We start from the raw sequence: 133217 nt of genomic DNA on the forward strand, positions 1-133217 counted from the left end.
ATTTCAATTTGACACCCCTGCCTTTCATGCTAATTCTATTATTGTAGGAAGTTTATGTGATTCCGTATCACTAGAAATCGGTAATGTCTAATAACCCTTTGGGCTGAAAGGAGGGGGCGGCGGCGGCGGTGGGGGAAACTGCCTCGAGACCCGCGGCAGCCAGTGGGAAAATAATTACTTTCATATCAAAACTCAGCAGGAGGCGCAGGGTCCTATAGCCCGCGGCCACTAACCTCATTCCAGCTCGGCCTTTCAAATGAATAAATTTGTTAAAGCAATAAATACAAACAGCCAGACGGACTTGAGCCCCAGCTCCGGCTCACTACTCAGAGGGGGAAAAAAGGGGGGATTTATCTGCTGTAACACGACAAAACTCCAGCCGCCATGATCCGAGGTTCTGCCACACAGCAGCACTCCCCTACACCCGAATCTCACCTTCTTCCCCTCCCCTGCTCCTCCCTTTTCAATATGGCCCTGGAAAGACAGTGATTCAATTTAAACAATAACTTTATTTATCAAAATGTTTACATATAAATATCATTTTCTCGTTTTTTGTTGTTTTTTTTTTACAATATCTGAGGATTTTTGTTGTGTGTAAGATGTTTATTGTAGCCTAGTTTTTGTTACAAGTTGTTCACCAAAAAAGGGAAGAAAACAAAAGAATAAAAGGAGAGAAAAAAAAAGAAAGAACCTGCTTCTAAAGGTGTTTGAGGCCTGAAGCCCAAATATAAGGACAGCCACAGCTTTGAGGGGGGGCCATCTGGATTGATCACACCTTCTGATTCAAAAATAGATGAGGATTAAGTCTCCTGATTCCTGATATGTTTTAGAGCATCTCAGCAGAGCTTTGGGAATGTTTGAATAGTCTGAGCGGTGTTCCTGGTCCTTTGTTTATGTTTGCTCCTTGAAAGTGTTAGTCCATATCGACATCCTCTCCATCTGTTCCGGGTGTTTCTTGACAGTCTGTGTTTGCCTTGAGACACTCGGAGAGGTCTGGAGACGCTTGCTCCTCTCTTGCACCCTTCTCTTTTGCACACAGCTCAGCAGATTGGCAGCCATTGGTCGCCGCCTCCAATTGAACTCTGGGACTCCTCTCCTCGCCGCTGTCGCTGGACTGCGTGGAGCTCAGCCTGACCCGAGCTGTCTGAGTTGAACTGTTTGGTGGAGAAGAAACGGGGAATCTTCCATCCCCGCAGTCACCACCACAGTCCTCCACGTCGGCTCCATCCGCTCTGCTGCTAACGTGATTGTGGTGATGCTGCGTGTCGTGCTGTATATGATCCGAATTCAGCGGCTTGGTGATGCTGCCAAAGCTGCAGAGGTCAGAGGAAGCGGGGCTCCCTTCACTTGGCACACACCTCTGTCCCAGGCTGAGCCTGTTAATGCTGTCCTGACATGGTGTGGCCTTCAGGGCCGCTTGGGGCACTAGAAAACCCAAAGGCTGATGGGTAACTGGGTAAAGCAAGAAGTGACCTTTTCCCACCAGTGTCCTCTGATTAGGCAGCGAGGGGAAGTCCAGCTGAGATTTCCGTCGAGGCATGGTGTCAGAGAGGAGGCTCTCCACACTGAAAGGGTTTCGTTTCTGCAGGGCGGAGGACCTTGGGCCTCCAGGGCTGGAGCTGTGCGTGCTGCCTGGTGAAACCTGCTCCGAGTCTGCTGTTGTTCTTTGGTTTTGGTGGTTTTGTAGTTGGCTGAAGTCGTGCCGCGTTTGGTCACAGCTGGATTCAGTTTGGTGTCCTCCCGTACTCTTCGATGCTGGCAGTTCTATATGAAGAGTAAGGTTAGAAGACTGCTGCTCGCTGTCAGTGAACTGGGAGACCCCGCTGTCGCTCTCTGAACCGCCGGGTGTGTGGAAGCTGTCACCTGCGAGGAGTTTATTCTGGGACTTGAGCAGCTTCCTCTCCTGTTTCCTCTTCTTCTTCTCCTCCCGCTCGCGCTCCCTTCGTGCTATCTCCTCCGGGTCCATGGGCTCGCCGCTGCAGGTGGTCGGGTGGGAGTTGTGAGCAGGTCGGCCCGGCCCTTTCTTTGTGTTCTCCTTTTTTCTCCATTTAGCGCGTCGGTTTTGGAACCAAACCTATGCACATGTACACACAAATATACACATGAAAATACATGCACAGGTGGAACACTAGCACACAAGGTGGATTTTGCAGGAGAATGGTCTTTTTTTCACAACAACATATAACAAAAAGGACTTTTAAGAAAATGTCATTTTATACATCCTGTTGCTTTGGTGAATTTTGACAGAATTAAACTGAATTTTGTTTTAATAGTTTATCAAATATTAAAGGTTTTTTTTAGGCGAATCTCCCAAAAATGCTGAGAGGATTTGCTCCTTTTCCCTTATAATTTTTTTTACCTGCTGTTGTTACAGAAATACTCATCCAAGACTCAATTTGCATTTTTATCAATTTGCTAACATATGACAGCCTATCAGAAAATAAATACAATCCACGTATCTGTTAAATAACCATGTAAATAGTGAATTACAGAATATCTTAAATTAACATGGACACCTCTAATCAAAAATATCTTCTGAATTCAGAAAGATTCCCTTTCTAACAAGCATCGGAGGAAAAAAAGAATAAACTCTGTATTAATTTTTAAGGATTCATATTTTTCTTCTTTTTTTAATTATCCCAGCCATAAAAACCATTACATGACTTCACTGAGTGGGGCTGCATTAGACAAAAGGTTTTTTAAATAGAGTGTCTGACAGCCTTATGGCAACAGCAGACCTCTCGTCTGCCAGGATAAACTGATAAAGCAGTGTCTGACCAGAAGCTAAGCACAAAACCAAAAACTGCCTGTAAATCCACCCAAATCCCACAAAGCCTCGAAACAAGTGAAATCACTGCTTTCGTTCTCCGTGTTTCTTTGTTTACTGCAGCTTTACACATGTGCGCAGCACATTAGGTTAATAGGTCACAGCGGTGGAACCTGCAGATGCGCAGATGTGCAGGTGTTAATTACGAACGAGCGTGTGTGATGAGCACCTCCGTCGATTACATTTGACTGCACACTGGCTAAAATCGGCCATATCCCGTCCGCTTCTGTGGGTCGGAGGGACTGTGGCACTTGCACGGCAATCCCTGGCTCTCCTCCCTTCGCAGCGAGCCAAGAAAGGGAGCCTCCCCCGCCCAGGAGCGCTCCACGCCCGGCCTCTGGGCGCGCTCGTGCCCGCGTGTTCGGCACTGATAAGGTCTGGAGTGGTAAAAAGATCCGAGAATATTGCATAATAAGGAGGCGAGACCAGCATCGCGCGCGACAAAGGCGCTTCTTATGAATTGTTAATGTTGGTTATATCTTTCCCCCGCAAACCTGCTGATAAAGGAGCGTTAAGAAGCTTGAGGGAACAATAATCTGCGGTTTAGGAGCGAAATCCCCAAAACAACATCAACGGAGAGCTGTGCTTCGTTGCCGCTTTCACTCATACAGCCATGTGAGAGCTATACATGGCAAATATACATGAACAGCCTCTACGGTAAATTATACAGAATATTATTTTAAAACGAACACAGCGAATTAATTACAAGCAACAAACTAGATCACGTATTAAGTTATTATTATTATTGTTGCTGTTATTATAATTAAGTCAAATTAAACCACCAATTTAACAAGTGATGATCCAGATCCTCAAAAAATAAACATTTACCTTAAAGTATTTTTTTATTATATGAATGTTGTTAATAAGGTTTTATTATTGTTATTATTATTGTTATTATTATGATCAGATATACTATAAAATTAATCGTTTTATTAATAGCTCACCAGTATTCATTACTGTTGCATTTAATAGTACTACTACTAATAATAATAGCCTAAAAGTTTTAATAAAAATGCAATAACTCAGCTTTTAAATATATATAGTTAAACTAAAATCTAATAACTGTAAATTGTTTACAAACTGACATGAGACTCTTTGTATAATAATAATAATAATAATAATAATAATAATAATAATAATAATAATAATAATAATAATAATAGCTTGGGTGTTAAAACAAAAAATGAAAGGCGAAGGAAGAATTCTATTAACTATATCCCCCCTTGGTTTGCTCAGTAAATAGCCATGTTTTTTATTAACCCATAAATCAATAGGTTGCCTACATGCATAATTCAAAGGAGACTCTTTATTGACGCTTTGATAACTGGCAAACAGCTACCTGAATATTGGCCAGGCTAAGCCTCCACGGACCATGACAAAACTATATTGTTGTAGAGAAAATTCAGAGAAGCAGCAAAATAAATCTGGTGTCTGGTGTTGGGCTACGTCCATCTCGAGGGTAGAAAAAAGAAATAAAAATGCTCCTGAGTGTGCCCAAATCTTGTGTCTAATTTGCTGTGTGCCTTTACCTGAACCCGTGACTCCACGAGGTCAAGCCTGAGCGCGAGCGCCTCCCGCATGAACACATCCGGATAGTGACTCTCGTTGAAAGCCTTCTCGAGCTCCTCCAGCTGCCATCCGGTGAAATTCGTCCTCGTGCGCCTCCGTTTACAACCGGGACTGTCCTTATCCGGGTCCCCAGAATCTGAAGACGTGTAAGTATGTGTGTGCATGTGTGTGTTTAAGTGTGTAGAAGTGTGTGTATGTGAGCGCACGTGTGAGTGAGGGAGAGAGAGAGAGACGTTCATGCTACGAGGTTCAAGTTAGCTTGTACATTTAAACCAGTTTGTTGTAAAACTGACAACTATCACTTTTCTTTTTGCTGTTCGACATAAACCACGTCCCGATAAATACACAAATAATTAATGCTTGATTTTATTTGATATAAGAGACAATTTTCTGTTCATTAGGCCTTCAACGTTTAATTTTGGCCAAATGAATTAGCACCCTGCAATGACAAGTTTTTATCTTAGCCTCTTCTGTAGCCTTTACCGCAAATTTACTAAAACTCTGTTTCGTCTTCTTCTTCTTCTCCTTCTTCTTTAAAAAAAAAAACAAAACAACAAAACAACCTAGGTTAAAAACTTTTAAAGACTATGTTTGTTCTGTAGGCTGATTTTCCTGTAAAACCTCGCCCCCAGAATCATAAAAAGTGGCATATTTCCACTAAAAATGTTTCAATGTAGCGAGAAAAGCCCAGGAAACTTTGGTTTACCCCACTTCCTAGTACAGTACACTGTTTTCATGCACCTCTGTGTGCCTCATAAGGCAGTAAAAAAAATAATTAAAAAAACAAAAAACAATAGCCCAGCCTACCTGAGAGTTTGAACTGCTGACTGTCGGAGGAGAGCAGCGAGTTAGAGCTGACCACCGAGGCCGAGCAGGAGCCGTTAAGTAATCCGTCTATAGAGAAGGGCACGGCGGCCGCGGACTGCAGCTGGTGTCCGCTCGCCAGCTCGTAGACGTGCTGGTGATGGTGGTGGTGGTGGTGATGGGGGCCGAGCGCGTACGGGAAACCCACCAACCCGCCCAAGGAGCCTCCGAACTGGGCGTGAGGATGCTCGAGTACACGGCTGTCCATGCTCGCCCGGGCTGCGGCGGGGCCGAAGTGAAGATGCAGAGGGAGGCAGTGTGGCTGAACATGCAGTCAAAACAAAAAGTCGGGCAGAGGAGGAAGAAGCGGCGAAGAGGAACCGGAGGAGGAGATACGAAGGCGGAGGTGGGGAGGGGGGGAGAGAAGGGATCCCAGGCAGACAGCCGTCTCCCACGGCCACGGTGCGGTCTGTAGTGAAACGGCGGAGACCAGGCTAGGGGAGGTATTTCACGTTTACGGTCCAGCCGATATGTCAACCCTGCTCCCTCTCTCCGCGAGCCAGCTCATTAGGACTCCTCCATCTGCTCGCGGGACCAATAAGAAACGTTAATCGCCACGTGACGTCAGAGACGCGGTTAATGGAGTAGGCTAAAGGAAGCAAAGCAAAAAGGGAGGAGAAAGAGAGAGACAGCGAGAGAGAGAGAGAGAGAGCTTTCCCCCCTTTCAGATCGATCGCTAATTACACCTGGCACGGTCCTTTAATTCAGCCCTGTCAAAACAATGAGGACGAGGCTAAGCTGCCGTGTGGAAATAGCTAACTGATTGAAAGAGCAACTCCATGAAATCCCCAGGAATAAACCTTGCATTTTTTTTCTAGAAATAAACATTTTTTTTAATTTGAACTTTTAACGCAATAACCATGTTCCCTCTTTCCCCTCACTCTCACTTCAATTGCGCGATCGTGCATGTGTGCGCGCTCCCGTATGGTGTGTAAGTGTCGTTTACGGGGCATTCGGGTGCAGATTGATCCAATAACAGCGCCTTTATTATCAGCCTCCCCGCCTTTTCCTGAGCTGTCACATTGCATTTTAAAGTACAAGCCTCTCTCCATCTCTGTAACCCCCCCCCCCCCCCCCCCCCCCCCACACACACACACACACACACACACACACACACACACACACACCACATCACCGAGCCATCCATGACCGAGGTGTTGGTCGACTATTCATTATTTCGATTTTTTACCTCACAGCTTACACTCGTGTTTAGCTGTAAAGTGGATTGTAGCCTACACGACGTGATGTTTCCAAGAATCCAATACAGTAAGTAGTCTCCGTTCAGCCTTAACTGAGCGTGCTAGGATAAAATGCTTTTCTGAGTTAGGCCATGAAGCTTTATTAGCTTTTCTGGAGATTTTTCTTTCTTTCTTTCTTTTTTAAATGATATCACATGACATTCACCTGATGATAGGTGTTTGTCCAGCAGTGAGACTTAGTCCACAGATGTTCACGTAGGTAATCAATAATTCCTGTAGTCTTCAAAGCTAATTTTTAAAGTTTGCTTGTCATTCTTGAAATGGTGACTAGTGAAATTTTACCTCACCATCTAGTTGTTCTGGAGCTTCCTACCGTATCACATGGAATTAAGTAAACTTCAGCTCTTGGATAATGTGAGATGATCAAAACCCATAAAATTTCAGTGAATTTTGAGAGAAGGGATCCCAGGCAGACAGCCTGGGTTGTTTTTTTCTTTTCAGAAATGAACTTCTTATGGCTATTGTTGAAAAATAAACAAAGTATAGAACTTTAAATGCAAAAGGTATTCCAGCATTTTGTTCTCTAAAGGAAAAGTAATACTTACACCAATATATTAAAAAAAAAGTAGACCTCTCTGATGTAAGTTAAAGTTACACTGTAGTTTTTTTTTAAAGTTAAACTTTATTACATTGTATGAAAGAGTATCTACTGAAGATCTGTCCTGTCTTTCTCCAGTCATCATCAAACATTGATGGCAAATAGCTGCCCCTCCCTGAGCTTTAAGCCTGTTAAAAGGGAGTTTTCCTGCCCACTGTCGCCAGATGCTTGCTCATAGGGGGGTTGCTGGGGTTTTCTCTGTATTACTGTAGGGTCTATACTTTTCAATTTAAAGCACCTTGAGGTAACTGTTATATTTTGGTGCCATATAAATAAAATGTAATTTCATAAACTGTTTTAATACTGCTCAAATATGGAAAAGTTCTACATTTTTAAATTCTACTCAAGTAAAAGCAAAAAGAGGAATGTTTAGCTCCATTTACATTTGCTGTAATTTTTCAACGACTGACAAATATGTTGATTTGAACAGCACCTGTAAAAACAGATCCCCTCTGTACTTACCACAAAATTGTATATAACTGTAGGTCAGTTAATGTAAGATTTAATTTATTATTTTACACTCTGGCTTATTCTAAGTCCTGAGCTGTGTGTGCTTTCATATTTCATGTCTTATATATTCCTAATTTGAGAACAGGCTTACTAATTATATCAACAATGTTCATATGGATAGACGTCATGTGTCTATGTTTAAAGGAAATAAACTACATTGTAGACACAAAGCCTCTGGCATAGTGGCTAACATACAGCAATAGAAAAACACAAACATAGTAGGTTTAGTTGGCCCTGACTGTTAATTTGGCCATTATATTTGGTCAACTAAACTTTAAAAAACCATGCAACAACCAGTACTCTGTGTAGCTTCTTCGTCAGAACAGACATCAGAATTTTTCTGACTCTAATAAAGAAATGCTGTTTGTAATAAAAAGGGAGGAAAAGAGTAAGCAAGGTTTACTAAAAGAGTCTTTATGTTTAAGTAATTCATGCTGATGGGTCCAAATGTTCAGATCATCGCCCTGACAGATGTTTTTTTTCACAGACAGGTGGACAGACATTTCTGAACTCTCAGGAAGATTTTTTTTAAAAAACATTTACTTAGAAATCTGATAATCTGGTAGAAAATGCTGCTGCTCTTCCATTTAGTGTGTGCGCTCATGTTAAGAAAAATGCTGCCGAAAAGAACATTTAAAGTATTGTTTTTTAGTTTTGACAGATACAGCAAACAATTTTAATATCAAAGCATGACATTTCACTTTGTTTAAAGGGTTACTGACTTGAACAGTCCTAATTTACAGTCCTTGTTGAATCAGCCCATCATATTGCTTGACACACAATAACCCACAACCCATCTTCTTTATTTATTTATTATTTACATAACTTCCCAGCCCAGCAGCAACCCCAAAATGGAAAGTGGAAAAAAACGTAAAACGATTGATAACCCTCCTTTGAAACTGCTTGGGACAAGGCAGCCAGTTTCAAAATACTTGGCAGGTGACTGGCTGAATCCATCTGTCTATTATCATTCAACTCAGGCTAATGAGCACAACCAAATAATCTAATTAGTGGAAGTTTGTAATAGACACACCCTAAAAGAAATGGAACCAAGCAAAAAAGACAGCATTAAACTAAAGCGTTGTTAGGAACATAAATTGTTGGACAAAGAGACATTGTTTTTCTCCCTCTGTACACCATCACAGTCAATTTAAGCTCAAACAATCAATATGTGATTGAAGTGCAGACCATAATTTAAGTTTAACAACATTTTGCCATTAATTGGTTCAGAACTACAGCCATTTGTGCACACAGTCCATCAATTTCAGATGCTCAAAAGTAATTGGACAAACTAAGATCATTTTAAATGTAAGGATTATTTTTAATATTTGCATGACAATCCTTTGCAGTCAATGACTGCCTGAAGTTTGGAACCAACAACCATCACCAAATGCTGTGAGGTGCTCGGCCTTTACTGCAGCCACTTTCAGTTGCTGCCCACTTGTGGGTCTCTCTGCCTTCAAGTTTGTATCAAAAAAAAATTCAAAACATGATATATTGGGTTGTGGCTAACTTGGCTGTTGAGAGACTGTTCGGTTATTTTTCCAGTATGCTGTTGGTCATTATGCATTTTTACTGTAAAGCACTGTCCAATCAGTTTTGCTGTTTTTAGCTGAATCTGAGCAGATGTATAGCCCTGTATACATCACAGTTCATCCTGCTACTTCTGTGAGCAGTCACATCATCAATAAACACTAGTGACCTGCTTATACTGGCAGCCATACATGACCATACCATAACATCGTCTCCACCATGTGTGACAGATAATGTGTCCCATCTGGCCTTCGTGTTCTTGAGTAAAATGGGCAGTTTGTACCTTGTTGTAAACTGTATTTTCATTTATTAAGGCATCCCGTTACTGTAAACCTTGACAGTGATACGCTCACCCCCTCCTTGACTTGGTTAGATTGTGTTTGTTTTTTGTTGTTTTTGTTAACCATGGAAATAATTCTGTGATCATGCACTCAGTTGCCTTCTGTGATTTTTTGTTGCTGAGCTGGCCAGTGCATTAATTAGTTTTAACAACGGACCAGATTGCTGATTTGACCAAACCTAAAGTTTTTGCTGTCCCTCTGGCAGGTTTATTTTGTTTTTGTATTTTTCAGCCTAACCCTCATTTGCACTGGCATCTATTTGGACCTTTAAAATTCTAGTGAAAAGATTCAAAATGCAAATGCAACACTTATCAGTCAACTATCCAGTTGAGCTCATTTCGAGCCCCTGGAAATGGGAAACTGTGTACAAAAATGGCTGTAATACCTAAACAAATTAAAATCTTCTGTGGTAAAGAGGTAAAGCTAACCGAAACATATCTTTGTCCAGTAAATGATAGAGCTAACTGTAAATGTCTGAAATGAGAATGTGCTGTTATGTAACACAATTCTAGTGATATGTGTTTTATCAGTGGCATATTGGAAAATTGATAAGGTCAATTTAAATATCCATACATTATTAAGCTAGATTTTACATATATTGTCTTCTTTTTTGTATTTTCATTGTGCCTTCCTTTTTTATTTTTGGAAATTGGTGACTCTTTACTTTTTGGTCAAAACCACAACAAGAATAAGCGCATAACTTGAAGTGTGGTACAATGAATTATGAGGTCATTTTGTAAGAATCCAGCATCCTTGTGATGCAATTGATTAAAATAGGAAGTATGCACATGTTTTGAGAACAGACTCTTGTCAGACTTCAGGATCATGTTTGTGGTTTCATGCTAACATGCTTAAATGTTTAGCACAGCAAACGTTGCTCCATGCTGGATCATCTTCACTTGCCATATTAGTAGTACAAACTAAACCTTGGGATGTGGGAATGGCATTCATTTTGTTGAAATTAGATTAAAAACATAGCAAAATAATAGAAATATGACTAATGGAGAGAACAGTAAGTAAGATGTTCAAAGATGCAAAAATTGACCTGTGGGATGACATGAATTTCATGGTAATCCACCCATTAATTTTCAAGATGTTTCAAATCATCACAGCTCTAAGCAGGAAAAAAATTGATATATATAAATATATATCACATTGCAGATGTTGATATATATATATATATATATATATATATATATATATATATATATATATATATATATATATATATATATATATATATATATATATCACATTGCAGATGTTGATATATATATATATATATATATATATATATGTATCAACATCTGCAATGTGATATATATATATATATATATATATATATATATATATATATATATATATATATATATATATATATATATATATATATATATATCACATTGCAGATGTTGATATATATATATATATATATATATATATATATATATATATATATATATATATATATAGATCTCCAACGCCCTTAAATTGACAAAGTGAGGCTCAATCGTTTTTACACCCAACTTGCATCTTTTTTCCATTTATTTACTGGAAGCAAGATATAGCCTTTTCCAGTGACCAGCAACACCATTTCAATAGCAACCAAACAGACTGAAGCAGTCTCTGGTGTCTCAGGTTAAGAAAAAAAGAGGCAAGATGACTGCAATTAAAATTTCAAGTTATCCCATCAAGTTAAGGGTCTAGCCAAATGCGAGGGGAAATGGTGCTCAAATTGATGTGTGCGTTGGAAAATGGGAAATGAAAGGTGTTGAAATTTACAATCATAGCACAGGCCAGGAGCAACTGGGTGTCCAGGTGGACATCTTCGAGGAAGTGATGGAGGGAGAGGGAGAGCAAGATTATACATATAAATTGTAAACGGTGTCGCAGGGGCCAAATCTTGCCCACGGCGGTGACTGCTTCATTTTGTGTTAAATTTCTTGACAGAAAGCCACCCGCGTGCTGGTGAATACTGAATGGTAATCAGAGCTGGTTGAATAAGTGGCTCCCCCTCCCGCTTCCATTACTGTGAATTAATTCGACTTTATTTATCCAATTTCTGGAGCTGACAGAATGTTAATTTGAGTTGAGATTTCTCTCTGCTGTTCTGCCTGTGACCCGTAGCCCTGGGATTGGCGTGTTGTAATAACCTGAATCTTTCACCAGAAGCTCCGATAATTGTTACCTTATTAGCATGTAAATTGTTTAATTAATATTATTATGAAGAACCATATAATCCCTCCGTTACTTGACCCCGAGTCCACACACGAGCAGGCTTTCTGCATTTCAATGTCTAGGTTTTAAATGGACTCTTTAATGTTGGCTGGTCGTCGGGCTCTTATAAACCCCTCTTTCCTCAATCTTAGTGCAACTTTGAACAGCTTGAGAGGCCCTTTTCATCTCCCTCACTTCTCTATCTCTTGCTTTTGCTCTATTTCCTTTTTATTTCTGTGCTGTTCTTTCTGATATGTATTTATTTTCCTGCTGCCATTTTTGAACATCAAAATCCAATGCCTTCTTGTCATTTGCTTATAAAAGGTTTTTTTTTTCTGAAAGCTCCCCCTCCCCATCCAAACCCTCCCCTGTTCTTTCCCAGTGGCTGTGTGAGCCAAACACATGCAGTGCTCGATGAAAAGCAGCCCTTGACATGAGGTCCTCAGAGACTGCAGCATTTAAATTCCCTTTTCTTCCCTCCTCCTCCTCTTTTTGCTGGGCACGAGTGACATTGTCAGATGCTAGCTTTAATTAACTTGATAATAAGATGGGCAACTCACATGCAGGCCAGGGTTCGGCTTGCCTTGCCTCTAGCCCTCCTCCCTTCTCTCATCTCTCTTTGCAGGCCACGCCACTAAATCTACACTTACGCAAGGAAAAGCCTATGAAAAAAGTGACAAAAATATTTTTGATTTGATTTCAAAATACACTTCAGCCTCGGGACTGTTAGAGGGAATTCCCCCTCCTGAAATCAGATGTTTTCTGGATAAACTACAATTAAAGCCACGGCCACGTTACTACTGTCCAACCATCATAACATACAACATCAAGCTGAGTGTATTTATTATGGTACAAGGTATCAGCATTATCAACTTAAGACAAATATATATTTGCCCTAAAATCCTCAAACAGATGACATTTAATGACATAAAATGAGATCAGTTTTGTGGAAAAAGTACCTCGGGATGGTTATTTGGTGTAAAAATGTACCAAATCTACCAAACAAATGTGGCACTACCTCCTGTGGTAACCCCCTTAAAACTAAGGTAGCAGCAGAAAGAAGCTGCTTTTTAAAGAACCTCATGTTTGAGTAAAAATTCTGTAAATTTTCCAGTCTGTTGATAGTAATTGCTAAAAATGAAACTTCCAAATAAATAAATAAATCCTAAAACTGAAGTACATGCATCTATAAATTTGCCAGTGAACATAAGGATAATTAAAAGGCCTGGCGGAAAAGCACATCCTGAACACAACAATTGATTCAAGTTATTTGGAGACAGTGTAGGTACGTTTGGTGTCGACCACACCAGACCCTTTCAGGATAGCATGAAGCCACGTGACAAGTGGAGCCAAAAAAGGACCTTTTAGTATAGTATATTGTATATACTTTACTAAACAAACTAGGAAATCCATTTTATGGACAACACATGCAATAAAAGTCTGAAACATGTGCAACCAATTTTAATTGGGTTGTAAGTCTGTGTTAATGATAAACAACTGCAACAGGATATAACTCCTGACGTTTTCTTAAATGAATTAGGCCAGATGTTTATGGCCAGATGTTTATGTTCCTTGTTTATGTTCCTCATGTTAAGTATATTGACTTTATCAGTTTCCATGGGGTGCACTTATTTATTTATAGTACTTTATGCTGGATGCATTGTACTGTTGGAATCTTGCTTGTTGGTAAATAATGAAACAAACCTACGATTCAGTGTTCCTGCTGTGGTAAAATGTGCAATACATATCAAAACATAGAGCGATTATTTCAGTGAAGTATAGCTTATTGTTATACCTTAAAACTGATTGGTAGCTTAGGCCTTCAAAAACATAAAATCTATAAATGGATCTTGGATTTTGCTCGAGATAAAATGACATCAGTTGCCGTTACTTTGGAAAACGCTGCAGATTTTCCAAAATTCACTCAAAAACATCATAGTTTTACAAGTGAGGTTTGGAGAGTAAGCAGAGGTTCACTTTTTATTTATATGTCTGTTTGTACTTGGCTGCTGCAGTTTAGGAACAGCAAACATCGCTGTTTTGATTCCATCTCTAAAGGAGGAAAACTTTGTTTATATGTCTGTGTATGTAATCTGATCTACTACACATTTGGCTGGTGCATAGCTGTGAACCAAAGGAAACACATGATCATTTGGTTGAGTGGTCTATTTTCTGCTACTTTCACAATGTTTTCAAAGACATCCTTGAACGACCAACAGCAGCAACACGTTCACATAGGATTTCAATATACAAGTGAGCTCTGATCATGAAGTTTCCTTATAGATGTGTCCATTATTATATATCTGTGTGTGTGTCGTGGGTGTTCTTTGGGTGACAGCTCCAAGCAGCTATTATTAGTTCCAGTCACATTTCAAATACAAACACATTTGTAATCCAGGCTTAGAAACAGCATTCATCAACAAACGTCCCATCCCACTGTGTATAGTCATTGTAATAAGAAAATACAATTTCTCAATTCTAAGGTTTTGCATATCAGGGCATAATAAGAAAAAAACAAATCGGGTCAATAGTAGATCTCAAAATTATGTAAATACAACCTCAGATGAAAAAAATAACATATTACACTGTTATTATTTATTTAACAAAAATTGAGTTAAAATGCAGAAGCATTGGGCTAAAAAGCACACAAGTACGTCTTTACTACTTCCACAGGAATGGAGAGGTAAGTAGCAGCAAGGCGCTGCTGATCAAATGCATGTGATTAAGTGATCATTGGCAAGTGGAGCACTTGTATAAAAGAAAAAAAAAAAGATTGAAAGTGTTGCAATAGCCTAGTCAAAATCCTGACCTCAGCCTGAGAGCTGTGCATAAGCAAACATCCCCAAACATCAATGAGAGTTGTCTACAATTCCTCCACAATGAGGTGAGAGGCTGATAAAGCCATATAGAAAACTCACAGTTATTGCTACTTAAGGTGGTTCTAAAAGTTCTTGAATCACGGGGTGTACTTAGTTTTTTCACACCCAGCTTTTGGTTTAGTTTTTGTTAATAAATAACAGCACAGTGTATAATATTGTGTTGTTATTCATTTGTATTTAACTACTTTGAGAACCTGATAAGGAGTGTATGATTTTTATTGTGTCCTGAAATGCAAAACCTTCAAACTAAAAGGGGTATACTTTCTTTTTAATGATTCTGTAAATAGGACTCTTTATTGTGCCAATAATTAATAGCCCGCCTTAAATATACCAGTCCTACATGATGGTAACAGTTGAATACTGAATGTTAAGAAGGGGCATTTTTTGTGTGCCTATTAAGAAAAGAAACCTCTAGCAACAGGTTTGATGGACACAGAAAGTCACGCTGTCATTGAGGCCTCTGGAGATTACTATTTTGATGCATGGAAGTTTCTAAGAGGTGGCACCTTAAGAAAACCCAAATAACATTTCTGGATGTTAATTCTGAGTCTGTGATAACAAAATTATGTCCACATTTACTGGTCATTTTATCTTATCACTTCACTGAGAATGTTATTGCAGTAAGCAGTACATGCAAGAAAACCCCAAAAAATCCTGTAATTGAAATAATTTAGCATGAAGGTGTGTGTGAGTGCTCAAAAATACCTATAAGCAGTCACATCAAAGGAAACATCTGCAAGGTAGTCTGAGTATGTTTAAAAATAAATATCATAATCTAATTAATTGTAAGATGAACTCAAAGGACTCCTAAACCTTGTTTCAATACAACTAAAATTGATCCATTTTTGGAACTTGTGCTAATGGGTGATCACAGCTTGTATGTGTCACTTATATGTAGTAGTTTGGCAGCCATGGTGGACTCCGCATATTAAAGAGATATGGGCCGGAAAGCTTCTGTAATGGCAGAATAAATGGACAATGAAGCAAAAAACCAAAAAGACTTACCTTAAACTCTGTCAGCATAGCTCAATAGGTGCAAATTATATTTCCCATGACAATTTGTGTCTCTAAATTTGCATTTTAAGTAATAACTGGTAAATGACTGATAGCTGGTGAAGTTATCAACTAACTCTAGTTTGCAAGCTGAATCTATAAAGTGCGAAGACACACAGTTTCCTTCACCAGAACTGGAGTATGAAATTCTCACCCCAGAGCAGACATATTAGTAAAAATGCTTGAAAAGGTATCCAAACATAATTAAAAAGTGAGGCCTAGCAGAGGCAAGCTAAAACCGCCTTAACAAAATCCAAACTGGTAAAATTTTTATTTTATTTTTAAATCACCAGCTGTACATTAGTTTGGAAGGGCAATCGTAGCTTTAGAGGAAAAAACTCTAACTAACCAAGGAAGTAAAACTGAAAGTACAGTCATGGTCAAAATTCCGTAGTAAAGCTCTTTGACTCTTAGATAGATAGATAGATAGATAGATAGATAGATAGATAGATAGATAGATAGATAGATAGATAGATAGATAGATAGATAGATAGATAGATAGATAGATAGATAGATAGATAGATAGATAGATAGATACCTTTATTAGTCCCACGAGTGGGAAATTTCATGTTAAGGCTGCCAACCTATTGCACGCATTGGCGGCATCATCTTACCCTCCGACCATACATACATTACACAAAAACATCACATGGGGAAGACAGGTCAGAGAGGTGTAACAATGGAAAATGCACCACATGAGGAAAGATAAGGACAAAAAAAATAACTCCCTCCAGACTGATCTCCAACAGGGAGATCAGTTTGAGAACAGAAAAAAAACACATCATGAAAATGATTATGATTGTTCAACAACTTATTGCACATGTATACAAAAAATGTATGAAGGACAAAATTAATGCCACCTCTTACAACTTTCAGATAATAATTACTGTCAGTTTCCTCTTGGCTCTATAGTAATCTCAGACACATAGTTCACACTGAAGCCTCACCTTCCTGTTATCTTCTGTTTGTGAGGGGTGACCAATCAGGAGACAGTAGGCTTAGAAGAAGGTTTCAAGTACTGGATGAACTGTGTGTCTACACCACGCCTCTGTGTAAGATTACAGTTAAATCCTGTGAAGCTACTCCAGTTGAGATCAAGAACAAAAATTTGGAGCAGGAAATGGTCATCTAACATCTTATATCGTTCCCATAATCACGTGACCTGTTGTTAACATTCAAATGTAGGTGCCATATCCACGAAAAGAGGAGGCTCCCACAGAGCACCTCCTCCCAGAACATTGTTTTTTGCTTGATATATAAAAAGATGACCCTGTGATCATGCAGGTTGCAAGACACAAGAATGAGAATCTCTTCTGAGCCATAAAACCGTCAATATTCCTCTTGAGAGAAAGAATCAAGTCATATTAATTTTTATAATTAGCAAAGTAAAGGTGAAGCAGTGGAGAGTTAATTACTCAATTACTGCCTGCAAGTTAATTTTTAACTATCTGAAATGAAGTCAGTCATTATTTAGTGATTGGTTGATAATTAAGAGTCTAATCTAAATTAATGGTTGCGAGACGGTTTTTTGATCCTGCTGTGCGCTTGGTGCAGCATTAAACCAGGAAAGTGGATGCCATTCCAATTAGAAGCGAAAGGATTTAATGTATTGATGTTTTGTTTTTTTCCTCCCACAAATCTTTTGCCTGACACATAATGAAAGCTTTGATAATTTAGAAAAGGAAAGACCCCATTTCCAGGCGAGTGCGTTTTAGCTCCTTCTCTCCATGCAATTAGGAAACTTTTTCTCCATCTAATTATGAACATAATTGTGCCTGTGACAGAATATTGGGAGGAAATGCAAATTGTGGTTAAAGTTATTTTCTTTAATTCACCTCTCGTTTGATAGATTAAACCTGATGCCTTTAAGATCTGCCTGTGTGTTTAAAATTGAGTGGATTAAATGCCAAACTTCCTCTGGAGCAACAATTCCATTTCAATTAAAACTGACTTATCACCTTCTCCTAAAACGTGCTTAATATGCCAAAAATTTTTCCATGCTTGAAAGAGTCCAAAATGCCATTTTAATTGTTATCAGTGAGTCGCATCTCCCCCTCTCTCCCTCTTTTCTCTTTCTTCTGCCCACCCTCTATTTTTTTCCTTGGCTGTCTTGGCACAAGCCGCACGGAAATAGACCTAATTAACCCCCCTACCCCGCAGGGAAATCCGCTATGCAAATTAACATTTTCAAAATATAGTAATTTGAGAAATGGCGACGCCAATTTTTCATGCACGGGCTTGAAATATTTGCATATACATTTAGCAGCCCAATCAATAGAGCTACTTCTCACGTGCACATTTGTGGAGGGGAGGGGTGAGGCATTAAAATAAATGCTGGGATCTGATGGGCATACAGGGGAAGAATGGTTGGCCCTATTCGGCCACTGGCTAACTACTGGAGCCCAACAAAACCATCTGCTGGCAGTGAAACGGTGGAAGGGAGAAAAGAGGGAGGAGAAAGTCCCCCACCCCACCCCAAAGGGCCCAGCTTAAAGCCACTCTGTAAACAAGGAAATATGTTTTAATTAGGAAGCAAGTTCACGCGCATCTCATTTAAATCACTTTAATGAATAGCTCCGTCAGAGTGGCCCCCGTGCACTGACATGAAATGACTGATGCTGTTTGAAACAAAGGCCTTTTCTTCGGCGCGCTCGGTTCATGTTTTGTTTTCTCAACTCACTGAGCTCCTCATTGTGTGTTAACCCCTACAACTTCAATTTAAAGCATGAACAACTGTAGACTCAGTTGCACACTTATTTATTTGGTTAGCATGAGCTCAGATTTGACAATAAGCACATTTAAAGAAATCAAAACATAATTTTTACCGAATATTTTGACACAAAAGTGCCATGACACTGACAGGCAGATTCACTTTGTTTGCTATATAACTGGACAGAAAAGTGCATGGAAGGCACACGATAGTCTTTGACCACAGCTGTTCAGAAACACAATTACACTGAAGATGTATGTGCTTTATTTACATGATCTCAATGATTTATTTTTATGTGTGCCACTCTGTGACAACCCTCATTGTTTCCTCCATGCTAATCAGCAAATGGATAATATATTGCTGAGCAACGGTTATTTAAATCTGAATACATGTGCTTTATTTCAATACATGACCCTTATGTTAAATCCCTAAATGTATACAATGTATACCACTTTAATGTTGTTTTGTTTTGAGCATCTTTCTTTGCACAGCTGTAGGTTTCACATCAGTCTATTGTCATCAGTTAAGCCTTACAACTTCTCATGTCTATAAAACAGACATAATTACCTGTGTGATAGAGTCAGTAGTGACTTTGGGAAATTAGATGTGGGATTCCTGGTGTGGTATAGGCTGTGTGGTTACATCCACATCCTGAGACCCCAGCTCATTGGTTAGCTATTACTGCAAATGTTTTGGCTCAACCTTGCAAAATTAGCACCATGTCTTACTTCAAATTTGTTGACCAGTTACCTCAATTAGCATTCACAGTTCCACATTCAAGCACTGACAGCATACAGCTTTTCTTACAGTGACCACAGCACAGGCACATTTTGAGCCTTTACATAAACTTCAAACTTGTGTTTGTGAAGCTCAGCGGGTTATTGTTAAACATGGATGGTTTTTGAGAAGGTTTGGATTTGACTGCAGACTCTTGAGAAGTAGGATGCTCTGAAGACCAATGCTACAAGTTCCTGCAGTTTCATGTACAGTAGAAGACAGGAAGTTACTACATATGTTCTAAAGAGGAAGCAAACTGAACATCACATACATATACAGTCATAGTAAATAGAAAGTATCTATGTATCTATCAAGTCTACAGTTTCAGGTACCAAGACATAATAAAAATAAAATCTAGCTGTTGCCAGGTCCTAGATGAACAACATGTGACTCTGTTACACTGTGTCATTAATTAATAAAAACTCAACTCAAAATCGAAGTACACACTATGACTCAATAATGAATGCATTGCTTTCACACAAGAATGAAAACAATGCTGTATATACACATCTATACATGTTTATATGTATACATATACATATACACATTTACATATGTATTATTTGCAGAATATTATTTGTTGATTGTTTCTTGTAAGCTTTGTGGTCTTTGCCTGATGTAAATTAATTCCATGACAATAATAGTATTATTAGTATAATATTTGCTTGATTCATTGTAATAAAAATATCACGATGAAACTCAGTGGCATTTTAGGACATAGTTGCAGAAGCTATAAGATCAATATATTATTTATACATAAGTAATATATCACCTCCTCCTAAAATTAAAGCTGAGCTCTCTTGATTAAAGGGTCACTGATTTTCCTTTTTTCTGTCAGACGTGACACTGAGCCTTCAATGGCACTCAGCCAAATTCACAGGACAGTTTAAGCAATTAATGCTCAGAGGTATCAGTCAGCGAGAGCAAATAATTTCACATAAACTGCCAGTGCACCAAGCACAGCCTGATGATACCCTCCGGAGCATCCCATCCTAACATATGCTTAATTGTTTACCACTGCTTGTTACATAAATAGAGATGCTGCAGGGGAGGAGGGGGAGCAGGCGGGGTGTGTGGGGGGGTAGGGTTTAGAGTCAGTACACTATGAGACGGAGCTGGAGAATTAATAACAATTTGTGGCAAATAATTACTTATCAATTAAAGCTGTTATCCTGCCTAATTAGGCAGCGTTCATTAAATTCAGCCAATTTAAACCTTAATCAAAGTTAGCAGGGCCTGACAGCACTGAGTGGCTCAGTGAAGGAGCGCCCTCCGGTGGATAAGATGCATAAAATAAGTGGATTTTTTTTAATCATTAAAAAAAAAAACAACTACTGTTATTCTTATGTTATTTGTTAATAATATAATATATATTTGCATTTACTCACTGTATATAATCAGTTTCCATGGGAATTTACTTGTAAAATGAGTAAATAAATAAAAAATATTAAGAGTACCAGAAGTTTTATTGTGGTCCGAAACCAACTAAACCTAACTTTGTACACTACAATTCTAAAATCCAAACCAGAAAACGAGGCTAATTAATTATTTTCCACCAATGATGACAATTGATGTTGCATAGTATTTATTATCAACAATGGTAGTAGAAGTAGTAGTATTGAACTTAAGAGTTAAAATTATTTAGGTCATTTACTAAAGTGTAAAAAAGTATTGAACATTAAACATTAACATCTTTGCAAGCATCTTCTTGTATTGCGTTGCTTATTTACTTTGCTGTATTCATCACTTCATAGATCCAAACATATCTTTTTTTGTGAAACATCGTTATCTCCAATAATAATAATAAAAATAATAATAATAATAATACAAGATTAAAAAAAAATGAAAAAGGTGTTGGAAGTGCAGAGTCTAAAATAAAAAAAAAAATGTGTGCACATAAGTACACTCACCAAAGTTCATTTAAGAACAAATGCCCTTGATTATTTGTCACATTTCAAATTAAAAGCATCTTCACCCTGCGGCCTGTCTCATTTTAAAGCCTTCACTTCCTATGTGGTCATTTGACAACAAAGCACGCGCTTCTCGGGGCGCCTCGCCACGAGGAACGAGTTAATTAATATTGGCTCTTGTTTGGTCTAGTTAATGAATGAGTAAATTATGCACCTCTAGGACACCGCCTCCCCAATCGGTTTAAATTATCCCACAAACCCCTCACACCCCCCTTCTTCCAACATTGTCCTCCAATTTCCCCACTCTGATCCTGCACTGATGGGGTCCCTGTCACTAACCACACACACACAAACACACACACACACACACGGAAACCAAGGCTATACCCCTGCCGTCTCCATCTGTCTTTCTTTGTCCTGATTTGGTATGTTCATTGTCTTCTGCACAATTATTGATGCATTTTTTCTTTTCTGTTTTTTTTTTTTAATTCAACCCTTCTGTTCGACCCCGGATCGTCAGCTCAGGGTAGCAAATAACTTCCATCCCATTAACTCGTTTTAGAGGGAAAGCTAGTCAAACAAAGCTTGGCCACAATCTGATACACACATACTCCCAAACACACACACACACACACACACACACACACACACACACACACACACACACACACACACACACACACACACACACACACACACACACACACTGTCCTGTTGGTGAGAAGATCCACATTATTTGCATTAAAAGCCTCACACCGTGAAATTCATTTATAATTACAAAGTGGGGTGCTGTGTGTGTTATGCAGATCAGACTTGTGTGGTGAGTAGAAGGAATATCACACTTGCATTGGTTATTTTGTGATACGCTAACGCTGAATGTATGGTGACAGATTGCAATTATCTCATTATTGTAATTGTCAGAGTCAATTCCTTGCAGGCCGTGTGCAGGCTGCATGAAGGATTCCAGGAGTTACACGCAAATCTACAAATGTAGCAGGGTTTTTCTGTTATTGTTTTTTAATAGTCCAAAAGCCACACTTTAACAAACACACTGCAGTCAGGGCTTCACCTTAAACATGTGATCACAATCTGCAAACACATATTAATGTTTGTAATCTTTATAAACTGAGCGTATGTTGATTGATTGTCCTGGCACAAACAAAGGCTTAAAAGAAGAGTCTGCTGATTTCATTTCACCAAAGTTCATAATGTTGAATAAGTCCGGGCCTCCTGAAATAGGCTGTTTCAGTTTTGGCTGTAACAGTGAGCCATGCTCAGCCTTGTAGATCTCCAGCGCCCTCGTGTAGTGAAAAAGCTGCAGTGCAGCTCCTCATGTGGCTATTTTGTCTCTGTAAAGCTGGAAGTGCTCTAGGTTCCTTCTCTCATCAAAGACTATTCAGTCCAAACACCAAAGGCAGTCACTTCACTGGGGATCAAATATTCATTGTTAAGATCTGTGGATCAGCTGACTGACCTCCACAGCACATGACTGGAAGTATGTTTCAGTAGATTTTTTTTAAATACCAGAAAAGATATTTACTGCTAAACAACTGTACTTTTATTGTGCACAAAAAAATTAACTGCAATTGTGCAAAACAGGGATTGAAAACTTTGATCATTTTTAGGCTTGTGTGCAACCCCGTTAGTATAGACAATTCCTGCTTCATAAATAGTTCCTCTTCTTTTTGGAACTGGAATTCCAAAACCGCTGTAACCAAAGGGAGGAGTTATTGTGACCCTGTCCTGGAACAATTGTGCTAATGGCAAAGATATTTAAAAATTTGTAAATTTTAAGTACAATTTGACAAAAAAAGATTTAAGACTAATTTTGGGGGATTTTATTAGTTTTATACATAATTTAATTACAGATTAAAGAAAAATAAATTAATGAATGGAGATTACAACAAATAATACAACATCTAACAAATCTCAGTAATTTAATAATTGCAGAAGAACATTACAAAAAGCTAAAAAGGAATTTTGGATAACGTAAAGAACATTTAAAAAGAGAGGCATCACAATAGATGACTACTCATTTTAACACTGAACTTATCATCTCATACACATCTGCCACATCTGCCTGAAGTGATCATAATATCTTTGCTTTTTTTTTAAGTCCTACATAACCCAAAATTCACTTTTTGATAAATAAGCCAATTTTAGGAAAAGTCATGAAATATAAAGTCATAAATATATAATATATAATAGATTTGACCAGAATTACATGATTTTTAAAAAGCCAAGAGGACAAAATGACTCCATTGGCTTTTTTGCTAAGTTGTGTCCGTTGTGTCTGCTAAATCTGTGCTGTTACGCACAGTTTCCTGGAGATTCTGAATTTCCTGGTAGTTTGTTTTTTGTTAGTTCTTTCATCAGTTACAGTTAGAAACATCCCGTAAAACAACATGTAAAAGCTGAGCTCTCTTTTCTTCACGTTCGCTTTCTTCCTGCACTGGGTCACATGAATCCTCATAATACACATTAGACTGAACTAATAAAGGGTACAGCAAGGCTGATAATATCCTGATATTTTAGTAAATGTCGCTTTTTCTTTGAGCTGCTCTGTCATCACACTGTTTTTTCAACTTGTTAAGTTGAATCACTAGAAGTAGAGCTTGTGAAAGAACTCCTGCCAGGAAAACTTTTGTTTTTTCTTAGTTTCTGCATTTCTATGTGTGAAAAATTGATATTTTGCCTCGCAGCATCAAAGGTGTGTGTCTTTAGCCCTTTAGCTTTTTTTTACATAGCCAACATGTCTTCATGTTAAAGTTACATTTAGTTTATTTTGATGTTGGTTCGCGAAGTTTATTTGTTTATTAGATTCCCCTTGTGTTCTCTTCCCCAGTATTTAAGTTTTCCTCACTCTTTATGTGTCATGCTGTCTTATGTTATCAAGTTTGTACTGTCATGTCTGTGTCTCATGTTTCCTGTTTTATTTTGAAGGTCTGTGTCCTATGTCAGTGTAGTCGGCTTTGCTTCCTTTGTTTAGTTATGTCAGATTAGTGTCAGGTGTTTCCCCATGTGTTCCCACTCCCCTCATTAGCCTTCTGTGTGTATTTAGTGTGTGTTTTCTCATTCAGTCTTTGTCAGGTTGTCTGTTGTTCTTGTCATGTTTCAGGTTTTGTTGCATCCAGGCCAAGTTTCATGTTGAGGGGTTTTTTCCCATGTTTATTTTTTAGTTTTGCCAGTTTAGGTTATTGTTTATGCTCATCTTTGTTTTCCTTATGTATTACTTCATGTATCTCCATCAGCCATATTAAACGGCTCCTTTTTGTTAATTCAAGTTTTGTTCCACGTTCCATTTTGGGTCCTCTTCGCAAACTCATACAGAGTGCTGCCCCGTACTGTGACACTAGCCTAATTTGCATTCCTTTTTCTCCAATACCAAAAGAGTCTCGGACAGAGGTGGGACCAAGTCATTGTTTTGCAAGTCTCAAGTAAGTCTCAAGTCTTTATCCTCAAGTCTCAAGTCAAGTCTCAAGTAATGTCAGGCAAGTCAGAGTCGAGTCTCAAGTCACTGGTGTAAAAGTCCGAGTCAAGTCACAAGTCTGAAACTTTGAATTTCAAGTCCTTTCGAGTCTTTAAAAAAAAAAAAAACAACGAAAAAATAATGTTGCAGTTATGCTAAATGTAAATATTAGACCATGTAATTTTAAAATCTGTGTTTTTCTCAACACATGACAAAAGTGAACTTAGAAAATATACACAAATTGTGAAATTGCACCTCTTTAAAATGCAGCTCAATTAAACTTAGCTCCAAGAATAATTTTCACCGACAGTTCTGAGATAAGCTGCATGTTATTCTTGGATGCGGTTGTAGGACCAGCTTTAAAATCGCATGACAAAAATATCATACACATTAAAAAAAAACTGTATCACCAACGTAGCCTGGACAACATTTGCTAGTTAGATGAAGTCAGCTATCTCATCTTAGCATATTTATATGCATATTTATAATCATACGGTTCTTGGAGTGAGTGCATACACTCATGAAGTTTAGTAACTTCAGGTCACTGCAACAAGCCCAGGTACAGTTTACCGACGGATGGGTACAGGACCTTGAAATGCACCGTGTAGAACGAAAGACCATCGTACGTATCATAAGTTTACCAGTCTCACAAATCGTCGTCATAAATACACATTCGTTAACCGTTTATTAATAGGACCTTTGAGCTCAACGGTAATTAATTAGTAGTGGAAATAATTTCTGGTACCCATCACAGAAATGTAGCAGTGACAATAATATTGTATGCTGTAATCGTACTGGGCAATTAGTGATACAAAAAACCTGTTTTATCCTGTGAATAAAAGTATATGTTTTTGTCAATGTACCATAATAACAGAAGCGAAACGCAATATTGTGTCAGGACAATTCACTATTTATGCACAATAAATAAAGGAGCATAGCGCGACAATTTCTGTTCAGCGCCAGACTTGCTTGTAACCTATATCACCAATTATGTTATGAAAATGACGTATTAACTACTAAAAAACACTGACCTTCGTGTAAATGCTTGGAGCAGACTAACCTGTGAGCTGGAGGGTTCTGGGACGTTATAATTGGTCTTTGAATGGCTGCAATCCAGTCGCGTCTTTGTTACTTCGGAAACATGGCTCGAACAATTTCTCTTCAACGACGTAATCCGATAACAACCGATCTCTTTACCCGTTGGCTTCCCGTGGCTGTCATGCGACCGGCTATTGCAGTTAATGATACAACAGCTTCTTGCCATTTTTGTGTTTCTTTTTATCGCTGTGTAACTGATTTTAATTGAAAGCCTGCGTGCGCTAGTACCGCTTGCCACGAGTTCCCAGAATCCTTTGCGGTTCTACCCGTGAATGACGTCACATTTTCAATCTCTATATAATATGCATGTTAAATTTTATATTTGGGGTAAAATATCAAGTCTTTTCAAGTAAACCGGTTCAAGTCCAATTCAAGTCCCAAGTCATTGGTGTAAAAGTCCAAGTCAAGTCACAAGTCTTAGAACATTTTTTCAAGTCAAGTCTAAAGTCATAAAATTAATGACTCGAGTCTGACTCGAGTCCAAGTCATGTGACTCGAGTCCACACCTCTGGTCTCGGATATGCTGAATGGAGAAGATAATCCAACAATTAATCCAACAGCTAATAGGACAAAGAAATTGAAAGCAAAAGTCAGACTGATTTTTTTTAATCCAATTCCTGGATTCCAATTTTTCTTTTTAAATTATATTTTTAAAAGATTTTTAATATTTCTTTTTAATTCTGAGTTTGAAAATGTTTCTAAATGAGGTTTTAAACAGGGGTTTAATACTTTGTTTTTAATTTTTTTTTAACCTTTTTTGAATTTGAACTCATCACAGAAAAAGCAAGAACATAGGTGAAAAACACCACTGTGAGTGTAATGGAGGACTTTTCTGAAAGACTGAGGAAACGTTGGTGATTCCTTCTAATGCAGAGACATTAATTGGAATTGGGTCAAAAAGTGCCAATGTGAATATTAGCCATTAGACCTCCTTAAATGTATTTATTTTTTTGTCAGTTCCCCTATGTGTAGGTTGATGTCAGTTACTGTGCTACACTAGCTGTTTTATTTTGATACAATTTTGTCTCTGCTTGTTTAGCTTTACTTCCTCCCCGCGCTCATTGTGGTGTTTGTCTACAACTGTGCTAATTCATTCGGGCTGTTCTAATCAGCCTTTGTGTAGTTATATCCTTGATTCTTCCTTTTGTGTTTGTAACATCTGTTATTTCTTCATGGCATTCCTGTATCCATTTTCAGTTATTAAAAAAATGTAAATAAGTCATGCTTGATCGTTGAGATGCGGATGTCTTTTGGCTCACTCACTCTATACGTGTGCACAATTTCATCATAAGTTACTACAAAATTCCCAAGAAAATAAAAGACAGTTACGCTTAAATTCAACAAGATTAACTGAATGTGATGACTTAATATCAAAAATAAATTAAAAGCCATCCATGATATTTGATATAAAGAAAACACATTCCTCCTATGTGTGTAACTGCTCCACAAGTTTGCAGAGTTTCATCCCTAATTGCAGAAAAATTCCTGAGAAAATAAAGACAATTGCGTTCTCGTTGTGTTCTGTGGCTCCGTAGTGTCGTGGTTAACACGTTTACGGGCCAAGCAACAGGTTGCTCGGCTGATTACAGCCGGAGACGGGAAAGGGAGCCTAATTCCCTTTGCAGTCACAGCAAAAACCTGATCTCTGTTTTAAGCTAGACCTAGGGACAACTAGAAGCATTTGGTCTGCAGACCTCAAAGATCTCACCGGAGTATACCAATTTAGAAGATCAGATGCAATGTTTTAAAAACAAGTGTCAAGATCTTAAAATAAATTTGAAAACTAACTGGCAGCCAGTGTAGCGAGGCAAGTATAGAGGATATGTGCTCTCGTTTGTGTGTGCCAGTCAGGAACCTTGCCGCGGGGTTTTGAACCAGCTGTAGTCGGCCAATTAATGACGAAGTAACACCATAGAGGCTGTTGCAGAAGTCAAGGCGAGATGAATTAAAGGCATTGATTGCTTTTTCAAAGTCTCTGAAACAGAGAAATGGCTTCACCTTTGCAAGTAGGCTTAGGTGAAAGAAGTCAAAAATATAGAGCTACCTGCTCTGGTGATTCTTTGATCTCAGACTTTTTATTGCTTTGACAAAATATACACTGTTAAAAAAGAAAATTAAAGTCCTGACCAGGACATCGCAGAGCTCCTGGACAGCTGTTCTATATTAATCCTCAGTATCTCTCTTGCCCCAGACAGGAAGCAGCGATGTAGTGGTTCAGTATATACAACAGTACTCACAGACGCCCACATCCAACTTGTTGGATCTCTTATTGGGGTTCAGTGTATTACAGGGCACTTTCTATTTCGTTGAGACATATTTTAGAAGGAGGGACAGACAAAGGATGTAAAACAGGTCATTATTTAGCATTTTACAAACAATTAAATCCCTGTTCAATTTAAAATACAGTGTGATATCTTACAGCTTAGTTTTTTCCCCACTGAATGTACAGATGCCCTGTAAGATTTTAACTCCCTAATGCTTAATGTTGGTAATGCTTAACATTTCCTAATGTTAAGTCTTTGGTTTCGGGGAGAAGAACATGTTAGCAGCCAGGCATGCTTATAATATTTGTGTGTTCAAAGGATTATTTTAACACAATAATTGAAGTTACAGTTATTTGGATTCTGTTTTAGACACATAACTTACTTTGTTAACCAACGATGAGGTTCTAATAATTTCAGCTCACTGTGCTGAAAAAGAAAGTTACTGCCTTTGATCTGAGACAGAACCACAGCAACAAGTTCTTTTTTCTGCAGTGCTGTGGGGAAACAATAGATTTCTGTGGATTTCCAAATAAAGAAACATGATTAACTGCTGTGTTCGTTCTTAGCGTGTTCAGTTTTGTTAGTTCTGAGTTGCTTTCGTTTAATTCCTCCCTCAGTCTTCATTTCTGCTTTATTTAGTTCATTTGTGTTTTCCTGTTTAATTCAAACATTTTCCATTTAACTTTGAAAGTTAGTTTGACATATGCTTTGCTTTTAGTTTTGTTTCCTGTTTCTTTTCTAATTCAGTTGAGCTGCTTCTTGTTCTCCACGGCTGTCTCCACTTTTCCTAATTACCCTTATTACATTAAACATGTTACCTGTAATGTATCAGCAGTGTTCCTCTTTTTCTTCTCCTTCTTGATTTTTTGCTGGAGGTGGCTGGTATTTCAGATCCAACCATTTCTTTTGTGCTCTATAAAAATGATACATGTGAAAAAAACAATCGACCTATAAATTTATTTATTTGTTTGTTTGTTTGTTTTTTACCAATTCTGATGAAGTTTTGTCTTACATCAATTGTGTCATTATTGAAAAGTGAATTACCATAATTATTAATTTCTTAAGTCAAAAACAAAGATCACCTTCAGTTGACTTTTTGAACTTTTTCTTTAGATTTTCTCCAGATGACTGCAAATGGATCACACAATAGTCCCTTGGATGCCCTCTCCATTTCTTTCAGCTTATTCCTCCTCGTCCACATGTGAACGTCGTCTTCTCCTTAACGTGGCCGTGAATAGTCTCTACTATGACATCAGCACATGCCTACATGAAAAACTTGCATATGCCAGAACATAGATTTAACTCAATGAGACTGAAAAGTACAATATTCACAGATGCACAAAAATCCAAAAGAAAGTAAATACATTTACATAATGTACATGGAATAAAAGATTTGAGACATTTGAAGACGGGAAGGGAAAAAATGCACTTACTGAGTATTGATCTGAAATATATAATATGCAATGATGTGTGTGCAAGCTATAGAAAGGGCTTCACTTCCTGTTAAACAGCAGTGCACAAAACAAAAGGAAGTTAACATTCAACACCATGACATTTTCACTGAATTTAACAGTCACTGAGTGGTGAGATAAATGTGTGCATAAGCCATAGTCATAGCTAAGGCTTTTTATGCACTTACGCAGTGCCTAGGTTCATCTCGGCTAATGCTGAGTCCATGCAGAATCACTATGTGCTCCACTTCAGTCGACACGACTCTGCATAGCTTTGATTAGCGGAATCAGAAATTTGTGTTTCTCAGAAGTCAATAGTAGATAGAGAATTGGTATGCAAAACATGGATAATGCAAATATATATTTGACATCAAATGGTGAGAAATGTCATGTTACATTCATTAACATGCTGATCAAACCTTAATCAAACATACTCATTTGGTGATGTAATGGCAGTGGAGTTAAAAGACAGAAATATGAAAACTTGAGCATATAATAAATGTTTCACAGAGTGGCACACTGCTCATTTTATTCTTTTTAAGGTACCTGGAGACGGAGTGCAGCTCAAAAGGATCATCTGGTCTCAGGGTCTCTGCTGTCTGTCCTCTCTCGGTCACTGGGTGCAGATTCTCAGCTGCTGGAGAGGTCTAACTTTTTTAGAGAGGTCTAAAAAGTCTAATGCAGAAAACGTGCATATGATCAATTGAGGCAGTTCGCAGTAAATCAAATAAATGTGTAATGGTCGTACAGTGCAAGCATTTCACTACTGAAGACGGAGGAAACCAGTGTTCTTTAACAGGTTTGAGGTCCAGAAATGTGTGTAATTCACATCTTTGCCTCTTACTTTATTGACCCAGCCACTTCTAATGAAGGGTTGCTGAACTGAAGAAAGGACTCTGTTTCCTGTTAAACAGTCGGGCACAAGGGAAGATTTTTATAGTTGGCAGAGCCTCAATTATTTGATTGAGGCTCTGGTTCCCGTAAATAACCTGATTTACTCCTAACTCTTTCAGCAATTTCAGGATCACTTTCAGCATCACAAAGTGCCTCAGTCTCAAACCTGTCAATTCCCCTTAAATTTTCCTCAAAGTAATCATCTCTATCCATCAGAGTCTGAACCTTCATCACTGTCTAACGTTGGGTCGCATAAGTCAGGTGTATCTCTGATTGTTACGTCCTCATACTTTGGATGGTGTTTAAGCAAAGTCCTCACAAGCTTATGAGGAGCTTATTCTATGTCACAGCCTGAAACAGCTGATGCCCTTTGAGAAATGGATCTCAAGTTATGAGCGATTATGCTACAGTCTTGGTAACTTCACTACTTCTTGTACCTCAGCGAGCACACAGACAACATTGCCATGAACAGCTCTTTTGTTGGCCTTTTGGAAGAGGGATTACTTTGGCAAATGCTATGCACTTGGCAATGAGATGCCTCTCTAATATGTTCAGGTCGCACAGTTCATTTGGAATATCTGTAAGCTGTAAATTATTAGCTATTGCTAGGGGAGACGTATTACCATTTTAAGCTGTCTTTGGCAAGTGTGACAGATCCACCCTCTCTTTCTGTTATTTGGAAGCATGCACTGTTCTGAATGGTGGCATTCATTATGGCAAACTAATAAACTTTCTCATAAGGCAAAAGTTTGTCCTAAGGGTTAGGGCTGGTAAGCCCACTTTTTATTTGTGATCGAAACTGTCATTTTGGTGTCTATTTTGCATCTTCCTCTAATGTCTATTGCAGTCTGCATGGTGTTACTCAGTCGTTTGCATTTGTTACACATTGTTTGTCTTATTCTTAGCCGTTGTTTAAATGTAAATGCTGCATCCCTTGCATAACGAGTGGTGATATAAGCCTTTTAAGACTCTTCAAACTAACCTCTGCTTTTGCTTAAAGCCGATGTCCTGTTGGTATCGGTTTGTGATGTATGACGTTTGTTTTTGTTGGAAACTTCTGTCTTGATGATAATGAGCTTGTTGATATGAATTTTAAACTCTCGCAAATCTCACTGCCGTATCTCTTTCTCTGTTGTGATTTTTTCTTAGCATATGATAATTCTCAATTTTGTTTCCAATGTCAAAGTTCTTAAGTTTTTCCTTAGAAATCTTTGTTTCTGTTTTTTGGTTATTTAGTTATGAGAAGCTACCTCTAGCAGACTGTCATGCTGAAGTTTATCTGCACTTAAACCTGAGATGTGTCCCTTTTGACAGGAGAAATACAACCCTGGGCACTGACTGCTTAGGCAGGAGAATTTACATGTGGCAGAGTGCTTTGCTTAAGCTCATCTAAATGCTGAAAAAGCACAGGCGTCAGTTCAAAATGAGCATCTCGACTGGTGCCTAACTTTAGTGAACATTTTGTTAAGTTTTGTTATAAGATCATCCAAATGTGTGAAAAGAAACCCAACAGCTGTACCAGTACCATCTGGGCCCAGGGTAGTCCATCTGGTTGCCTGGAGTGTGGATCACAAAAGCCAAACCTTCCATCCTGGGCCGAAAATAATGTCAAAGATTTCTTCTGTGTTCAAGAATCTTTGGACTTTTTGTAAAGTGTAAACACAAGGGCAGAGATTTCCAGGTGTTGAGAAAGCAGATAAGAAGCAGCAGGGGCCATACTCAGACAATCTTCCTCTTCTGCAAATAGAACTACTGAAAAAAAAATTTTTTTTTATTCTTTGTAAAAGTATTTTTCACGTTATTTATATTAACTGTTACATAAATCTGCTTTGAGACATGTGCTTGTTGCCATGCAGAAACCAAATAACTAAAAACTCTTGTGGAACAGCATGAATACATTACCTACATTTTTTATTAGAATGGTCACCCCCTCAGAAAATTTGCTGCCCTCCCTAATGGCCCATCCTGGTAAAACTGTCTTATGTTGGTAATAATTCGAATAAACGTGAGCACAAGAGAGAGAAAGACAGCCTACAATGAGTTGAAACATTAACATTAACTTATAATTATTTATTCCTGTTTAGAACACATTATTGTGGATTTCAAAATCTTATTTGCTTTTCATATGTAGGCCTACCTATTGTCAGTGATATCAACTTTAATAACAACGTCTCTCTTTTTTGCAATATTTTTCAAGCAACCTATATTTGACAACAGCATAATAAAACTGGAAATTCTGTTTTTTGTGCGCAATCCCCAATATTTTTAGTGGTGCCTATATTGGCCACCCCTATGAAAAAAATCTGGAGGCGCCACTGATAGATAAGCGGAAGAAAATGGATGGATACTTAGGATAATACAGAGCCAGTACTTGGCACTCCCAAAGCTTTACAGACGTTTTTCCAGAATCCTGTTTCTCTTTCAACACGTTCTTCTTCCACCTGGTTCTGAGAGAGTTTTATGCGTGAGAAACGAAGAAGACGGACCATCTTTAAAGAAATAAACCTCGCTTTAAACAAACGGGATTGCTTGCCAAGGTAACACAGTTGGGCACGTGCGCGCACACCTGCCGCAGTTTGAGTTTAATTAAACTCTCTTTGCCCGTCTCCTCAGTTCAAACCAAACCAGACTCCGGTGTGCTGTCGCTGGGATGGCTGAACCCCGGAGAGTTCAGCTGTTTACTCTCAGCAGTGATGCGCCCTCTTCTAACTCGCCTTCGACCCACAGGTGTCCGTCAGGGGTTCCGCAGATGGAAGAATCCCGCTCAGATCGACCCGCTGACACTGAAACAGTCCGGCTCGTCCTCACATTATTTGAGCCCGACGAGCGGAGCTTCCCGGAGTTCAGCTACAGGCAGCTTGTTGATGACAAGGTGGGATTAAGTCACGACCTCCACCCTCCTAACCTGTAACCAGTTAAGATACAAACAGACCCGTGACTGTAGTTAGTCTGGGTTAAGTAGGCTAAATATTTTTTAGGCTTTTGGCTAACCACATGAAATTGTAAACCATTTAAGGTATTACACACACAAAAAGCAGTTCAGTTTTAATTCAGTTGGAACTGCATTGCTAATTCAGCAGCAGCCTTTGCTTAGTTTCAAAAGTGGGTTAAAAAACTAACTTTTTAAAGCCAGAGCTGGGTTTAAAAGTTAGATAATAGTCAAAGTGGGACAAAGATCTGCTTTAACACTCACAGTGGGAGTAAATTGCTATTCTGAATGACTTGATTTGTTAATCTCATGAAAAACTAATAAACATGCTGGTTGCATTGGAGCCAGACGTGTTCAATTTCCTGTAAAACAATGGCTGGCATGGCATTTAATGGGTTTCAGATAAGTCAGTCAAAAATTGAAGGACCACTGAGCAGACTAGAGGAGGAAGAAAAGAGGGAGAACGATGAAGTCGCTGCCATTGCAAGGAAGTTGGAAGAAAAATATGTGAGTAGCCTTTTACTCTTGTAAACATGTACACAGATTTTGTTTGGGGGGGGGGGGGGTTTCGGTGTTTTTTGTGAGGGTTGATGGGTGCTTGTCTACAGCTGGGTGGCCCAGAGGTCAGCCTGGACACGATAACCTGAGAATCCAATACAATGTGATAAAGAGAACGTTCATATATTAAGGCTTAATAAATTATGTTCACTTTTGGTAACACAGGTTGTGCCTCCGAAAGCAGCCTGTTACTCCCTTTGTTATTTAAAAAACAAATTACCTTATTAACCTATAAGATTAAACTGATGTGTGAACAGAAGGTGGCAATCACTATGATAAATATTTGTAAATGGTGCAGTAATGTTATGCTTCCTCTCAATACAGGGTGCCAAACCTAAGAAAAAAAAGGACCGCATCCAGGACTTGATCGACATCGGATTTGGTTATGATGACGAGGATTCTTTCATTGACAACTCTGAGGCTGTGAGTCGGTGTTAGAACACCTTTTGAAATTTCTCACAGCTGGTATAAACTCGTCCTTGCCTGCTGTGCTGCACAAAAAGACGGTTTGATTTCTAGATTATGACAATGACCTCACTCACCACTGAGTAAATGTTCTTTCTGCTTAAGCATTAGCTCGCTGCTGCACGTGAAAGCTCTCAACAGCCATCATGTGTACTGCTTGTGGTTATACAGTCCCTCAGTAGTTTCTGTAATTGTATTACATACTGCTTTTAGTATGACGAGTTCGTGCCATGCTCCATCACCACCAAATTTGGTGGGTTCTATGTGAATTCGGGCGTGCTGCAGTTCCGCCAGGCCTCTGACACCGAAGACGATGACCTCACAGCCGAAGAGGAAACGATTGAGATGACAAAAGTAAGCAGTAAGAGTACATGACTGGCTACGCTGAATATTTTGGCAAATCTGCTAAATAGATTTAAAAGGAAATTTTGCACCAACATTTTGGTTCTTTATAACGTTTTTGAGTTGTTTAACATGCCTTTGAACAATTTCCCAGAAACGTAAACTGAATAATGATCAGGAGAAGCCAGGGAAGAAGCTGTGCAGAGCAGATGGAGAGATAAAAAACAACATGGATCATAAGTTAAGGTGAGGCTGACCAAAGTTAGATACTGATGCTGTAAAGCTGACTTAACAACACTAAATTGTTCCCTTGTAATTTTCTTGTTTTGTAGCTCTATGTCTGAAATTGGGCAGACTGATGAGATGGAGATCAAAAAGAAGAAAAAGGCTGTTAGGACTCTGAGCGTCACCAGCATGCTGAAAAAGTTTCAAAAAGAAAAGGAGAGAGAGAGACAGAAGAGAGCGAGGGACAAGGCAGCTGCAAATCTGGGTGCAACAGTAACCCCTCTGTTTCCTGCAGATGCAGGTGGGGGTGGAGGCATGGGGCTAACTGACCCTCTTCTCAGTTTAATTGGTTCAACCAATGACCAAGCTCTGATTCAAGCAGCCAGCACAGTAGATTTTGATATTGATCTGGACTCTCTGTTAGAAGTCAGTGAAGAGATCTCATCGCCTAAATCACTTCCTCAACCAGCATTAGAGATGCAGCTGATCCAAAGCAAAACGGATGATTCCGTGCAGCTCGACACCTTTTCTGATCCCAAAACCCGAACTTCAACTTCAAAGAATAATTTTCTGGAGAAATGTGAACCAGAGCAAACCCAGCTTGTGTCAGATTCCAGTTCTACATCACAGAGCGCCCCGCTGCCAGAGGGACTTCCTCCAGCACTGAAAGACAGCATTAGAAACCTCACAGTGGTGAGATGTTATGTATTTCTGCTGAAAGGAAATGCCTGTGCACACTGTATAGGTTGACAAACTGATTGCAGTTTAATGAGCAATGTTTACACTGATTTTTAGGCGGCCAAGATATCAGAGGGAGAGTCAAAACTCAAGTTCTTCAGTCCAGATATCAACTCAATCCTGCTAGAGTGAGTTCTCCCAAGTGAACATATTCAAATGTAAAACCATTAACAGTGAACAGAACATATTTCTCTTTGCAAGTTTAAGCGAAAGTCCTTCAGCACAGACATGCACAGCATACAAACTGCTGCTATTATTATTATTATTATTATTATTATTATTTTTTTAAAGAATGATGCTGAATTTAAGGGCAAAGAATTAAAAACAAAAAGAAATGAGGAATAATAATCTTGTCATGGAGATGGTGCGTCTATATAAGGCCAGGCTGAGTGTGTGTGTGTGTATGTATGTAGATATAGTGATAGATATACCTCAATGACTCATTCTTTCAGAAACTACTAGGAAGTGGTATTTATTTATATTAGGTGATCACGTTTTGTGGAACTTGAATGCTCGTGTAAGAAAAAGTTGGACAGTGCCTGCTTCAAGTTCAGGTATTGACCTGCAAACCTTGATCTTGACCTTAAATTTGCTACACACGTGATTATCTGATCAAAAATCTTGTTATACCTATACTCATGCCTAAGATTTCAAATAATCTCCTTCGCAAATTTTAACCGGTTTACACACAGATTAGCATGGCATACAAAGATAGTAGCTATGTAGGTGCAGCGTCACAAAGCCGCTTTTATGGCTGCATGCTCAAAGGTATACAAAGCAGTATATAACTCACTAACCCTTTAACTAAATGTGTACCTGTTCCACCTGAGATATTGAGTGTGGTGTTTAAATGCATGTTTCTGCTCTTGGTGTTTCGGCACAGCATTGAGTTACAGTGTCGGGAGCAGAGTGGGTCACTGCGCTCCAAGGTGTACACACACCTGTCGTCTTTCCTGCCCTGTAGCAGAGATACGCTTCTCAAACGTGTAAAGAAACTGCTAATCGCACAAGTGGTGAGTGTGCTCATGTGTTCAGCTGCATTTCTATTACAGAGTTGTAAATTATTTATACTTGTGTGACCTGCTTTTTATGCCCTCTTGATAAGGGGGAGCCCCCTGGGGTGGAAAATCCCATGCAGAAACTTAAAGATGCCATTGGAAGATCTATGCCTGAGCAGATTTCATGTTTCAATGAAGAATGTCAGGCGTATGAACAAGTCAAGACTTCAAAGTAAGTTCATTTATTCTTGGAAAATGGAGGTGAGACTATCAGCTACTAGTGTCTATAATTTTATTTAACAAAATAAAATCTCCTTTCCTACTTACCACGTTGTCTCATCTCCCATTCTTAGCCACAGTTGTGGCTGTATTTAAATATTACAATCTTTTCTTATGGCTGACACAACCAAATTGTACAATTTCAAAAAGGCAGATGCGACATGAGCATTACTCTACAGCATGTACATGCAACTGCTAGGCTGGGATCAGCATTTACTCAGCTTGAACAGCACTCTGGCTTCTAGGCTAGCTTAGCATTAGCATGTTGGCTGTGCAGGTGCTTGCAAAGAGAATTGGACTACTGGAAACCATCCCTAGCCCTCTGTGATAATGGCATTTTCTGTTTATCTAAAGAGCAACAGAGGACAATGATGAGGAGAAAACTGGGAGAAAAGCAGGTCCTAAGAAAGTGTTCAAGTGGAATGAGGAGATCAGGTAAGCTGTAAAGATCAATCACGTGTTAACATGTTTTATTTCAGTAAGATCTTTTAAAACTGTGCTTTAGTCCATGAAAACGGACACTTTGACCTGTTCTGTCATTTAGAGAGTGTTTGGGCCAAGTGCTGAAAGCAAAAGCAGACAATTATAAAAAGGAAAGGAAGGGGGAACAGGAGGTTGAAGAGCATCTCAAGATCTTTCTTGACAATGAGGTCAAACCGCTTTGGCCAAAAGGGTGGATGCAATCAAGGTAAACTATAATGGTGCAGTTTCAGTCCTGAAACTTTATTTTCATACTTTTAACTATACACATGTTACGACTTAAATGTCTTTTTTCTCTCTCAGGGTTCTGATGAAGGAGAGCAGGAAATTGTTACATCTCTCGTCATTACTGTGAGTGCAGCGATGGGCGGAATTAAATGCTGTTACTTGTATGAATTTCTACATAAAATGTTTAAAGTTATTTACCAAAAATGCAAGCATTGTTTCACATGTTTAGAACGAAGAAGGCCAAGTGTGAGAAGAAGCAGTCATGTTCATTCTCAGATGACTGTAATGACGATTGGGGAAATTCACCACTGACAGAAATGTCCAGAGGAGCAGCTTCTGCCTTCACCGAAGGCTCCGATAGACTCAGTTCTGTTGTTCACGAGGGTGCTGCCACGAAGAAGGGCGAGGTCAAAAAAGTGGAAATGAATGTCAGAGCCACCTCAAATGCAGAGTCGGAGAAATCTCAAGTTGATGAGACTCCCACTCATTCCCTCCTGGATCTCCTTGCTGAACAAGCCCTGGCTCAGGAGCAACACCTCCCAGGGCTCCAGGAGCTCCTAGCAGAAGTTGCAAAAACCAAGTGTTTTGTTCATCACTGGAGCTTCTCGGAGACACAGAGTTCTCCCCTACTCCCTCCTCCTCCTCCTCAGTCCAGCCCAGTTGGTTTCCCAGCACAGAGTATATGTGGTGACATTTTGCCTCAGATGCTTCAGGTTGGAGGCACCAAACATGCAGATGCTGTTCAGGTGCACAGAGTCTCTGAAGGTGATGGTGCTACAAAATGACAACCTTCAACAAAGACATGCAGTAAGTTGTATATTTTCTTTTTACTCTAACATTACAACAACTCTGAATTTAGAGTAGTGCTCCTCATGTTCAGTTTTCTTTCTGTCTTAATAAAAGGGGATGAAAAGGGGACACTCCAATGATTTAGGGAATTAATTGGATAGCAGTTTTATAGAACTGAACTAAAATGATCAGAAATGCTCAAAATGACAAAAATCAACAACCGAAGGGACATGTTTGTACTTGAAACAAAATTAATTTCAAATTCAAATCTCATATTTAGACAAAATAAAAGATGGCTGTAGCTCCAAGGTTCAAAATTGGCTCCAAAATCCTGAAACCTGCATTCTGTCTTCTAAGAGTGAGAGGATTATCCAGGATGTGTGTTAGCTAATGGTTTCTAAACGACAATGGCAGCAAAAACTTCATTGTGGGACCAAACCAGTGTGTGACATCATGGTTTAGTAGTTTACGTTTTTATCAAACGCAACACATCAATTGCTACAAGATGCTTTATGTATTCCAATAAGTTTCAATGTCAAAATAAAAGCTTTATAATCAACATTTTGTCAAGTAGATAAAATGTTTTTCTTTTTAGATGGAGCAGAATCGTTGAAGATGAACTGGGCACATGAGGTTCTAATGGAGTAGTTCTTATACTAAAATCAACAAAGTTAATGTCTTAAACTACACACTTTCACTTAATACATAATAAAGAGAGCATGTCATAGCTGTTTATTTGGTGCTTTATTTTCTTAACATTTTGTACAGCAACTGAAGGTTTTAGTAATGATTCATGTTACCAACTTGACTGAGGCTAGTAACAAATGACTCAAAACAACAAAGTTCAACTGCCTAGTCAGCTTATTTAAGCTGAAATTTATTGTGCAATGAAAGTATTGCAAGGAGTAATGCAGGAGCTGTGAATAAGGATGTAAAAATAAAATGTCTCAACGAGCCTAAAGGATGATGAGGAAGTCTAAAGTTACCCAACTAAAGAGCAGGCTGTTAGCCTCTTGTACCATTTGGGTGCAGCTTTTGCTTTGACAGCTAACCCAGACAGTTTCCAAAAGGGGGTGGAGCAGGACACTTGGACAGTGGGTTGACACATACATTATGCCCAATGATTTATTTAAATTTTTTACCCTCACCCACATCAACACATTGATCCAGTTTTCCAAATCCAAAGAAAATCCTTCCAAAAACTCTTGGATTCTTTACATGGCAGGATGGGGGCGTAACTCAGCATTTCTTCAGATATCAAATAGTAATGAAACACCATTGTGATGTTCAAAAGAAAATAAGACAACCAGATATCTTTCTGGATGCCTTTGCTGGACTGTCTCGCCTTATTTCCAGTTTCAGCTCTTTAAAAGTAAATTGTTTTTAACTAAATCATACTGCTTTCACATACCCATGAACACTGAGTGATTAAGGACTAAAATGTGAATTTCTTTCTAGAGAAGCTTTCAGTCTGGAAGATGTGAACTTTGCCTTTTGGGCAGATAACAAAGGCAGCTTACGGTAGTTACATAAGAACATGTACCTGGACAGAAGTTCAGCAACAAAACGATTAAAAAGAACAACTAGAGAGCATAATCTGCTTTTAGTGAGACTCCACTGTCTTTGAAATGCACATAAAGACATTCAAATTCAAAGCTGAGCCTTAAGGACACAAGGAATGACACAGCAATGAACATTAATCTGCATTTTCTACAGCAGGAGCACTTTTATCCAAGTAACGTGGAAAGAGGAACTTTTAAGGTTTTACACGTGAGTTATCATCTGGGTAAGAAGAACAAGCAGCAAGAAATGTCCACAACAGCTGTTTGCAGTTCCTGGAAAGCAGAAGAAACAGTTTTCAGCACAAGATTACTCCAAACCTTCAGTTTAGGATTCTTCTCATTTACATGATCATATATCAGAACAAAAGCTTTCTCAAACTCCAAGAAGGATGATTTGGAACAATGAAAGTAGAAATGTTAACAGGGAGCATTAATTGTGTTCAGTAGTAATGCAGACAACCCTACCTCTGGCAGGAAGGATTTTCACTTCCACTGTGAAGTTTTTTGAAAATAATCCTTTAGCTTGGATTGTGTAATTTCCAGCATCCTTTTTATTTAAATGAGAGGGTGGGGCAACTATCTGCCCATTTCTGAACCAGGTCACTGATGGCTGAGGGTTTCCTGTCACCTCACATGGGAATCTCTCGCCCTCTGTCACCTTAAGTTTTACAGGACAGCTAAGCTGTGGTGCAACTGAAACAAGGAAAAACAATCAGTGGAAGAAAAGACACCTAATACATTTTATCTAATGAAAGAAGCTCTGTTTGTTCACTTTTCTAGTAAGAAGAAAAATATGGTTTAAGCAGTTCTATGTAACACTTTACAGCTGACGGTATATGACTGGAGAACAAAGAGTGCAGTTTCATTTGAAGTAGTTTATATATGTGATTCTTGAAATTGCAGGAGGAAACATTACACAACAGCTTTATATTGCCTCATTAAAATGCTTCTTGAGTGATAAACTGGTTTGTAGAGCAGAAAGTCTTCAGTCATATGTTATTAACAGTGCATATATTGTGACTATGGCAGAAGCTCTGGTGGTCATTTTCCACAGTCAATAAGTAAATAAATATTAGGATTATCCACACCTGAACTGTGTTGATATGTTCTTTGCTGTGTTTTCTGCACGGTTGTCACTCCCATGTAAAAAAGCAATTTTGGAAATGCTGTTGTGGCTTTACCATAATATTGCATCCTGCGCACTGAGCAGATCAGGTTATACTTACAGAGCTGTTATGCTGTTTTAAGCTTTGATAACCATATGCACATTAAATGTAGCCTGGGTAAGTAGTTGTTCAGTGATGCTGGGAAAGCTCCAGGTGGCAGAACTGGAGCTCAAAATGTACGTGTTTTAAATGGATGCTGCAGTGTTTGAAGCAAATAGCTTGCATCTACCCTTTTGGCCTTACAGAAAAAGCAAAGAGGGATCCTAAAGATGTGGAGAGGGGAAAAAGAACTAAAGGGGAAATTAAAAAACAGAATCCACATAAATTCCAAAAATTTGTAGCGCAGATCACTGGTTTCACTTACAGAGTTTTTGTGACGCCATCACTGGAAGGTGCTGTGGTCCTTCAGGTCCCAGCTCAAGTTTGGCTTCACACCAGTACTGAGCTTCAGTGTCTTCTTTACTGGATACGATGTTCAGAGTGAAGCTCTGAGTCACTGGTTTCTTCTCACTGGATGTATTCGAGTGCATCTGAGCCAGCATTTTCTCCCCACTGTAGAAGGTCACGAGGACATTTTCAGCAGGCGCAACCGCTGTAACGTGGCACTGTAGAGTATACCGATCACCCTCAAACGGTGACTCACTGTGATTTAGAAATGTGATGGATACTCTGTCTGGAGGCTCTGTGGAGAGAGGTTGGCATATCAGCCATGTAAAGTGCTTCATGCATGTCAGAAGGATAATGCTGTTGACTTACTGTAGACTATTAGGGTGAGTTTACTGTAACACTGTCCTCCCTGTTCAGATAGGGCAAAACACACAGGCTTGATGGTCCAGTCAGTCATCTTCTCAACACTCCAGATCAGAAAACCTTGTGATGTAAAGTTAGGACGGTTCTGGAGTGGCAAAGGGTAACAAATCGCAAAGCTATTCAGATTTTTTTCTTTTTTCCCTCAAGTGAAGGCAATGAACAATAAACACAATTTTTTTTTTTTGTGTGTGTGTGTGTGTGTGTGTGTGTGTGTGTGTGTGTGTGTGTTCATCACACTCAAGTGTCAGCCCATTAAACTAATTTTAATATTAACAAGTAAACAAAATGCTGTTTCTAAATGGTGTTTATTATTAAGGGGAAATTAACTGTGGTGTATCACGTCTTTGAAAAGCGGAGTTCAACGTCTGTAGCCATACACAGGTCTGATTACTGCCACACCTGTGCTCGATCAAATCTCTTAAATAGGACCTGCCTGACAAAGTAGAGTAGACCAAAAAGTCCTCCAAAACTAGAAATCATGCTGCGATCGAAGGAAATTCGGGTACAAGTGAGAAACGATGTAACTCAGATCTCAGTCTGGATAAGGTTATAAAGCCATTTCTAAAGCTATGGGACTCCAGCGAGCCACAGTGAAAGACATTATCCACAAATGGCGAAAACATGGAACAGTGGTGAACTTTCACTGGCTGAACAAAGTTACCCCAGGACCTCAGCAACGACTCATCCACCCCGGAACAAAGAACGGTAGGCCTCTCTTGCTTCAGTTCAGTGTTCATGACATCACCATAAGGTAGAGACTGGGCAAAAATGTCCCCAAATGGTTCCAAGATGAAAACCACTGCTGAGCAAAAGGAACATAAAGGCGTAGTTCAGTTTTCCAGAAAACATCGTGATGATCTCCAAGCCTTGAAAAATGGTCAGACTGGGTGTGTCCCATTATTTGTGGCATAAAAGTAACTCAGCATTTCAGAAAAGGAACGGCATACCAACAGTAAAACGTTGTGGCAGTAATGTGATGGTCCAGTGCTGCTTTGTTGCCTAGGGATCTGGGAGACTTGATCTGGTAAATGGAACCATGGATCTACCAAAACATCTTGAAGGAGAATATCCAGCCATCTGTTTGTGTCCTCAAGCTGAAGAGCACTTGGTTTTTGCAGAAAGACAGTGATCCAAAACACTCCAGCAAGTCCACCTCTAACTTAAGAAAAAGAGCAGGACTGCTTTGGAGTCCTGACCTGAATCAGATTAAGATGCTGTGGCATGACCTTAAAAAGGTAATTCATGCTTGAAAACCCTTGATTTTGGCTGAATTACAACAATTCTGCAAAGACAAGTGGTCCAAAATTCCTCCAAAGTGCTGTAAAAGACTCATTGCCAGTGATCACAAATGTTTGATTGCAGTTGTTGCTGCTTAGGGTTGCCCAACCAGTTATTAGGTTTAGGGGGCAATCACTTTTTTACAAAGAACAATGTAGGTGGACCTCCAAAACTAGTTCATGCATTTATTACATCTAGGCTCGATGACGGTAATTCATTATTATAAGGATGCCTTAAAAACTCCCTGAAATGCCTTTACTTGAGGTGAAATGCTGCAGCAAGAATACTGACATAGACTAGTAAGAGAGTACATATTTCTTCTATATTGTCTTCTCTTCATTGGCTCCCTGTTAAATCCAGAATCAGATTCAAAATCATCATTCCAAAATACGTCTTTTAAGAATTTTTAGTACTGTATCACCCCATCAGATCACTTCACAGTCAGACTGAGTTCACATGTGGTTCCTAGAGTATTAAAAAGTAGAATGGGAGACAGTCTCCAGCTTTCGGGCTCCTCTTTGGTGGAACCGGTTCCTAGTTTGAATTTAGGAGACAGATTCCTTCTTTACTTTTAAGTTTACTCTTAAGACTTTCCTTATTGACAATTATGCTGAAATTATGCTCTCTTCCACAGTGTCTTTTTTTCCTGTGTCCTTCTCTTCACCCCCAACCAATCTCAACAATTGCCTGCCCCTCCCTGGGCATGGTTCTTCCATGGGTTTCTTCTCGTTAAAAAGTTTTTCCTATATAAATAATATTGAATTGAATTTACCTTCACCACTTCTGCTGCTTCCATGGTAACCTTTTCATCTGTCTTCCTCTGATTTACACATCTATCCTGTTTTGGTTGTACTTTCATTCCTCTTCTCCTCTGAGCATACCTCCACGTCTCCAGGTTCTTTTCCACCTACTCCATACTCTCACTACTGATCACAATTTCATTAGTGAGCATCATAGTCCATGCAGACTCCAGCCTCGCCTCATCTGTCAGACTATCAATCACTACTGTCAACAAGAAGTGGCTCACAGCCGATCCCTGATGTACTCACACCTCACCAATGTCTCGCTGTCCTCAGACATGTCTGGCACCATCCTTGCATCTTCTGCCATTCCTGACTTCTTCAGGCAGTACCCCAGTTCCTATCTTGGCACCCTATCATGTCCTTTAGATCCACAAACACAGTGCAACTCTCAATACTTCTCAGTCTTTATTTCCCAATACACTTCACACTTATCATAACTCTCTTTGCATTGGATATGAAGTTGTGAAGACTGTGTGATGAAAATATACAGCTCTCTTATATAAAACTACAAAGTGAGGATATAAGCCTTATATTTAGTTTAGTTAGTGGGTGTTGTTTGGTTCTCAACATATAAAACACTGTGTATAATCAAACACTGATTAACCTACCAGTGGGACTTCCCAACCAATGCCAAAATACCCCATTCTTTGTATGGAGCAGTTAGCTTTGACTGGATCTCCAAACCTGTAAAAGGAGATACACAATTAATTCCCTCAGACACGCAGATGATTCTGTTAATTTGGTGACATTTTCTTGATGTTGCCTCTTACATTTCAATACAAGTCATGACAGCAACTGAAATATTTAATAGTTGGAAATTGATCCAAGATAAAAATCAGAGTGCTGATCTTTGCACCATAGATTTCAGAAGCTCAACACAAGGTCAAAACCTCGTGAACCTTTCTGAACAATGAAATACCACAAGGTCACCATGTCTGAGTGACACCAAGCTATCATTTTACTGTCCAAAAAGGCTTTAAACTGCACAGATGAGTGAACAGCAAGTTAGTGCACACAGACTCTTATCACTGACCACCTACGTCAGCCTGAAATAATCACTCACTCTTTTTTGCCATACCTGACCACCACAGTGGAGGGTGATATCTTTAGAGGGCAGAGGACACTTTGTGTTGATTCTCCAGGTGTGATGGGAGAAGCGACAAGGCTGACATTTGGAAAGGGAAGTGCGAATTCTGGTGGAAGAGATGGTGTGCTAGTGAAAACAGGGTATGAAGTACCTGAGGTTAAGGGAGTGGGAGAAAGAGCAAGATATAATAAGTCATGAAAGTAAACACTGTGTACTGTATCTTTAAGGTCTGTGCAAAATCATTTTGCACTTTTATTTTTATCAGAAATCCACACAACATGTTTTAACTAAGAAATAAAAAAGATCTAATTTTCCTCGCTTTACTATAATAATCCAAGTCTTTAGTTGCTAAAGCTTTCCTTACGAATGTCAGCTTATGCAACTTTAGACTGCATGTTGTACCTTTCTGTCTAAGTTCAATCTGTGGGGCAGCAATACTGTAAAACCTTGTGTTACGTGTACTTTTTTTTTAATAAACTGGAAGAAAACCTCAAAATACTATAAAATATTTCATGCAGGCTCAATCATCCAGGTAAGGAAATCCCAAAATGTTGATTCTGTTCATCTGGATGTAGATTTTTCAGTGGGAGAAACTCTAGCAACTTCTTCAGTTGAGACTGAATGAGGAACAAACGTTTCTCCCACTGAAAACGCTACATCCAGATGAACAGAATCAACTTTTTGGGGTTTATCCATTGTGCTTGTTAAAAAAAAAAAAAAAAACTGTTAAAAATTCATTGTGAGCTTTCTGAAAATGAAAGTAGCTACAAAAACACTGCAGACAGTGACTTTTTAAATGTACTTTTTTTAAAAAATGTTTATTTATTTATATTATTTATTATTTTGCCTCTGTACACCACCACAATGGATTTTTAAATGTATTTAAATAAAGTGTTCTTAATACTTGGAGGAAAATCCTTTAATCACTCCCTGGATTTTCGAACCCATGGACAATTACTGTGTTCCCTCCCTTGAGATGCTTTGCCAGGCCGTTTCTGCAACCACTCGCACCCCATTTGTGCGTCTCTCTGCATTCAGTTTTATCTTCAGTCACTGAAAAGCTGCTCTGCTGGGAGTTGCGGTATGCTTTGAGTCAAAATCTATTTACGCTGTGAAGCACTGTCTTATAAAATTTGGCTGAACTTGGGCAGAGAGCCCTTTACGCTTCAGGATTCATCCTGCTGCTTTTATCAGCAGTCAGTTAGCGGTATGGATCCTGATGTCACACAGTGGAAATTTGTATTTATCTTGTATATTGTTTTTATTCTGATTTTTAGTGTTTATTTATGAGTGTTGTTTTGTTTGCATGGTTTTATTCTGTTTCTATTGCATGGTTTTTAGTGTTTTATGTGACATGGTTTTTATCCACTGTGGACTGGCTGCACATGGGACAAATTAGCTGATAGGGACCACCTGCTGAGGCAGGGGTGTGTCCAGAGGTGGCCTATCAGCTGTGTAAAGACCTTTTAAATACAGGCTAGCTGAGCACTGAAGGAGAGAGGCTGGAAGGTTAATGCGAGATGGCCAGTGTGATGCGGCGACCAAGTCCTGACCTCATGGAACGGCAACAGTAAGAGACAACGCGTGTGATTGGCAGCAGGGCAGAGGTTTACCTCTGCCTGCATTTGTGAGTAGGGTCTCTACTGTTGTTTACTGGGTGCAGCTGGATTGGGAGAGGGTCACCATGGCCAAGAGCCAGGGCCGCTTCTTGGACCATTGTTCTGGCCCCTATTTGTTATGTTGCAGGACACCGACGCAAGGGGAGCTGTGGCGGTGGTCACATTATGGATTCGGGTGCAGAACGCAAGCCGGGCTGGGAAGTGATGGGCCAGCGGAAGGACAAGAAGATGGGTGGCTCTTTCTTGTCTGCTGAAGACTGGGCTGGCGTGGACTCTGCTCTAAAGGAGGAATTCCTGGCCTGCTGATGGACCCATAATGAACATGTGGCCTAATTATAGCAGGGGGGGTTTTAGTGAATGTAGAAAATGGTAGTTTTACGGGTTTTAGAATTGTTTTTAGTAGAGAGCAAACATTTTATTACATACATTTTAAGGGTGTTTTTATTTGTGCTCCCTGGCCTAGTAATAAACTGTTTCTGATCAGACCTGCTTCCTCTCTGTGCCCGTGGTATCTGACTCGCTTGCTCCCCCTTGTATTTTAAAGAATCTTTCTTTTTAGCGTGACATTCTGGCGCGACCGCTTTAGTGTTCGCCACGCGCTACACTTACACTGGATCCATACCGTGCCATAACAGTAAACGGCTTATGAAATGAAACACATTACATCATCTGTAAAACATGGTGGAGAGAATGCCATAAGATGGAAAAACAGAACATTAAGGAGGATACTGTACATGTAGACCTAACACACTGAATACCTGTGATGTTAAACCCAATACTATAAATAAAAACATGAATAAAAGGATGGGTCTCCTCCTATGTTTGTCCTGGCACTGTAACTCACATGATCTCATGAGTATTTTTTTTTCTCGGTCTTAACACAATACATGCAAGGGTCAATTAAATTTTGCCATCTCATGAACTAATACTCATTTTAGCTGATCTATTGTGAACTATTGTTTCATAGCATGCTGAATACACCCAGTGTGTTCCTCTGAGGAAGGAAGGACACCCTGCCCAAATCGTAAGAACTCGCTCCTCTTTTCAATTGACCATTGTTCCATCGAGTCCTGGGGTTGTTCTCCTGCCTATCAGATGATCTCACTGGCAGTAGGCGTGCCGGCTGTCAAAATTTATAGTTGTGTTTCCCATGTGCCACTCTGCAACGTGAACAATGCAGTACAACTGCCAGCTGGGTCAGCTTACAGAGAGCGTAGTCTCCGGACCAAACCAGGATCACAAGTCTCAAAACCTGAAGGATCAATGACGTCTTTTTTTTCCTGATTTGCAGATCTTTGGGGATGCTTCCATCCCCAAAGATGGGATGGAAATCTTTAAGGAAAAGCCTGCGTTCAAAATGTGAATGGGAAGTACTGTCAGCTAAGTCTGTCTAAGAATCACAAATTCAAATTTCTTCAGATGCAGAATGGAGCTTTACATGTGTAGATAATGTTTTGTGTTATGTTTTCAAATGTCTCATGTTTGATATGATCATGTGTAACCGCTTTGAATCCTCTCTAACAACATATTACGTTTTTTTAAAGTTAAATAGTTTCCTACAATTTTGGAAAAACCTGAGCTGAAATGCTTGGATTGGGTTAGCAGAGTAAAAAAAGTAACTTTACCCTCAGAAAAGTGATCACATGTCATTTTTAACTACAAATCAATTTGCCTCAGGGGTTCTTACAAGCGCAGCCACCACACTCTGCCCAGTCATCTTCAGTCCCAGTTATCTCTCTTGTCACACTCTTTAACCTTACTTTTTAACCTTATCTGCTTCTATCGCCCAATTGGCTTCTACACTGAACAGGTTCTTCTCATCAGAGCTGCCCACTGCACCCACTCAGCCATCAGTTCACTCACCTGAGTGGAAGAGCTGAAACAGCATGAGCGCAACGGCCCATCCAGGAGAAGCCATCCTTCTTCTATGTCACGTTAACAGCTGATCGATGCTGACGGTGCCACAGCCTGAGACTTATGAGGTAGCAGTGGGTTCTTTTAGTTTATGTGGAACTGTGGGGTGTGTGAGTGTGTGTGTATGTGTGTGTGAGTGAGTGAGTGAGTGAGTGCACATGTGGGTGTGGGGTGTGTGTATTTGCTTTGCTTCTGTGTGTCTGAAGTTGATGACGAGGGAGTTCCTTTGCTCTGGCCTCTGAAACCCACCATGGGCGTTCTCTGTTGGTATATGAAGAGAGGAAGGAAGGGAGGGTCAAGAAAAATGAAGTGTAGTGTTGCAACGTGGAGGGCAAGAATGTGTGTGTGTGTGTCTGTGTGTGTGTGCGCGTGTGTGTCTCTATGAGAGAGAAAGAGAGAGTAGTTACATAGCAATACACTGATACAGAGCTTTTGAGAATAAAAATAATCATCCCATTGATGTGTTATACTGGGGGAAAAAAGCACTAAAAAATCAGCTTCAATCAGCTAACAACATCTGATTGGTTTTTTCCCTTTTTTTTCTTCCACCATATAATCTATATATGACTCCTATTTATGTCTTAATGTCAATAATAGCGCCTCTCTTTCACTCATAAGCACAGCTTTTATGCTGAAGCATATCGTTAGTATAGGAAATTCCACAAAACTTGTCACTGACTCAACAGTTTTTTGTTTTGGGGTCTTTGAGCTCGTTGTTTTTGTTTTTATAGTCTGCATTACAGGCTTCATTGTCTCGGTTCCACTGATTCATACACTGACCAGAATTACGCACGGCTCTAAACATGCAGGGTGAAACCGGGGCAGAGCCAATTATGCACTCCTTCTGATAACATTTCCCCCACTGATTGCAGCTAAACCAACGCAAGATTATCAAAACCGCATCAGTTACAAAACAAAGAATTCTTTCACAGCGTTAAATTTAGTATAATTTGCAGGAAATTGCATGCCGGTAAATCAAGTTTGTGTGGTTCATTTAAATATGCTCCTCCCAGGAGCGTGTTTGAGAGAGAAACCGTGGGGTAGACTGGGGTTGGGTATCACACTTTTTACTCTTTGATGAACTGCTGTTCATTCATTCATCTATGACACTCTGAAATTTTGACCCCATAGCTGGGTTAGCTGTCAGAAGGAATGGGGTTGATTGTCCCTATAGCTAACAATGGAGTTTTAGTAGAAAACAGTGATTTTAAAGTGGGGGACAGGTTAACTGGAAACACTAAATTGCCCATAGGTGTGAATGTGGGAGTGAATGTGATTGTGATTGGATGTCTCTGTCTGTGTTAGCCCTGTGACAGACTGGCGACCTGTCCAGGGTGTACTCTGCCTCTCGCCCTAAGACAGCTGGGATAGGCTCCATCAACCCCTGCAACCCTGAAAAGGAGAAGAGGAAGTGGATGGATGGATGGATGGATGGACAGTGATTTTAAAAAGTATAACATTTAATTTTTTTCAAGATAATGACACAAACATACAACATACAACACAAACAACTGAGAACATTTCCACGTTGCAATAGTAGGCAAGTCAGTGTAAACATGTGATAACAGAAACGAACTCCATTAATATTGAACTGACTCTGAACTGCTCTCCATTTTAAGTCTTATTGCATTCTGGATCATCTGGGTTCAGGGCTGGACTGACACTGGCATATTTTGGTAATGGTGGCCCACTGTGTTTATTAATATGATATGTGAAAGTGCATAACATACTAGAGGATATATGTTCATGTGGTGTGATTTCAAAAATTAAAATAAAACACAGCAGCCTACAAGGAAGAGAGTAACATGTTAAACAACTGATATGCTCTTTCACTGCTCAGGGATTCATCCTGGGAGAGATGGCAACAGTATCACAAAAAGAGCTCCTCATCAAAGTGGCACAGTTTTATTTTTATTCTATTTTTTTGCTACTTTGGGGGAAAATTTTAGACATTACTTATACATTTTCATAAGTTCTGTTAAAACCTGTTGTAATCTTGTGTTGATTTCTTTTAAAAGGCTTAACATCACTAAAGTACTTTTAAGCCACACAACTGTGTTTGTCTGGTTTCTTTGCCATTCATGTACCAGAGCTCTAAGAGTCGTTCTTAATCTTCTGATACTAGCCCAAATTACTCATTACCTTGGTAATTATCCATCAGCACTGTGTATATATCCAAGCATTTCACTACATATCGTACTGTGTATGACTGTGTACGTGACAAATAAAATTTGAATTTGAATTTGAATTTGATTTATATACCTCCACGTAAGTGCTACAAGAGGTAGTAGTAAGCTTTATGATCATCCAGGTGGATGTCAGCAACAACACAAAATAACAGTAAACACAAATCACAAATGTGAAGAATGCCTGTTAAATCCACACCAATGAAAGGTACATCCCTGGAACATCAATGGGGGAAAAGGTACCTTAAGGAGAGAGAGTCTGGCAGACACAACACTTGTATTATAACAGATTTAATGACTAAAATAAAGAAATAGACGTTTTTACACAAATAACACATAACGCTATAGGCTAATATTATTATGCATGTTTTAAGTCTCACTGAAGAAAAAAAAAGTCTTGTGATAATTTCCTATGTGGAGTATTTGCACACTTTGACCCAGATACTATTTATTGAAGATGTGTCTCTAATCATATTTTGTCATTTTTTTATATTTTCTGTTTTAATTCATTATTATTATTATAATTATTATAATTATTATTATTATTGTGTGATCTTTTTATGCAACAACAACACGCCCGATCCATGAAAATGATAAAATACTTTGTGCATGTTCCACAAACTGACCACTGCAAAATGAGCAGACTGTGACGTGACCTGCCCTCTGTGGCAGTGACAGACAATGTACTAGTGATGGGATTTCCGGCTCTTTTTAGAGAACCGGCTCTTTCGGCTCGGCTCACTAAAAAGAGCCGGCTCTTTCGGCTCCGAACCGGCTCTTCAGGTTGTTTTGTTGCTTTAATTAATTTATTATTAACAATAATATAAAATTATGCACAAAAGGAATTACTAATGTAAGTAGTGGTTTTATTTATATATGTTTATATATAAATATATGCGGTGGCATGTACAAACCCCAAAACAGATTTCTAGCGTTAACTGAACTTCCAAAACAGAGCTACCTACAGTAGCGGTTTTTGATACGGGCGACACGGGCGGTTGCCCAGGGCGGCATCGTGGTGGGGGGCGGCATCACAGGCATCGGCAAAAAAAAATAAAAAATAAAAAATTGCTCGTACTCATGCTGCCCCGACATCAGCCAGCGCATATTGGGAATGGCATAAGCACCGATCGGTTTTCTATCGCCCATTTGCTGGGAGTGAGAGCGCCCTCCGTTTGCGAGGTGCGCCTGCTGCTTGCGGCACAGGGAGGAGAGGGCGGGGCGGCGGGGGATTCTCTGACCAGCTGGAGCAGTATCTAATAACCAACTCGCAAAATAAAACAAAATAAAAACAAAACAACAAACACGAAAACACCAGACATCATGATACAGACTTATAATTTGCACCGATGTTTTTTCGAAATTCTATACGCGAAAAGTAAACGCAAGAGCCCTCGGTGCGCCTGCTCGCTGCTGAAGTCAAAGTAAACTTTATTGTCATCTCCGCTACAGTCCAGTAAATAGAGAGACGAGACGATGAGGCTCCAGTTACAGCAGTGCAAGTAAACAAACAATAAATATAAGAAGAGTAAGAAAATAAATATACACTTTAGGACTCGGGGTAAAGGGATCAATAACAATTTACAATTTATAATTTACAGTTTGATGATTTAAAGTCTCACACACAACCCGTCGAAAGGGGGGGGGGGGCGGCTGCTTCCAAATAGAGCACATTTCATTCATAATGATGGAAATCCAAGCCCTTTATGTATTCATGACTTGAATCCTGGGTTGTGTGAAATCCCAGAAATACACCCTAGACAAAGTGAATCTGTGAACGAAGGTGTAGGTCTATTAGGTTATGTTGTGGTGATCCTCGGGTTGGGGGATTTGTGTTCATACTGGAGTCCAAAATTAAAACCAATGGAAGATGGACAAGAAAAGTTCAAAGCCATCAGGTCCTCAGTTTAGAAAAAAGAGAAAAGAAGAGGAGGAGAAACGAGCAAAAGATACAGGTAAGCAGATGTGTCATTGGATAATGGCAGGTCATCCTGAAACAATCAGAATCAGGATCAGAATACTTTATTAATCCCTAAGGAAATAATGTGGATTACAGTTGCTCCAAAAAGAAATGGTAAAAATAGTAACAGTAACAGACTAAACTCCAAACAATACATTATGTTACAGATTTTAATATTAATTAGTCATTGTCAATTGTTGATTTGTCCTGTTCTCATTGTATGACGAATTATGATGGCTGTTTGGTAGCCGTTTGCATACAATGCATACTCTCTCTCTCTTTATATGTGTGTGTGTGTGTGTGTGTGTGTGTGTGTGTGTGTGTGTGTGTGTGTGTGTGTGTGTGTGTGTGTGTGTGTGTGTGTGTGTTTCTATGGCGAAATTCAGTATGGTTACGACAACAGTTTTATGTTAATGTATAATCCTTAATATGTTTTATGTTTTATATGTGTGTGTGTGTGTGTGTGCGTGTGTGTGTGTGTGTGTGTGTGTGTGTGTGTGTGTGTGGGGGGGGGGGGCAGAGGGAGTGTTCGCCCGGGGCGCCAAACAGGCTAGGACCGCCACTGGTTACCTAGATCACTTAAATTACACAGTTGAAAGCATATGTGTATTGTTTGTGCACTCACATATATATATTCAAATAATTTAAAAACAATGTTCATTTACCTGTTATTACCACACACCAAATCCGGTCATTGGTACTTGCTGGCTTGTGTAGCCACTAGGTAACAAAAGCTCAACACTGCGCCCTAGCATCCTGGAGCACTTCTGTTGTGTTTTGTACGTGCTTTGAGTTTTTTTACGTGTTTTGGAGTTTTTACGTGTTTTGGAGTTTTTACATGCTTTGTCTGTAGGGGCCACCGTAAATATACTTTTATTTATTCACGCCACATAAAATATAATAAATAAATCATATAATACAAAAATCAAATATTCACATTTCAACTTTTAACTATTTAAATTTTCAGCTTTTTCCTTTTACAAATTTAAAGTGAAACAACACAAAACACTGCAAACCACAACACAATTAAATATAAACTAAAATATGAAAACAAAAAGAAGATGCATATTCTCTGTCATATGGGCCTGCATGAATAAACTTTCTGAATCCTTTATCATCTGCAACCGAAAATAGTTGTGGATGATTACTATACCTTTCTAATGTGACCTTGTTGTCCCTGGCTGTCTTTCTCTGTCTCTCCCTCCTCTGTTCCTGTGCTACTGAGTGTGTAACTACCTGTTGTGTTCTGTAATGTTTATATCATATTGCACCACTAGAGGGTGGTGTCGCAAAATAAGAGTAAAGCGGAGTCGGTAAAGGTTTAGAGATAGAAAACAGTTAGATGGCTAGCTGATAACTGATGTGTGTCACTGCTACCTCTTCGATGTTAGTCTGTGCTGAATTCATTAAAGAGCACTGTTCTTCATGAGGATTGGTTTATTACCGGCCGCTACTACATTTTGGCGACGAGTAACCCCTGCGTGTTTTTTTTTTTTCTGCTTTGAGTTTTTTTGCTGAGTCATCATGGCTGCAAACGTCCATCCGCCGCCGATGTTTTTGCCTTGCCCTGGAGATCCTGCTTTGCCATTCAACATGTGGCAAAGCAGGATGTTCAACAATTATTTGCTTGTGATCAATGCAACAGGGAATGCTTGGCCTGAAGCACGAAGAAGAGCTACTTTACTTCACTGCTTAGGAACTGAGGGACAAAGGATTTTCTACTCACTGCCAAACACAGGTGACACTTTCGCCTCTGCTGTTACTGCCCTAGAACAATACTTTTCACCCAAGGTAAATGTTGTTGTGGAAAGACATGCTTTCAGACAGCAAACACAAGCTTCACATGAGACTGTTATCCAGTATGTGGCGAGCTTGCGTGACCTTGCTTCTAAATGTGAGTTTGATGACAGGACAGAAGAAATGATCCGTGATCAGCTAGTTGAACATGTGTCTAGCCCCAGCATAAGAGAAAGACTCTTGCTGGAACCTGATTTGACTCTAGATAAAGCTGTTACACTGGCAACACAAATGGAATCTGCAGTTCAACAAGCTAAATCCATAGCTGCAGACAGTAGTACCCCAGTCCAAGCTGTGCAGTCTCACTCGCACTCCATGCAGAGGAAACATAAGTACAATGCTCACCCTGCAAAGCCATCTCATGCAACAAAAACATCTAAGAACTGTTTTAGATGTGGTTCAAACAGTCATTTAGCCAACTTTCGTCAGTGTCCTGCTGCCAAAGCTACTTGTAAACTGTGTCATAAAATTTGACATTTTGCTCGTGTCTGCTGCTCATCCAAGACAAGAGATGTACGGGAAGTCCATTTACCAAAACTCATAGTCCTTTACTTAACAGATCCTTCTCATGCATCAAAAGGATTGCAATGCAGCATAAATGTGAGAACACCTACCTCATCAGCTAAGGACATTGAACTGATTGTGGACACAGGTTCTGCAGTTTCTATCCTGCCTAACCACATCTACGAAGAGCACTTCAGTGGTACGCCACTAAAACCACCTGACCTTCAACTAGTTACATACACGAAGGCAATACTGTTCTACCTCCATGTACTGATCCTACTGCTTCTGTGATGTCTACAAATCCATCACCTGCTTCTTTCATCCCTGCTGCCCCAGATATTGGCTGTGTGCGTGCCTTTGTGCATAAAGTGAAAGTTGACCCAACAGTCAAACCTGTGCGTCAGAAGCTGCGACGTCTCCCGTTTGCTGTGAGGGCTTCAGTTTCAGCAGAACTGGATCGTTTACTCAAAGCTGGTGTCATTGAACGGATTGATGCATCACCATGGGTATCCCCAATTGTTGTGACAGGACGGAAAACTGGTGGAATAAGGCTGTGTGCAGACCTCCGTGAACCAAACAAAGCTGTGATCACTGATTGCTTCCCCTTACCACATGTGGATGAATTGTTTGCCAGCTTACAGGGTGCAAAAGTGTTTTCTACAATTGATCTTGCAAATGCATACTACCAGCTGCCCCTGCATGAAGATAGCAGAGATTTGACAGCATTCATTACACATGATGGACTCTTCAGATTCTGCAGAGTACCTTATGGACTGGCCTCTGCCCCCTCAGCTTTTCAGAAAATGATGGCTGAAATCCTTAAAGACCTCCCAGGTGTCCAAAACTACCTGGATGACCTTACTGTCTACAGTAAAAGTGCAGCTGAGCATGACCAAAACCTTAGCACTGTCCTGCAGAAGCTCAAAGATGCTGGACTTGTGCTTAACGAAAACAAATGCCATTTTAGGAAGACATCGCTACGCTTCCTAGGTCATGTTGTCACTGCTGATGGCATTCTTCCTGATGAGGAGCATATTGATGCTGTTTTGAGAGCCCCTCCCCCATCTGATGCTGTTGCTCTGAGATCCTTCCTGGGCTTGGTGTCATGGTACTCCAAGTTCTTGCCAAACTTTGCAACTGTTGTAGCCCCTATGCGTGCCTGTGCTAACGACAAGAACACCTTCACATGGACTTTAGATGCACAAGCGAGCTTTGAAGAAGTAAAAAACTCCTGGTGAATAGTCCTGCACTGCTACTGTTTGACCCTGCCTTGTGTGTCGTGATCTCTACTGATGCAAGTGACTATGGGCTTGGTGCTGTATTTGCTCAAGTGCAACCTGATGGCACAGAAAAACCTGTGGCGTTTGCTCCCCGCATACTGTCTGCAACACAACAAAAGTACTCAACTATTGAAAAAGAAGCTTATGCTTGTGTGTGGGCTGCAGAGAAATGGAGAACGTATTTGTGGGGCCGACGTTTTACTCTGCGGACAGACCACCAAGCTCTGACAACACTGCTGAGCACCAAAGGGATTAATAGGGCTGGAATGCGCATCGCCCGCTGGTCTGCCCGCCTCCTGTGTTTTGACTATGATGTTATTTACCGCCCAGGTTCTCAGAACTATACAGCTGACTATCTCTCTCGCCTGCCCCTGCCTGTTTCTTCCCATCCTACATCGGATGCAGATCATGAAATGGTAGCCCAAGTTTCTGCTGCCATGTCCTCTCTTCCAGTTGCGGACTTTGACTCTGCCTGTTCAACTTGCCCTGAACTGGTTGCTTTGCGTTCACAAATACAAAGCGGCTGGCCTGCCTCAATCAAAGCACTTGATGTCACGCTTGCACCTTACTACAAAATCCGTAATGAACTTTCAACCCTGAGTGATTATGTTCTCAGAGGCTCAAGGCTCATTGCACCACTTTCAGTGAGACCTAAACTCATTGCGCTGGCACATGAAAGTCACCAAGGGATTGTGCGCACAAAACAAAGACTACGAGATCTCTACTGGTGGCCAAAAATGGACTCACAAGTCCAGTCTGCCATAACCTCATGCCTCCTTTGCCAGTCCAATGACAAAACTGCACATACTAATCCTGCTCCTCTCCAACCCGTCCCACTGCCTGATGGACCGTGGAAAAAACTTGGTCTTGACATTGTTGGGCCTTTTGATACTGCAATACCTGCTTGTAGATACGTCATAACATTGACTGACTACTACTCCAAATGGCCTGAGCTTGCCTTTTCACCTTCTGCTACTACTGATGATGTCATTCAGTTCCTCTCATCTGTCTTTAGTCATCATGGCAACCCAGAGAACATCGTAACTGACAATGGTACACAGTTCACCTCTGCAATGTTCACCTCATTCCTTCAGAATAGAGGCATCTCCCACAGCAGAACATCTGTCTACTACCCAGGTGCAAACGGAGCAATCAAACGGTTTCATCGTGCCCTCCACACCTGTATCCAGACAGCAATCCAGCAGTCAAAACCATGGAAGGCGACTGTGCTGGATTGGCTTCAAGTTTACCGTGCAATGCAGCATGCAACTACTTCCCTCTCTCCCTATGAACTCCTGTATGGCAGGAAGATGCGTACTAAACTGGATGTCCTCCCTTTGCCTCCTGCTGTGTCTCCACTGGATGACGTTGCACGTCACTCAGTTCAGAAATATCAGTTGAAAATGCAACGTTACACTGATTGTAGGCATCACGCACGGAAACCTTCTTTTCTACCAGGAGAGAGTGTGAGGATAAGGAAACCCCACCATGTCCCTAAAGGACATCCCAGATTTACCCCTCCTGTAACAGTAACAAAAGCCAAAGGCTTGAATGCCTTCTTGCTGAGTAATGGAAAGATTTGGAATGCCACTCATCTAGCACGCTGTCGCCCAGTGACTGAAAAGAACGCTGACACTGCTAGGTTGCACCACACCCAGACTGGCTCACCTACTGCCAGAAGACTGCCCCGCGTCAAGTATAAGCCTCGTTGGCACAAAGACTATATTGTACCATAATAGGTTGCTTGAAAAAGGACATTAGAGAAATGTCATTACTTGTTCTATTTTGGGTTTAAGAAGAACTGATTTCCTGCCACCAATGCACTAAGAAAAAATTGTAATGGAAAAACTGGAATAATTTCTTTTTATTTTACAATTTCAGGCTTATTTAGCTTTTCTAGTTGTAGTATTCTGATGTTATAACTATTGCAACATTTAAGTTCACCAGTGTATGTTTGGTTTGCTAAACAGTGAATTACTTTATTTCTGTACTACGCTATTTGGTGAACTCTTTTTATAAAGAGAGAGATGATGTTGTGTTCTGTAATGTTTATATCATATTGCACCACTAGAGGGTGGTGTCGCAAAATAAGAGTAAAGCGGAGTTGGTAAAGGTTTAGAGATAGAATACAGTTTGATGGCTAGCTGATAACTGATGTGTGTCACTGCTACCTCTTCGATGTTAGTCTGTGCTGAATTCATTAAAGAGCACTGTTCTTCATGAGGATTGGTTATTACCGGCCACTACTACACTACCGCCCCTCCCCCCTCTTCCCAGCGCAAAGCACAAGGCTCATGCGGAGTGAAGCGGAAAAAAAGTGGGAGAGAGAGGGCGAGAGAAAGAAAAAAAGAACCCAGGGCTTGTGATAAGAGCCGGCTCGCGTCGTTCACATCAAAGACCCGGCTCTAAGAGCCATTTCGTTCGTGACCGACACATCACTACAATGTACCAGCCAACCCCTCAGTCGCTCAGGCACATCTGTACAGCAGCTGTTTTTTACCGGCAGAATCACAAGGAGGACAAAATGTTCCGTTTATGTGACTATAGACATAAGACGTATAAACACAACGGGATTATATATAAACTAGTTGTATCTTGACCAAGTACGGCTGTGCACACATTAAGTCATAATACGTTCACTACGTGTTGAGTAGTCACTCCTGACGTAGTCCTGTAGGTTTCGCAGAACTTTCCCGGTAGAGGGTTTGAAACCGAAAGCACTCGTTTGCGCCATTTTCTTTACATCCTTTGCTTGGTGCTATATCGGCGGGTCAGTGACGAGGTGAGTTCTTTGATTCATAAAATTCCCCAAAGTTAAAATGCACATCTTTGGAGGTTTAATAACGTCTGTGCGCTGCGATACAAAAGGAAACAGGAGGAGCTAGAAAGGATGACGGAGACTTGAACTTGACTTTCTTGTTGTTTACTTTCGCTCTGTCTGTGTGCAGCTTTACATCGGATGTGAACGAACGCAGACATTGAGAGCATATAGTGACCGATGTATGATCCAGATCCAGATGTGGTTCATTAGCAGGTTTTAGAAGTTGTATTAGCACTGCTATTAATTCACTGACGTGGTGACGCTGATTTACTTCCTCGTTGTCTGCGATCCCACTAAACACAGCGACGAAAAATGAAACTACTGCACGACTAGCTTCAGTGTTTTAAACTAGTCCTTCAGGTTTATTTACATTCATTTGAGCCCATGTTCAGGGAGGGGAAGTCACCTGATGCAACTGGTTGGCGGGAGGAAGAGAGGACCGAGGAGACACTGGAAGAGAGCCAGAGGGTTTGGGGATAGCATATAGCATACATATAAAAATGTGATCACACTGTTGAGTACAACTTTGGTTCCTCGTAGACTTTTTCAAAACATCCTTTGAATAAAAGCAGAAAGTAAAAACCATATTTAAAAACAACAACATAATAAATAAATGTTTTATTCCATGCACACATCAGATTTGCAAAGGATTTTCTTGGTGGACTTATTGTAGTAGTCTCTGTTGTGTTCACAGAACCTTAAAAATACAGAAGATTTACACCAGAAAAGTTACACTCACATGTTTTTTCTTTATAATATTTAAAAGTTCAATATTCTAAGCTAAGCAACCATTAACCGAGGAGTTAACTGCACAACACTTTTAAGTATTCCTATTATTTTTATGATAATGGGGGCAGTGACACTTAAATGCCTTATTGTTGTTTTATAGATCATCTTGAACAAACTGAATGTGGTGTAATATACTTTAAAATAGACAGATAGTTACAGACATGAATTTTCTGATCAACTAAGCCCATAAAGGAATGAAAGAAGTATTTATTTAAAAGAAACAGAGCTCATTTTCTCTCTCTCTCGTTTGTTCAGTGAGCAGACATGCTGGTCCCAGAGCTGCTCTTAGAAAAACTGCAAGACCTGACTAATGATGAGTATAAACATTTTAAGTGGTACCTCGCCATGAAGATCGTGGACAGCTGCAAACCAATTCCAAAGAGCAAACTCGAGGGCCAAGACCGTATGGACACTGTGAGTTGTATGATAGACAGCTACGGTGAAGCGACGGCTGTGAAAGTCTCTGTCGCGATCCTGAGGAAAATGAATGTCAACAACATCGCAGACGACTTAGAGGGCAAGTTTGAAGGTGCGGTGAATGCAGAGTTTCTTAAACTCACCTGTAACTGACAATCTGTTTGTGGTCTGCCTCTGTGCAGACATTACCACTGATTCTCTGCTTCTTTGTCCTTTCAGCTGTAGAGGGCAGAGCAGCTGCATCCTCTGGATCCTCTACTTTAAATCCTACCGCTGGAGCCACGATGTCGGCTCAGCAGGGAGGAGTGGTTTTTGCCCCCACGGTCACCGGTAGCAGCACCGCACCTATGAATATAAACTTCTACCAAAAATAATCTCAATGGAGATTAAAGCGGAGGGCACAATATAGTTTGTAATTATTTCTTTCCTTTACATGAAATGAAATGAATGTTAACTGGTGATTCTGAATAAGGCCGAGTTATGAGCTGTGTCAGCCCTGTGATAGATGGGGATCTTCTCACGCAGTCCATCTGCTGGATGTTTTCATGTAGCTTACACGGTGCAATCACATGTTCCTTTCAACACAGAAATGCCCGGCATATCTAAGGTCTTCTAATGATGCCAGTAATTGTTACAGCTACATATGATGCCATGTAAAGAATATACTCCAGAACCACGAATGTACTCTGTTTACAATTTGCAGTCATTAAAGTCTGATTTTAAAAAAGTAAATCCCGGGAGGGAGTAACAAAGAGAGACACTTACACGTACGGGCATATTCATGTTTTTTTTGCTACCAACAGGCTACTTTTACAGCAGACATATTGCTTGACATAATTGTTCAGGCAACAGTAACAACTAATTACCGATGGTAATACAGTCGACCCCTGTCAGGTATTCGTGAACACTCTTACAGTTGTAGAAGTGTTCACGCGTAGCTGTAAGCCAAATATTTTAAGGGCAATATTGTAAGATGACTTTGAAATCATATAAAGTGTTTTAGATTAAGATATATTTGGTGTTTGAACTATTAAAATAGGCAGTTATAAGCGTTTTTAGAGGGGTTCTCAAGTATTTGCGGCAGTTGTGGTCCCAAATCACCACGACTACCGGGAGTCGACTGTATAACAAACACACAGGGTCATTTAGGGTTCTTTATCCTCCTTTATCATGAAACAGCATGAGTTATATCCCAGAACCCTGAAAATAAAGCCTGAATGATATTGAGCCACTATTCATTTTAATCTTTATTCCTGTGATTTATCTGTTGTAACACGTACAAATGTCCACCTGTGCTTTGCTGTTTCAACAAACTCTGAAATGTTCAGATTAAATCAGGCCTGTTAAGCTGTGTATGTAAACGTGTCAGGAGTTACTCGTACTTTCATCTGAGGTCAGCAGGTGAAGCTGTGTTTTTGATGTTTCTGTGTCATCCACTTCTTGATATTGTACTCATAAACATACATAGTGGTTACATCTTCCAACAAACTGATGCACTCACATGAACTTACAATCAATCTATTAAAAATACATAAGTTTGTGCGCCGGTTTGTGGAAGCCGGCATGTTTCCTTTGTATATGGTGGCCGAGACGGACATCTTCCTTCTGACTAGTCGGATTTCATCTGTAGCTGAAGACCGGATACATATGTTGCACCCCAAAGGTGGAGAAGAAGAGAAGTTGTGCCATTTAAATTCATGTCTGTGCCATTGGACTCAAGATATGAAGGATCATACCTTTGTTTTATTGTAAGACGAGAAGTTCCCCAAGGAAATAAAAAGCGACGACACCACCGGCGTCATAATAAAATATCATCCTCTTCCTCCTCACCTCAAACCTTGGTTGCCATGGGTTACAGTGTAAATGTAATGTTTTTAATTACTCTCAGCTGACTAAGACATGTTTGTCCTATATAATCACTGAGGCTACGATTAGGTACTTGAATTGAAACTAAATCTGTTGACCACAATCCCTAATCTGACATCAATAGAATCAATAGAAAATTCCATGCATCATTCTTGTGGGAAGTTTCACTCTGTGGTCAGCACATGTGCTTTATCGTAAATTTGTGTATTTTCATAAGTGTGATTGTTACAGAAATAGGAATATCAAATATTACCCTTACTTCTAGATAGATAGAACTTTATTAATCCCTCGGGTGGGTTCCTCTGGGAAATTCGATTTCCAAAAAAGCACAGCACCGACAGAAGTTACAGAGTTACAGAATATTACACACACATATATATAAATACAGAGACAATATAAATAAAATATACGAAGGGGATAAATAGAATAAATAGGAATAAAAAATTTTAAAAAAAGAGGAATTAAGACTGTGATAATAATCAAGTCTCTATCGAGCATCTCTATAAATTTGCTGATCTCTCCTGTTCATATATCACCATCCAGGAAATGGTTTTCTTTCTCTTTGGCCTCCACACACTTCATCAAGCTGTCTGACTGCAGCAAACCTCTCACCATAGACTGCTGGCTGGTGTGTGTGTGCACATGTTGCTGTGTGCAGAGCAGCACTTGGACAAGACATAAACAGTAGATCAAGAAAAACTGGTGTAAATGGCTGTAAAAAAAAATGTATTTTTTTTTTAAAATTAAAGTTGGTCAAATTATTTTAAAAGATAATCAAATTACAATGTAAAAAGAATTGAATAATATGCAATCAGTTATCTATATTACTGAACCATTATACCTGCTCAGGCCCAAGCACCAGAATGACACGAATAGCAAAGAGCCAATGAGCACCGAGCTGCTAAAGAGCCAGATGTGTACCTCAGGAGTTGGTGTAGACCAGGGGTGGGGAACTCAAGGCCCAGTGTCCTGCAGGTTTTAGATATCACTCTGGGTTAACACATCTGAATCAAATGATTAGTTCATTACCAGGCCTCTGGAGAACTTCAAGATATATTGAGGCCATATTAGCCATTTAAATCAGCTGTTTGGATCAAGGACACATCTAAAACCTGCAGCACACCGGCTCTCAAGGCCTGGAGTCCCCCCACCAGGGGGGAGTCTACACCAGGGGTGTAGACTCCAGCCAAACAACAGCAACAACTAAAAGCAGGAGTCACATACAAGTTCAGCTATAATGGTGATAATACATCAGTTGTTTAGTCAGTTGTTGTAGATTTACTGTTGTGTGAAAAAGAAATTACACCCGCATTCATTTTCACAATTTTAAATATCAGGATATATTAAAAATACATCTGGACATCTTAGCAGCCTCTATCCATCAGTCTTTAAAGGGTTATTAGTTATTTCCAAATAATTTGAAACTCATCATATTACAGTGAGAAAGTTTATTCCCAGGTGAAAAAAATATTCAAGACAGCTGCAAAGCTTCTCATGACTGGAAGTCCCAGAAAATCCCCCTTAGTGACTTTTTTTCTCGTGGCCACAAATAAGTATTTCGTGGGCACGTTATACTATTTCGACGGCACGAAGTAGTATTTTGTGGCCACAATTTATTTATTTTTTGGACCATGTCATCAGAGGGGCTATAAAAATGATCTTGTTTGAACAATAATCGCGATTTGTGGACAATACAAATAACGTGTACAGAGAATATAGAACATTTGTTGAGTGAGACAACAAAACGTAAACTCGTAGTTTGAATGTCTGAAACAATAAAAGCTCCACGTGTCAAAAGTTCATCTCCGCAACGTAACAACACAGAGAGACTGTATCCGACGTGGAGGGTCATTCTAATCACGTGAACTCATTTTAGCCGGAAGCTTAGTGTCAGGGCTGAACCACGTGATCAAAATCTAGGACAACTCATATAAGGTGTAGTCAGATCCTTGAACAACATTTATCGTTTTCTGACACAAAATTAGTACAGAAAAGCGGGTTGTACGGGTGGGCAGTTTTAAAGCCTACATTGCTCCGGTTGCTTGCGCAGAGTGTTGTCTATATCTCGGCTGTGGCACTGTAGCGGGTGTGAGCCCGCAGCAGCTGACGCTCTTGTCCGCACCTTAATCAACGTTTTGTTCTTGACACCAGACCAGGAAGTCAGATCGTGACGCCTACAAGCTAGCTGTTACCTTAAGCGATGACAGCAGAAAGGAATTCGAAAACAAGATACATGGTTGTAGTTTGATAGTAAACGACGCCATTTAAGAGCCGGAAAGCTAAGCTGAAAGATTCTAACTCTCGCATTTGACCTGGTTTACATTCAAGTCTGCTATCTAGCTTGTTATTTAGCCACCTGGAAGGATTGACGCTCCCTAGTATTAGCAGCTAGTTACCGCTAGCGAGTCAGCGATGGCGGTGGGGCACAGAGTCTGCTTTGTGGCTGGATTTTTATTCATATTACTTCTGCCTGGGTGCGAAGCAAGAATACACAAGCTTACATTGACGGTAAGGCAACAAATTATGACAGCGCTAGCTCGGGAGCTAATGGCGTGTTGTTTTCCTCTGCTCCCGTCGAGCGTCTTACTACTCAATTCGTATGTTGTAATTAATTCTAATGGCAGAGGACAGTCCAAACATAATGTCGCGTTGGGTTTTGTTATGGGCGCACGAGAAAAGCTACCAAAGCTTCTTAAATCTGAGTCTTAGGAGACATGTTTACTGACTGAACCACAACAGCTGAGCTCTACTTGTTTGTTCTTACAACCAGAATGAAATTCGCCACACCATCGACCTCAACGACTTTGGCTTCTACGCTAACGGAACTCTGGATGTCTACCTGCATTCACTGCAAGTCCCGGAGACTTCAGTGGACTTCAGCAAGTACCCAGTAAGTCCGGTGTGTGTGTTTGGTTATATGCGGTGGTTCATTGACCTTTCTTTTCAACAGGTGGCATTGTGTTCTTCAAAACGATAGAATTGAATTACAAAAAGAAAGATAATAATAATAATAATAATAATAATAATAATAATAATAATAATAATAATAATAAAAAGCAGGAACAAATTCAAGCTAGAGGTAATGTTGTACCAGGCAGTACCGTTAGATGTACGGTTTTATATATTAATATGAAATGGCACATCTATTACAGATGTGCAATTCCATTTCTATTTATCATTTGTTTGCATAAAACCTTTAAATCTGAGGCCACATTTGAATACAACTATGTCAAAATGTTCTCCAGCCTCTCCATAAATGTAAATCCACATCTGTAATTCGGGACAGGTGCATCAACAGTTGTTTGACTTTGAATATGAAAAATAAAAATAAAAACAACTAGCAGTCCTGTAAAGACCCATGAAACTTATCATATGTGGTCAAACTAAAACAAAAGTTGAATGAAAAGAACATTTTCTTCATCTTTGTTACTAAGAATTTCACTCAAAATATGCCTTTTGGACAGAGACTCAAAATTAATGCGTGATTGGAAATGAAGGCTCTGAGTTTGCGTTACTTTATCTGTGGAATTTTTCAGTTTTTGTTAATAATTGTACAGCCTCTTGGGTTTTAATAAACAGGTTCACCGTAGCAGATCCATAATCAAACCCACAGTCGCTGTCCATTTTGTGTAAATGGACAGCAAATTATAATCATCAACAGGTTTAATTAATTAAAAAAAAAATTTTAACACTGAGGTTTTGAAGGGAAAAAATGTAACTATATGTTTGTTAACTGCTTGTTAAAGAATTAATATCTTGACTCGATTAGGCTGCAGACAGAGTTAATGAAGTATTTTTGGCCCAGCTAACATATTTGTGTTGTTATTTTGTGGATTCTCTATGTAATGTGGCAATATTTTCTTCTATTTTTGTATATTTTATACAGTGTGTAAAGTGTTTGTTAGGTTTACCTAAAAGATTAATTCTGTTCACCTGGATGTAGCGTTTTCACTGAGAAAACTGTTTCGTCACTCATCCAAGTGACTTCTTCAGTGTCAGCTGACTCCAGGTTTCCCCAACTTTATAAACAGTACATTTGCACAATGACTGAAACTAGCACCACTCATGAAGGCCAAAGATCAGTGGTTATGAGAATTTGCATATTCATTATCAGGAGACTGACCTCACAGCCCAGAACATCTTTTTAGCAAAGATTTCTATTTATCTTGGTACAGAAGCAAAAATAATGAATAGAAACAAAATAAACAGACAACAAAATTGGTCTCAGAACCATTTATCAGGCTAATAGTTCATTTAAAACAAAAGGATTCAATCTGACCTTTTTTCAAATTTTATTTATTTATTTTTCCCCAATGATTCATCAGACTGAAGGACTAATGAGCTAAAACATAAATGAAATCCATCCAGTTATTCACATTTCATTAGAACGGCCACTTCTCCTACAGTATTAATCAGGATTTAATCAAACCATCACGCAACGATCATCTAATGGGTCTTCACCTGAATTACTCAGCTGCAAGGTCTCAACAAAATGTGCTGTTTTGTGGGGAACAGCCTGTTAATTGTGACTATTCATGGGTCAGATGAGCTACTACGTCGCTGACATTTTTTGTTGTTTTTGTTTTTGTTGTTTTGTTTGTTTTGGGTTTTTTTTTTTTTTTTAAATATAGGGAAAAAACATACAATGAAAGTATGCATGAACATTGCCTTTAATAAGCCTCTCTTCCTAGACAGTTGTTGTTAAACATTCGAGTGCACTGTAAGCAGTGTGACCGCTGAAGTAATGTAGTGGAGTGCTCGAAACAACAGTGAGTCGGGCTAACCTGACACAAAAGTCATGAAGCAGCAGCAGTGAGCTCATCAACCTTTGGTCTTGTGTTTGCGATGGTGTCAAGTGTCATGTTTTAAGAGCTGATTTGACAGTAAAAACTTGCAGATTGAGTTAGTGTGATAAAATATGTGTTATAAAATAAATAGAGATTTGAATCAGCTGCTTTTAACCCTACTGATTAACGTAATCCCACTTTCTTAAGGTTGGGTTCAGCCTGTCCAGATCGCGTGTTAATGGAGTCTTGTCCTACACAGTAAGTACATCACCATAAATATTTCTGTCAGCATTGTACATCATTATTTTCAGACCTTTCAAAATCAGTTGTGCAATTATGTAGGACAAGGACGGCCTTTTGTTGAAATGCACTTATGAAAGTTTTGTTATTATGAATACAGGTGTTGAGTGAGTGTTTGTGTGACGTTTCCCCCTCTAGGCAGAGGATTTGAAGAAATGTCTGCTCACTCAAAATGCGACCAGTGCCGAGCCTCTCATTCGTTTTCTCATTAATATCAAGAACCAAAGGTGTGGATGTTTCAGCACTAATATTCAAAAATGTTTGTTACAGTGCCGTCGGCAGCTCAGTGTGTGGAGGCTAACTGTATAATTTGTGTTTGTGTAGCGTCAGTGTGGATGCTGTGAATAAACAAGACAACATACTGATTGCGAAGGAAAAGGTTGAAGCAGATAAAGGTTAGTGTTGGCCACACAAATACCAAAATTTGGATTTTGCTTCCTTCAGTGGCATCATTTAAACAAAGTACACTTTAAATTTCTATCCCACCCCAAAAACAATTCTATTTAAAGTGTTCTATTAAAGGCTTGTCTTTATTTATTTTTTGATAAAGAGAAGAGTAACTCAGATGTATTCATCAAGGTTCTTCTGTTTTTGTGATAAAGGAGCAGGTCTTAAGAAGTGTTTGTTTATGGTATTTACATAATATGTCAAATGTAAGATAATTTCATAGTCTCTGATATATTTTACACAGTGTAAGGATTTTCATCAAATGCACTTGTAGCTCTTTCCCACTAGTACTTACTCTGCTCGACTCGACTCTGTTTTTATCATTTGCCATCACAGTCGAGTGTCAACCAATGTGCGTGGGATCTTCATAACAACGTGGCTGAAAGTGCTGTTACGTCATTTATATGTGGAACAAACGGCACAACAATGGCGGGCGTCGAAGCGATTTGTATAGCTACTATTCAGCGTGTGGCTTTTTGTCACAGTCTGGGACCACAGTGTTGATTTTTGTGAACAAGACGCTCTCACGACTCAAACACTGACATCACTAACTAACCAATCGGTGTTATGCAGTCTGTTAACATCATTTTTGGATCACCTCTGATTTGTGTGGAACTCCGGCTGAGTAGGCACTAAAAAAAGTACCTGGTACTACAAGCCTAAGCCGAGTCAAGTAGGTACTAGTGGAAAGAGGCATTGCTATTATACTGTCCTTTGTTTTCATTCGACTTTGCCTTTGTTTTTGTTTTCTTGATATGAAAGCATCCACCTGTGTATAGAATGCTCGGAATAAACTAAATTTCTACCTTTGTGCCTGGCATCTGCACTTGTGCTCTGTAGATCAGGAGAAAGTCAAACGTGATTCAGAACAACAATCAAAAAATCAGGATAAGTCAGCGGAGCACCAAGACAAACGGAGCGATGACAAGAAACCAGAGCAGGCTGTGCAGAACCCTGAAGCTGTTAACGTGACAGGGACATTCAATGTATGTTTTTCTTGTTTTTTGTTATTTTGGTCTATTTTTAGTTTGATTTTAATCCCAAAATTAATTTCTACGCTGTATTTCATTTTAGCTAAGCAGTCGCCACCATGTGACTTTAGATTTGGAAAAAAACGGCAGCATCTACAGCTTCAGTGTAAGAAAATCCTCCTTATCCAGTATGCTCAGGCATGTTTAAGGGCAGGATTGTCTCTGACAGGAAGTGTTTTCTCTTTCTCTCAACAGTTCCGCATACGGTTTGGCTCAGAGGCGGAGGGCCTGTACAGCTTGAAGTTCCACTACTGTCGAAACAGCGATCCGGGATTTAACGAGCCCTACTCGTTTGCAGTGAGTTGAGTATTTTTGAGTTTATAAAATGCACACTCACGTGCGTGTGTCTGCTTACCATGTTGCGTGCATCACAGGTTGAAGTGAGGGAGAAGAATCCCCATGGCTTCCTCTCTGCAGCGGAAATCCCTCTGCCTCGCCTTTATCTTTATATGGCTGGAGTTTTCTTCATTGCTGCTCTGGTCTGGGTGTACAATCTCATGAAGCACAGGTACACGGGCACAATGAAGTAATAGTGAACCACACTGTTTTGCAGGATTGGAAATTAAAAAAAAAAAAAATTACTTGCATAATCTGGGAAGCTCTTGCTACAAAGTGTATGATGGAAGAATACGGTTAGGGCCACTGGCTCATATGACCCCATACTAAAGTGAACACAGTTTGTAGTGTTTATTGTTATAATCACTCTAACATGAAGCATGACAATATTTGCTAATTGACACTAATTAGATCATTAAGCATAGGATCCTGTTCACACCTCAGTGGAAGACTGTGGCACAGTCACTGTTTTACAGTGGGTGTTGAGTAACTTCAAGTACTTCACACTCACTACAAGGAACTTTTAGTTTATAAAGTTTAAAAAAAAAAAGACTTTGGCTTCTTTGACACATCATACTTGACAACGCAGCCCAAATACATTTTTTAAGAAGATATTTGCTCCAATCATGACAGTGAAAGAGCACTAGCTACCACTGGCCTTCCTCTAGATCCCACTAGTGCCCCGCAGGACTCTACAGACATGCCCATAGATGCTGCAGCCTTCCCACTAAAGGAACATAAAGCAGGTTTACAGTGAGTGATTTACTAAAACGTGTTGTCCTTTAGCCAACTTGGCAGCTATAGCTCTGGCAGAGTGTTCTGCTGTGGCTTACTGTTGCTCTGGAAGTGCTCATAGCCCAGAATATAAGGAAGAAAGAAGGAAAATTGAGTTACAGAATAAAAACATGCGACCCCATGAACTGCTGGATTTATTAAAGATGGCTGAAACGCTTTCTGTGCTGACATGGCTCGAGCTTAGCTAACAGGTTTGCATTCCCAAAAAAAAAGACAGACTAACAAAACTGAGCTGCAGAGGTCATACAGTATCCTGCCCCAAAGCATTTGCCCAACATTTTCAATTGCTTGACTAAAATTTACATCATAACTAATTATTTGGATGAACCTTAAGCAGTAGGAATAAAAGCATTTCCTGCAGTGTTTAAACATCTCTCTTCTGTGCTTGTTTGCAGTTACAGTGTGTTCAAGATCCACTGGCTGATGGCAGCGCTAGCCTTCACAAAGTCCATGTCACTGGTTTTCCACAGTGTAAGTGCATCACCACCACAGCACAGTCTTGAGTTTGAATCCTCTCATAAAAAGAGACTCACTGAATTCTGCCTCTGTCCCCGTCTCTCTCAGATCAACTATTACTTCATCAACACTAAGGGGCATCCTATTGAGGGCTGGGCCATCATGTATTATATAACACACCTGTAAGCAGAACCTCAGCAGAATCGGCGTCTTAGCCTAGGTTGTATTTGATTTGTATTACACACAAAAAATGTTTGTATCCTTCCCAGGCTAAAGGGGGCGCTCCTGTTCATCACACTGGCGCTGATTGGTACCGGCTGGGCTTTCGTGAAATACATCCTGTCCGACAAGGAGAAGAAGATCTTCATGATCGTCATTCCTCTGCAGGTGAGCAGCAAATCAAATGGTGTTTGGGTGATTTTTATGTGTATTTGCTTTGATGGCTCGCCGGTCGTGCTGCAGGTCCTGGCTAACGTCGCATACATCATCATCGAGTCTACAGAGGAGGGCTCCAGCGAGTACTACGTGTGGAAGGAGATCCTCTTTCTGGTGGACCTTATCTGCTGTGGAGCCATCCTTTTCCCTGTTGTGTGGTCAGTGTGATATCTGTTATTGAATTACATTTTAGTCCCAAATTAGTTTTGGGGGCTAGTGTTTAAAGTTACTAAGATTTCTGGGATAAGAGGATCAGTATGGGAAAGTGGAGCATGTTTGATAGAGTAGAACGCCCAGAATAATTCAACTTCATGAAAAAAATGAGAGGGGACCAAAAGCATTGCCGTCCAGCCCTGCCTACTTGATGAAACAGTCATGAAAATTTTCAGTTTGAAGTTATGAAACAAGAGATAAGTAGTTTCTTGTAATTCGAAATGAACTTTGTGTTACGTGGTGTATGCATGCAAGTTTGCCCCAAATAGCAGATTCATTGTATAACACGTCTCTGTCTTTAAAGGTCAATCCGTCACCTACAAGAGGCTTCTAGCACCGATGGCAAAGGTGAGTCCTGCTGCAACTACAGGGCTTTAATAGGTGGAGAGGTTTTGTTCTGTGTTTAACTTGGTGCATGTTTCTTTCAGCTGCCATGAATTTGGAGAAGCTCAAGCTCTTCCGCCATTATTATGTGATGGTAAGAAGGCCAGTATTTTGCTGTTGTTCTGTGACCCTCCATTCATCTGAACAATCGGACCAGTAATAGATTTACCAGTTACACTGAAAACTTGCCTCTGACAATGTTTTTTAGCAAAGCAAAATTAATCCTGAGGAAAAGGAAGATTTTAGTGTGATTGATATTTTTTTTTTTGTTTAACCGTGCAAATTTAAAGAGTTCTTACTGAAATGTTTTCTGTCATTTTAGATCGTGTGTTACATCTACTTTACAAGGATCATAGCCATTCTGCTCAAATTCACTATGCCTTTCCAGTGGCAGTGGTGCTATGAGGTAAGACGATGACGGTGCAGCTACAGCAGTTGTTTGAAAAAAGTCGAGGACGGTCTGTGCTCTCTGAATCAACAATGACTGGCAATACTTGCCTGATGTGAGCTGGTATAAATCTGCCAGCACATTACTTATTTAAAGCCCTTTATTAAAGAGCACTGTATTCCCCTCTGAGGCCTGATGGGATATTAGCGTTGCTTGAAGAATGTGAAACAGCGCATATGTTAAAAAGGCCCTGTGCTACTTATTTGTTTGCAAAGAAATTTTCCGGATGTTGTGGACAGTGTTAAGACACTTTCTCCTGTCTGTTATTAAACGCACTGTTTCTTCTTCAGTTTCTGGTGGAGGTGTCGACTCTCATCTTCTTTGTGTTGACGGGCTACAAGTTTCGCCCAGCATCCAATAACCCCTATCTCCAGCTTCCCCAGGACGAGGACGACGTCGAGAATGATGAAGTGTAAGCGTGACACATCTGTATGAGCCCACACCTGGCATTTAAATAACTTATCCTGTTACTGAGTTCTTACCTGATTAATTTATACTTGGAGAAGTTATAGAAAGTAGCATGTCTTCAAAGTATGGTTGAAGTAGCCAAATCTCCGTATGAGTCTTTTATTGAGATTTGGTTTTTTGTCCTCATTAACACAAAGTGAAAACACTATGATATCGCATAGCATGTGTGCGGTGTGATCATAAATGAATATTGAAGAAAACATTACTTTATGAGTGATGGTGCTGAAAGAGCTGAAACTATTCTAGTGGTGCTGACTGTCTATTTAGTTCCATCACATAAGGAGGAGGCTCGTGTGGGTAATGTGTGGCTAAGCGTTTGTTTTTCTGTGATTTCCATAAGATTTAATAATTCCGACTGAACTAAGATGAAGGTTGAGAAAGTGTTTGCCATTAAAAGTGCTGCTGCTCTTCTGTTTGTGTCCAGAGTGACTGAGTCAGGTGCACTCGAGGGCATTTCCAAAGTCAAGAAGACGTCCAACGGACGCGATCGCCAGAAAGAGTCCACCTTGTGAGCAGGAAGCTGCATCTTTGGGAGCGGCCAACTAAACATCCCGAGGCCAGCTGACAGAAAGGGGTACACACACACACGGACCAAGGCTCCCCACTTCCAGTGACAGCTCTCCCATTGAAACTCTTTCTGTGGTTGCAGTGGTTGTGCCCACTGTCTGGCTATGCAAAAAAAAAAAAGAAACGGACTAACTTATTGGACGCTCTCTGTTTCCCTTAAATGCTCCACCTAAAAACTGAGAGGTACTGAGATACAACCACATGGACGGGTGGAGATATGAAAAGGAGCTCTGATGTTCTGTATGTTTCATTTCTCTCTCCCCCTCCAAAGATAATTTTTTAGACACTTTCTTTTGAGTGTGTTTATAGCAGCTATTTAAAACGGTACTTCTGTGAGCCTCTTAGCTGTAACTATTCCTGTGCAGAGTGTGTTTAGTGTGTGAGTGAAAGTGAGACGACACAGGATTTGGCTACCCCCGCCTCCCCACCCCAGTGACAATAGCCCATACTCAGGTGAAAGGCTAATCAGTATATTTCAAATTTAAGCATCCGTCTCGTGTTTCATTCCCATTGTTCACGGGTCATAAAAATCCCACTTTATCACCACACAGTACCGTAGGTTTTTTTTTTTCCTCTTACATGTATGATTTGTATATTGAAATATATGGTTAACAAGAAGTTGTATATTTCAATATAGATTGACTTATTACATATTGAAATGTTATATTTCAGTATTATTGTTGATGTTGGAGACTTAAGCGTTCCTCCCAGCCCGTCACTCGGACTGCTGCTGTAATTTAGTGCTTTAGTGGTTTGAGGACAACTCCAGTACACCTCTGTGAATACAACCAATATGGTGACATGTGAAGATGTAGGCAGATGAACAGTTTTTTTTTTTTCTCTAAAATAAGCAGAGAAGTTTGCCCTCTGCGTTTTCAATGACGGCCTTGTTCTTTACAACCCCTCCCCCCCATCTCTCGTTTGGCATTGCTGTGCCAACTGGGCAGAGAAGTGACCTAACTGATCATTTTTGAATTTGCCTGCTTTTGGTTTTACCTTTCTGCTCTTGATGTGAAGCTTATTTTATGAATTATTGGTTTGATATTAGGTTTTGAAAAGATCAGCAATGTGTGTGCAGCCAAACTGGGTGGATGGCCATTTGTAAATAAGACTGCTGACACAAAAGGAGGCACTTAACACTTTGCTGAGCAGTGCAGAGAGGCTTTGTGGAGCGCTTTAGACAGTTCGGGTTCAATCAGATTTTTTTTCCTCTTTTTGGATAGACAAACAGGTGTGGCGATGAGGAAAGACTACTGAGATTTTACTCCAATCACTCGGTGCAGGGATGACCCCAGTACCTTGGAGGGAAGGATTTAGCAGTGGGTGAAGTTCACTTTAGTTTCAGTGAAAACATTTTTTTAATTGTTACAGAGAGCTGTTTGGTGTCTGTATCAGCTGTCACAATAAAGTTCTGCAAAGTTCTCCGATTACACTGTTATGTATATGTCATTTTTGGGGTTTTAAACTGCATAGCTTGCACTAAAATAATCAAGATGGGAAAAGAATTGTGCTCCAAGCATGAAGAAAAGTGGGGAACCTGCAGAAGGAGTCACATTTGCCCCGAGCTTTGGCTCCTCCTGTGCCTGGTAAAGGGGCACCGACTTGACGGAGCTCCTTCAGAGGCCCACACATTCAGCTGCTGTCTGCACACACACAGTAGTACTCTGCATGAGTCAGCTGATTGTGATGCTTACAACATGTTGAGGGTCTGACCTGCTGTTTCTTCATTTACATGATATGTAAAGTAACTACTGAGCAGGTTTTGCATGACAGCCGCCAAACCTTTCCTGCCCATCTGTTTATTTAAATTACATCTGCCTCAACGTTAAAGGTGATTTATGGTACTCTCGTGCTTCACATCATGTAGTTCTTTAAGTACAGTGACTTCGTGTTCAAGAAAAAAGTTTGAGATTATCTGAGCTTTGTGACATTTTGTATTATCCTGCTGGAAACAGCAATCAGAAGATGCATACCATCTGGTCAGAAAGGTATTGACCTGGTCAGCAACAGTACTCAGGTAGGCTGTGGTGTTTAACTGATGCTCAGTTGCCACCAAGGGGTCCAAAGAGTTCAATGCTTTGGACTTTCAGCAGGTCATCTTGACGATGCTTTCATGCCTAAATGCACCTAAATGCTTGAAAATGTAAGGGAACTCTTTGAAAACACATTAGATCTCAATGAAGGCGAAAAATCAATGCAAGTTAGGAATACCTTCTTTTTCTTAACTTAGTAACATTTTTGCCCTTAAGAGCAAAATTAGATAGAACTAAACACTGGTTAAACACCAGACCCTGCTCTCTGACTTCCTCCTGAGGTTCATTCGAAGAGTTCCTGCAGTGGGAAATTACCTAAGTTAAGCAGATTTCTTGGGCAAAGTTGCAAAAATGAACCCATCCATGTAAAACAAACTAGTTAATAATGTAAATGTAAACTAGTACGCTATTTTATAAATGAAGCAACCCAAGGAATTATCTCACCTTCAGCTTACTATGCACACACAATTACATTTTTTTATTTTTTATTTTTTTTAAGCAGCAACATTTTGTACAGCAAGAATGGCAGTCATTTAATGTGGAGCAGCACACTCTGGGAGCAGTGGGCCGGACCAGTCAAACGCCCTTTCTGTCAGTGTAAAGATGTCCTGTTTATTTTTTTTGTTACTGTTGGCCTAATGTTTAAAAATATATAGTGTAAATTGAAAAAAACAAACACTATAAGCACTGTTTCCTGTCATTGTCAATGGGGGATGTGTCCATCTGTAGGCAAAGCTGTAAAGCTAATGTGAATAAAGTTAAAAGTACAAAATCTAGCATGCCAGTGTATATATTTTCCAAAAGCCGAGTGGGCCGGATTGGAGTCTTTGCCGGAAGATTCTGGGCCCCGGGCCTTAAGTTTGTCACCCTTGCTGTAGAGCAGTATACATGTGGGATCTCCATCCTTACTTTAACCCTTGCTTGCACAGCAGGCAGTGATTCATTACTAATGGAAAATTTCGAAGCGGAAAAAACCCCAGAAACGGGATACAGTTGGCAGTCTCGAGGCTGCTCCGCCCCTCCGTTCTGCGAGCTGCAGGCAGACGCCGGTGCTCACTGCAGTCACTCCGCAGTGCATCCAGCATCAGACTGCAGTCTCCTCACACCGCGCCTCCCTGCGCTCCCCTGGCAGGTGGACACTTATAGAAGCACGCGGGGTCGCGACCATGTAAGTATCATCTCGAGTATCTTCTAGTTTAAGAAACCGTTCGGTGATGGTGATGTTTGTGATAGTAGTTGACTGTTATTTTGCAGGAGTTTTTGCGGCGTTGCGCACAGGTAAAGTTGATTTGTTTGCGTCATCGTTTATCGGCTGCAGGAAAATGCATTTCAAGCTGCTCTAATACATCAGTGTTAATAATAATAATAAACAATGAAGATCACCGATGAGCTCATTTGGATACAGTCCGCCCGGTTACTACATCACCTGTATCTGTGAAACGCCCTTCCTCTTTAACGCCTTTTTTGTAAAGTTGGAATAAAATTAGGATCTGAACAGGTTGTGATCACAGCGGGATGCGATGAGCTGCCGATCCCGGTTCTTCCTTGACCTCGAAATGCCTTTGGATTGATTTAGAAAAGACCCAGCCTGATGATGCAGCAGATTCCTTCGCTCTCTCCCTGTTTGCGTCGCACTGAGGCAGGAAAACGTGTCCTGTTTCACCTCCGCAGTGCAAACACGCCGGGATGCAGCACAGCAGGCCAACTCCGATTTCTGCAGTCTAGCACCTTTAAAAAAAAAAAAAAAAAAATCTGTCCTTATCATTGTCTTTCATTTTAGAACAGCAGTCCTTTGATTATTTAGAGAAACTGTAGAGTTATTTTACCCACACAACATCCTTTCGCTACAAAATCATTAATGCTGTTTCTTTCTTCATCACTCTTTTAACTTGTACACAGACAGTTCTCTTAGTTGTTTCCCATCAAATGATTCTTTGATACTCATGAGACTTTTTCCTCTTTGTTATGTAAATCATTTGCAAACATCATTGCCTTGTGTGTCCTCCCACAGGGCTTTCATCTCAATCTTTGCTATTCTGGCCCTTGTGGTCTCAGCTGAAGGCAGTGTTGGGTAGGTGGAACGCTTCGTGCAGATTGCATTACAAACCTATGATGGCACTGAAATGTTCCGGTTTCAGTTCCACGCTATGGTTTTCAAACATGGCTTTAAAGTGGAGGTTTGTGTCCTCTCAAGGAGGAAACTTTATTCTTTTATCAGTTATTTACAAGTTTCTGACCACTTATAAAATGTGTTCAATGTGCTGCCCATTGTGTTGGATTGTCAATGCAACCTTCTTCTCCCACTCTGCACACACTGATAGCAACACCGCAGGAGAAATGCCAGCACAGGCATCCAGTATCCGTAGTTTCAGGTGCTGCACATCTTCACACCGTAGACAATTGCCTTCAGATGACCCCAAAGATAAAAGTCTAAGGGGGTCAGATCAGGAGACCTTAGGGGCCATTCAACTGGCCCACGACGACCAGTCCACTTTCCAGGAAACTGTTCATCTAGGAATGCTTGGACCTGGCACCCATAATGTGGTGGTGCACCATCCTGCTGGAAAAACTCAGGGAACGTGCCAGCTTCAGTGCATAAAGAGGGAAACACATCATCATGTAGCAATTTCAAATATCCAGTGGCCTTGAGGTTTCCATTGATGAAGAATGGACCCAATATCATTGTACCCCATATACCACAGCAAACCATCACTTCTGTTGTTCTAACAGTTTTGGAGGGATCCATCCAATGTGGGTTAGTGTCAGACCAATAGCGGTGGTTTTGTTGGTTAACTTCACCATTCACATAAAAGTTTGCCTCATCACTGAACAAAATCTTCTGCATGAACTGAGGGTCCTGTTCCAATTTTTGTTTTGCCCATTCTGCAAATTCTGTGCGCCGATCTGGGTCAGCCTCGCTGAGATGCGGCAGTAGCTGGAGTTTGTAAGGGTGCCATTTGTGAGTAGCTAATATCCGCTGAAGGGATGTTCGACTGATGCCACTCTCCAGTGACATGCGGCGAGTGCTACGCTGTGGGCTCTTGCTGAATGAAGCTAGGACAGCCACTGATGTTTCTTCATTAGTGACAGTTTTCTTGCGTCCACATTTTGGCAAATCCAACACTGAACCAGTTTCACGAAACTTAGCAAGCAGTTTGCTAACTGTAGCATGGGAGATGGGTGGTCTCGTAGGGTGTCTTGCATTGAAATCTGCTGCAATGACCCGGTTACTGCGTTCACCAGATATCAACACAATTTCGATCCGCTCCTCACGTGTTAACCTGTTCGACATGTCAATGGCTGTGAACAAAGAGAAACTTGTAACTAACTCATGAAAGAATAACGTTACGTTGAAACCAAGCACACCATTGTTTTTCTTGTGACATTACCAATAAGTTTGATGTGTCACATGGCCCTCTTCCTATTGAAAAAACAAAAGTTGTATCCAAGATGGCCGACTTCCAAATGGCCACCATGGTCACCACCCACCTTGAGGAGTTTGCCCCCTCACATATACTAATGTGCCACAAACAGGACTTTAATATTACCAACCATTCCAATGTTATTATGGTGTATCCATATAAATGGCCCACCCTGTACACTGAATGTTTATGGAGCTTCATAGTAGGCACAAGTCAGCTGAATTCATCCCCAGTTTCTTTATGAACCTGACTTTTTCTGACCACGTAGCGCTGCTGGACAATTAATGTAATTTATCAGTGTTCTTGTTGCAGACCCAGTACCAACAGCAGCTACTGCACAGAGTCAAAGGAATGTCTGGAATATGAGCTGATCTGCAAAACGGATGAATATGAAGTGAGTGAAAGCTCTCAGCAGACAGCAGTGCAACACGCGTTTCCGACTCGTCAAGCTCGTATTTCTCACATACCGTGTGCTTATGCGCGTTCGTGTCCAGGTGCGGCACTACAGCCCCACTCGCTGGGTGTCAACAGATGCTGAAGCCTATTTCATGGGAGTGGGTGCGGCCATGGCTTTCAGGAGACTCTTCCAGTATATTACCGGAAGCAACGAAGGAGGTAAGAAGTCGATATACAGGAGGTCAAATTGAGCTTTGATGAAGTGCATCAGTGTTTGGAATGATGATGACGGTGGTCATTCAGGTGTCCAGATGGACATGACCGCTCCTGTCCTGGTCAAGATCCCAGAGAAGACCAAGATGTGGGAGCCTGCTATCTACACGCTCAACTTCCCACTGCCGTCAGCCTATCAGGACAACCCTCCAGCACCCACTAATGACAAGGTAAGCCCTCGAATTGCCCTTGCCTCTACTGAGGTCAAACGCTGTTTATCCTGCCGGTAACTGTGTAATTCAATCAGTGATTTTCAGCTTTCAGATCAATAGAGATCATTGACGAGTGCGCGGTACTTAGTGCGGCTGGCCCTGCTGCTGCTCTCACTCAGCAGAATAGAAATGCATAGTGCTGAGTCAGCAAGGCGCCAGTGCTCTCTGTGTTTTCTGATTCTTAACAGACGAATCAGCCAATCACATGGCAGGAACTCATGCGTGTAAGCATGTAGAGATGGCATCCGAATTTAAGTGAGCCAGACTACTTCAAGCTGACAGGAAGGCAACAGTAACTTAAATAACCGCTTGTTACAATCAAGGTTTTCAGAAGAGCATCTCTGAATGTACGTCACACTGAATCTTGAAGCAGATGCGCTATAGCAACACAAGACCACACCTGAAGTGCCATTCCTGTCAGCTAACAAATGGACACTGATCTGATCTCTGATCTGATGAGTCTCCATTTCTGCTGTAACATTCAGATGTTTGTTGTAAAAAAACACGAACACATGGATCCATCCCCCCCTGTGTCAGTGGTTTAGGGTGGTGGTTATGTGTGGGGGATACTTCTGTGCTGGAAAGAATTGGGGCGCAGTATAAGCAAGGTGTACCTACTAAGGCTTCCAGGTAGTGTGTGTATAACGTTACAATGATCAACACACTTGTTTCAAGCAGTTTATTTTTAAACTATCGACTCTGTGTGCTGTCAGTGACAGCAGATGGTCGTCTTAGTTCCACAGCTCTTGAGGACACGGGAGGCTTTTTAAGGCCCAGTGTAACAATTATTTTGAACAGTGTATCGTGCAAAATTTCTCTAGTTGATCCCACAAATAAAAGGATCAAATTGTATATAAGTGTAAGAGTTTCTATTATATATCTAAAGCTACTCTGCTGCCCTTCCACTTTGTTTTCCACATGTATTTCACTGTGCTGGATTCTTCTCTGCATCCATCGCACAGCTGTATTTCACTGAGATGCCAGAGATGGACGTGTACGTGAGGAGTTACGGAGGCTGGATGCTGTCGGTCACCTCCAGACTTCACGCCCACCTGCTGACCAAAGAGCTAACCAGAGTTCGAGCTTTGTACAACCACAGCTATCACTACGGAGTCGGCTACGACAGGTGCTACGCATGTCTCATTTCTAATTTTCTTTGAGGGAATCGCTCATGACTGTGTCATCATGTGGTTCTTTTTGCTCTAGTCCATGTTGTGCACTCATTAAACAGTATTATCTGGACTTGTACTGCTGCACAAGGCATCGTCGCCTACTTCCAACTTTTATGTTCATGTCTCTTCTTCGTTTCTTGTGCGTAGCCCCTTGAAGCTGTTGAACAGGCACAACGAGGTGTGGTACGTGGCCGAGGGCGAGCCAGTTTGCTCAGATCCACACGAGCCGACACCTGCGCACACACCCCGTCCGACTCCCACCAACTTGCCCACAGACTTCCCCTTCGAGCCTCTCCCAGACAGCCTCTCTGATTCCCCCTCACTCACTCCCTCCGACCTGTCCTCAAACACCACGTCCAACTCCACCTCACAGATGCCCTCTGACACACCCACTCTGTCCCCATCAAACACTCCACCCAGTTCTCCATCTGATCTGCCTGCTCAAGCTGCATTCAGCAATCCCCAAACGTCCACCCAGAACCTGCTGGAACCGGCATCCAACTCCTCCGATCCCACCTCTGTGAGCCCGTCGCTGGAGCCCCAGTCTGGCACCACTCTGTCGAACAGCGTGGCTACCAGCCCCGAGGAGACACCGGCCGACACTGAGCCTGTGGTCGAGCCAAACGATGCTCATTAGCAGCAGTCAGATGTGATTCAAGCAGCTTTTCCAGATATATTTCTATGTAATCTAAACAGAAAGCAAACAGTGGAGGTGCTTGAGTCTGCGTGTGACAGACGGACCTGCTGTTCCTCTCCTTTTCCTCCTTTTCTCACTATACCCCTACTTATGGCACCGAGTGTTTAACTGTGTGTTCTATCGCAGCTTTGCACCTGCAGCTTCTCGAATCACTGATCACGTGCACTTCCACTTTGTCATTCCAATCTTATCCCACCGCTCCAGCGTAGATTTAAGTGAAATCTATGTATTAGTTAGAAGGTTAGTAATCTGAGTTATTGTGCTGGTTGATAGATGAAATGCTGGAACGAATTAATAGGCCAGACTTAATTATCTCAATGCTCAGTTTCACACTGAAGTTCTTAATATTTACTGCCTGGGTGCAACTTTCTAAAAGTTCATGCGTTCAACTTCTTCATCACTTTCGTGATGTATGTGGCAACATATTCATTTTGCATTTTCATTGGGATCTTTCTTGCAATCTTAGACACTAACTAATAATACAAACAGCTCCCAGATTATGACTTTGTATTTCACTTTTCTTTCCAGTATGTTGGCCCAGAAGAACCCCCAAAACTGCAGCCATATGATTTGTCAGCTCCAAACTTAGATCTGTGCAATCAAATATTTACCAAAAATACCTTTCCTTTGCAATACATTTAACCAGTATGTTATGGGAATTTATAGAGTAATCAAATTTCAACATTTATACCTGAACAGTATGATTGTTGAAAGTAAAACTGGACTCCTTGGCTCTGGCCTTTAGTTTTTCGATTAATGTTTCAAAACCTTTAAAATTACTTTCCCTGCTAAACTTGACCAAAAATAAGAAATGTTTTGTATGTTCTGTTACTTTAAAGTGGTCAGAAGTGTTTCTCACCACTAGGGGTTGCTGTAGAGCAGTGCTACGTCTCAAACTCTCTGAGCAATCTTGGTTCTGACAAGGTGGAACTACTGAAGTGGCCAGTTAGTGTATTTCTGGTAATCTCTATACATGTCCATATAGTACATGGTACTGTAAGCAAGGGTGATACAACAAGAGTGGTAACGGCTAATAATAATAATATGCCACATCTTTATCAGTAAAGAAGAAAGTCACTATCATTATGTTAACGTAAGCAGCTATTTAGCTTTGTGTGTGTTTTAGGGAGTAGGAGATCAGTGTTTCAGCCATCAAGGATGTAAACGTCTTGGTAAGAAATACTGAAAGTTAAAACTGTGTTTATCTTTGTTTAGCTTTTAGCCCAGCAGTGGCACTGCTTTGCAAACTGTCTGCTTAAGTGTGACCTACAGTTTCAACCAACTGCAGTAAGACTGCTCCAAAGATCTCAAAGAATCCCAGTTGATCAAACCAACGCAATAAAATTGACATGTTAATGAATTACATCCTCTATTGATGCATCTCCGAGCTACGTGCTGTATATATACACAATATATATACATTCTGTTTCTGATGAAGATGCAATAAAATAAACATGAACTCATGTTGGACTCATTTTGTTGCTGATGGTCTGGACTCCACTGACTAAAATGTTCAATTTTCCTTTTATTCATTTGTCAGTGAGCACAACTGAAGGGGAATCGACCCAAATGGTCTCCCACATGTATTCTGGTTCTGTTCACATGGAACGGCATCTCCCTTGCAACCAGGAGAAATGGATCAAAACCTATAAAAAAGCAAGGCTGGAGCGCACCTGCAGCCCTGTAGCAACTTTGTCAATATTTGTGGAGGAAAATAAGCAGTGAATGAGAATTTTATGAATGAATGAGAATAGTATTATATCGTTAGCAATGTATTGTGATAATATCATATCATGGGGTGTTTGGTGATTCCCACGTCAAAGCCAAGCACTGAGGTTGGCAACCTGCGGCTCACGAGCCACTGTACCGTAACCGTAAGCCTATTTATACATTTACTATGTATCATTAATACATGTACATTAATCTATCCTGTCCTAATTACATGTAACATCCTTGTTACCCGAGATTGCTGCTCTTTTTCTCCCTTCATTTGGAAGGAGCCACAACAGCGCTTTTGAAGCTGAAGGTTGCTAATGGCTGGCCTAGCCAATAGCGAGGCTCTAAAAGAGCCAATAAGCGACTTTAGGTCAGTTATATAAAATGATCTTGTCTTCTCAGTAAGATGAGGTCACATGCTGTAAGTGTGAGAAACGACAACAATGAAAAGTTTGATCAGTGGAGTTTAATCCAGTTTGTTATTTCATACATGTATGCTGGTTTGAAAGAGACCAGTTTCACTGTGTGCACTCAACCAAGAGCAGAGAACCGTTTCAGTAACATTCAGTCCATTCTGACTTCACCTTAACAAATGCTTTTGAATCCCTAATGAATCTTTTTAGGTGTTTTGGTGCTTAAACATACTGCCCTGTGACATTCATCAACTGTATAGAGATTTTCCTTTTTTGCTGCAATGGGAAGTTTCTACTGCAGAAGGTGTGTCATTATAATGAAATGACTGCTGGCCATCTTTGAATATGACAGACCACGTGTGGTGTAAAACCAGCAAAAGGTAATTCACTTGTCCTTCTCATAAAACAAGACACGAGTTCCTTCTTTAATATTATGAACAGCAGGTAAATATTTAAAGCAACGGTGTCATCTTGCAAATAGTGCGTTTCACTGTTGTTTCTTTGCTATGTAGCAAAATTGCTCTGCTATGTTCATTCTCGCAGTGTTCAATCGTTTCCCTGAGTCACTGACCAGGTTTCTGTCTTCTAATGTCCATGTAATTGTGTTAACTATGGAGGGACAAGGAAAATGAAGTGTGGTGTGGTCTGGCCACCGGCCTTACACTTGTTTTATTTTATTAAGCATCAAATATTTAAAATGGGGTTTAAAAAATGTTTATTTTTAAATTAATACTGGGAAATTTTTGTTGTTGTTTTTTTTTTAAACAAAAGAAATGGGACACATCTGTGTGGGCTCCATTAAAGCTGAATGATATATACAGACCTTTTCCCCATTTTCAAGAAAGACCTTAGAGTTTCTCAGTCAAAGAGTGGTCCGATTGCATTAATAAAGCATGGCTCCACGGTAGAAGTTCAGGTGGCTTAGCTGGCCTGCCTGCAGTCCAGACCTGCCACATTATGAAACAAAAAATAAAGAAAGAATAGAATAGAATAGAAAAGAACAGAAAATATGACAGAGGCTCTGAACTGTTGAGAAGTTCAAGGTCTACATCAACCTAGAAAATATTTTGCTTCCAACACAGTTCAAAGAGCATAATTTATAGATGAGCTTATGCAATGCAACCCACGATTTGTAAGCAATTTCATTTTTTTGTTATTTAGGCTTTATGCATTTCTTTATGCGTTGGGTGTCAGAATGTGTGGCAGCTGATGTGATCTAGTTGCAAAATGGTCTCCAGTTTATTGTTAGTTTCACAAATGTGAAAGACTTTTTATTTTAATGAAAGATTCATTAGGGAATACAAAGATGGCAACGCTTGGAACTCCAGTCTGTATCAATCTCTTCCCAAGAGCACAACAATTCAGGTACTTCTAGACATAAGCTTGTTTATGACACGTCATTCTCAAGATTTGATAAGTCCAAGTATACAAAAGTTGTTTAAATTGGCATCTAATGCTCACATACCATCAATATAGTTTCATCAAAACCACAAGTTTCCACTGTGATCTTATTTTGAAATAAGCTTATACCACGTACAGTAAATAACCATTCATGCTGTGATAATCATCTCTGAGAACCGCTACACATTTACAGATGTCCAAAAGAAAAAGCTCGCCTCTGCTATATGTATCACATGGTTATGGCTATCTTTCATCTTGCAAAACAAATGTGCTTTATCCACCCACTAAGAGTTACTGGTAGAATTAACGTCATACACAACGAAGGTCCCGTCAGACACTCTGACGTGAAGGCATTTTCTCTGTCGTTTGGCTTTGTGTAAAAAACTGGTGTTTTACTTAAGGGGAGGACTGGCTAGCAATCGGTAATTTCATGAAGTTTTTCAGGAAACAACTATTTTCTTTCAAAAGAAAAAAACATGTTTGTATTTTCAAACAATGAAAGTGTACGTAAGGAGACTTTTTAAAAGTAACTAATCCTTGAGTAATTACAAAACCTTCCTCTGTGTCAGTGTGCTGCTCCTGTCTCAAAGTTGTGCTGTTGACACTTTCGTGCACATGAAGGGGAGTACAAATCGCTCCAATTTCTTTTTTTCTATTTCTTGTAAAATCTGAGGCCAACAGAGGTAAGGTGTTTTTTACAGGCCTGTCAGTGTGCACGTATGTTTTTCGTGTTTCACTTCAGTTTGACTGTAATTACAGTGTATTTAGAGTGTTTTCATCATCCATGTGCCACTGTGTGTACTGGATCTCACTTGGAAGTGACAGCCTTCTTAGTAACACTTGCTCTCCTGCTTCCTCCACCTCCCGCTCCTCCTCCTTGCCAGAGATGGCTGGGGATGGTGAAGGCGTCCACGCTCATGCCCATCGTTTTAGAGGGGATGGCACTAAACTGCTTCCTGTCTGAGCTGTATTTGTAGATGGACTCCACCTGAATGGAGCTAACCGTCCGTGGGCCCACCCCAGCCAATCGCGCAAGCTCCTGGGTGTCAGGGTTCATGGTGTAAACGCCTCGAAACTGGCAGCTGGAATCGCGGAAGAGGATGAGGAAGTGGTTGGCAGGACTCTTCTCCATTTCCTGAAGTTGGAAAAACATGAATAAAAGATGCAGTAAGCACATGTTGCATCTGTGAGTATGGTCTACACCAGGCATGTCTAAAGTCTGGCCCGGGGGCTGATCACAGACATCGGTCAGATTTTACACGGCCCTCGCTCCTACCTTTAAAATGCATTATTTATGGCCTGCCACCACTAACAGAATTAATAAAGTGTCATTTCTTCTCACCTCAGTGTAGCAACCTCAGTAAGTCACTGAGCTACTGATATTCAGCTTCAGGAGATAATTCTGTTATTCTACTCTCTATATGTGAATGAAAAGCAGATTTATTTTGTTAAGGCTTCAAAACCAGATCACCATAATGAAAATGTTTGTGTTAGTAAAGTAAAATGTAAAAAACAGCACAATGTTTATGCTTCAAAAAAGGACGTGAAGGATTATGGGTGATTTTAATCAATATGGCGCCTACAGTTACAGAAATAGCAGAATTCACAATGAGCTTGATTAAAAGTGAAGTAAAATGAGTCCTCTACCTCAACAATCTTGTTTTTTTGAGACTCGTTGACCTTCCCTGCGAGGCAGCAGCGAGAGAGCGCGTTGTGAATGATGAATTTATTGGACTTGAAACTTGGTTCCTTGAAGAGTTTTGGACCTGAAATGTAAAAAAACAAAACAGACACGCTGGTTTTTGCAGACCAACTACAGCTGAAAGCACTTGGCTATTGCTTACAAGTACAAAGGAACCGAGTGATCGCGTTGGACCTGCTTAACGTTGTACCTGAGTATTCTGGGGCAGGTGAAGTTCCATTTGAACCACTCTCCGAGTCCTTCTCTCCATTTGTCAGTCTGCTTGGTGTTACACAACCTGAAGGTGAATCAGGGCGGGTGCTGCAGAGAAACCAAGAGTGCCCTGGTCGCATTATGACATCATAATAGACAGCAGAGGTAGGCAGATTGATCCAAATATCGTTAGTATCAATATGAATGTTGATACTGTATTTAAAATCTCGCTGTGTTGATAAACTGCCCTATAAGACGCTCGTGAAAAAACAACAAATTGTTGCATTATTGATGTCAACAGATTTGCCAGCATCAGGAAGTACAGGTAGTATATTTTCTAGCATGCCGGCTACTTCCTGATGGATTGGAGCAATGTATTGAACATAGAGGATAGAAACAAACTAAATTATTGAAAAACTATAAATAAATCTGCAATCCACAACCAGAATTTTCTTTTCTGAAAATTTTGAGTTAGTAAGTTAAATAACTCAAAGGTAGGTATCAATATTTAAGTTAATAAGAACAAAAACAAATCCTATTTTTTCTGACTTTCTAACTTTATCACTGGAATTTCTGATATTTCACTCGGATGCAAACACCTGGCCAACTAACCAATGCTGCAATTTCTTAAGCTATGCTTGTGCTGCTGCGACCTGACAATGCAGCAGTGTACCTGCGGAGTCTCTTTGTGGGGTCACCACCATTGTTTCCTGGTTCGTCTGTGGCTGCCAGGTTGAGTGAGGAGTGAGAATAGACTCTGGTCAACTTAGTACCTGGGGAAGCAAATGGTAGAACATAAAAATATTTCAGTCATTCAAATAGTGTAGAAATACTTTTTTCGAAACTATTTTGGCTTTACCAGTCGCTCCCTTGGCGGGACTCAGAGATAGCTGCGTTTCCTCTCTGGTCATGCTGCGAGGCCGGGAGCGGCTTTTCTTAGTGGAAGTTCGTCCTTGGTTAGTCGATTTTTGCTTAAGAACTTTGTCCAGGTCCTCCATGAGTCTGAGTTGTTGCCGCCATGCGTACTCCCCCCGTGTAAAATCTCCACGGCGAGCTGGAGTAGCCGGAGGTGTAGGAGAAGGTGAGGTCGTGGCTGCAGGAGGTGTGCTGGAAGGTGATGCCGCTTTTTTTTCTGAGGATGCTAGTCTAAACCCAACCAAACAAATTTAGGTTAATTTTACACACGTGCAGCTCAAATTTGGACTTGTTAATCAACAAATTCAAGAAAAGCAAATCTGTGGGGATTTACTTTGTATAGTTGCTTTCACAAATTTATAGAAACACTACCTGATTTCCCTTTCTTGCTCATTCCACTGTCTCCTCTTCTTTAGTTCCTCTGTTCTCTTCTGCTGTCGTTCTAACAGTACCGCTCTACGTTGAGCCATCTCCCCTTCACTGTGAACCTCGTCCTACAAACAAAGAAGCATGTAATTCATGTGCATCCAAAATACACTTTTCCTTGTCCATTCTCTTTTGCAAGAACTCACCTTGAAAAAAAATCCAATTCCTCCTTTGGCTCCCACTTCGTTCTGCTCTTCACCTGGTTCTAACATCTCCGCCTCTCTTGCATGTCCGCCTTTCGATCCAATTTGTTCTTTTGGCACATCGCTGTCTTCTATTGCCAAATTTAGTCGCTCTATTGGATCCAAAGGTTCGGCAGGGAGTCGTTCTGCAGGTTCCACAGCGGATTCTGTGTGGTCGCTCATGGAATCGGAGGAGAACTCCTGCCCCTCATCAGTTGGTTCATCGCTTCCCCCCTCTGGTCCCCCAAGAGATGATAATGATACTTCAATCAGGCTGCATTGCTTTCCCGCACCCGCGGCTCTTCCTCCTTCACCTCCTGTGCTGTACGCAGCAGACATGGACAAAGTCTCACTTTCAAATGAGCACTCAGAAGGAGCACCAGAGCTGCTCCCTCCAGCAGCTCTTAGACGATCTTGCCTGGGTTGCGGCAACCCTCCAATGACCCCTGAGTCTTCCTGCTCCAACTCCAGGCTAAACTGGGTGGGTGTTTCACTTGAGCCTGTGTCCGAGGTGCTCTCAGCGGCCTGTGGCTGCTGGGTAGCCTGGGGAGACTCCTGGGGAGTCCGGGGTCCACCGATACGGAAGGAAGAAGAGGTCTGTACCTGACACTTGCTGGGCGACACGCGCCGCAGGTGTGGGAGTGTGTCCACAGTTTGGGTTGGTGTCAAGACGCGATTGAGCGGAGGGAATTTAAGTTCGGAAGGCCGTGGGTGAGGCTGGTGTTGGATACGTGGATGGTGTTTGGGGCTACGGGGAGTGGACTGACTCTTAGTGCGAGAAGCTGGGCAGGAGGAAGATATAATAGTTTTTGGTGATGTGGAAGAGGAAACAAGATGAGACCGGCGTGATGGGGAAGAAGCAGATGGAGCATTGGAACCAGCAGGAATCACCCAAGCTTTACTGGTAGTCCTGGTTGGGGTTTTTGTCGGAGTTCTTGGTGGTGTTTTTGTTGGAGTGTGAGGAGGGGTTTTGGATGGTGTTTTGGTATTACTTCTAGTTGTTGATTTTGGAGTTGTTCTGAGCATATTTTTGGGTCTTTGGTTGCTCATGAGTTGCTGTTGCTGCTCGGTAAGTTTCTGCATGTCCTTCTGTAGCGACTGCAGAGCCTCACTGAGTTTCTGCACCACCTCGTTGTATTCCACTAAAACGGCTTCCCCCACTTTCTCTGTTCCTTTTTCTATCTCTGATCCTTTCTTACTTTCAATAGAGAATGTGACCTGTTTCTCTAACCGCGGAGGATTGGAAACAGATGGCTTTTCTTTCTCCTCCTCCTGTTTCAGTTGTTCCTCCATGCGAGTGAGACGCTCATCAAGGGTCAGATTATCATCCGCTGCCTCACCTCCTCCTTCTCCTTGCTCTCTTTTCAGTTGAAGGAAAGCAGTTTTTCCAAGCCGCTGCCTGTGCTTGGCAAAAATAGCTTCGATACGTCTTTTTTGAGCTTCGATGCTTTTGCGTTTTTCCTCAAGACGAACTCCCAGTTCCCAGGCCTCAGAGCCAGGTTCCGGACCTCTGGGACCTGGGCTGTCCTGGCACCCTACTGCACCTGCTGGGGTGGAGGGTGTGTTTGGAGTTGCTGGGGTTGTTGGAGTCTGAGCAGAAGCCGACTCTTCCCCAGTAGCAGCAGGGTGTCTTCTTCGGTTGTCTCGTCGCTCAGCAAAGCTCGTCATGCGTGGACTGTTGCTGGTGCTGTGGTTTCCCTGACGACCGCTACTGGGTCGTATGTTACCCGGGGCGTTTCTGGGCATATCGTCCGATGCTTCCGAGGAGTCGACGCTGCCATCTCGCAGTACAGAGTCGTCATCACGTGACATATCAGAACGTCCTGACCTCTCCCGGCTTTCTCTCCTTCCTTGCCTTTCATTGCCGCCCACTTCTCCTCCAACTGGCCGGTAGAGGATTCCGGAGCGACACGGAGCAGAGCTGCTGAGCTGGGGATTATCCTCTTCAGGCGAGTGCAAAAAGAAACCTGCTGGAGCTCCTTCAGGACGTAACCTGGGCTCTGGCCTGTCTGCCAAAGCTCCTTTCCCACCTTTCTCAGGTACCCTTCCCTTCTTCTGGTCTTTGCTGCCCGGTCTATGGACGACCTGCATTGCCTCCTCAATGGTCGGCAGCTCTCCCATTTGTGCAGTGTGTGCATATGGACCCCAGGAAGAGCGCTGCGATGGGGCTGAAGCGCTGACCAGGTGGCTGAGATCCTCCGGAGGGCTGTACGGGACACGAGTCATCCCTGCTGATGTCATCGGGGACGTCATTGCCGGGATGGCGGTGGCGAGGCTGTCAGTGCTGACGGAGCGAAAGACAGAATCTATTGGGTTTCCCATGACAATGTCAACATCACTGTCCAGGCCAAATGGGATGCTGAAAGTCACTGCTGACAGAGGACGACTGCAGAGAGGTGGGTGACAACGGAATGATGGATAAATGGATGAGTTGCACCAACAAGTATGGAAAAGCAGAGTCCACGGAAGCCAAAGTAAGAAGATTAAAAAAATTAAGATAAAATATGAGAGCAACACAACACTTACGATAGAAACCACATAAAGGGTTTAAGGATATCTACCTGATTTGTTTCTTTGTCCAGCTTTTGTTTTCTGCAAAGAAAATAACTCATAAGTCTCACACAACGGCTAATTGCACGCAAATGCAAAATAGCAATAGGCATAAAAGATGCGTGCCCAGTAATTGTTACCTGGTGAAACTGGAGAGGAGATGGGTACAAATGGTTGTTTAAAGATGAAAGAAGGAGAACCGCTGAAAAGGGACAACAGTGTTACACAACACAGCCAATTTTTGTCTGTGGCCCATCTGTTTGACTCAACAAATGGCTTGATTAGGTCCTGTTTGACTGTATTCAGATTTATTTCAGTTGAGTGTTATTTCCTACCCTGTAGTAATTTGGGTTTAGTGACTGGTCTTTTTTTAAATAATATTTCTAACCACTTTTTGTATATGTACTTGTATGTGTGGCATGCTGGTACCTGTTGCTGTTACCAGTGACGGGACTAATACAGTCAGTTAACCCTGAGACATCTGAAAGGTACAGAATGCAGTGTTACAGTCAGTGAACAAATGTGCACAAAGCCAGTAAAGCAAAGAAGTTCTTATTAACGTGGTGAAGTCACAAACCTGTGAGGTCAATGGGCTGTACGGGCTGGACAAAATCAGGTTTCTTGATCTCAAACCACTCCAGCAGCTCTGCTATGAAGCTCATGATGTTAAGCTGAGGAAAAGAGTGTGTTAGCGTGACATATGGACATTATGAAGACAGCATCAGCACTGAATACATTGCTTTAATGTCACGCCTCAGATTCAAGATAACTATATTACTATAACGATAAGATAGACCTTTCAGACATAACATTATGACCACCTGCCCAGTATGGTGTTGTTCCGCTTTGCTGCCAAAACAGCCCTGACTTGTTGAGGCACGGACTCTACTAGGCCCCTGAAGCTGTGGTATCTGCACCAAGATGTTAGCAACAGATCCTTTTACTCATGTAAGTTGCAATGTGCCTCCATGGATCAGACTTGTTTGTCCAGCACATCCCACAGGAGCTTGATTGGACTGAGATCTGGGGAATTTGGAGGCCAAGTCAACACCTCAAACTCACTGCTGTGTGCCTCCAGCCATTCCTGAATCATTTTTGTGACAGGCCATCAGGTAATGTCATGCTACAATGCTTAGGTACCTGGTACGAGTCAAAGTAACATCCACATGGATGTTAGGACCAAAGGTTTCCCAGCAGAACGTTGCTCAAAGCATCACGTTGCCTCTGCCGGCTTGGCTTCTTCCCTCACACACCATCATCCACTTGATATAAAAGAAAACGTGATTCATCAGACCAAGCCATATTCTACCATTGCTCCATGGTCCAGTTCTGATGTTCATGTGTTCATTGTTGGTGCTCTCAGTGGTGGACAGCGACCCTGACTGGTCTGCAGCTATGCAGCCGCATACACAACAAACTGTGATGAAGTCTGTACCCTGACACCTTTCTATCAGGGCGATCGTGGCTGAAGAGTTGGGAGTTCGCCTTGTAATCGGAAGGTTGCCGGTTCGAGCCCCGGCTCGGACAGTCTCGGTCGTTGTGTCCTTGGGCAAGACACTTCACCCGTTGCCTACTGGTGGTGGTCAGAGGGCCCGGTGGCGCCAGTGTCCGGCAGCCTCGCCTCTGTCAGTGCGCCCCAGGGTGGCTGTGGCTACAATGTAGCTGCCATCACCAGTGTGTGAATGTGTGTGTGAATGGGTGGATGACAGGTTGTGTAAAGCGCTTTGGGGTCCTTAGGGACTAGAAAAGCACTATACAAATACAGGCCATTTTACCATCAGAACCAGCAGAAAGTTATTTGGCAATTTCGTAATGGACTGGTTCTTATACAGTGCTTTTCTACTCTATCTGATATTAGGCATGCAGACTGTAGCAGATCGAACCAACAACCTTCCAGTTAGTAGGTGATCCACTCTACCACCTGACCTACAATAGTTCGTCTGTTGGATCAGACCACACAGACCAGCCTTCACTCTTCACATGCATCAGGTGGCCTTGGCCGCCCATGACCCTGTTGCTGGTTCACACATTTTGACAGATACTGATCACTGCAGACTAGAAACACCCAACATGAATTTAGATGCTTTTTAAACCCTTTTTAAAGTTTAGCAGACGCTATGGCCCAATCATGCAGCCATCACAATATAGCCCTTCGCTCAAATCTGTACCCTTGCCCATTTTTCTCTTGCTAACCCATTAACTTTGAAGCCAAAGTCTTTACTTCCTCTCTAGTATATCCCACCAACTCACGCTATGATGAAGAGACGATCGGTTTAATTCACTTCACCTGTCAGTGGTCATAATGTTATACCTTTTCGCTCTAAAAGCTGGCTTCTGTTGCCCTCTAGTGGTTTAAATTGAAACCAACTGGTTTACATTCAGACCACAAACATTTTTCAGCCTATAGAAAGGATTAAGTTAGGAGTAAACACCCATACAAAGTTTCTCTGTTAACTAACAACAGTTTAATGTCAGAGACCGTGACGCTTACATGCAGAGTCAGTGGCGCGTAGAGCATATCCTCCACAGCAAGGGGGCAGCAGCTCTGCAAGCTGCTCTCACAGAACTCTTTGATCAGCTGCAGGTTGTAGAGAGAGTCAGCTACTGACATGGTATCCTTCAGACACACATCTGGAAGGAGTAAACAATGAAAAACAATGGAACAATGCTGCTTCCAGATGTTTGTCAAAGAACTTTAAATATATTTGCTTCAAATCAAGATAAAAGATGCTTTTTTTAAAGGCAAAATCTAAATAGAGAACATGAGAGGCACTATTGCGTTTTGTGACTATACTGATGTACTAAAAGTTACACGAAATGCATTAACAAGCAACATTTACAGGAAATTGTATTTTAAATTACAGCCCTATCACTTAAGCTGTTGAGTATTTTGAAGCGCACATTAACTAAATATAAATATTTCATCATCCTATCTGTACATCTATGCACATCTATGAATGTGTGTTAGTGTCTGAGTTAACGTGTACCCTCTAGAGGCAGCAAGCTGGGGCAGTAATAGTGCAGCACAGCAGCTATTGCGCAGCCGTTAGACAGATCTTTGACCGCAGAAACCAGAGGGAAAGTGGGAGTCAACTTAGACTGCACTTTGTCCTTCCTATAGCGGATCTGGATAAGAAAAGAGAGGGAAGGAGAAGAAAATTGACATAGGGGGGAAAAAGAACGTTTTGCAAAAAAAAATAAAATAAGTGAGACTAAGAGTATACAGGCAGGGAAACGGGTTGTTTTTAAAGGGATTCAGAGAGAGACTCAGAAGTAGCAAAGGAAATATAAAATCAGCCAGCGTTGTGTTTCCGTCAGACAAGAAACAAAAGCATTGACTTAAAGTGTGAAGCCAGCCAAACGCCAGGAAAAACTGCAAAGAGAAGAAAAGCCCATAGAAACAAAGCACAAGACCAATGATGCCTCAAGTTTGTACACATATAGACACAGCAACCAGAAGGTGCAGTGCAACAGTTAAAAAGGGACATTGCAAACAAAGAAAAAAGACTGAAAGAAAGACGTGAAAAGGAGGATGTTTGTTTTTCGGTGTCCATGCAGTGGTAATGGGCACTGATGACACTGTGAGCCTTTGCTTCTAATTGGCATTGATTAAATGAAAAAAGTAAAAGAAGAGAAAGAAAAGGTGAGTCTCGCAGCTCAGACGCCGCATCAGTCTTTGACGTCCACATGAGATAAACAAACCCAAAAACAAGGCATCTGTAACGTAAGCTGACTGTTCCACAGCCTTGTTGGAGCAGGACAAAGAAGGCGCGTTCAGCTTCAAAGGGTAGCACGCAGTGGCGCCGTGCCTCCTATAACAAGGCTCTGTAACACACAACGATAACTATGGAGAAGTTGTGTTAAAGGCTAATGAGTTTTAAAGTGATCCATCCAGCCTCGAGGTTGGAGTGGTGGTTAGCTCGCAGTCAGCTGTACGGTCAGTCACTGGTCGACAGCGTGGTAGGTGAGGTGTGGCGATTGGTCGGTTTGTCGGTCAGTCGAGTGCAATGGTACGGGAAGCGGGGGTGGGGGGAGAGGGTGAGAGAAGAGCGAGGTGTTATACGTTACCACTGGCGGCTTATTCCCCGACTCCTTCAAACAAAAAGCGATAGCATGCTGGATGGGGGATGGCAGAGAGAGGGAAACAAGCATAAATGACAAGGGGGCCGCTCATCATGGGAACCGCCACACCAAAAAACGTCTGCTCAGGGGGGAGAGGACAGAGCGATGGAGGAGGAGGAGAGGAAGGGGACAAACCAAGGGAGCACAGATGTCTTTTAATAACCACTTAATAAAGGTCACTTCACCTCTGTCGCCTCCTTCTTCAGCAACTCCTCCTCCACCTCGCCTCTAAAAATCTGGCTCATTTTGAGATGAAACTGATGACTGAATGTAGCAACGTCAGAAACACCCAGTGTCCAAAACAGCATCAGTTGACAATAATAAGGAGTTTCGGGACATAATGGGGCAACAGATCGGTCAGCTGGTATTAAGATAAGTCTACTGGACCCTTTTTATGAGGAGACAGGTAAAAGGTATGTGTGGGCATTTCCAGCAGGCACAATAATGTCAGCCGTAGCAGATGGACAGACAAAGAGGACAACAGAGAAGAGAAGAGTACACTTACGGGGACTAGTTTCCAGTACCACCGGGTGGACTGACACTGCCAGAGATCAAGGAGTGACAGAAACAAACCGAGGGGAGAAAACAGAAGAAGGGCAAGGTCAATGTTTGAAGCTGCAGCAACATAGCAATGAGGCACATACATGCTTTATTACAAGTCATCAAGCATGTGAGTATTTATGTGTTTGTTGGCGGTATTTTACCGAGTCCTGAACAGGCTGCAAGTCTGTGCAATTCTGTGACTTAGGCGGCTCTTCTTCTTCTGTGCTTTCTCTTAGCTTCTGGTTCAACTGCAAATGTAAGACAAACACTATTACAGTAGAACTCACATGATTTCAAAGTTACAATGTTTTATCACAAGAAATAAAATGTTTCTTAGCCAATGCTAGCTAACGTGCTAGCATTAGCTGATAATGAAATTATAATGATAATTTCTTTAGCTTAATTAGCAAGTTTCACTATCCCAGCTGTCATGGCGTGAGAGATGGGGGACATCATGGACTGTAAACAAGTCTGCCCATTTTACAAGATTCGTTCATTCCACGAGTCAGAAACAACAATTATCCAAGATACGTTCACAGGCTAACAACATGTGATTGACACGTCGTCCTCCCCTCTCTTGTCACGCCCAGAATCAAAACACCATTCAGTGATTGTGGAAATAGTGATGCTTTAAACCAGTAGAAACCAGTGGTTGTCATCATAGTAGTTATGTCCGTCTCTTGACAGCATCCATCTGAGGATGAAATGGTCATGTAAATCTGCATAACTTTGAATCTCAATACAATTTCATCTAGTGAGGTTTTTTTATGTCTTCTCTGCTACAAAGACCAACGCTTCTTTGTGTCAGGTTGTAAACGTGTTTATTTTTGTTGTAAAGCTGGACATTTTAACAGTCGGTGTGGATTGATTCGCTTTTGGAGCTAACCTCAGGTTGCCACTGGAGACAATGCAGAGTCTGTGGTATTTCAGCATTCAGATTCTCATGACTAGTCCTGTCAGTGATGTTGTGTTATGTGTGATAACTTAATCTAAGGCTTTAAACCAATAAAAACCATGAACTGGGACAGAAGTTGAATCTGCTGAGACCAGCAGAAATCACCGATGTTGTGTTCTCACCCTGTTGACCCAGAAGAGCAGTCCATTCTCCCACGGCGCTCCAACACCCATCTGCTCCGCCTCCACCGCCATTTTCACCTGACCCACCGTCTCTTTGGTAGCCAGTGACATCAGCGAGTCAATAAGGGCGAGGTGGGCTTTCTGCACCAATCAGGGAGAAGAAGGACCATTTAAGCACCTGAGTAGCTGGTATGACTGAGACTGAAATGTTGGCACAGTTGGAAAGGCCAGTCTGAAGATCTGACTCTTTTCCTTCCTGTAAATGATCCAATCTTACATTGGAAACCTCCTATAAAAAATGTTTTTAAATTGTATTTAAGTGACTATTCAAATGCTACCTGAGATGCTGAAAGCATTCAACCACTTGCAGGTTGAATTTAAAGTAGAAAATACGCCATCATACAAATACACAACACACACCGTTTTAATAGGGCTACTGCTAAGGTCCTCCTCTGTGACATCGGCATCCTGGACCTTCGGAGCGAAACCTTTCTTAATGAGGAACTGCAGGAGGGCAGAGTTATCAGCTGGAGACCCCTGCGATGCTGGCTGAGAGACCCCGTGTGCCTGGGCAAGCAGTGCCTGAGCTCTGCAGTAGATCTCCGGGGAGAGAAGCAGCTTGGAGACAGCCGGCTTGAGGTGCTCTTGTTCATACTGGTCCTTATAGAGCGGATCGCGCAACTCCACCGGAACGTTCTCTGAAAAGAAAAGGACATTCTCACTTTGGTTTTTGGAAGAAGAGTCCATATTAGCAAATATTAGCAGCCAACAGGTCTTCTCCTGTTGGCTGCTCTCTTTAGGGGTCACCACAGTGGATCACCTGCCTCGCTCTCATTCACATGGTGGTCAGAGCTCACTTCACAGGCCAGATTTACTAACACACTGTTCCATCACAAACTGGGTTTTTGTTGGAATTTACTAAGAGAGCACAGTGACAAGAGGTGGGAACGTAGAGCTTTTTGCAACTGACCCTGTCGCATTTGTGATTCTGGAAGTTACTCTTTCAAGGCACAAAATATAGAGAAGGGACTATTTAAATCAAGCAGATATTCTTAATTGTACAGATATTTAACACTGAATCACACCTATTACAAGGTAGCTGTAGCTAAGGAGGTAGAGCAGGTCATCTGCTGATTGGAAGGTTGGTAGTTTGATCCCTGGCTCCCTTCAGTCTGCATGCCAAATATCCTTGGGCAAGATACTAACCCGAAGTTCTTTGCTGATACATCCAATGGAGTATGAAAGCTAGTTAAAAAGCATAGAAAAAAACGTATTTGAGATTTGACTTCCACGCTATTTTGGCCTGTTCAGTAAATCTGACCTTAAATCTTCTTACAATTAGCATATTAGCTTAATGGATGCTGCTAGCATGCAAAGGTAAAGAGAAAAATTCTTTATGAAATATTTTTAACTGCCAGTTTGACCAGTAGCAGCTTTTGAAAAAGAGGTTTGAGATTAAAGCACCAACTTCTAGCTCCTCTTTACACACCGATCAGGCATTACATCATGACCACGTGTCCAATAAGGTGTTGTTCCCCTTTTGCTGGAAAAACAGCCCCGACCTTTTGAGGCATGGACCACTGAAGGTGTGCTGTGGTATCTGGCACCATGTTGTTGTCAACAGATCCTTTATCCTGCTGAAAGAGGCCACAGCCAACAGGGAATGCCGTTTCCATGAAAGGGTGTACCTGATCTGCAACAATGCTTATGCTTAAAGAAACGACGCTAGATGCAAAAGATACAACTGTGTTTAGAAATTCAAAGGACGGTCACTGAATGGTGCAAGCTGTACACTCATCTATTATCTCCAAGCCGAGATCATTGAGAATAAGAACTTGTCCACTTTATACAAGAGCTACATCTCTTAGGTGCATGTGAGCCGATATATATGAGGAGAAAACACTGAGCTTTCCTGTGCTGTGCTCTGGGAACGGTAAAAACTGCCAGATGGAATTCTGATGCAGAGAAAGGCTTTATGAAAACACTGCCCAATGTAAAATAAAGGCCGCAGCAGTCACACAGGCTGTTTGCAGCCAGCCTTGTCACATAAACTGTGGAAAAATATAAATAACTTATGGAACACACTGAAGACGTATTCCCACAATGGAAATCTGTGACGGAAAGCTACAGAATCTGACTGCAGGAGGCAATAATGTCATCATCTTCATGTACAGCTCAGCTAGGTTACCCAGACAAGAGAGTGTGTGTTTGTGAACATGTCCAGTCCGCTAGGAGTTGGTCAGTTCATAGACACATACACACTGTGACCACAAAAACACACAATTCCCTGACTGACCCATATTCCAACTTGGCATGATCTGGAAGACTGGAGTAGATTTGAAGGAACTCTCAGAGCTCACATGACTTCCGTTCACTCTGCAGTCAGTCCCTGATCTCTTTAAGTCTCTGCCATTATTTTCTACCCCCTCACTTCTTGATCCGTCCACACACATTTTCAGAGTGACCCGCAATGAGCGCCACAACTACTCTCCACTGTCGTAAGGCTTACTTATGTAACTGAAACTCCTCCTTCCTATGCTGTGGCCCATTTCTCTGAGGAGAGGAGACAAAAGATTTGACGAGCACATCGATTACACTGAGCACACACTGCAGTGCAGTGTGACACACGCGCACTGTTTTTGGGGTTGGACCCCTTTGCCTTTCAGACTCTGTAAAGAGAGCTGGGAGGAAACAGGACTTCGGTCACTATGGGAACGATGAAAATGGAAAGTGGCCATTTGTCCCAATCACAGCTGAGGCAATGAGACTGGACTGCAGAGTAGGGAACATTACAAACAGGACTGTGGAGCTATCCATTTAAATCTTTCTACCACAGTGCAAACACGTGTTTAGGGAAGCAGATATGGATTATTTTCTCCATGGATTGACCTGCTAATCATTCTAAAAACAATGAACAATGTCCAGGATAGATTTCCAGAGCCAATCTCAGACTCTTCAGACTCTTCAGATTGTTTCCTTGTGCAACCATTATCCCAGAACATGAAAAACATCCTGTTCTATCAAAGAAAAGCAGAATATTCCACGAGTTAAAATGGGAATTTGTAACATATAAGCTTGAAAACTGAGAGAAGGTACTAATGTGCTTGAATTCAAATGGTTCCTCTGTTTAGACGAATTTAAATTCATGTTGAGTTAAAGTCCACTCATCATTTCAGGGTTACATTTGCTGAAATTGATGATTTCCTTACTACCAGGGAAACCTATGAATGTCTTTCAGGACATAAATTTAAGTCAACATTATTTTGGGTTGCATCTGAAAAAGTTGAATGGTTGCTAAATCCCCAGCACTCACAGAAGGTGGTTCAGTTCTAGTTGGTGTAGACCAAACACAGAGCTAAAACTGATGTGAACACATACGCATGTGGTGACTCTCGGTTTGTCACTTCTCGTGAGTTAGAAATATTTTATTGATGATGCGTGACTCCTGCTCAGACAGGACAATCCTGCCAAAGAGGACTGACTCTCAGTGAGGCCATTTCCTGGTTAAATAAAGGTCACGGAGTCTTTACTAGAAGACTATTACCTAACTTGACTTGGAAACCACATGATACCAAGAAAAAAATACAACTGGTTTCATAATGTCTCTGTTTGTTTTAAAGTGACACAATCATTAGATAACAGCTCTCTGCGGTCCTGTCCACTGTTTGGGTGGAATAATAAACCTCGTCAGTGTGAGGACTGTGACCGGTGCATGAATCTCATGTGCGGCTTTATTAGTGCCATTTTCTTCGGGGCTTCCATTAAAAATTCGACAAGACACCCCAGTGGACATTTTCCAGTTGACGGATAACAATGAAGCCTCCCTGCTGAGAGGCTTACAGCTCATCTCTCCTCCTCTCTGCTGTCCTGCACTGACGGGGAGGCCAGACACAAATGTGATATGAAATTCTGTCTAAAGCCATTACTGCAGCAGATAACCTGGATTATTACATGCGCAGGTTTGCTACTGCTTAGTTAGCCTGCTGTGTGACATCACTGCATTAGCCAGCACAGTCTGAACCTTCCTACATGCACATTATGTGAGATTGGGTCTTGTCACATTTATCATGCTAACAGGAGGCCGGAGGTAGCCACAACACTAACCAGAGCAATAGCAGCTGGCAGGATACTGAACTGCTTCAAAATCAAATACGGTTTTGTTTTGGTCGGTTGGTCTGATCAAATGACAAAACTGCTGATTGCAGACCCAGCCACGCAGCATGATGTCACCCGATACAGAGCAGGCATAAAGTGCACAAAGACCAAAGCTGACCTAACATTTCTTTCACAGTGTAACCAAAATCTAAACAACGTGGTCTTCGTGAGAGGTGGTTTAACGCAGCAGGATGCTGCACCTACACCTGCTTACAGCATTCAGAAACCCTCTGCATTCTTTGGCCTGTTAATGCAGGGAGGAGGTGGCACTTGTGCCGGGTTTATTCAGAACTTCTTCAGGGAATGAATGCGTGTGATGCAAGAAAGCCATCCATTGTCTTAGCAGCCCCACTGTGTCACCTTCACCACACCGTGCGTGCGTAACAGTGACACAAATATTATGCGGTCTTGACCCATTTAGAGCAGGCCCACGCATGAGCTATACATACACATTTCCCAAATCCACAAAAAAACCCAACAAATAAATTTGCCCGTCGTTACAAATCTCTCCACAGGCCTGACTGAGCCCGGCTCTGACAAAGGCTTTGTTGTCCGGTTCCTCCACGCATCACGCACCACTGAGGAGATTCCTTCTGACAAGCCTCGTGCTCACGTCAAATAATTGGCTAATATGATAACCTGCACGCGCTGTGGAAACTGCACACCCGATAGAGGGGGGAGACGCTGGCCCAGGTTGACCACGAGCATCGTCGGGGCAGAGGATGATAATGATGGATGACGCGGAGAAGGGCTTTCCTTTGAAGGCAGATAGCGGGGTTAGACGGACTCGGAGCTGCATATGGAGCGGGATACAGCGGGATAAATTATTAAGCGCCCCACCCAAGATGCGCCTCAGCTGTGGGTAGAGGCTGGAGGGTACCTGCAGAGCCGTAGGATTTCGACAGCAGCCACCGAACGCTGGCGCAGATCTTGGCTCGATTGAAGTCGTACTGGTCCAGCGGTTTGATCTCCGGCACCGAGAAGGTCTTCTTCATCGCGCTGGGAGAGTCCACCATGGCTGCGGTGTACCGCACCGAAGACACGGAGGCAGCAGCAGCAGCACCGGGGAAATGTGAGGAGGAGGGATGGAGAAGGAGGCGGGGGAGGAGGGGAAACGGAGGAGGGCTCTGCGATTTAGACTGAAGACAAACAAATGAATGATAATAAATCAGTTATCACAAACAGAGGGTTGATAATAGAAACGTGGTCTGCTGACAGATTTGTTTCTTTTAAAAAATAAATGTCACACTGGTGCCACCAAGCCGGCTCCACGCCCCCCTAAACGTCACAAATCAGCCAATGAGGATGTTTCTCAGATCGGCGATGCTCTCCGCAGCAGCACAAACAGCACTAACAAACCTCCGCTCCGGTTCACAAGAGCACATTGATGGAATTACCCGACGCCACTTTTCAGCCTGTAGACTCGGCATAAACGCGAGTAACAGCCTCCTTCCTCCACACGGCGGCGCCCTTGAGCAAGGCATCAACTCGATCACTCACACGATCACTCACTACATCTGGAAAGTATTCACAGCGCTTCGTTTGTTCCACATTGTGTCATGTTACAGCCTTATTCACGTTCATTTTCACACCGTATTCTAACGCAGTAACCTCAAAGAGAAAGTGAAAAGTTTGCGTGAAATTCTTGCAAATTTTACCCAAGCGTCACACAAATGAGTAGCTTTACTATAGCCTACCGAACCAAACTACAGAAACAAACAAAAGATTTTATGATAAAAACAAATTGAAGCACTCTGACACCCCCATGAACCTGTGAACCGAGGGCTAGACCTTACATAGATTTGTCACCCTAAGACCCTTACATGGTCTTGTTATTGATAAGTTTTTCCTCCCAAGTGATAGTTAACCTAAAAACCACAGTCTGATGCTCTTATCTGGTTGGGCCCTTGGAGGTTGAAGGTTTGCATGACCACAAATTATGAAACAGCTGCCTGCAGACAGAAGAAAATGCTGAAATTCATTCAGTGCCAGCTCGGCACCCTATGAATTTAGACAACCAAAACATTTTAGCGAATATAACCAGTGTTAGGTGTTACAAACTCAGGAAACAGGAAACCACCCTCACAATCAAAACATCAGCAATGTGCTGCTAAAAAAGCCATGCTGCAGCACAGCTTAAGTCTTAACACACAAAATCTCAAAGAATCTTCGTTTTATGGAAGCATTTCTCTTGCGGCATCCAGGAAACACAAGAAAACCGTTTAAGCTTGAATGTTTTAGAAAGCTTTTGCACTGTGTAAGAAACTGCAGGAGCTAGATCTCGTGTGAGCAAACATCATGCCCAGAAACCTGCAAACTGCATCAGGAATCTGGTTGAAATGAAACTGGGTGACTCTGAGATTTCTGAGCAGAGAGGATAAAGCCGAACAAGAGAGAGTGAGAATGTGAATGATTTATCTTCTGGATCAGCGAGCTTCCGTTTTATTTCAGTTCAAACCTTCTGTGACACAGGACCCAGGGTGAGGGGGTGCTTGACATTGTGCTCAGTTGTTGTTGAAGTTCATCCAAAAAGAAAAAGAAAACCCAAACAGAAAAGCACAAAGTTCAACATTGATCCACAGGGCACTCCGGTTAAATGTAAATGGACAGTTGTGTAAGTGCAAAACTGTAATCAGCAAACATACATGTCATATTCATAAGTGTCCATAATGGATTTTTAAGAGGGAGACATGCCTCTTTGACATAGCAGAAACACAAGCAGAGTCAGCTCTGGAGAATGTCACAGAACAGGTTGGTTCTTCCAGGTTTTTCTGTCTGTGTTTGGTGCATGATCACATGAAAAAAGCCCAGTCTTTGTCACAGTCAGGAGGACAGCGGTGTTATCTGATGTTGATTCTTAAGAGACTTTCCATAAGGGTAAGTGTTGTGTAAATGTTCGTTATAAGCAAGTCTCAGGTTTAAACTCGGCACAGACGACACAGAAAGTCATCCAAAACATTTGTTCGGTCTGACTGTGGAGAGCACTCGCGGTACGTAGACTTCATTACCCTGGCTTTCTGCCTGGAGGTTTTAGTATCAGATAATATAGTATGAAGAGGAACTGATCTTTGTTATACTTCTTTTACCTTTTGAAATATAAAAGTTGTCAGTTTTGATAACTCTTTCTGTTGTACTTCTACTACCAAAGCTACTTATTGTATGTGAGTCATTGTTGCAAATAGCAGAGACTGAAGTGATAGTCCAGAGTGGAGTAACATTAGTTTGAACAGTGATACTATTTATATGTGCATTTTGAGTGAAACCTTAAACCCTAACCCTAAGTATATGTGACAGGAAAGTGTAATCAACACATCTTCAATGTGTGGTTTCTGGTCTGTGAATAGTATGGTAATTTCCATATATGGCTTGTGAAATTACCATACTATTCATATAAATCACCAAACTAGAAATTTAAAAGCACACTATATTTCTGTATATCTACACCTATATAAATACCTATCTATATTTACACTGGTCAAAAAATTAAAGGAACACTTAGACATCAGATCTCAATTGTAAAAAAAAAAAAAAAATAATAAAATCTTCTGGATATCTATACTGATACGGACTGGATCATGTGTTATGAAGGAAAGGAAACTACAGAGGGCTGAAGTTAAAGATACTGAATATCAAAGTGGAAAAACTATGCAGGCTAGTCCACTCTACTGAAATTTACTTGCAGTAACTCAAATTTGTCTTGCCCTCACATGCTTGTACACATGCCTTATAACATTGTAGCATGCACCCAATGAGACAACAGATGCACCCCCCCAGCTGGATCAGGGCATCACTTAGCTCCTGGACAGTCTGAGGTTCCACCTGGCTCCAATGGTGGAGCTGCCACTTCTGGTATTTTATGGTAACTGCCAATCAGCTGTCACAGTGCTGGGCAGGAGCCCACTAGAGGATGTTGAGCCTTGTTGGGCGTCTTTACCTTAGATCACCATCATTAATTAACTTTCTCCTTGACTGAGAACTAAACTCTGTAATATAATCAAATTAACCAGATGAGTAGGTAATAATCAAATACAGCCCTTTTCTAAGACCTAACACTGAAATACATTTAACCACCATCAGCTTGGAATGACCCTGCTGATGTTTTCAAATTTTGCTTATCCCAAAACTCCAAATATACTTACACATTCTTACCTGGATGACTGCGCATGCATCAAGACACAGTTACACGTTAGGAGTTTTTATTTAAACAATCTTAAAATCTAGCTTTCAAATTGTTTAGGTATTATGTATGAGGTATATTTATAGCTGTGTTAAACTGTTGTAAAAAGCTGCCAGAACAAACTTGTGCGTTTGTGCTGATCACATTTTACTTCTTCCTGCAGGTCAGCAATGGGTGGCTCCTCCTCAAAAACAACCATCTTTTGGCCGAAGAAGAAGAAGAAGAAATCACCTCTGAAAAAGACCTGGAGTCAACTGAAGAGGGTGCTGCCTCATAAGAAACGCAAAAAGAACGCTCTGTCGCTGGACAAACTGAGTGTGAAAAAGTCGAGGAAGGACAAGCATTCCAAGAAGAAACCGTCACTGACAGCAAACAAGAAAGTGCCGACATTGCTGAAAGGACTCTCGATGGATTACACAAAGAAAGAGACGAGTCAAACTGGTTCACCGGGAAGGAAGGAGAAGGACAAAGGGGGGCTGGAAAGAGTTGGAGAGCAAATAAAAAAGAAACTTTCCAAGGATGAGAAGAAAGACATTACCAGTCAGACAGACACTGTTCCTCGATCTAAGGAAAATAAGGCAAATGATCCAACAAGTGAGGCAAAGGTGCCTAAAAAGAAACTCAATGAGATCATACGATCCATTCGTCCAGCTGCAAACAGATAACAACCGCCTCCAATCTGGAAGGAAGACGTGACAACTCTGTAAACAGGCCACAGTCAGCAAGATACACGTTTTTAATGGCATCACTCAGAGAGCAGATTATAATGGCAGAAAACGTGTTACAGCCGTCAACGGTTCTTTTAAACATGTCAGTTTCTCCCAAAAATCAATATTAATCAGCTGCAATATTTTACTCAAAAGCTTTACTCACTTTACTCAGCAATAAAAACATTTGTGGATTATCATCCTGCTGACAAATGATGGGCTTCATCCCCCCGTAAATTACTACTGAATACTGTTACAATATCAACCATTACAACGTCATTGCAAATTTAAGTTGTATATTTCTATGACAAACATTGTAAGTGAACATTGTTTTCACTGAGCAGAGACAATTTACATTATGCAAACACAAGCAGCAAACTATAAATAAAAAGAACAACTTGCATCTCATTCTTATATCACACTGGCTGTATATTAAAAAGAAACGCAACATTTGTAACCACATTTTTCACTGGCTGTAGATTTACAAGGCACGGCGCTCATTTTGACGAATAAAAGAAAACGAAAACTGTGCGTCATAACAGGCACGTATACCTTGAGGGATTTAAAAACAACAACAATCCATATAACATTTGTGACAGGAACACCATCTACAAATGTTAGCAAGAAGAAAAAAAAAAAAAAAAAAAAAAGAAGGTGCTGCTGATTGGACAAAAAGTGTAAGAAACCCACTAAAATAGTTTTAAATCTTTGAACTAGTTTAAAAATATCAAACCTGATTAATCTATAACTTTAATGTTACTAAAATACTTATTAATGCCCTCAGAGTGGCCATTGGGCCCCTGTCTGAAACTATATCTGCATACACAACAGCTGACTGTTTACTCAAAATAACACAGGCCAATAAAATCCATCCTCCAGGACTTTACTGTTTACTTTTTAAATCAATCCACGTTATAAAAGTCGTGTTTCTAGTATTTTATTCACATTCTCTCTCTCTCTCTCTCACTCACACACACACACACACACACACACACACACACACACACACACACACACACACACAAAAAGCTTTCTGGTCATGCAATTAAATAAACACCCCGAAATTTATTAAGGAGGACTTACTGCACTAGTGGTAACAACTTGGATCACATTAACTTAAGCTAAGAGTAGCCAGCAAACTACTCTTGTGTGGCTCATAACTAAAGCACAGAGCGCATTCTTTATGATTGCACATTTTCACACATTTATTCCACGGTCTGCTGTGTAGCTTTCCAGGTGTTGCTCTTCCATCACTGTTGTCACTGAGGGGGAAAAAAAAAAAAAAAAAAAAAACAACAACAAAAAACTGCCGAGTCACTCATGTCTCAACAGGAAACTCTCACGTGTGTCTCCCATGTTGTCCAAGTGATCCCAACAATGTGTACGCGTCTGTGCAGGGGAGGTGTTGATGGCGGGCTTGTGTTTAAATGAGAAGATCAAGCTGCTGTTATGAAGCTTCCAGCCAAAGAGTGTATCTCTTCTACCAGTAGCTGCAGAAACTGTAAACCCACAGCAGAGGTAAAACCCTTTATATAAAATAAAAATAAAAAAAAAAGAAAAAAGAAAAGAAAAAAAAATCTACATAATCCTTGAAGAACCAGCTCAAGGCTCATTTTTGTGTACATACACAGATAAGTTCACTTAGATATGTATGTGTGCATGCCTCGAAATTTCTCAGCTGGTCTCAGTTAATCAGACTTGCAGGGATGTCCTCTGAGCTGGCACGGATGAGAGGCGCCCCGTTGCTCCTCTCTTTCGCCTTGGGGATACGAGACTTACCATTCTAGAGACAAAGGTGGAGAAACAGACAAGAGTGTGAGAAACTGAAAATGAGGTCAAAGAACCAGGAGGGTGAAGGGTTTAAAAATTATTAACAAAAAAAAAATCATGACAATGATAAGAAATGGGGATTAGATGCAACGGGGAGAATGTGAAAAATAGAGAGGGGGGAGGTGGGTGGGTTAGTCATATGAAAACTAGCAAAAAATAAAAAATAAAACCCACAAACAAACAAGCAGTTAGAAAGAGATGAATTTCATGTTCATACCCAAAGGAGCGTTTCCACACGACCTGCCATGTTTCTAAATTGCAAATTTCAGCAGTTACCGCAAAGCAACAGACACACACGACCAAACAAATTGCAGACGTACACAGATGGTGCATTTATTCTTATTAGTTGTAACAATGTACAAAATTTAAAACAAAACAAAAAAAAGCCCAAAAATCACGTAAAAAACTTCCTGAATTGCTGGAACAACACCAAGGAAAAAACAAAAACAAAAAAGTACGCCTATAATATAACAATCGGTTAAAACTTTGATTTAATTAAAATCTAAATGACAAGAGGTATAATTAGGATATATATGTATAAACAGACACAATGCTGTGCTCTTTGAGAGCGCTTACAGTTAACGCGCTCTATTAAAGATGCAACTTCCTTTCAGTGGCCCAAATGCCTCTTTGATCTTTATGTCCCCCCCCCAAAAAAAACAAAGACAATGTTTCTGTGAATTATTTCTCACTCAAGAATGCATGTGCACACTAACAAGATAACACACTCCTTGCAGCACTTCCTCTGTACCGAGAATGTATTCTTTGAACACACATGCCAGAGTAACGAGTCAGAGGAAATGTGGCAAGAAGCATGACCCGCTAACCACCAACACACATCTGGACTGGTTTAACCACAACATGAGCGTACACAAGCTACAAAACACATGGATTAATGAAGTGCACGCAGGACACAGAAATGTTACGGTCAGCATAAACTAGAGTAATAGTTGCATCAGGCAACAGGATAATTCCAGGCATTTGGGTAATTACCAAATCTGTTTATAGCATAAGGCAGAGAGGTGATTTAACCTCACTGATTGGGATTTTGAGGAGCTATGTGAAGGTCACTCCTTGACCTTCGGTTAAAAAGTTGGCCTGGAAAATTTGATGGCTGGATAAAAGTGCATATGCATGGAATTATATTTGTGGCCTTTATTCTGCATGAATGATGGGACACAGTGTGAACACAGATGTTTTGCGCATACACAACCAAATTTTGAACAGGTTAAGACAGAACTGAAGGTTCAAACCGTAATTCTAAGCTTTGAAGTTTGCGATATCGAGCTTAAATATTAACGACGGCAAATCAGAAACCTAAATGGGAGGGTTAGGGTTAGGGCTAGGAGTTTCTTACTAAGCAACAAACTTTGTGACGCAAAAATAAAGTCAGTGCCGAAGTGCCAAAAACTGCAGTTCTTCAAATGGACACTTGACGCCAATTCCAAGACAGTAAGTCCGCAAAGACTCCAAATTTAAATTTAAAAAAAAAAAAAAAAAAGTTGTGTTGGTGGACTTTTGAATGGAATAATCTAACAACTAGCATGACTTGCTGTGCAGTTAATTGCACCAATAGCCTGAAAGTCTGTCTAAAATCATTGTAGCAACTTAAAATCTATCAGAATACATGTTTGCCTGTTTTATTTTTCAATTTTGTTTTAGTGTCCATGTTTAACAGATGTTGAGACAGAATTTCAGCATGATCAACAATTATTAATATAATTTTTGGCACTCCTATAAGACATCCAGTCAAAGACGCTTATTTCAGCACTACTGACACACAGGAAAGCTTATACAGTAATGTCCCTACTGGTGGCAGTTAATTAGCATGCTAAGTGGCTAATAAAGTGGCTATTTACAAAATACTTTATTTTATTTTTTTTCACTGAATGATTGATTTATTTTGAACATGACTATGTTGACTATAACAACAAAATGCACTTTAAACAATAATGAGACAAAGAAAGGGTTGGTACAGACTTAAAGGTAAACTCATTTGATCCTACCTCAATATGCAATATACATGTATAATTACATACAATTATATAAGTCTACAAACAGATATCACGCATAAAAATCCTAATAATGATGAAGCTAAACGTTGGGTTTAATTGTGCCTGTCTGTAGAATAAATGAAATGTTTTGAATATTAAAAAAAAAAAAAGGTCATGTATCTCATTTACAGTGACAGAGTTTTTTTTTTCCTTTTTTTCCCCCTTCACAAAATACTTTAAGTGTCAATTTGTGAATTATGTTTGCATCTTAATTTTTGAATTTTGTTTTTACACAGAAAAACTACCTACAGCACTGTGTAGCTATTTAGGTAAATCTTTAGTTTTCCCAACATTTTGTAGAGTCAACTGAACAATGAACAAACTCAACATAACATTTTTGCAGCCCTGTTGTTTCTGTCTTTAGCTCTCATTCCAACACTTTCATCGCTCTTTGGCTGTGTGCCTCTTTCTTCCCAGCTTCCACCCACTTGTCAACTCTTCAGCTCTTGACCTCCTCCATCAACAGCATCACACAGCAGTGTGTACTCTCTCAACACGTGCGGTACACATTCGAGCATGGGTTTAGATGTCGCACGTTTTCAGATTTAATACCAAAGTTAGCAAAGTCGGCTTACATTTGACAGTGAAACGGAAGGTAAATGCAAAGCAGTCGCAAACAAGACCCCACATAAATCATAGTTTAGTCTGATTTGGCCAGGTGCAACGCGCACACACAAAAGAAGTGGGGGATTTCTGAATGATGGTGACGAGTCTGCAGCTGTGAGCTGAACAGAAACAGAAAGGCCATTTGCTTTACCAGTTTCCACATTACTGACTGACACAGTCTGCCACAAATCCCCACAGAGAATTTAGTGGCAGGATTAAAGTGTGAGAAACAAGAACTGAAAGAAGCACACAACCAACAGATCCTAGATTAAAAAATAATAATAATAAAAAAAAGAAACATTGTAGAATATCAAAGTTTAAGTTATGGAACATTTGACACAAAGTCACTGTGTTGAATGAGTTCTGTGTTTTGGACCTCTGTTGGAGGTTTTCTCTGAATGTGTTTTTTCTCACATCCTTACTAAAAGAAATTCTACAAGTGCAGTGTTTGTTTACGCCTCAATAAATGCTGTGATGTGACCAATTGCCATGAACTAAACCATCTCTTGGACCAGTCAACACTGATACTACAGCGCAACAAAAAAAGCACATTTGTTTACAATCGCTCAGACAGACAAGAACACAATAACTCACATGTATGCAAAGTGCACATTAACGCCGTGCTTGTGGCTTCTGGTGCACTTCTAAAGACTAATACAATTTTCACATAATACAACCATAGACAAGCTCTCAGCTGAATATATGAAAAAAGAAAAAACAGCACAAAGGCTTTGACTGGGGAAGTGAGCACTACAGTGAAGATACGTGGTTTTTCCTAATAGAAACTTCCCCAAAATATGCACCAAAAAAAAAGAAAAAAAAAAAAAGGAAAAAGTAAGCCACAACAACGATAATACTAATAATAATTAAAAAGTTATCTTTCCGCAACCCAAGTTCTCAGTATAACTGAGTGGAGACAGTAATGTGAAGCACTTTACAGACTATCCCTGCATGCTGCATTTACAGTTTTATGCAGCTGGCTCTGATCAAACTGCTTCTAACCTGTTGTTCAATTTTAACTGGAGGGAGATGTTGAGAGGTTCTGCAACATTTTACATATAAGTAATTAATTAACGAGTCTTTTCAGCTCTTTGCAGTAAGAAGCACTGAAGTGACAATAAGAATAAAAACAAACAAAAACATCGGACACCTAACTGATCAGCCTGCCTGCGCAAAGACTAGCTGTGTCTGCTCTTCCCTGATTTGTGTCGCATGTTGCCGATTTGCCAGGTCTCACTGACAGATGGATGAAACTACTGGATGCAGTGTGTAAACTGTGTGTATATAGACTGAAAACCTGGCACAAACTGGACTTTTTGCAGGCATGACATTCAGGAAATTAAACAACAAATATCTATCTATCTATCTATCTATATGGATATTAGGGGTGCAACGATACTCATATCGATATTGAACCGTTCGATACAGTGCTTTCGGTTTGGTACGCATATGTATCGAACAATACAAAATTTTTAATTTATTTTATCAACTTTTCTTCTTACGATACTGTCTGTGTTGGGAGCTCAGTGGATCTGCGTTCAACTACTCCGCCTAGGCTGCACTGTCGAGCGCAGATCCACTGAGCGCAGCGCAAGCTAGCAAGACAGAAGCTAAGCTCGTTGCAACATGGCAAATTGAACCTCCCCCACCCTCAGTCAGATCTGGCCTTTGGAACTATTTTGGTCTTCATGTGAAGTATGACCCTGAAGGTAAGCGCGTCATGGACAAAAGTAAAACAGTATGTCGGATGTGCCACGCAATGCTCAATTACATGGGTGGGAACTACTGCGTTAGTGCAGTTTGCGCCAGCCCCACGCACGGGGCGATCCGCGGTAGCTCGTTAACGGAGATTTGCCGTGTTGTGGCGTTAACGTCATTCCAGTTCCCACTAGTGCTGACAGCACTAGTGGGAACAAAATTAATATGACCGCACATTTACGTCGACATCATCCTAGTGCAAAGACAAGTGGAAGCAGACAAAAACAACAAGCACGCATGCTACAAACTTTACCCGAATCATTTAGACAGCCGTTAGCACAGGATTCTCCTTATGGGGACCTGATATGTTTAATATGCTGCTGAGAATATAGCCCAGAAGAAGCGTATAGTATAGCTTTTATTTTGGAAAGAGCCATTTCTCTGTAATAAACTCTCTTTTTCCAAAGATGAGTGATTTCTCGATCAGATAGATTTATTATTTTATCCCTTTGTTGTTTCAGCAACATTAAATTTAAAAACTGTACGTTTGAGTTAAAATATACATTTAGAATTTTAATAAATGACAAATTAAAAAAGCATGAACATTTTTTTGTATTGAAAAAAATATCGAACCGTGACACCAAAGTATCGAACCGAACCGTGAATTTTGTGTATCGTTGCACCCCTAATGGATATATAGATAGATAAAAAAAACAAACAAAAAAAACAAAACAACAACGAGCCACATTCAGCTACGCTGCTGTCGCACATCTCTCTCAAAATATTTAGATGGACAGATCATCTGACTACAGTCAGCATGATACCAAGTGGCCTAAAATCATAAACAGTCCTTAGAGCATGTGCTTGTTTTGATTGTGATTGCTGTCATTGATTCCATTGCTCTCGGACAGTACCTCTTGCTCCACGGTGTGAAATTTAACTTCAGAGAAGCCTCTGTTCTTGTGCCTCTGAGACCAGTTGCAGCACAGGATCTCCTTGAAGGTCCTCCTCATGTCTTGGTCCCTGAAGCAGTAGATGATGGGGTTGACGAAGGAGTTGCACTCTGCCAGCACCAGACAGTATTTCTCGGGGCCTAGCACCAAACTCCTGTCACAGTTCAGACCATCGAGCAGCAGCACAACCAGTGCGGGTGTCCAGCAGACCACAAAGCAGCCTACAGAGTCAGGGGGGAGAAAGAAATTCTTTACAACTCTGTTAATTTCTAAGGGTAGGGGGAAGCATATGAGGGAACACACACACCACACAGATTAGCCAGTTCAGTAGTCTGTTCTGTATAATATCTGCAGACTTTGGTAGCATGCTCAGCACTAATATATGCAAAACTACCAGCTGCAAAAACAGTTAAAGGATGTGAGACCACACACTCAGGTGCATAGTGGCTTTATGTGTCTCTCAGAATGATAAAATGAGGAAATGTCCTCACTGTCTTGATGATGTTGCTCGCAGGTACAAATTGTCAGCAGTGTCATGCAGGCAGAAACGAGCAGTTTTCTGTCATGCTAACAAAACTATGCAGCTCCCTGTCAGGACATGCTCTGGCTTTTCCTCAACTTCCTTACATGCCAGAGCAACTGAATCCTGGCTGCTGAGTGACGGGACAAACACTTGTGGGGTTTTTTTTGTTTGGTGTTTTCTTTTTTTTTTTTTTTTTTTGGGGGGGGGGGGGGTAAATTTGGAGGAATTTAATTGAAATCAAAATAAATCAGAATGAGACAGTGAGAGTAGAGCAGCAAAGGAGAAAGACTAGATTAGAAAATAAGAAGAAATCAGTACCAGGAAGAGAGGAGGTAATGTGTGTGTAAAGCCTATTTTTACAGGAACAGACAAGAAAAGAGACGAGCTTGCACGGGCCGAGAAGGCTGGCTGTGTTTGATCAAGATAAACGTTTCCCGGGAAACTTTATCCTCTGCAACTTTCTCCAACTAAACTTTCAGTAGAATTCATTAGATGGCAATGGTTTGCACTGCGATCACTTAGTCACTTAAATTATGTACACTTAGTGTTCATAATTTTTATCATCAATAGAATTTCCAGGCACAGCCATGGTTGTCTCAGGATCTCATCTCTGCCTTTCACAGATGCTGTTGTGTTGGCCATCAGGTGGTGACCTTCAGCTTGCACTGTGATAGTTTGCAGTTGATTGCAAAGTGATCAGGATGAGAATCTACACCTCCAAATCTGAAGCCGTGGTTTTCATCCAGAAATAGTTTGAATGCTCACTCCAAGTTGCTACTTCAAGTATGTCAGTGTGTTGAGTGAAGCAGAGGACAGACTGGTGTCTACACTGTGACAGAGTTAAGCGTGAGAACAAACTGAACTGATTTACAGGTCAGTGATTTTCAGCCTCGTCCCTTGCACACAGAGATTTTTAATATTCGGGAGTGAATTAGCATCACATCGTTTGGAATGTTTTGGTTGGTTGGTTGTGAGTCCTTCACAACAAATGTTCAGCACACACACACCCCATTATTTTCTCAAAAGTAATTCAATGTATTTATATAGCACCAAATCACAGTCACCTTCAAGGCGTTTCATTTCATATTGTAAGGTAGACACTCTACAATATATATTACGGTAATTACTTGCCAGAGAGCAGTCTAAAACTTGTTATTATTATTTTCATGTTAGTCCATAATGCATTCTCATAATTACCAGTTAACAATACAAACCTTAGGCTACAGTGCAATGCACTGACACAAATCCCTGTCCTAATGAGTACACATGTAAGAGCTTTCTTTTAGTGTTTTCACAAAATAAGCAACACAAAGAAAATCTGAAAACCAGTTCAAAGATATTTTAAAGTGATCTCCATGGTGATTCTACTGTAGAAACATGAACAGGTAGAAATGGAGGATGCAGCCCGACTGCTCATCGCTGCTTTTTTTACCTGTTCAAAAGCAGTGAACAGGTAACAGGAACCGGCCTGGCTGCCGTGCTGAGGTCGGCACACGCTTTATCATCATTTTGGGTTCTTCAAAAGCTTTTCTGTTAGCATGATGTTTTTAAATGAAGCTAAAAACGCAAAGTTATCTCCCAAACATAACTATTTGACTTGATATGTATTGTGTGCACTCCCTTACCCAGGATCATGGAGACTGTCTTCATCAGGTTCATCATGGTTTCTCTCTGTCTTGTCGTCGAAGTGTGCTGTGACATCTGCCTGCCCTTGTGCCTCACATAAAGAAAGATCCGGGTATATACGGCCACCATGATGGAGAAGGTCATCAAGTTAAGAACGGCCCAGAATATCAGGAAGCTGCGGTGGTATAGCGGTGCCATGGTGGAGCATTCACTTAGATGGCACGTGCAGTTCCAACCCATTTGGGGAACGAGGCCCATGATTATTGCCACCAGCCAAATTAACAGCATGACTATGAAAACACGCCGAGTGCTCATGCTGCTGTGTAGCTGGACGTTGAAGATAGTCTGGTGGCGCTCCACAGCCACGAATAGGAGGTTGAGGACCGAGGCTGTCAGGCTGGTATTTATCAACCCCTGACGAGTAAACCACTGGTTCGGTGATAGCTTTATAGTCCAGGGACCAGTATGAAACATCATGTGGAGATACGCAAAACCTAGGAGGAGGAAAGTGAGGAGATCTTTTAAACAGAGGTAAACTATTTACACTGTTACATTCTGAGTAGAGTCTATCGTTGTTACCAGAGCAGGACAATGAACAATCTTTACATGAAATATGAGGATGTCAGAGACTCATCGCGGTAACATGCTATCGCTGTGATCAGTACAAACTTAGTTGAAATAGTCAGGAGTACTATTAAATCAAACTCAAAAGGTTGCCTGACTGTCCAAGAATCCCCAGCTTGGCATTCATGGTTTGCGTTTAAGAGATCACTGTTGCTTTTCAATGGAAACAACTGTGAGAATGTGTTTCTATTTTGCTCTACTTTCTCTTTGTGAAGGGTTTTCTGTGAACTTAAGTTATTTCACAAATGGTTTTACAAAAATAAATGGAAAAAAATTTACCTGCAAAAAGGTCTGCCAAAGCCATATTACCCAACAAGTAGTAGATGGGAAAGTGAAACCGTCTGTTTTTGAAAATGGCCGCTACTACCAAAAAGTTGGAAAAAATAACAATGAAGCAAACAATCAAGCCCAGCGTGACAATAAGAACGTCACGCTTTTTCCATTGAGTATTAATGGCTTTTCCACTGTTGTTGTAGAAAAAGTCGATGGTCTCATTGTCATGGCAGGTACCGGTTATGTTACCCATCCTGAGGCGTGAGCGGGGTGTGGGATGAGAAAAACGTTGATGAGTAGAAAGAGTAGGGTGGTGTTGCAGACGCAGAGTAGAAGGAGGAGGATTAGGGCACCACTGACACTTGCCACATTGGGAGGTTTGGAGATCGGCATGCCATTAGCTGTGCAGGTGAGGACTGGAGTTATCCAGACGTCTGAAAGCCTGGGGACTTCTCTGGATGCACATCTACATTCTGGAGAAAAAGTAGTAAGTTTGAGCAAACATTAAATTATGCATAACAGTTCAAAATCAGTGATAAGCATTTATTAACAAACTACAGAAACTGGTCATAGTGAAATGATATCCAACATAGACAGCAAATATTTAACTTAAAATTTTTAGCATTTAGAGAATAAACATTTAAAATAATATAGTTTGACAAGATTAAGGTAAGGAGGAAGTAAAGCAATATTTGGATGACAAAATAACCAAGTATTTACCAGGTCTAAAGATGAGGTAAATACTAAGTAGACCTTATAACTTAAAGTCATGATTTGCCATTTTACTTTATTAGTCTCTCACATCACAGTGTAGGAATTTCTTTACATGGTTGTTTCAGTTCATTGCAGCTTGCAGGCAGTCATTTCCGCTCTCTTTAATTCCCGGTCAGGTTGAGGTCTGGACTTTGACTGAACCATTGCGACACCTCGATTCTTTTTTCCTTTTCCAACAAAAGTAACCGGCTGTGCTTGGGATCATTGTGCGGTTGCATCACTCAGTGCTGGCTGTCATATGACCTCACATTTGACTCTAGAATACTTTGGTATACTGATGAGTACGTGGTCAACTCGGGAACTGCAAGGTGTCCACATCTAAAAAAAAAAATAAATCAACACAACTCCACCACCACCGCGTTTGAGCAAATACATGTTTGGTTTTTATCCATATGTGGTTCTGTGCATTATGGCCAAACTACTTTACTTTGGTCTGCTCTGCACAAAGGACAATTATAGATGTTAACAGGGGCATTTTACTATGGCTATAAATCAGACTATTACTGGAAAACAGTGACAAATATGTTTATCATGCAAAATAGCTGTGGCTTTTGTCCCTTGTAGCTTATCCCGGTGTTGCCGTCCATCACAGGTCAAGCTCAAATTACAGTCAGAACATCTATGCATTTGCGCTGTCTTAACAGAGTCAAACACCAGTGCGAACAAACCATTTCTAGACGCCCTTGTACAGAGATATACAGCACTATAGCGGTAAAAGCACTGGACTCCCCCCCCCAGGTTGGGGTTAAATCACCAGAAAAGCTTTTTGTATCTAGTGGCCAAACAAAATGTGATACCTAATATGGAATGAAAATTGTAAGGTATCAATAAATAATTCATTAAAATCACCTAAATAAACTAAACACCCCTACTGAGCGTTTAAAGAAAAGAAAACATCCTGCTTTTTGCCGTTATATTCTTTCACAGTGAAAAGGTAGGGCAGCAAGTTCAAACTGACTTTGCACCAATACAAATGAGCACTTTATTAACGCCACTAACCTTCATCAAATCTATGTACTGAAGGCAGCATCTAAATAGATTATCCTGACATGTGACGTTCCAATATTATCAAAAATACAGAGGCTCTTCTTCCTGTTAAACTAATGCAGACATGTTGACATGACTTATTACAATGCACTACAAAGCATGCACTCAGAGGCCAGTTTCCGAACACACACTTATTTTATAATCCTAGAAAGATAACGCTGTTCCCAAACAGGGCTAAGCTGCGATAATAAAGTTGACCCAGCCAACAAAGATAAAGCAGTATGCAAGATTTGCCCCCACGCAAGCTGTGGATAAACAGGTCACCTCCCCTTTCAGTCCTCTGATGCTTCAGTGTCGTGCTGCAGAAAATAAGTTTGAGTGCACAGCAACTATTTTCCTGTTCAATTGAACTGAAATCAATTTACATTATCAGAGAAGTAATTGCTGGAAGCGAGTCGCATCACTTTTTTGTTGTTGTTGTTCAGAACATCTCAGACTACGTGCACATCTAATCAGCTTTGTTGAAATACGTGAGTGGCATTTCTTGCATTAACTATCTGATTAATCAACTTATCTAACGCATCCTTAGCTACTGAGCCGTCTCCAGCACGTAAGCTTTAAGGTTAAGGTTTGAAGCCCCAACGAAAAGGTTGTTAGCTTTTTTTGGCATAAGGATCTATACATTTACCACAGAATCACATCGTAAGTAACTTTGCCCTGTACAAGCCAGAAAACCTTGATTTGTAAGAAAAGCAACGTTATACACTACGTTCATATACTACGACTGAGTAACTCCTATCTGACATGTCACAACAAGAACAGGCAAGGCTTTAAATGATTGTAACTGAAACCAAACACAGCCCAGATCAAAACGCAGCCAACAACTGACTAATCCCTTATTTAGGGTAAACCTGTACATGCTGCACAGTGTGCTCTTATTGTTGAGTCAGCAGCACAACCTCGCACAGTCTCCACTCTCCTGTGAAACGCAGCACTGCACGACAACACCGCAGTGCCGTCAGTTCCAAGTTCAACTCTCCCAACAATGGAAACAGCAGAGCTGCTCCCTGCAGAAGAGACACACCTCACAATTACACAATCCAGCTATGTAACTCAATCTTAATCCAAACACACACACACACACACACACACACACACACACACACACACACACACACCCTTAGTGACCCGTTCTCCTACCAAGGATGTGTGGAAAGAAATGCCAAATTAAAAATGTGAGAAATGCAGCGGGAGTGCAAACGTCACAGGTTGGAAATGAAGTGATGGATGAGACCACTGCAGGAAAGAGGGTTCAATTTTTGATCGAGGCAACAAATTAAAACAGGTGAGGAAATTAAAAAAGAAAAAAAAAGCCTTTCCACATTCTATCCCTGTGGTGACAGAATGTGGAAGGATCCAAATGGTTAAAAGTAGTGAAACAGTGGTGTGCATGGGAATGTGTCTGAAACTCACCGAACAACATCACAAATTTGTGGCGAGCAACAGGAAGGTAAGAAGGATGCTATTCCCTTTATGAATGCAATACTACCTCGACTACATACGACCAGCAGCTGCAGCTTTTAAAAAAAAAAAAAAAAAAAAAAAAAAAAAAAAAAAGTTCTCATTGTTGGATTTGTGTTTTAAAGTCATACTTTAATTTTACCCATTGTACTAAGTGGACAAGTCCACTCTTTATTTTAAATGCATAATCACATTGGCCAACTCTGTTTGTAAAAGCCCAACATTAGTCTGCAATTGACATCGAAATGTTTACATGTGCATTGAGCCAAAGATATTAATAAAAAGACGAGCTCTTAAGTCATAATTAGATGTCCAACTGCCATTTAAGTTTCACCTGCAAACATACCTTGATTTCAGAAGGCACCTTGAGCACTACGGCTGACAGTTCTGCGAATTTGTATTTTCCTATTTCAAAAAAGCACAAAACCACAACGCTTCAGTGCAAAGTGCATCTTAAGCTGCACTAAGCAGCTGCTGTCACATGATGTGCCACAACTGAAGTGCTCATCGCATTTTCTACACCGTTTTAGGCACAACAGACATGCTGCTATGTGACCAAGGTTATACAGAGGACACACAAAGTAAGTGACTAGTCAGTGAGAAGTTACTGAATAGTCTGCCTCAAGTTGGCGAGAGTGAATATCTGGTAGACAAATAATAAAAATAAAAACTTGCTGCCTAAAAGGAAACTGACAGCATTTTCAGAATTAGGTAACTAAAAAAAAATACCACTAAGTTGATAATACTTCTGTACTGTAAAAGTGAAGCTAAAGGCACACTGCTAATGCTCACCAACAAATCGTGTTGTCTCATCTGATGTAAAGTGTAAAAATAAGATTTAACACTTTTTTGTATGTAGGACAGTTTAATGGCCAGACTTTTTGTGTCATTTCCCAAAATATCAAACTGATGCACTAATAAGAGCTTGCTACTCACACAAATTGAGAAATAATAGTAAATCTGTTGCAGCAACTCTGGTCTAGGTTGTAGACGGGTACATAAAGGTTAGCTCAACACAATGTTAGCTGGCTCAGCAAAGTCTAAAACCCTCATTGGAGATAACATGCAACGGCGGATATCAACTTCATCTTATAAGCTGGGCTTTCCTCTTCAGACTGTCTGCATGTTCAAATTTAAAAAAAAAAAAAAAAAAAAAAGTTATCAGATGATGGGAAAATGGTGATAATAGAAATGTTGAAATTTACCGGAAACTGCAACACTGTCATATCTTGTAAGACAGGAAGTTAATGCTGCAAAATATTACTTAGATTTGTTAAAAATATAAACATTTTAAAACTGGTAATTTTACTGTAGCATGAATGCTCAGTGCTGGTTGTTTCAAAAGCTGCTGACTGCACATTAGACGGCTGAAACATCAAACAGAATACAGGGAGTGCAGAATTATTAGGCAAATGAGTATTTTGTCCACATCATCATCATCTTCATGCATGTTGTCTTACTCCAAGCTGTATAGGCTCGAAAGCCTACTACCAATTAAGCATATTAGGTGATGTGCATCTCTGTAATGAGAAGGGGTGTGGTCTAATAACATCAACACCCTATATCAGGTGTGCATAATTATTAGGCAACGTCCTTTCCTTTGGCAAAATGGGTCAAAAGAAGGACTTGACAGGCTCAGAAAAGTAAAAAAAATAGTGAGATATCTTGCAGAGGGATGCAGCAGTCTCAAAATTGCAAAGCTTCTGAAGCGTGATCATCGAACAATCAAGCGTTTCATTCAAAATAGTCAACAGGGTCGCAAGAAGCGTGTGGAAAAACCAAGGCGCAAAATAACTGCCCATGAACTGAGAAAAGTCAAGCGTGCAGCTGCCAAGATGCCACTTGCCACCAGTTTGGCCATATTTCAGAGCTGCAACATCACTGGAGTGCCCAAAAGCACAAGGTGTGCAATACTCAGAGACATGGCCAAGGTAAGAAAGGCTGAAAGACGACCACCACTGAACAAGACACACAAGCTGAAACGTCAAGACTGGGCCAAGAAATATCTCAAGACTGATTTTTCTAAGGTTTTATGGACTGATGAAATGAGAGTGAGTCTTGATGGGCCAGATGGATGGGCCCGTGGCTGGATTGGTAAAGGGCAGAGAGCTCCAGTCCGACTCAGACGCCAGCAAGGTGGAGGTGGAGTACTGGTTTGGGCTGGTATCATCAAAGATGAGCTTGTGGGGCCTTTTCGGGTTGAGGATGGAGTCAAGCTCAACTCCCAGTCCTACTGCCAGTTTCTGGAAGACACCTTCTTCAAGCAGTGGTACAGGAAGAAGTCTGCATCCTTCAAGAAAAACATGATTTTCATGCAGGACAATGCTCCATCACACGCGTCCAAGTACTCCACAGCGTGGCTGGCAAGAAAGGGTATAAAAGAAGAAAAACTAATGACATGGCCTCCTTGTTCACCTGATCTGAACCCCATTGAGAACCTGTGGTCCATCATCAAATGTGAGATTTACAAGGAGGGAAAACAGTACACCTCTCTGAACAGTGTGTGGGAGGCTGTGGTTGCTGCTGCACGCAATGTTGATGGTGAACAGATCAAAACACTGACAGAATCCATGGATGGCAGGCTTTTGAGTGTCCTTGCAAAGAAAGGTGGCTATATTGGTCGCTGATTTGTTTTTGTTTTTGAATGTCAGAAATGTATATTTGTGAATGTGGAAATGTTATATTGGTTTCACTGGTAAAAATAAATAATTGAAATGGGTATATATTTGTTTTTTGTTAAGTTGCCTAATAATTATGCACAGTAATAGTCACCTGCACACACAGATATCCCCCTAAAATAGCTAAAACTAAAAACAAACTAAAAACTACTTCCACAAACATTCAGCTTTGATATTAATGAGTTTTTTGGGTTCATTGAGAACATGGTTGTTGTTCAATAATAAAATTATTCCTCAAAAATACAACTTGCCTAACAATTCTGCACTCCCTGTACATTTAAAAAGTAAGTGTTACTATCCCGGAGTCTAATAACGGACATGTGACAATGGCTTTAGCGTGGTTGGCCGATTGGCATAATTTTTGAGTCATCAACCATTAGAGTATAATTCAAATGTTACTCAACAAAACTGCCAATGAAAACAGTACGTTTCTCAAAAATAAAAAACTTAAAATGCACTGTTCCAAATTATTACGCACAGAGTTTTGAAACATTTTATAGGTTGTAGAGAACTGAAAATGGTCATTTGTTGAATTTGCAGCATTAGTAGATCAATTTTACTGAAATCAAAAGCTATTTCAATCAAAAACATCTTAAGAGGTCAAGTTATATATTAACATAGGACCCCTTATTTGATAGCAGTTTTACAATTCTTGCATCCATGGAACTTGCAAGTTTTTGGAAAGTTTCTACTTGAATGTCTTTGCAGGATGTCAGAATAGCCTCCCAGAGCTGCTGTTTGGATGTGAACTGCATCCCACACTCAATTTTTTTTTTTGAGGATGCTCCAAAGGTTCTCAATAGGGTTGAGTTCAGGGAAGACTGGGGGTCACACCATGAGCTTCTCTCTTTTTATGCCGATAGCAGCCAATGATGCAGAGGTATTCCTTGTAGCATAAGATGGTGCATTGTCTTGCATGAAGATGGTTTTGTTGCAGAAGGCACAGTTCTTCTCTTTCTACCATGGAAGAAAGTGGTCAGTCAGAAACTCCACATACTTTGCAGAGGTCATTTTCACACCTTCAGGGACCCAAAAGGGGCCGACCAGCTCTCTCCCTGTGATTCCGGCTCAAAACACTCCACCACCTCCTTGCTGACGTTGCAGCCTTGTTGAGACATGGTGGCCGTCCACCAACCATCCACCACTGCATCCATCTGGACCATCCAGGGTTGCACTGCACTCATCAGTGAACAAGACTGTTTGAAAACTAGTCTTCTTGTAGTTCGAGGCCCACTGCAGCTGTTTCAGCTTGTGAGCATTGGTTAGGGGTGGCCAAATATAAGGTTTATGCACAACTGCAAGTCTCTGGAGGATCCTACACCTTGATGTTCGCAGGGCTCCAGAGGCACCAGCAGCTTCAAATATGCGTTTGCTGCTTTGTAACGGCCTTTTAGCAGCTGCTCTCTTAATCTGACGTATTTGTCTGGCAGAAACCTTCATCATTGTCCCTTTATCTGCACGAACCCATGTGTGTTCTGACTCAGCCACAAATCTCTGAACATTATGGTGATCACACTTAAGTTTTTGTGAAATATCCTTTTTCTTTCCTATATTGCTTGAAAATGGTGGTCTGCTTAATAATGTGGAACATCCTTCTTTAGTAGTTTTTCCTTTAATTGGGCTCACCTGGCAAACTAATAATCATAGGTGTCCGAGATTGATTTCAATCATCCAAAGAGCTCTGAGACATGATTCCATCCATGGGTTTATTTGAACAACAACGTATTTAATCTTTATGACACTTAAACACAATTTGCATTATAATTTGGAACGTGGTGTAAAGGTGAACACTGCAGTCAGCTAACGATCAAAGCAATAACAAGAAGGTTCTTGTTCCTAGTGTTAGCCAGCAACCTCCAGCAACTACTTGACAACCGGTCAGGGAATACATATTTTCCCATGTGGTCATTAAGACTTTAAAAAAAAAAAAAAAAAAACATTTTAAAATATATACTCAGTAATGGTACTCATTCACACGTGACTACTTTTGTCCTTTTATGTCAAACTTCTGGATGAATGTTCAAGAATGTAAAAATTAGGGGTGGGAATTTAATGCGTTAATTGTGATTCATTTGAAAAAACATTGTGTGAAAAAAAATTAACATATTTAATCGCACTTTACATTTCAAGCAAAGGGGAACTTTTGTTAATGCATGATTTCCTGGTATACCGATTACAGTGACACACACAGCTACAAAAAAACCCCCCCAAAAAAACCCCAGCAGAATCAGAAGAAAGCGTGTTGCTAGGACTGAACGAAGGCAAATTTCATTTCTACAGTCTATCCAACAGAAGCCTTGATAAAAGCGTGGTTTTGTGCAAACAGAGTTTGCATAGCACTGAAGCACTTTAACTTTATGGCACCATCTAAATGCAGCACAGAAACTGTGGGAGCTGTTAGAGTTAGCAGTTTGAGTACCAACAAAAGTTGTCGGCAGGCCAAACTTGATGAAATGACTGGCTTCAGGACCAAAATTACTAAGTCAACATCAGACAAACTTACAAATTCTCTTGACTGTAGACTAGTATCAGTGGTAGAAGACAGGGGGTTAGAAAGTGTGCTACTGATTCAGATGAGCCCTGTGTTCCAGTCGAGCAGGGACCTACCCACAGATGTCAGTCCTGGTCTGCAAGTATTTGGTTAGTCCTGCCACTTCTGTCCCATGGGAGAGACTGTTCTCACTTGCAAAATACATAGTAACAAAAAAGAGAGATCTGCCTTGAGCTCTGAAAATGTGAACAGGCTAGTTTGTCTAAATAACTGGCTGAAAGAGACAGACAATAAATAAGCATGGAGGTATTGTGAGTCCAATGAGTTTGTTGTTTTTTGCACTAAAGTGTTTGATGATCACTGTTTTAGCTTAATTTACAAAAGAATGCTGGCTAAGGTTACTCGGAGTTTAAAGGTGAAGCTGGTCAAATAACCTTTTGTTTCTGCCTTTTTTAAGAAAATAAAAATGCACTTTATGTTGAAATTTTTATTATTATTATTATTACATAAAGATAATACAATTATCTGATAAACACTACAAAAATAAAGTATTATTACAGGCTCACTCTAAAGACCAAAAGTAAAACTTGGTCAGCTTAAGTCGAGCTTAAGCTGTAACAGCAGCTACAGTTCTGAACACACACCGAAAATCGTTAGGCATACGAGTACGTATGTCAAACAAATACTTGACATGTGAAAAGGAGAAAGAAGCTGATGTTAGGAAGTTGTGGGTTACAGTCTCATACCCTCCCCCTCCATTCACACATACATTTAGCAGTTTCCCCTTCCCACATTTTCTGTTGTCTTAGTGGGTTTACAACTGATACTTGTGACCTGAACACACAAGTTCACGACAACAAACCAGCTTGCATTAGAACAAAGACCAACCAACTGTCACCACCGGCTAACATTCAATTACAGCATTTCCTGCACGCCTAATTAAGACTTTTGCGCATTCCTCTAAACTTGACCACTGTGTGTGTGTGTGTGCGCGCGCGCGCAGCCTGTGAGTTTTCATGCATCGTGTGTCTGTGTTTGTGCGTGAAAGGACTCGACGGGATCAGTAAACACCGGTTTGAATGGAAACTGGTCATTACCAGGGGAGCCACACCCAAGGCCTTTTCTCCGTCCTCCCCTCAGTGTTGCTCTCTTTCTCCCTAAAGAAAGAGTCTTAGCTTATTGACTTCAGCCAGCCTTTCTTTAGAATAGGAAACAGTACTAGGAAATGCATGCACCCCCACAATAGCTGAAACCAATACGACGGTGTAGGCAGACACAATTGATTGTGTTTGTGACCTCTGATTCCAGGTAAAACTGAGATTGTACTTCTCTCCACAGGACCCCCTCTCTTCTACTGTGAAGTATTGACACCACTCACCATGTGTCACCTATATGGACTATATGGAATATATAGCACTTTAATCACCCAGACACACGCACAGACAGCTGCTTGTTTCTCCTGATATGACTGATCCAGTCTTTGTTTCACTTTTAAAACTTAAGCTGTCTTTAACACCCCCCCCCTTAACCCTTGTTTTTCTTTAAATCTTCATTCCCATAATTAGCATTTCCTGTAATCTTATTTTTGTTTGTTTTTAAAGCCCAAGTGAATATCTTGTAATAAAGACAGAGGACATGCACTGCTGATATGCATAAATAGTGAGACTGGATCAGGAATGTCATTTAAAATGTATATACAAGTTTGAGGTGGTGTGTGTTTACTGCATGTTTAAGACTGGGATTCAATAGGTTTGTTTCTTTTGGTGTTTTCTTTTTAACTTGTGAAAAACATGCTTTCGATGCAGTGATCATTAGCATGTCATGTCAATTCAAACCTCAGCTGACAGGCCAGGTGTAATAAAGTGCTTGAGTAGAGTAGAAAAGCACTATACAAGAACCAGTCCATTTAACATTCACAAAATAAGGTTTGTCCTGTCACATCTTTCATATGAACACTGACACAGCCGTTCAAACTCAGTACAAAAACAAATCAGTGCTTTTTCTATACCTCTGAATTGAATAATGTGAACAGCCCTCCCTCCAAAATAACTTAGTCAAACTAAACAGGAAAAAAAAGAAAGGTTTAATACTTTCTGACACCTTGTTAGAGTGTACAAATGAGCGATGGATCAGAAAATAAGCAGACCAGAGATGTTAACTTTATGGTGGTTTATGAAGAGGCACAGATACAGTTTTACTTTGTCTCAGTACTCTGGTCCTGAAGTGAAGCTTTTCGTATGCAGATTTGCTGCTTTCGCTTTTTGGGACTTACTGTAAACTCAACACTAACTCTGTGAAGTGAACACGCCGTAACACTGTGTCCACAGACGGAACAGTTTAACTTTATTGCAGGGCTGTTTTCCTGTAGGCGACACCTGTGCTGTAAATGTGCGTTTGGCGTTTTCTTTCCTTTTCTATTTGCATATGCAGTGTGCTGTGTAGATATCCGGGAAAATAAAGGCAGAGGGAAGAAAAATGGTTGTTTTACTTTGGAAGAAAGTTAACACTGCCCTCGTAGTAAGCGTGGCAAAACTGCTTAGCTGCATTAAAAAGAAAAAAGGGAACGGCTGCTTCTCCGTAAGGTAATGAGCTCCAGACTCCTTCCGCGCAGATACCTTCGCACGCTCACGGGAGTCGCGACCTCCGCACGGAGGAAACAATGAAGCACCGTACAAACATTTCTCTTCTCCCCGGGCGCGCATTTCAAACTCGTCGCCCTCCGCTGAATTTTTTTTAATACAGAAGAAGTGTGAATGTGGAGCGGGAGACGAGTTTGAACTCACCTTTAGTCGTCTGTGAACGCCTCCAGCAGGTATAGTTATCCAGGTTAGATCTTTGCTTGTTTTCGCACCTGAGAACTCCTCCCCAGCTCACAAAGCAAAAGTGAAAAAAAAGGAAAAACCCCACAAAAACAGAGGGCCGAAAAAACTACTATGATATGGGGTTTTTTCTGTTTCTATCGAGGCTCAAGTCCACCTTTTACTTTTGAGTCTCACAAAGTTAAATACGCTCGGTCTTCTGCGTCACCTTTACTCGAACTTTTGTTTCGCTTCCGGTGGGCTTAGCATTTGTTACCTGTGCGCAGTAACTCTGTCCCAGGAGGCGTACACAGGGCGCGGCAGCCGCTCCCTCGTTTGTTCCAACTCGTTCTACTAAACGAGCAGCTTAGAGCTTTTTGGTCGTTCCTTCTGCCAACCTGCGCGTTTTTGGTATCCACCCTGTTTGGCTGGCGGTGGGGCATGTCAGCCAATGAGAGCGGAGCGTCAGAGTGATTGACAGAGTGGGCAAGGACGCTACTCAGGCGGCAGATAAAAACCAGGGATGTGGAGCTAATTTTACATCATAATACCCGAGATATCTTCATGTAATAAAAACAACTGCAATGTGTAAAATTACACAAGTTCAGGTAGCTTGTTCATAATGTTTTTTCTATAGTGGAACATTTGCAGAAACGTTTCTGGCATAATTAATCAATAGAAAAACCTGTGAAACGTACGACAGAAACAGTTAAAAGTTTAAATTCTATTCCCTCTTTCACATTAATAATAATAATAATAATAATAATAATAATAAAAGCAAAGCTTTTCAGTGGGCCACATTGTAGTCTCTGCTGAGCTGATTTTGGCACCTGGGCCTTATGTTTGACACCCCTGATATAAACTAAAGTAGCAGGTGAACTGTAAATGATCACGTGGTTTGTAGTGAGCTTTAAGGCTGGATGTGTCTGTCACGTCTGATGTATTGTAGTAGTAAAGGCTCAAAGTAATTAAAGCTGTGTAAACCTCAGTCAATCTTTGCAACCAAGACAGCTGAGTTCCTCTGATTTTTTTTTCTTCCTTTGTGAATTAGTTTATTATTTTTGATCTTTCTCAATTACTTTGTTGATCAGTTTCAATTCAGTTTTTTTTTTCATTTGTTCCAACAGGACAAAATGCACACTGTGAAAGAGAGCCAGAGATTAATAATAACTAATGATTACACGCTTAATGATTAACTAATGATATTATATGTATATAATTTTAGAATGTTTAAGCATGTTTAAGCATGTTATAAGAATAATGTTGTATAATGTATGTTCCTAGCTTGATTTATATGCTATGTTTGTTTTAGATATCAAATAAAGATTCTCAGTTGTTATATGTGAATGTGTTTTCTTTGACTGAAATATATGAAAAGATTTTTAATTAATTTTCAATTGTATTTTGAAATATATTTTGAAATGTATTTCAAAATATATTTCAAAATATATTTTGTTACCGTATGGGAAGTCATATGCATGTTGTATATTTACTCAGTCTCAAATCTATAACTGCAAATTTGGCCAAAGTGGAAGTGGCAAAAAAAAACTGCAGTTCCTCTGATGACCACTTGAGGCTGGCTCCAAAAGAACACCCCAAAAAGGCCCCCAAAGTATTTGGTGCTAATTTTTACTTCGTAAAAACCACACAGGATGGGATTTTTTTTAAAAGCTCACCTTTTTAATGCTTACCAAGGCTTAACATTTGCGTGCTGGCCACTTTGATTGACTACTTTGACTTGCAGTGTCTGCTAGGCCTCACCTTTATAATTGAGCTGGAACTCTCGCTTGTGTTTGTGATATTGGTCCAGGAAGTTGGTGCTTTAGTTTTGGTGAGTGAAATTCCAGGAATTGCTGTTAGTTAACACTAATTAGCAGGTGTGTGTTGCAGTGTGTGTGTCACACCCATACAATATATGGATGTCGACCGCTACATCCATATATTGCTAGTGTTACATGCTAGGGTTAGCTAAAAACTTAGCACTCAAACTCTTTGAAAGTAGAAGTTTTGAAATTTCTGGTTTTTGAAACCCTTCAAAATATGGAGTACAAAACCACTGGATGATGTCACAGGGTCTACGTTCATGTTTCATATCTGCAAAACCTCGAGGCCTCAAAATGAGGCCTTTAGTAGCGCTTTTTTATACAGTCTGTGGATTAGCATCCCGCCTTAAACTTTGCATGAGCACATTGGGCGCAGATCATACTTCCTTTGACCTCTCAGTTAATCTAATAAAAAAGTATTCAAGTAAAAAAATGGTACCTTGGATTACCTCAAGCTTCTGTTTTGTACAGTTATAATGAGCACAGAAACCTCCACGTACACAAGTGGGCTAACAGGTTAAGTGTATGTTTCTGGCTTAATGCCCGAAACTGACTAAAGAGTGTCAGAATGTCTTCTGCTGTTTAGGAGTAGACTAGGCGAACGTATAGCTGAAGATCAATTGTTTGCGCTGAGGATCACTGCATTAATTTTTTTGGTGCTCCAGAGGGACTATCAAAAGTACAAACAACCTTATAATGAAAATAAGATGAGAATAAAGAAGGGAAAAGATAAGGAGGAACTAAAAGAAAGACTGCACAAAGACAGAGACAGAAGACACATGGCAAATTGAATACCCCTTCCTGTTTACACCAGTGACCCACTTTGTGGTTGGTTAGGATGTGAGAAATGGTTCAGACATGTTTCTTCAGCATGTTCAATCTGCTTTCCTTATTAGGCGGGTTGCATTTCACAATGTGTGTCCAGTGTGTGGTTGTTCCAGCACTCACAGTTTCCAGTTAGCTGTATTGGGCTCCTCCATTTCCTTATTTCCTCCCAGTGTCAGAGGCAGCTGGCCGGAGGCTGGGTATGCCGTAGTCATAGAGAAAAGGATGCCGATTGCCGTCTGTTTCTTCCGCACCTGTTTGACAGTGTGCAAACTCTAACAAATCTCTAATATTATGGTGTAACACAGAGCAGGCCAAGGTTACCAGCAGGCCAGAGCAGTATGATATTAAATTTAATGGTTGAAATTTTGTGTTACTGCACTATGAGTTATGTTTTACAGCAGATTTCCTGGTAAGTGGACATTAAACAGTGGCAAGAAAACAGGGCTTGTCTCACAAATTCAGCAATAAGATTCATTCACAGCTGATTGAAATTTTGGGGAAATGTGATTATCGCACATATCCTGTAAGATCTCTTGGCTCTTCAGCTCTGCAGTGATAATAGCAATTCTGTGCCGGTAACCAATAAAAAGCAACCAATCTCAGAGTGGTAATCTTTTAGGATATGGAGAGCTGGGGAATCCAGAGGGAGGGCGACCTGATTGGATGTTTTGTGCTTTTCATACAGTTTTTTGATGAGGTATAAACTGTTTTGCAGATAAAGTGTGGATTTCAGCCAGTATTGTGTTTATTATAGTCTAAACCGAGGCTGTTTAACTAATTTTGTATTTTGGGGCCGTAACAGTGAAACTCCCCTTTCACACAGTGTAAAGAAATGTAACCATGCATTTAACCCCTGCAATATCTTAACATAAGAAAAAGAGGTTTCAACAGTATGTTTTTATACATGACAACAGTACAAACGCTGCTGGAGTTAATGAAAGAAATCTGTCAGTGTGACTTTTTGGACTTTAAACAGGACGTTTTTGTGAATTCACAGAAAGTTTCCTGTGGAAATTTCATACTGTGGACACATTGGGGAAAAAAGAGAACTTTCTGGAGAGGATAGTGAAAAATAGAACTTCTGTACTTTAATTGTTTAGAAATTGCTTTAATGTAGGATGAATGCTCATGGTGGAAGTCTTTATCTGGAGGTTCACCATTGGCATCCTGTGCTTTTCACCCCTGTGACAGGTGTGAAAGAGTCTGGAGACACCATGGAGAACATTTTATTGCCTAACATCGTTCAGTATGACCAGTTTGACCAGTTTGTAATTGATTGTCTGGGGAAACATATCCATTGAGGGACACGTAGACTAAGTAACAGCACTCCTGCCATAACGTATTGGGATGAAACCCTTGGACCCTTGGTCCCAGAGCATCTCTGGGACATTATGCTTTGTTTCATCCGAGGCACCTCAGACTGTCCTGGAGCTTATTGGCGCTCTTATCCAGATCTGGGCGGAGCTCCCCCAGGACACCATCCGTTGTCTAATTAGGAACATGCGCTGATGTGGTTCAGCCTTCTGTAACTTGATGATTTTCATTTCTATCAAACAACCCAACATTCTTTTGTGCCTAACACATTACCATATCAATATAGATATCCTGGTATCCATTAAAAATGATATGCATAACCATGTGTCTGGTGGTAACGTGGCACTGAATTAATTCACCAAATATTCCTAAAACTTTCAACAGGACAGCACGAAAGAGGACTTCATGTGAAATCATCAGTGGTTGTCAGCTGTCTAACTTTTGATTTAGTGCATTGAAATCACCGTCACTCATGTTCTTGTCACAAGCTGGTCATGTGCACTTTACAGAAAGGGGAAATTTTTAATCTCAGTGGGCTGCATGTGAATAAAGTTGTTTGAGACATGAGACCAACCCTTGTTTATGTTTACAAGGCAAGTAGCAGAACTAGTACAATGTTTTACCTTCCACCACCGATAGATTTTTACTAGATTATGGGAACTTTATACAATTTGGAAGCGATAACATAAACACATCGGGGCACTGGTTTAGGTCAGCGTGTTGAGTGGGCGCCCACATGGCTGAGAGCGGCCGGCCCGGGTTCAAATCTGACCCGTGGCCCTGCACAACAGATACATCAGAATACTAAATATATATTAATGTGGTCATCTTGTCTGAAAATCTACATTTCCTAAGAATAAAGTGGAAACTATGGGCAGAGCAGTATTACTTGCTCTGCCTGTTTCTTTAGTACGGACCTCATCACCAGACATCCCCAAAATATTCCATATTCCAGCGGTTAGCCTCCTGATCCCCACATTGCCTCCAACATTTAGAGTCTCCTCCTGAAAAATAGGCTTTCTGTTTCTGTGTAATGAAGGAAGAAATTCAAACATTTCTATCAAAAACTTTGCTATATTTGAGAGTGTACATTTCCATTGTAATTTAGTTCCAACTACTGTTTTTTGCTCGTAACTGCTTTGTTTCTCCTCCTTTAAACATTTTTTGTTGGTTTTCTAGCCCTGGCACTGGTGTTCAGGGTATCATCGTGTGGTTTTGATTGGTGATATTTGTAAAATGAATGATCCTAAATCTTTTGTGCAGATGTTTAGTGTTACCTCACTGTTGTGTCCTTTTTTGTACGGAAAACGCCAAGCTGTAATTACTTTTTCAAAGACAAGGCTAGAGAAATATGAAATATGAACTTTGGTTTAGCTTTTCTGGGCTACATGCTATGTGCCAGTGCCGTTTAGGTATCATCAGGTAATGCAAAAGCAAGGCCAAAAGGTTACTTGGAAACGAGCCCTGTGTTGCTAAAAATATCCAAGCAGGAAAAAAAGAGAAAGAAAAGAGGAGCTCTATTTAGAACAGGATGGAGGAAGAGGCGGAAAAAGGAAAGGTTGTGTCGATCCCAAGACAACAACCTGACAAAGACAGCAGACATGCTTGAGAGAGATTTATCGAGGAGGGTGTAGACCTTTTCAGCCAGTGTGTGTGTGTGTGTGTGTGTGTGTGTGCTGAAACAGCAGATCACCTCCCACAAGCAAACCATGTGCAACACAAAGCAGAGCATGAGAACTAGTTGCGTGTAAGCAGGAGAATGCATTAGTGAGTGTGTCTGTGTGTTTTTGACAGAACCATGTGGGGTCTTGTGCAATGTGGTCAGCTCTGGATCGTGGCTGGGTGTTTGCGTGTCCGTAAATGTCATATGGACTTGTTTATTGTCATCTGGCATCAATTTTGGTAGAACCTTGATGTCCCAATGACTTCCCTTGTAATTGATTTCCAAGCCTGAGTGCTTTTAATGTCATTAACGGGAAGACTGAGGCAGTTCTTACTCAATCTGGGTGTGGGGGAGGAAACTATACATGTAGGGTAGAAGTTGTGTGCTGAATATTTGTAAATCCCCACCCCCGCGCTAGGACACACATGCCCCTTACGTGCAAATGGAGCATATTTCCTCTAAAAACACGACAGGTGTTTTGTGAAAACTTTGCGATTAACGTACAGACTTTGAACAGCTTTGAACAATCAACAGCTTTGACACAAGTATTACATGAATTGTTTTGGAATTACAGGCCCCAAACTAAATGGATAAACTGAAGTCACTAAAAATGGGGAAATCTGCAAGTTTGGAAACCCCAAACTTCACCAGAAGTCTCCCTCGAGTTGTCTTGCAAGGCCTTTACTGTGGCTGCCTTCAGTAGACATTTGTTTGTGGGTCTGTGCTTTTACATTTTCTTCTTCATATGAAAGCACTGTTAGCTGGACTGAGGTCAGGTCAATGAAATGAATCTGTCTGTTTTGCAGCACTGGACTGAATCGAAGCTGTACACCCTTCTGAATTCATGCTGCTGCTTCTATCTGCAACCACATCGTTAGTAACCACTGCAG

The 133217-nt window shown here is 40.7% G+C and overlaps 7 protein-coding genes across 12 annotated transcripts; 3 read left to right on the forward strand and 4 right to left on the reverse strand.

Moving 5' to 3' along the window:
- Positions 1-525: 525 nt before the first annotated feature.
- Positions 526-5764, reverse strand: LOC308396226 (homeobox protein unc-4 homolog). Its single transcript, XM_080881379.1, has 3 exons — positions 5204-5764; positions 4357-4532; positions 526-2074 (listed from the first exon to the last, which is right to left on the reverse strand). The coding sequence occupies exons 1-3, from the start codon at positions 5466-5468 to the stop codon at positions 914-916; spliced, it is 1602 nt and encodes a 533-aa protein (XP_080737505.1). The 5' UTR covers positions 5469-5764; the 3' UTR covers positions 526-913.
- A 27109-nt stretch (positions 5765-32873) lies between these two features.
- Positions 32874-40107, forward strand: LOC308394800 (ubinuclein-1-like; the record flags this gene model as incomplete). Of its 2 annotated transcripts, none has more annotated exons than XM_080879336.1 (14): positions 32874-33095; positions 33555-33659; positions 34035-34133; positions 34389-34529; positions 34672-34763; positions 34850-35435; positions 35538-35608; positions 36364-36493; positions 36586-36710; positions 37112-37192; positions 37302-37445; positions 37541-37588; positions 37695-38272; positions 39971-40107. In XM_080879336.1, 13 exons carry the CDS (start codon positions 32874-32876, stop codon positions 38248-38250), a joined length of 2400 nt encoding a protein of 799 aa, XP_080735462.1. In that variant the 3' UTR covers positions 38251-38272; positions 39971-40107. The 2 variants fall into 2 exon arrangements, with proteins under 2 accessions (XP_080735462.1, XP_080735461.1); XM_080879335.1 differs by lacking the exon at positions 39971-40107 and adding an exon at positions 38850-38968.
- On the reverse strand, positions 38997-48723 carry LOC308394801 (hemicentin-1-like). 2 transcript variants are annotated; one of them, XM_080879338.1, is made up of 7 exons: positions 48443-48723; positions 44952-45066; positions 44482-44557; positions 41739-41877; positions 41347-41664; positions 40282-40509; positions 38997-40089 (listed from the first exon to the last, which is right to left on the reverse strand). In XM_080879338.1, the coding sequence occupies exons 1-7, from the start codon at positions 48495-48497 to the stop codon at positions 40019-40021; spliced, it is 1002 nt and encodes a 333-aa protein (XP_080735464.1). In that variant the 5' UTR covers positions 48498-48723; the 3' UTR covers positions 38997-40018. The 2 variants fall into 2 exon arrangements, with proteins under 2 accessions (XP_080735464.1, XP_080735463.1); XM_080879337.1 differs by having other exon boundaries at positions 38998-40089; positions 44952-45111.
- A 15296-nt stretch (positions 48724-64019) lies between these two features.
- gpr108 (G protein-coupled receptor 108) lies at positions 64020-75549 on the forward strand. The gene is made up of 18 exons (XM_080881482.1): positions 64020-64621; positions 64884-65003; positions 67108-67158; positions 67339-67427; positions 67525-67595; positions 68488-68633; positions 68722-68784; positions 68874-68975; positions 69053-69186; positions 70205-70280; positions 70374-70447; positions 70535-70652; positions 70728-70858; positions 71218-71261; positions 71342-71391; positions 71620-71703; positions 72036-72157; positions 72638-75549. Exons 1-18 carry the CDS (start codon positions 64526-64528, stop codon positions 72723-72725), a joined length of 1659 nt encoding a protein of 552 aa, XP_080737608.1. The 5' UTR covers positions 64020-64525; the 3' UTR covers positions 72726-75549.
- A 316-nt stretch (positions 75550-75865) lies between these two features.
- Positions 75866-82429, forward strand: soul5l (heme-binding protein soul5, like). The gene is made up of 7 exons (XM_080879614.1): positions 75866-75981; positions 76825-76884; positions 78548-78629; positions 78730-78850; positions 78935-79074; positions 80079-80242; positions 80436-82429. Coding segments are annotated over exons 1-7 (1059 nt in total). The 5' UTR covers positions 75866-75979; the 3' UTR covers positions 80926-82429.
- A 756-nt stretch (positions 82430-83185) lies between these two features.
- On the reverse strand, positions 83186-101702 carry LOC308394973 (calmodulin-regulated spectrin-associated protein 3-like). 3 transcript variants are annotated; one of them, XM_080879612.1, is made up of 20 exons: positions 101260-101702; positions 96645-96922; positions 96225-96365; positions 95309-95395; positions 95110-95145; positions 94551-94598; positions 93470-93608; positions 92974-93113; positions 91060-91153; positions 90912-90963; positions 90623-90684; positions 90494-90524; positions 87897-90318; positions 87697-87818; positions 87269-87555; positions 87083-87182; positions 86408-86517; positions 86163-86281; positions 85328-85650; positions 83186-84061 (listed from the first exon to the last, which is right to left on the reverse strand). In XM_080879612.1, exons 1-20 carry the CDS (start codon positions 101393-101395, stop codon positions 83998-84000), a joined length of 4791 nt encoding a protein of 1596 aa, XP_080735738.1. In that variant the 5' UTR covers positions 101396-101702; the 3' UTR covers positions 83186-83997. The 3 variants fall into 3 exon arrangements, 2 of the variants coding, with proteins under 2 accessions (XP_080735738.1, XP_080735739.1); XR_013971327.1 differs by lacking the exon at positions 83186-84061 and having other exon boundaries at positions 85522-85650; positions 86392-86517; XM_080879613.1 differs by lacking the exons at positions 83186-84061; positions 85328-85650 and having other exon boundaries at positions 86096-86281; positions 86392-86517.
- A 4506-nt stretch (positions 101703-106208) lies between these two features.
- Positions 106209-127075, reverse strand: LOC308395091 (lysophosphatidic acid receptor 2-like). 2 transcript variants are annotated; one of them, XM_080879760.1, is made up of 6 exons: positions 126685-127075; positions 115457-115923; positions 114553-115047; positions 112366-112625; positions 106927-107046; positions 106209-106789 (listed from the first exon to the last, which is right to left on the reverse strand). In XM_080879760.1, exons 2-5 carry the CDS (start codon positions 115701-115703, stop codon positions 106948-106950), a joined length of 1101 nt encoding a protein of 366 aa, XP_080735886.1. In that variant the 5' UTR covers positions 115704-115923; positions 126685-127075; the 3' UTR covers positions 106209-106789; positions 106927-106947. The 2 variants fall into 2 exon arrangements, with proteins under 2 accessions (XP_080735886.1, XP_080735885.1); XM_080879759.1 differs by having other exon boundaries at positions 106209-107046.
- Positions 127076-133217: the final 6142 nt, after the last annotated feature.

This window comes from Rhamphochromis sp. 'chilingali' (assembly GCF_963969265.1).
Source record: "Rhamphochromis sp. 'chilingali' genome assembly, chromosome: 4".
NCBI classification, from domain to species: domain Eukaryota; kingdom Metazoa; phylum Chordata; class Actinopteri; order Cichliformes; family Cichlidae; genus Rhamphochromis; species Rhamphochromis sp. 'chilingali'.

Bases quoted from the DNA above. Each gene is read 5' to 3' on its own strand.
- LOC308396226 (XM_080881379.1), bottom strand. From the start codon at position 5,468: ATGGACAGCCGTGTACTCGAGCATCCTCACGCCCAGTTCGGAGGCTCC. The intron at 4,533-5,203 runs GTAGGCTGGGCT...ACACGTCTTCAG, and splicing joins TCAGCAGTTCAAACTCTCAG to ATTCTGGGGACCCGGATAAG. The intron at 2,075-4,356 runs GTAAAGGCACAC...ACATGTGCATAG, and splicing joins TCGTGGAGTCACGGGTTCAG to GTTTGGTTCCAAAACCGACG.
- LOC308394801 (XM_080879337.1), bottom strand. From the start codon at position 48,497: ATGGCTTCTCCTGGATGGGCCGTTGCGCTCATGCTGTTTCAGCTCTTC. The intron at 40,510-41,346 runs GTAAGTGAAACC...TCCTTGTTTCAG, and splicing joins GATGGCGTCACAAAAACTCT to TTGCACCACAGCTTAGCTGT. The intron at 40,090-40,281 runs GTAGGGTTGTCT...TCTGCTTTCCAG, and splicing joins GAAAATCCTTCCTGCCAGAG to GAACTGCAAACAGCTGTTGT.
- gpr108 (XM_080881482.1), top strand. From the start codon at position 64,526: ATGGCGGTGGGGCACAGAGTCTGCTTTGTGGCTGGATTTTTATTCATA. The intron at 67,428-67,524 runs GTGTGGATGTTT...GTGTTTGTGTAG, and splicing joins ATTAATATCAAGAACCAAAG to CGTCAGTGTGGATGCTGTGA. The intron at 70,859-71,217 runs GTCAGTGTGATA...CTGTCTTTAAAG, and splicing joins ATCCTTTTCCCTGTTGTGTG to GTCAATCCGTCACCTACAAG.
- soul5l (XM_080879614.1), top strand. The intron at 78,630-78,729 runs GTGAGTGAAAGC...GTTCGTGTCCAG, and splicing joins GCAAAACGGATGAATATGAA to GTGCGGCACTACAGCCCCAC. The intron at 78,851-78,934 runs GTAAGAAGTCGA...GTGGTCATTCAG, and splicing joins TACCGGAAGCAACGAAGGAG to GTGTCCAGATGGACATGACC.
- LOC308394973 (XM_080879612.1), bottom strand. From the start codon at position 101,395: ATGGTGGACTCTCCCAGCGCGATGAAGAAGACCTTCTCGGTGCCGGAG. The intron at 93,609-94,550 runs GTAACGTATAAC...TTTCTTATCCAG, and splicing joins CGGGGAATAAGCCGCCAGTG to ATCCGCTATAGGAAGGACAA. The intron at 90,685-90,911 runs GTACCAGCATGC...GTCCCTTTTCAG, and splicing joins GTCACTGGTAACAGCAACAG to CGGTTCTCCTTCTTTCATCT.
- LOC308395091 (XM_080879760.1), bottom strand. From the start codon at position 115,703: ATGGGTAACATAACCGGTACCTGCCATGACAATGAGACCATCGACTTT. The intron at 115,048-115,456 runs GTAAATTTTTTT...TCCTCCTCCTAG, and splicing joins TTTGGCAGACCTTTTTGCAG to GTTTTGCGTATCTCCACATG. The intron at 112,626-114,552 runs GTAAGGGAGTGC...CTGACTCTGTAG, and splicing joins GACAGTCTCCATGATCCTGG to GCTGCTTTGTGGTCTGCTGG.